A 129,501-nucleotide genomic window follows, 5' to 3' on the forward strand; every position below is an offset into this window, starting at 1 on the left:
GGGGAACAGGACAGGGGACTGGATATCAAAACTATATAATATGAATGTATATTCTATTTATACACTATGTACCCAGCTCTGTGCATTTCTGACACAATGTCAATAGAACAGAAAGGGAGAGAAGCAGAATAAACAGACCATAGGAAATATAGCACCTAAAATACGCACTGTTTAATGGTTGTTAATTAACTTTCATAGTTTGCATTGATTCATGGAAGTCACAGCTAAAAAAACATTTCTATTGCAATTTTTCAGTCACTTGCAGTTGTCTTTTAGATTGTATTTTTTATTTTATATATATATATATATATATATATATATATATATATATATATATATATATATATATATATATATATATATATATATATATATAATACACAAAAGCCATGAATATCTTGCAAATTATATCCTTATAAATGGTGAGTACTGATGTCATCAGTTATAAACGTTGAGTAGTGATGTCATTTTTGTCATATGACTCACTGAAATTTGTGTAATATAATAAATAAAGTACCCCCTGTTGCAAAATATAAGGATATTAGAAGTTATCTCGGAGTTTCACGACAAGTATAAAAACACTCAGCCTTTGGCCTCATGTTTTATATGGTCATGAAACTCCTCTGTAACTTATAATATCCTTAGAATTTACAAGAGGGGGTACTTTCTTCACTATATATATATATATATATATATATATATATATATATATATATATATATATATATATCTTAAAGGCTGCTGAAAACGTAAGATTCAAGCTGGAGAATCCTGATGGATTCCCAATGGTTTTTAAATGTTTTGTCCCAGTTGATAAAGGGTTTTAAAGGGCAAGGAACCCCCAAAAAGTGTCATGTTCCCAAAAGACAGTCTACCCTTTCCAGACACCATATTAATTTGGCACAAACCCCTTATTTTTATTTGAGCTACTATGAAGAAGATGACACTGTTGTGGCTGCCATATTATGTTCCAATGACATAATTTCTTCATCTTCATTCCATGCATGGACCTTCCCTGTGATTCCATAATACTTACATAGTTTGAAGCAAAGGAGCTTACTATTCTGTATGAAAAATTTGGTACCGGCTTTCTGAGTGTGCATAAGGTCTAAGTGTGTGAGGATTGACTGACAGGAGCCAATGTGCTTTGTAAGTTTTAGTTTTAATACAGAAAAATGTATAAAAAACCTCTGCAGAGGGATATAACAATGCAGCAAAAACAAATCGAGGTTCAGGCCAAGGGTCAAGGGCAGGCGGCAGACAAACGTATCAGGGACAGGCCAAAGGTCTGGAAAGGCAGAGTACATGCAGAGTCGATAAACAATCCAAGGTCAAAACTGGGAGATCAATATCAGAGGGAACAAGGACCAGACAGGAACAGAACAGGAACAGGAAACGATTACCGGAACAGGTTCAGGAACAGGAGCAGAAACAGGAGCAGAATCAGAAACACGATTACCAGATCAGGAACAAGGTCAGGAGCAAGGTCAGGAACAACACGACTAGAGGCTTGGAGTCAGCGGTAAGGCCAATAATCCAGTACAGAGGTGTCTGGGATGCAGGCTTAAATAGCTCTTAAATGAGCAATTGACCATAGCTGGATAGAGGGTAGTAGATTTCTGGAAGATGGAGGCAGCGTCCTGTGGCTCAAGCAGGAGGAGCAGTGCCTGGAATGCAACAGTTCCCTGGTTTGAAACCAGGGAATTCTTAACACTGTGTGACTACTAAAGCACTACACACACTTTACCAGACATTGCCCAACCCTAAGAAACCTGCTCAATTACTCTGACGCTGCAGGGGGATCAAGGATAATTGGAAGTGAATAAACCCCCTTTTTAATGTGAGGAAAATAGATGGCCCATGGCCCCTTTTTTTGGGCAGGGGGTTACTTGTGCTTTATGAAAGTGTCCCACACTTATCAAAGCAAAGCAAGTTCAACATCAACAGTCCTGAAAATTTTTTTGAACAGAAGATTTCTGCACTCATAGACCCCAACTCTTAGCAATACCCTCATCTCACACTGTATGAAAGCATTATGAGAACCAGCACAGCCATTCCTGAACCACATTTCTTCATCAGAAATTTTCTCCTTGGGCTCAGGTTTGTTTAGCGAATAGATTTCATTTTGCAGGTTTTGACAAATACACGTGAAGAGCTGGATAAACCCAATGTTTGCCTGTTACTTAACTTTAAGGGAGATGGATTAATGTCAGTAGAAATTGGACAACTACCAATAAACATCCAGCCGGCATTTTAAGAATGCTGACCTGGGAAATATATTCATTAGAGAGATTTATACTTTATCTGTTTATGATCACTATCATGTTGCCCTAGCATGTCAACATTCGACAACATGTTTTCCAGGGCATCTCGGGGATCTTTTTTAAAGTTATTCACTTTCAACAAGTTCATCCTCATATTTTAATATAAATGAGGCATGAAATAAACCTCTACCCAAGAGGATACAGTATACAATAGGCACCAAAACATATCAAAGGTCACAGACCCAACATGTCTGCATGACTTGCCCTATAAACCCACGTATGAACTATTTGTTTCTAACTTTAGCACAATTTCTTAAAAGCATTTACAGAGTGCATTAGGTGCAACTGCCACACTGTTGGTCCTGGGGCACATACAGTATATGCTTGTAGGTGCTAGGCCCAAATGTCATTATTGACCCGAGTTAAAGTCTTGCTCCAATGTGGTGCATGTTATGACATTATTGGCTGAATCTGATAAGCCAAGCACTCCAAAACTATAAATATAATAACTTGTAAAGGACAAAATATATCCTTATAAATAGTGGAACTGGTTATACTGTGTGTACTTAATTATATCGCATGGCTGTGTAAAACATGTGTATTGTAAAAATGCTCCAATGAGGGTATTAACAGTCACCTTGAAGTTGCATGACCTTACAAGGCCTTTATATGGTCATGGAACCCATCAGTGAACATCATTTTTCAACAAGGGTTGCATTATTTTCAATACTCTTTTTTTTATCACACAGCATTGCATGCGAGGCAAATCAATTGATAAAATAGGAGCATGCTTGGGAAAAAAATATTTTATAAGTAAATTCATAGGTTAACCTGTTGGGTGGGTCCCTTTTCCTTCTTTGAGATAGAATAGTACTTGGGTGCTTATTGGCCTGCCTCAAAAACTTTCATCAAGACAAGGCTTACAGGATCAGGTAAAATGTAAGTATGATAAGAAGTTGAACTCAACAGACATAAACACTTCCGATCCTTAACTACAATATAACTGTGTTTTGTATAGATAGGAAGAAGTCAAGCTGTCTTTAGCACAAGACAAGATGCAAAGAATCATCTTATGAAATTAAATTTTCAAGGAAAAGTCCTATGTGTGGAAGGGGAGCAATACAAGTACCCGAGTACAAATTCATAAAAAGCTATGGTCAATTTGAAGTAGTTTAGAGCCAAAACATAATTGCCTCATCATACCAGATTGTTGGGTGGTCACCTGTCCTCCAAAAACCTCATGGAGATAGAAAAATAACATGTACTATCTATATATAAGCAGAACTATCTTTAGCAAGGACAAAATAGATGAAATTATCTTGAAAATAGAATTGTCAACGAAAAGGCCTATGGGTGGAAGGGGAGCAATACAGAATATCTGAATACAAGCCTATGAACAGCTAAGGTCAACACTGCACTACAATTTGAAACAGTTTGGTGCCAAAACATAATTGCATGTTCATTGGTCATCTTTCCTACAAAAACTTTATATGGAGATGGGAAATATAACATGCAAAGTCAGAATGGACCTCCTAGTGGCATCCATCACCACAATTATATGTGGACAGTGGTAAATACGATTTGTATAGACCTCTGGTAGAAACAAGAATGGGTTCCTGGAAATTGTTCTTGGTGGGACCAACTAAGAGATCCCTTTCAAATCTAGCTGTCCAGTCCAACCATGCTACCTATTCACCAAGGCTTAAAATAATGTAGTGCTACTTTAATCAGCCTTTGATGTGGGATCTCATGCTAGAGACCCTGGTTCGATTCCCTGTGGCACCTCTTTGTGACTGGGGCAAGTCAATTCATCTCCTGGTGTCCTGGATACTTTAGTGCACCGATAATGGCTGCCTTGCTTGCTATAAAAGCGCTTTGAGTCCCATGGGAGAAAAGCGCAGTATAAAAATGATTCTTTTTCCCCTTAAAACATCAAAAAATAACACTCACAAAACCTACTAATTTTCCCAGTATTGGGGTAAAGTTGTTTCCTTATATTTTATGTTTTTTAAAAAATCCATCGAAAGCTGCAGTCCCAATCATATTCAAAGTTATGTGTATTTTAATGAGAGTTTTTATCTAGCTATTTTATGTGTCTAGAACTCACGGGTTCTAGATATAATCACTTCATACTATCCAGGTATGGGATCTGTTGACGGAAACCTTTTATCCAGAAGTAATTGGATTATGGAAAAGCCCTCTCCATTTTATTATAATCCAAATTTTTAAAAATGATTTCCTTTTTCTGTGTAATAATAAAACAGTAGCTTGTACTTGATCCCAAATAAGATATAATTAATTCTTTTTGAAAGCAAAACCAGCCTATTGGGTTTATTTATTGTTTACATGATTTTCTTGTAGATTTAAGGTATGAAGATCCAAATTACAGATGGATCCCTTATTTGGAAAACCCCAGATGCCAAGCATTCTGGATCACAGGTCCTATACCTGTCATATCATTCAGTCATTCATTCACTCAATAAAAATAGCTCGCTGTTTAAAAGAAAATGGCTGTATATAAATATTCAAGCATTTATACTTTTATTGTAATTAATGATGTGTTTAATTAAAATGAAATCAGTCTTCAAAGGCAAATACATAGAAGGCTGCCACATTAAAATGAAAAAATGATTTGTGAAACCGCTACCTTCCCTATCGGAGTAATTCTCATTAGACGTAATTTCTATTGAAATAAATACATCGTAGGAAACAATTATTTGTATTAAAATGAAAAAAAAAAATCTAGAGCCCAAGCACCAAACTAATTATGGAAATAAAATGAAATCTTGTAACCTAGAATCTGCAAAAGCCATAAATGTCCCAGCATTTAAAATGTGAAATATGATTGATAACCCATATGCTAAAATAATGATTTGCATGGAGCCAACTTTTCTAAGGCATAGATTAAAATGGTTATAAAGAAAGCCCAGAAGGCCGTCGTTCTCAAAAAAATAAAAATCACTTTTGCAAACTCATTTCCTGGTTAGCAGCAATAAGCAGATTTCATTGTTGGCCCGATCTGTCTTTCCTTGTTGAAAAGAATCATATACACACATGCATGGTAAATAGCTACTGCACTCAATGACTTCCTCCATGAGCCCTGGGATATAGCTGCAAAAGAATGTTTAAAGTATGAAAATTTAATATAAGCCTCATCATACTAAAATAAGAATCTTTCCGAATATTATCAATTATCTGACCCATTTTAGAAATAATCAAGTTAATTTTTCCTCACCCCATTTGAGCATCTGTCTCTCATCATTCCCTCTTCATGCAGGAGTCGGAGTCTGATTTTGAAAGACAGTTGAGTCCAGGGCAGCCTTTGGGGGCCTTTTGCCTAGAAGATGTACAGATATCTCTCTCTCCACATTTGTACCAATCAGGGGACTATTTACCGTACAGGCACTCGAAGGCCTGGGCCTAGATGGCAGCTTTAAAGGGGCTGTTCACCCTTGAGTTAACTGTTAGTATGACGCAGAGAGTGATATTCTGCAATTGGTTTTTAATTTTTTATTATTTGTGGTTTTTGAGATATTTAGATTTTTTTCTGCAGCTCTCCAGTTTGTTATGTCAGCAAACTGGTTTCTAGGGTCCAAATTACCATAGCAGCCATGCACTGATTTGAATGAGAATATGTAATATTAATAGGGGAGGGTCTGAATAGAAAGATGAGTAATAAAAAGTAGAAATAACAATACATTTGTAGCTTTACAGAGCATTTGTTTTTAGACGGGGTCAATGACCCCGTCTAAAAACTGGAATGAGTCAGAAGAAGAAGGCAAATAATTCAAAAATGATTCAAAATACACAATGAAGACCAATTGAAAAGTTGCTTAGAACTGGCCATTCTATAACATACTAAAAGTTAACTTGAAGGTGAACCACCCCTTTAAGGGCGGAGGCCTATGTAGGGGACTGATAAATGTATTCCCCATTTAAATTGCATTCCCCTAATGTTTGACCAATTAAAGGGAATCTGTCATGATTTTTATGGTGTAGTTTTTATTTCTAAATGACACTGCAAACAATTCACTCTACCATGTAAAATTTCATTCATAACCCAACAAGTGTATTGGTGTGTAGGTGCATCTCAGGTCATTTTGCCTTGTCATGTGCTTTCAAAAAAGAGCCAGTGCTGCACTATGGAACTGCTTTCTGACAGGCTATTGTTTCTCCTACTCAATGTAACTGAATTAGTGGCAAAGGGACATGGATTTTTACTATTGAGTGTTGTTCTTATATCTACCAGGCAGCTGTTATCTGGTTACCTTCCCATTGTTCTGCTGATGGGCTGCTGGGGGGGGGTGATATCACTCCAACTTGCAGTACAGCAGGAAAGAGTTACTGAAGTTTATCAGAGCACAAGTCACATGACTGGGGGCAGCTTGGAAACTGACAATATGTCTAGCCCCATGTCAGATTTCAAAATTAAATCAGTTTGCTCTTTTGAAAACTGTATTTCAGTGCAGAAGTCTGCTAGAGCAGCGCTATTAACTGATGCAATTTGAAGAAAAACATGTTTTCCCATGACAGTATCCCTTTAAGGGCCCCTAAGTTATAAAGGAGCTAGACTCCATATCCTGGGTCAAAGTATGTCCCTTATTATCCTGGGTTTAGCCACTAAGTGGCAATGTATTATAATATAAAAAGCTGAGCACACATGGGTCCATTTTGTCTGGTCCCCTTACCTGAGCAGGCAGGAAGGGTGAGGTGGAACCTAGATGGTATACAAATATGTAACCAGTATATGCAGTGTTTTAAGTGTGTTGAATGAGCTGACGGTGGGCCTGGGTGCACACACCCCAGACCTTCAGCAAAGAGAGCAGACACCAGGAAACATCAAAAGAGGCTGGCACAGGCCTGGATCCACAAAGCAGTAGAGTCAGAGTCAAATTGTAAAAGGTTAAAATGCTTACATTTTATTTTCCAAAATTTAGACCAAGAGGCTGCCGTGTAACTAAGTAAAAAATCCATTTGGTCTCTACTCTCAGTAACTCAGAATAAATATTTCCACCTCTTATATTAGGAACTACTCTATCTACTCGTTCGAGATTCTTCATTATTAATATTATTACTTGCAGCTTTTTTTAAAGCCATTTCCAGATTCTCCCTACTATAGCCTCTCTCTCAAGTAGTAGTACTTTTTAACTCCTCAGATTTGTTAGTAAAGTCTATGTTCCTTGTACATATACATCTCAGTATTAAAAATTGGCTGTATGGAATACTTTTTAATCGTATTTGCTGAACAATCCTTTCTATTTGTATTTTTCTAAAATACAAACCTGGCTAGATTTTAGGCAACATGCTTTTTAGCTTTGAAAAAACTGGATTGCTTGGGGAAAAAATCTCAAGCAAACAAAAAATCTCAATCTGAGGCAGAATATTCCAGAACCCCAATGTGTTTTCTGACATTAGATGCCCCAAACCTGACATCGACAGATTTTCCTACATCACAGGGGTTATTTATCAAAGTCCAAATTCCAAATCCTCGAAAAATTCAAGGTTTTTTTTACTATAAAATCAGAATTTTTAGTGGGGAAAAAAACCAAGAATTTTTTGGTATTTATTAAATCCGAGGGTTTTAAAAGTCAGAATAAAAATGGACTCCATCTCAGACCAGCTGAGTTCATGTAGAAGTCAATGATAGAAGTCCCAAAGATATCCTGACCTGCAATGGGTTTTGTGCAATAATAGGAAAATTTCGTGGTTTTCGGGCAAAAATCAAAAAAAACCCTGAGTTTTCAAGTGTCAAATCAGAAAAATTCGTACAATACGAATTTTTCATGATTTTTCAAGTTTTCTCCCGCACAGGCAATTTTCTGGAAAATGTATTGAGAAATAAGGGTAAAAAAATGAGTGTGAATTTGGTCTGTGTATTTTTCAAAAAATTATGAGAAACTTTCAGACTTGGACAAATAATTACGTTTATATTTCTTCTGACGTTTAAAGGCGTGGACATTTCTTCAACCCCAATGGCATGTTTCAGAGACATCTATTAAGCAAATTTAAAGAAACATTCTAATTATTTCAACAGAATTCTACAAGAAGTGGCAACAGTGTTCCCATTGGATATAATGGTTAATGCAGGGAAGGCAAACATTTTTAGGTGAGAAAAAAATCTTAATCTATATGGTGCCAACATAGAAATGCCTTGCAGATGAACCCTGGACCCCAGCAAAAAGGATTGAGATGGATTTAAAGGAACAGTAACACCAAAATATTAAAGTGTCTTAGAGGTCGAATATCGAATTTGAAAAACTTTGAAATTCGAATTCAAAAAGACCAACCAAAATTAAGTCAAAGGTTTTTTTCTGTCCGAATAGGTCCGTTTTCGATAAAATAGGTCCTTATTTGAAGTTTTTCCCCCAAAAAAACTTTGATTTTTCAAAGTCCACCAATTGACTCCAGATAGGTTCTAAGATGTCCCCTATAGGCTAAAACAGCAATTCGTCAGGTTCTAGATGGTGAATGGTCGAAGTTGAATTTTAAAGAAACAGTACATGATAAATTTCAATATTTTTGATTTTTTTTCAAATTCAAATCGAATTTGGACTATTCCCTAGTTGGGGTACACAAAAATAGCTCAAAATTAGATTTTTTTTTAATTTGAAAATTCACCTCGACCTTTGATAAATCTGTCCCTAAAAGTAATGAAAATATAATGTACTGTTGCCCTGAGGTGGTAAAACTGGTGTATTTGCTTCAAGAACTCTACTACTATAGCTTATAGAAAGATACTGCTGTGTAGCCATGGGGGCAGTCATTCAAAGCTGAAAAAGATAACAGATAAGTTCTGTAGTATTCAATAGGATTCTTTAGAACTTATCTGTTATCTACTGTGTATCCTGTGCTTGAATGGCTGCCCCATGGCTACACAGCAGCTTGTTTATATAAACTATAGTAGTACTTATCTGTTATCTACTATGTATCCTGTGCTTAAATGACTGTCTATATGGCTACACAGCAACTTGTTTATATAAACTATAGTAGTGTTTCTGAAGCAAACACACCAGTTGTACCAGTGTAGGACAACACTACATTATATTGTCATTCCTTTAAAACACTTTAATTTTTTTATGTTATTGTTCCTAACAAATAAATAACAACAATAAAAAGCTAACCCATAAAGAAAGACAAGCTATTTGTTCTGGGCTTCTTGAGGAAGTGACCAGTTTTGAGTCACGAAACGCGTTAAGCCATGCTCTCACCCTGCCTGCAACCTATTTTTGTGTGCACTATGTTTTAAATGCAACATCCTTGAATAAAATTTGTATTTTTACTATTTTTGCTTACGGATCCCATGTCTTTGGCAGTCTATGTGCCTTTTCGCTTTGCTATTTGTTCTGAATACAACTTTTCTGCACCTATATATGTATACATCTTTGGCCTTAAAGCACCTTAACACACAGACATCAGGAGCAAATAAAAGAAAGAACAAGTCAATAGGAATAAAAAAAATAAATAAAATAAAAACAGGAAATGCAAAGGTCATATAAACTAGAATCCACAATTGCACCGTATTTATTATTAAAAAAGTACGATTTAATCGGATCAGGACAAACTCAATAAAAATCTGATTCGTGCAATTTTTCTGAGTCTTTTCTTGAGTTGCACGATTTTTTTCAGGCTTTTTTTTTTGAAAAGTCTGATTTTTTTTGACTATTTTTTTGCCTGGAAAGTCAAAAACAGTCGGATTTTCGGGCTAATTCTAGTGCAGACCACAGAAGCTTCCAAAAAGGATAGGGGCCTCTCCCACTGGCTTATATACAACCTCGGCAGGTCTGAGATGGCGGATTTTTGGATTCAGACTTTTTCCATCCTCGGGGTATAATACATTTATTTATTTTTTGTCTACTAAAAACCTCCTGTTAAAGAATTATCCATTGTTTAGAAAAAGAGCAGCTGATTTGAGGCAAGGTGTCTATATCTCTCATCTGGTTTGTAGTCATTATCCATTTGCATTAAAGGAATTTATGCCTATACAATAATGGGATTACACTAATGATGTTATAGAATACAGAATGCAGAACAGCCATCCCGTGAGAGAGCCTGCGTGGATGCCACTTAAAATTGATTAATAAAAAAAACAATTAGACATGAAGTCTAATCAGCTCCCACGGCATAAATCCAACCGAACATGAGCAGCGCTTCATACACCTTAACTAGAAATATCCAGTCAAAAAAAAATACCATCTAAATTTTTTCTGTAAAAATAAAACAGTCGCTTGTACTTGATCACAACTAAGATATAATTAATCCTTATTGGAAGCAGAACCAGCCTATTGGGTTGTTTACAAGATTTTCTAGTAGACTTATGGTATAAAGATTCAAATTACAGAGAAAGTTGCTTGGAGTTGGCCATTCTATTCTATAATATACTAAAAGCCCCCTAAACTGTCAGGCATTGCCTCAGCCCCTCTCCCTCCCCACGGCGTGCTTTAGTGTAAAAAACTCCTTCAAAAAAATTCTCATCCTTAAATGCAGAGAAGCACAGCGGAGCTCAAGGTCGGCATCTTCCGGCTCATAGTATTGTATTTGGACCTCAATGCTGATTTGCCCATACGCAGTTGAAGTCGATTCCTGATTGGGCCCAACTGCTTACTCATGATCCAAATGTGAAATAAAGGCGGCTTTAACGCTACTATTGGGAGTGCTGCAATTTCAATGGATTCAGAGGTTTATGTTACACATCGCGGGGGGGGGGCAATGGCTGGAAATTTAGGAGCTTTTGGTCGGAGAGGGTTTAGTTCTCCTTTAAAGGTGAACCACTCCTTTAATGTTGTACTAATTCAATCAGGCCTCACCAGAGTAAGCAACAGACAATATCAGTAACCTAAATCGGGTTAAAGACATATCAGTCAAGAAGTAGATTTGGTTTGCAAGGAATGAAGCAACCGACTGTAACTACTCTAAGGTCTCCTAACAGGTAAGGCAAAGAAAAGTCAAGACTAAGCATACGGCACAACACATTCCCCTCCCAATGTAGACAGTGATTTTAATAAGCTTTCTCATTTTACCCCAGCAAGGGAACCCGGCTCCCTGCAGCACCACTAATTATCACATTATCCAGCGACGTGGCTTCTAATTCATTTTGCTTTTATTACAAGCTTTGCTAATAAACTCTAGAGCCAACTGAAACCTCTGCTCATTAGTGATTCCCAACCTTCAGGGGACAGGGGCCCGTTTACATTACAAATAAAAGCTGAAATATTCCTTTCGTCAGATCTCCAGCTACTGAGGGGGATGTATAAAATGTATAAAATCCAAGAAGATTTGGTTTTTTTTACCATTTCATAACGATTTACTTTTGCCCAGGGTGATATTTGCATAATTTATGGATAAATGACTTCTGAAGAGAACAAATCAGTACAAATATCCGACATTCAATAATTAAATCATAGTTTTATTATTCAGGATTGGAAGAATTTTGCTTTATTTTTACAGCATAAAAAAGTCATAGGGGGTTATTTACTAAACTCCGAATGCAAAAATCATGAAAAATGTGTGATTTTTTTTTATAAAATTGGACTTTTAAAAAAATCACTATTTTTTGGAATTTATTAAACCCTGAGGATGGAAAAGTCAGAATCTGAAAACGGCATCTCAGACCAGTCGAGGTTGCATATAAGTCAATGGGAGACGTCTCAATTAGTGATGGGCGAATTTATTTCACGCATATTCGCCGCAGGTGGAAAAATTCGCGAAACGCCCCTGAAAAAACAGTGTAGAAAAAACGGACGCCAGCGTCAAAAACATACGCCGGCGTCAAAAATGAGATACCGGCGTCAAAAACGAGACGCCGACATTTCGCTAATTTTACGCCGTTTCATGAATTTCGCTGGAAATTTGTGAATTTTTCAGCGAAACTGCGCAAATTCGCCCATCACTAGTCTCAATGTTGATGTGTGCTGGGTTCCGTGCAATACCCCAGTTTTCGGGTGAAAATTCGGAAAAAATCATGAAAATCAGATGAAAAAATCCGAAAAAAATCATGAAAATCTGATTTTTTTTAACAGCAAACCAAATTTTCTGGAAACATGTAATAATAAATAAGCGTAAAAAACCCAAGTGGATTTGATCAGAGTTTGTAGTAGAAAATATTGAGATAAATTCGGACTTTGATAAATAACCCCTATGTTTAATGTGGGGCAGCTTGCAGGCGCTCGATAACACTTCATTTTAATATTACCACTGATATAATTTAAGGGCTTTCAGCTTGAATCAATGTCTGAGCAACAGATACGGGTTTCATTAACTGCGGGCAAAACTTGCCTTGCTCTTAGTGATAAATGTACTGTAATTATGACTATGAATGTTTCTAGACAATACAACAGAATGCAATTAAAAATACAAAAAGATTAATAACAATTTAAACATTTTATTAAAAGGGTTGTTCACCTTTAAATTAACTGTTAGTATGATGTAGAGAGTGATATTCTGAGACAATTTGCAATTGGTTTTCATTTTTTATTTGTTGTTTTTGAGTTGTTACACTTTTTATTTGGCAGCTCTCTAACATGAAGCTTTTATAAACTCCTCCAGTGGGTCAGGTACCACCGGGTTACTTGCAAAAAAAGCAGGTAAACTGCAGGTAGGACGTTTGAATGCGGGTATAGAGTCGTTGATCTTATATTGCAAGTTTTACTCTATTACATTTTTTTTAACAATTTTTCTGCCCGCACCCACTTCTGATGTCACTTCCAGTTTGCAACGACATCACTTCCTGTTTAATGGTGGCCAGCAGTTCATGGATAAGGTTTTTGCAGGTCGGTATCGGGTCCAAGCAGGTAAAAATGCGACTTGCAGGTTGGATCTGGATTTCAAAAATTGGTTCTTTACAGGTAGAGTTGGTAACTTTAAAGATTCTTGTAGTTTAATAGTAGTTACTTGGGTATTATAACCATAACTCCCAGGAGTATGAGCTGCCTATAGTATGTAATTAGTAATTAGCCAGCGAATAAATTCACGATACAGCTGGCGAAAATTTCACTGGAAATTCACTAATTTTTTGCCCATCACTATATGTAATCAATAGCCAAGGGACTGGTGCCTCTCTCAATCTCTGCCAAGATGTTGGGTTATGATTCCTGAAGAAGTGTGACTTCAAGATAAAAAGGCTTCACCCAACATAAAGGAAAAAGTTCTTTTCAGCATTGAAAGCTATAACTTTTCACTCTTTGCCAGAGAATCTCTAGCCAAAATGTACTTTTCATTTATTTTATATAGAACCAGAAAGATACACTGTACTGTACAACAAAGGTCTTAAAACAAACACCTGGGGGCTGCAGGAGGCCATACTTCCAAAACTTTAAAATCCAACAGGGGTTACATGTCATAAATCTTCGAATGTGCCATTTTAAATGTTCCCTATTAAAAACAATTCCTTGTAATATGTTTTGACAAATCTGATGCAAGTAAACCTATAATACAAACAAGCAACACTCGCCTGAATATGTTATAGGGTTATGGGACATGAAGTGCTTTGCTGCTAGTGCAATTTGCAGCTCACGGGCAGGCGGCAATAAGTGATCAATGTTTGTTAAATTTTTATCGTTAAAGGAAAACTATACCCCCAAAATGAATACTTAAGCAACAGATAGTTCATATTATATTAAGTGGCATATTAAAGAATCTTACCAAACTGGAATATATATTTAAGTAAATATTGTCCTTTTACATCTCTTGCCTTGAGCCACCATTTTGTGATGGTCTGTGTGTTGTCTCAGAGATCACCTGACCAGAAATACTTCAACTCTAACTGTAACAGGAAGAAGTGTGGAAGCAAAAGACACAACTCTGTCTGTTAATTGGCTCATGTGACCTAACATGTATGGTTTGTTGGTATGTTTGTGTGCACAGCGAATCGTACGATCCCAGGGGGCGGCCCTTATTTTTTAAAATGGCAATTTTCTATTTATGATTACCCAATGGCACATACTACTAGAAAAGTATATCATTATGAAAATGGTTTATTTACATGAAGCAGGATTTTACATATGAGCTGTTTTATGCAATATCTTTTTATAGAGACCCACATTGTTTGGGGGGTATAGTTTTCCTTTAAGGTATGGAGACCAACAGACAGTGAGCAGTAGCAATAATAATTAGAAAGTTAAAAAAAAATCATTATTAGGATATGCTTAGCCTAACGCGTTTTGTGCCAAATGGGCACTTACTTATAGCCTATGAATAAGTGCCCATTTGGCATAAAACGCGTTAGGCTAAGCATAGCCTAATAAAGATTTTTTTAACTTTCTATGTATTATTGCTACTGGTCACTGTATATTGGTCTCCATATCTTAGTGATATTCCATTTTTGCCAACTCTTAGGGGGTTATTTATCAAAGTCTGATTTAATCTCAACATTTTCTGCTACAAACTCTGATCAAATCTGCTCGGGTTTTTTACGCTTATTTATTATTACATTTTCCCGAAAATTTGCTTTGCAGAAAAAAATCAGATTTTCACAACTTTTTTTATGCTTTTTTGGCCAAAAACTTTGGAGTCTTGCACAAAATCATATTATTGGACATAAAATGAAACCTGAAGGGGACAGGGGTGGTGGTGTGGCACAACCACTCTTTTTTTTTTCTCTAGAAAAATTCTATTGGTTTTTGGAAAAGGGAGAAATTATTGGAAGCTGTAAACTCTAAGACAGAGGAGAAGAACCGTTACAAATCAGGAATAAAGGCGACGTAACACGGGGTCCCACTCCCGACTTTGGAGGAAATTCACTAACCTCCGGAAATTTGCCAACGACGGCTTCGCTCATATCGCCACACTTCGCCAAATTCGCCAGGACAACGCTAATTCACTAAAATGCAAAGTTGCGTCCAGGGCGCCGAACAATGCCGAAGTTTCGCTAGCGTTAATTCGGCAAGCAAAGCGAAGCTGCGCTAGCGTTGGCTAATTTGCATTTGGTGGGAAGTTAAATTTCAATGAACGTATATGTTGCAGCAAATACATTACACTACACAAGCCCCGGGAACCTTAATAAAAGAAAATAGAGTTGTTATAATGCCCTACACATGTTCCCAGTGTATAGTTTATGTGCCATATGTTAGGGGAGAAGCCGGTTACCCTAAAAAAAATTTAAGATCTTTTGCAGCCTATCACCCTGAAAAACTGAAAAGTCGTGAGCGAGAATTTGCCTGGCGTTAGAGTGTGAAGTAGCGCTACAGTCTATCTCCTTTGCCAGCGAATTTGCACCAGTGCCCGTTAGTAAATCGGCAAAGTCCCAAAATGACGTCACCCTGGCGAATTTTAGTCAGCGTTAGTCAATTCGCCCATTAGTAAATCTGCAAGTCTGGGCTGGTGGGGGGCTCATAGGGGCCGAGGCCCACTGGTTTTTTTCCTGGTGTCCAGATAGCCCAGTCTGACCCTGGCCATGGAAACGCCATATTATTGAACTCGTCTGCTGGTGACGTAATTTTGTTGCATATTGAAAATCAGTCCGGTGAATGTAAATTGCTTTTTCACTTGCCTTTTTTTTCTCAAAAGTTTAGTAAAATTTTTCCAAGTGGAATTGTGTGGAATGAGAAAGAACAGAAATGCATATTGGGAAATTAAACGACAGGCTGAAAAACACACATTATTATGTGCATGGGGTTTCATTGGCGTATTTACGCTCGACCGCGCATTTTTAAAAACACAATGTAAATACTCGCCATGTGACCTCACCTAGTAATTTCACATGGTATTTATATGTAAAACTAGACACTCCATTACTTTTAACTTTCACATAAAACACTAAATAGGTGAATGAGGCAACTACAACTGATAAAAAAAAACTAACTACCGGTTACGTTCAGCATTTATTTTTTGTACTGTATCACTTTTGGTGAAGTTGAATTGGACTATGGGGAAGAAGGAGGTTACTGGAGTTGTAAATTTGCCCTATAAAAACAAACAAGAAAGAAAACTAATATAATAAGGGAATACGGGATTCATTTCGCAAATTGTCTGATTAGTGAATACCTGCCCTTCAATAATTGCCTTAGATTTTCCCAGGATCCTTCTTTATTGAAGTCTGGCAAGTACATCTCCCCACTGAGACTGCCAATCAGATTCTGCAGCTGGGGGGACCTTTGGGGAGATGCCAATTGTCAGGCATATTATTAAACAGAGCAATATATGCTACAAACTAAAACCACTGAGCCAGAATAACATCAATATATAATTTAATTTACTTTTAATATTTTAATCCAGGGCTCTTTGTTAGTACCAAGAACAGATCTTCAGTCACTTTCAGAATTTCCATAAATTAAGGTTGCCGAATAGTCCGCCATAAACAATTTAATGACAGTGTTTAAGTCACTACGTATCGTGCCCTTTGTTCAACTTTTAATCATGTCAGCTTCTATAGGCAAGCATTTATACAGACAATTCTGGACATTTAGCTAAAAACTTTTTAGTTTTTTCAGATATAGGATTTCATTTTCCGATTAGTTTGGAGAATTATTGCAAGGAAGAGGATACAAGGGATACCTATTTCTACAATTTATTAACATACACCAAGGGGCCGATTTCTTGAACTGCAACTTTTTGGGGTTGGGCTTTTTGTCACCAAAACCCAAAAAAGTTGCAGAAAAAGAAAAGCATGACTTCTCTGGGATTTATTATGCAACAAAACTGCGACAATTCCGAATTCGGAAATACTCCAGCTTAAGCCTGTCAAAATCATGTTGAAGTTAACGGCAGATGTAACTTTTACAACTTTTTTTTCTACTAGAGGTTTTTGAGTTTTGTGACAATGGCTTTTGTGCAACAATATGAAAGCTTCATCGTTATCATGCAACAAGTCTGCAACTTTTTCTGGTTTGGGATTTTTCACTTCTAAAACCACTCAAATTTGACATTGAGAGGCATGTTTATCAAGAATCTAATTTGTGAGTACATTTTTTTTTCCGGTAATTGTTCAATACCTAACTGCTATTTACTTGTTGTGTTACTAGTAATCAGATATTTTGACCATTATTCATTAGTAGTTGTTGACTCAATGATTGTATTTGATACAGTGTCGGACTGGGATGCCAGGCGCCCACCAGAAAGCCTTAGACCCTGGGCCCACTTCCAAACTATTATTTCTCCTCTCCTCACTAAACCTCTTTATTCTCCTAGTCTTTTATATCTACTTACTATACTATATTCTTCCAATATTATGTCTTTTTTTCCCCATAAAGAAATAGGGAATGGCCATGAAATGGGCCAAATCGTTAGGAGCAAGAGGGCCCACTGACACCTGGGCCCACGAGGAGTTTTCCTGGTATCCCAGTGGGCCAGTCCGACACTGATCTGGTATTGATTGTGAGTTATTTAGTTGCTGTAGGATGTTTGTTCCTGGGAGTTTGAGAGTTCAGAGAGTTAGCCTATTTGTTCCAGAAAGTTAAATAAAATGTGATCACATTCAACACGAAGAACAGTGGAGGCTCAGTTGTGGGAGATGGAGAAGAGCAGAGGAAGGAATTTATTTTGGTACAGTTGAAAGTCAACAGAACTAAACCAAGTACAAGGCAGGTTCTGAGTGCTCATGGTATTAGAACTAAAGGTGGCCATAGACGCACAGATAATATCGTACGAAACAAATTTTCGTCCGATATTCGTTGCGTGTATGGTGGAAAAAGAGCCGACTGAAATCGGCAGAAGACTTGGATATCGGTCGGCTCGTTGATCGGGCTGGACGGAAAATTTTGATCGGGTGCCTTTGAAGGCACCCAAACATCGGCCATTGTTAGTGCTGAATCGTCAGATACAGGTAGAATTCTATTGTTTCTCCCTGTATATCTACCTGTATATCTGACGATTCAGCTCTACATGTGTGTATTGAAACGAACGATCTTTCTCGGAAAGATCTTTTCCAAGAAAGATCGTAATTGTTACGTCTATGGCCACCTTTAAGCTAGTCACTGTGAGTACCAATATATACTGATGTAGTCTACGTGTTGAAGACCAGGGTTGTGTTGAGTATCTGTGGAATATCAGCAGAACGGGTGGGTTTCTGGCAGAATTTCCCTGATTCCTTGACTGTGCAGGCAGGCCACTGGTATCCTGCCTGGACACACAGGTAAACTACAATCTCTAATCCCACCCCCCATCTCCCTGAGTTTCACTGTCACATCACTTAGAGTTTCTCAGTTGCCAGGTTGATATGATTATTAATAACCCATTGTAGTGTCAAGAAGTGGCATAGTGGGTCACTGGGCCCAGGTCAGGCACTGTTCTGTCCAAACAGACCCAAGCAGGATTCTACCACATGTATTAGAATCTAAACAGTATAAATAGCCGTGGAATGTTCACTTAATTAAAAGGGGTTGTTTACCTTTAAATTAAGTATGATGTAGATGTATTATTATTATTATTAAGTTATTTAGCTCTCTAGTTTCCACAATCTGGTTGCTAAGGTCCAAATTACCCTAGCAACCATGCATTGATTTGAATAAAAGACTGGAATATGAATAGGAGAGGCCAGAATAGAAAGGAGGAGAAATAAAAAGTTGCAATAACAATACATTTACATTTGTAGCCTTACAGAGCATTTGTTTTTTAGATGGGGAAAGTTGGAAAGAGTCAGAAGAAGGCAGCAAATTGTTCAAAAATAAAATAAAAAAAACAAAGGACAAATGAAAAGTTACTTAAAATGAGCCATTCTATAACATATCAAAAGTTAAGTAAAGGTCAACCACCCATTTAACGTTTTAGCTTAAAGGGGCTGTAAACACAAAATGTTACCTAATTTTATTCCAATATATATATATTTTAAATATATCTGTAAATGTTTTTTAAGATACCTTGGGACATTTTTCTTTGATGCCCTAGAGAAATAATATTTTAGTGCCAAAACAACGAGCCAGAGGTAGTGATGGGCAAATTTATTCGGCAGGCGTGAATTTGCAGCGAATTTACGCGTCCGCTTTTTGGCGCATTTTCCCCAGCAAATGTTTCCCGGCGCCATTTCGCAAATTATTTGGCACTAGCCAGAAGGGACAGTAACAACAAGCTGTGTATGACAAGAAACATTTCAACAGTTCTGTCTTAATAATTTATCAAATAGCGTTCTGCGCTCTTTTTATATCTAATCTTTAAATTAGATATATTTATATCTAATCTTTAAATTCAATGTACATGGTATGTGGATGGGCAAGAAGGGACCTTTTTCGGTGAAGTTTAAAAGTTCACAGCCAACCAGTAAGAAGAGATCGGAATATGCCAGAAGCAAAAACCTATATTTTAGGGTTTCGGGGTTTTTTTAATAGCACAATTGAGACTCTTTCAGGTCTGTGTTTAAAACAGCCAAAACATTACTGAAAATAAACGAGGAAAACCATCTAATCTCCTGCTTTGAGAAAAACTAATTTTAAAGTGGACACGAAGGAAAACCCTAATATGAAACAAGTCATTTTTTGTGGTTAAGTGACCACATACACAGGAAATGAATTCAAATCTGAAAATAAATGACATGCCGTATAAATTGTGAATCAAGAAATGCGCACTTATTAAATAAAGCCACCAGAGACGTGCTAAAGACTGTGGTTGGAGCAGGACATGGCAGGCATGTAAGGCATAAATGTTATTCCCAAAAGATGGCTAACGTTGAGACTGATAAACGGGTGATTTATGAGTTATTTTGGGAAATGAGTAGGGTTTCAAATGTTCTTATTTCACCGATCGTTCAATCAAAGTCATTGCCAAGTTTCTAAGCTGAGCGTAAGATGATGGAGAGTATGTGGGGTACAGGTAAGGGAATGTAGTTCCTTTCGCTGCCTCACAGTTGCATGGCCAAAAATATTTCATGGGAACATCCTTGTTAAATGTAAATGTCAAATCCAAAGCAATAAGAGCAACTTGTTTTACTGCAAAATGAACTCTATTACTAAGTGTGGAATTAGCTTCCATTAGACCAGAGGTCTTTGGGTCCCTGATTTTAAATCATTTTGCACAAGTTGCGTTAGCAATTATTGGTATTAATGTTTGCGCAAACTGCATCATTTCCACACCAGCGGTGTCAAAAATGTTGTTTGATTCATTAAAGGGATACTGTCATGGTGTTTATACAAATGACCTGTAGTTGTCACTGTGCTCATATTTAAACTGTGCATACTTCCTGGTAGCTTAAAAGTGAAAGTAAAAGTTACGTTGTGTAATGCCTGCATGACTCTGCTAATAAAGCACTGTTATACTCTACTCATCCTCGGCTACCCAAAACATAACACATGGGAAAACATGTTTTTCAAAATGCATCAGTTAATAGTGCTGCTCCAGCAGAAATCTGACATGGGGCTAGACATATTGTCAGTTTCCCAGGTGCCCCCAGTCATGTGCTCTGATAAACTTCAGTCACTCTCAGGGTTGGACTGAGGGGACCACCGGGGCTGCCCCCTCTGAATTCCCTGCTGGGTTCCCCCACTGAGCTGCACCCTGCAGCAGCGCACATGCGCAAGCTTTGTATTTCCGGCGACCTGCCTGAAAAAGGGAGGTTGCGGCAGTAAACTTTATTTGGGGAGCGAGTCTAGGGAGTGGTTCTGGGCTGGCAGGGCCCACAAGAGCCTGGGGCCTACCAGGGCCCAGTCCAACCCTGGTCACTCTTTCCTGCTGCACTGCAGGAAACCTCCCCTCCCCCCTCAGCAGCCCATCAGCAGAACAATGTGAAGGTAACCAGATAACAGCTGCCTGGTAGATATCAGAACAGCACTCAATAGTAAAAATCCATGTCCCACTACGACTCTTTCAGTTACATTGAGTAGGAGAAACAACAGCCTGACAGAAAGCAGTTCCATAGTGCAGCACTGGCTCTTTCTGAAAGCACATGACCAGGCAAAATGACCTGAGATGCACCTACAGATCAATATTACAACTAAAAAAAATATGCTTGCTGGTTCAGGAATTACATTTTATATGGAGTGAATTATTTGCAGTGTAAACAGTGTAATTTAGAGATAACCATAAAAATCATGACAGAATCCCTTTAAGTTAATTTCCCATGTATAATTATGCCCATATGTTGAAGGAAACCCACACTTCAGGGGCATTATCTTGGTCAAAAAAATTATTTCATTTCAAAGTCATCTTTCCGGTAGTGATGGGCGAATTTATTCGCCAGGCGAACTTGCGCGATTCTCCGCCAACAAATAAATTTGCGAAACGCCCGCGAAAATTAGCGTCAAAAATTTGCGCGAAATTCGTGAATTTTTTGGCGAAGCAAAACGGCGCAAATTCGCCCATCACTACGTTCCGGCTGTTTCTCAAGTTGCATATTTGGGAGCAACATACAAAGCAAGCCATGGAAATAACTCCTCCACGAAGCAAGTAATAATTGCAGGGCTCCCTTGCATCTGAGCGTCCTATACTTTGCACCATATTCAGCAAAGTGCAGTGAACTGGCATTTGACACCGGTCCAGATTTCACCCAGACAGCCCGGTTTTTGGAAGGGCTGTCCCGGTGAAAAGTGCCTGTCTGGATTTCCAAATTAGGAACACTGCAGTTAATGACATGGTGATCAACCAAACTCTGATCGGCCCATCATCAATCCTGTGCCTGACATCATCAGCTCCTTCCCCGCCATCATTGGGCCCCCCAACATCACTGGCCTGCCCCTGAAGTCATCTGCCCCGCCCCCTGCCCGTTTTTTGCAAACTGGAAAGGTGGCAACCCTAGATTTGAAACAAGAATAAAGCAGAATGTATTGCTGAAAACACCATTCAATGTACAATGCATTGCACTTGGGTTTATAAATTATTCTATATCACGGGACCCGAGTACTTGGGTTTCACCTTACTTGGAAGCTCCTCGTTTGTGGGGTTGATTGTACAGGTATAGTATACGTTAACCCAGAAACCGATTATCCAGAAAGCACTGAATTACCATCTGATGGTCTCCCATTTTACTCAATGTCTAAAAAATGATTTCCTTTTTCTCTGTAATAAAACAGTAGCTGGTACTTGATCCCAACTCAAATATAAATCTTTAGGGGTGGCAAAAAAAAGTATTGTTGGTTTTATTTAATGTTTAAGTGATTTTTTAGCAGAGTTAAAGGAAATGTCATCACAAAAAATGTATAATTTTTGCCTTATAAAAGAAAAAAATTCTAAGCAACATTGCAATAAACATTCATTACAGATTTCCTCTGGTTTTTATGTTATTAGTACATGTATTGCTACTGAAAGCAGTTTCTGTCCCTTTCTATTCTCTGTGCTGATGCTTTAGACTGTTGAAAGAATGTAGAGAGGTCAGCAAACAAGTTAATCTTGCCCCAATTTGTCCACCCTGAGTAGGCGATATCAGGCTCATACGAGCTCCAGGGTCCAATGAATCAAAATTAGGGGAATGCAGGCAGTCAGTGTGAGAACAGCATGAACAAACTGATGCGGTCCTCGATCCAAAGGGATTTTTTAACCTGCAAGATTGCCATCTGACCAATTTTCGGACAGATATTGGTCGGGGAAGCCCGTCGGAGGGTCACAATACAATGGCCAATAAGTTACTGACTTACTCTGTTGGTGGCTTTTATTGACCGGTGTATGGCCACTTTAAATGGGTTGTTCACCTTTAAATTAACTGTTAGTATGATGTAGAGGATGATATTCTGAGACAATATGCAATTGGTTTTAATTGTTTATTATTTGTGGTTTTGAGTTACTTAGCTTTTTATTCAGCAGCTCTCCAGTTTGCAATTTCAGCAATCTGGTTGCTAGGGTCCAAATGACCCTAGAAATCATACATTGATTTGAACGAGTGACTGGAATATGAATAGAAGAGGTCTGAATAGAAAGATGAGTAATAAAAAGTAAAAGTAAAAAGTCATCCCATATCTGGCCAGTCCTACGCTTAATTTTCATCTGATTCATTAAGAATTCAATTACTTAATTATACATTTTACACAGGGACTAAGTTTTACCTGCAACTTACTAGCTGCTTTCAAAGTAAAACTCCCAAACTTGGCTGCCCTTTTATTAGACACCAGTGGGATCACCTGACTCTGTGTAAAATGTATAATTAAGTAATTGAATTCTTAATGAATCAGATGAAAATTAAGCGTAGGACTGGCCAGATATGGGATGACTTTGACTTAGTTGGCCAGTTTAAATATATTGCAATATATGGACAAACAATCCCTGTGTTGTTTAAAGGGTAAGGCATTTTTTAGTAGCAGTATGCACAAAATGTCTCTGTCTTAAATATATTGATAATGGGTTGAGTGCAGAGGAATCTTGTAGTTGACTATATGTATTTTGTGGTCACAGCCTCATTGCACCCCCGCCTAATGGTTTTAAAAAATAGTGGTGAGCACAACTTTCCCTTGTTTGTTATAGTTATACAGAAGCAGTGACCAGCTCCATGTTGTAGCTCCCACCCCTCCCAGCGATAGTCAGGTGATCCCACTGGTGTCTAATAAAAGGGCAGCCAAGTATGGAGGTTTACTTTGAAAGCAGCTAGTAAGTTGCAGGTAAAACTTAGTCCCTGTGTAAAATGTATATTTAAGCAATTGAATTCTTAATGAATCAGATGAAAATTAAGCGTAGGACTGGCCAGATATGGGATGACTTTGACGTAGTTGACCAGCTTAAATATATTGCAATATATGGACAAACAATCCCTGTTTTGTTTAAAGGGTAAGGCATTTTTCAGTAGCAGTTGCACAAAATGTCGCTGTCTTAAATATATTGATAATGGGTTGAGTGCAGAGGACTCTTGTATTTGTCTATATGTATTTTGTGGTCACAGCCTCATTGCACCCCAGTCTAATGTTTTTAAAAATTTGTGGTGAGCCCAACTTTCCCTTGTTTGTTATAGTTATACAGGAGCAGTGACCAGCTCTATGTTGTAGCTCCCACCCCTCCCAGCTATAGTCAGGTGATCCCACTGGTGTCTAATAAAAGGGCAGCCAAGTTTGGGAGTTTTACTTTGAAAGCAGCAAGTAAGTTGCAGGTAAAACTTAGTCCCTGTGTAAAATGTATAATGAAGCAATAGAATTCTTAATGAATCAGATGAAAATTGAGCGTAGGACTGGCCAGATATGGGATGACTTTGACGTAGTTGGCCAGCTTAAATATATTGCAATATATGGACAAACAATCCCTGTGTTGTTTAAAGGGTAAGGCATTTTTCAGTAGCTGTATGCACAAAATGTCTCTGTCTTAAATATATTGATAATGGGTTGAGTGCAGAGGACCTCTTGTAGTTGACTTTAATGACTACAAAGCAGTTTGTGTATAGAAAATATAGTAGCGTATCTGAAGCAAACACACCAGTTTTACCAGTACACGGCAACACTACATTATATTGTCATTCCTTTAAAACACTTTATTTTTTTTGGTGTTCCTTTAAGATAAGGCAGCTGATTAACAGACCTGTCTTTGTTGGGGAAACTAAGACTTTTCATCATTGAATCCAGGACTTAAGTGAACGCTGCAATTGTTTTTTCAAATAACATTAAAAGCGCTGAACATTTTTTATAAATGTATATTGGAAAGTTGCTTAAAATTTAATTTTCTTTAATAAGGCATGTTTTTTTACTTTAAGGTTGACTTCCCTTTAAAGGAGAACTAAATTATTAAAATGAAGGTGGCTAAAAATGGCATATTTTATATGCTGAACTTATTGCACCAGCCTAAAGTTTCAGCTTCTCAATAGCAGCAATGATTCAGGACTTCAAACTTGGAAAAGTGTCTGCAACACTCACATGCTCAGTGGGCTCTGAGCAGTTTAGGGGTCGTCGCAAATTATCAAGCAGAAAATTAGGTGGGCCTGTAATATAAGCTGATTCTACAGGGCTGATTATTAAATTCTGATGCTAATTGCACTGGTTTCTTTGCTGCCATGTAGTAATTATCTGTATTAATTACTAATCAGCCTTATATTGTGAAATTTCTATTCTATGTGTACTGTATATTGTGAGTGGGTCCCTAAGCTCAGTAAGTGACAGCAGCACAGAACATGTGCAGTGAATCAGCAGAAAAGAAGATGGGGAGCTACAGGGGCATCTTTGGAGACACAGATCTTTACTGTTAAAGGGCTGTGGTTGCCTTGGGTGGGAAAGGAGCACAAAACATCATGTACAACATTCCTAGCCACTTCTTTAGTTAAGCTTTAGTTCTCCTTTACTTGTCAGTGCTACTAAGTGTTGTTCCTTTTGTACTGAACCCTCCCAATGAGCTCTGTGCCCAGCAAGCACTACATAAACTGTGCTTTAATGGTGCAATTTCGCACCTACCAACAGCACATGACCCCTTGGGTATCTTTCTTTTTATATCCTGGCTAACAGTACAAAACGGTTTAAGGGCAGCCACTAACATTTCAATGCACTGTGACTGGGACCTCACCGAAGTTTCGGATTTTCTTTCTTCATTGCACCATCACATGCTGATTTTCCTCTTTTTTATTATCCAGAGTCTTTAAGTACAACATGACTCATACAATTCATCAGAGCCGGAATGAATGAAGTCATTGAATTCTCAATAATTGGACTATGGCATACGTTGCTCAAATGACTGTATGACTGCAATATTCCTCTCATTAAGTAATAATAAATGGCCAGTGAAAAATGAATGTAATGCAGACTAGGGACAGTTATTCATAGCTACCTGCACAACTACCAGAATACATTTGGATTTTAGCTGCGATTTACAGTTCTGCTGTAACAAATATAAATACAGGTATGGGACCTGTTATCCAGAATGCTCAAGAGATGGGGTTTTCCAGATGATCTTTCCATAATTTGGATCTTCATACCGTACGTCTACTAGAAAATCGTTAACATTAAATAAACCCAATAGGCTGGTTTTGCCTCCCATAAGGATTAATTATATCTTAGTTGGGATCAAGTACAAGCTACTGTTTGATTAATACAGAGAAAAAGGAAATCATTTTTTAAAATCTGGATTATTTCGATAAAATGGAGTCTATGGGAGACAGCCTTTCCGTATTTCAGAGCATTCAGGATAATGGGTTTCTGGGTAACGGATTCCATACCTGTATATAAATTGTTCTGGATGTGCAAAATGAAGAATGGTAAAAATGGCATTATTTTAGGCAAACTACAACTCCCACAATAGGACACAGGAAGGCACGGTAGGACACAGGAAGTTGCAGTTCACCAGTTGGAGGTCAATGTGCTTCCCACGGCAGTGAAGGAAAGAGAAGACACAAAAAGGTGCATGTTATCACTTTTGGAGATACATAATGTACATTGGCACTTTCTTCTTATATCCCTGACCATGTTTATACAGGTATGGGACCCATTATGCCAAATGGTTGGGACCTGGGGTTTTCCGGATAATGGATTTTTCCGTAATTTGGACCTTCATACCTTAAGTCTACTAGAGAATCAAGTAAACATTAAATAAATCCAATTTATTTTTATGTTTTATTATTACAGAGAAAAAGGAAATCATTTTTGAACATTCGGATTATTATTAGAATCTTTTGGAGACAGCCTTTCTGTAATTTGGAGATTTCTGGATAACGGGTTTCCAGGTAACGGATCTCAAACCTGTATGTGGCTGGTAGGGATGAGTGAAATATTTTGCAGCAGAAAAATACCCATTGACTCTAATGTATAGTAAAAAAAATTTGCCTGGTTTGAAAAATGTTGCACGGAAAAAGGCCCATTGATATCAATGCATTTGGCATATTTTTTTGGATTTTTTTCACGAATTCTCAGCAAATCATAACCGGTCAAATTCACTAGTTGCTGGCTATGCTTGTGCATGATACAGGTTTGGGATCTGTTATCTGGTAAACCATTATCCAGAAAGCTCCGAATTACGGAAAGACCCATAGACCCCTATTTAATCGAAATAATCCAGATTTTTAATAATGATTTATTTTTCCTCTGTAATAATAAAACAGTAGCTTGTACTTGATCCCAGCTAATATATAATTAATCCTTATTGGAAGTAAAACCAGCCTATTGGGTTTATTTAATATTTATATGACTTTCTAGAAGACTTAAGGTATGAAGATCCAAATTACGGAAAGATCCCTTATCTAGAAAACCCCAGGTCCCGAGCATTCTGGATAACAGGTCCCATAATATAATACTGTACTAAAACAAAATAAAAATTCCCTTTCCTCCCCATTAGCATCACCAACACACCCTTTATATATGGAATACTTTTAAAAATGAGGCCCACTCTGCTGTGCATTAGGATTTACTCACAAGGGCAATGGCCCACATTTGCACTGCCTACAATGCAAACACTTGACAGCCACTAATTATTGGGAAGAATTTAAAAAGAATAAATATTTGTGCTTTCAATAATAAAACAGATTTTTTTGTTCCCAACATTAAAGGATAACTCAAGCCCCCCCCCCCCCTTTTTGACATGATCTCATTCAGTTGGGCTTATGTAGAATAGGGAAAATATACCTATCATGCCAAACAGAGGGGTATTTTTTTTTTCCTTTAAGGCTTTCACACACTAAGGGGCCGATTTATGATTATCGAAGGTGGCATTTGAAGTTGTGTAAATTTTTTTAACTCTAATAAATTCAAATGTACTCACAACTCGAATGGGAGGTTATTTATGAAAATCCGCAAACATCGATCGAATACGAACGATCTGAATATTAGAATCAAATTCGAATTGAGTTTTCCTCTGAAAAAAAAAAAACTCGAATGTCAGGAAGGCAATTAACATCTTCAAATGGTTCAACGGTCCTCTGCCATTGACTTGTACATAACCTCGGCATGTTTTAGGTGGCAAATAGTCGAATTTGATCTGTTTCCAGGGTCGAGATGTAATAAATCTAACATTCAAATTGATGGTTTTAAATTCAAATTTATGAGTTTTAAAAAAAAGTTTTGAACCTTAGTAAATCTGCCCCTACGTTTGTCCTTACGGCAGATTTTTGTGCATAGATAAAATGGTTTTATAATGAGGATACTGCCCCTGTAAAGCGCTGGTGTAGTAGTTATGGTATTGGCTTCACACAGTTGCTGGAAGATGTTTTGTTTCTTTAAAGCCCCACCTGAAAAAGTCATTAACCTATAAACTGCTGACAGTATCCAGGAACTACATCTCCCTTACTTTGATCATAAAGTGGAACAGAAAGATTTCTCAGTTCTGGGTTATTGCTCAGTTTCAGATCAGTGGGAAGCAGCCATTTACCTGTGCGGATATCAAAGCCTTGGGGCTGGCAGAGGCCGTCGATAATTAGCTGTAACGTGTGTAAGTTTGTGGGCAACACTTTCAGCCCCCTCTTGTTGAATGAACCTGTTAACCTGGACTATTATTGTCTGACTTCTGGTATCATTGGCATTGGCTGTTGGAAAGAAGCAAATCCTGCGTCAGACACGCAGCTGTGAAACACTAAGCTCCCTGGATAGATATATATTCGTTAAAACCCCGATTTAGAGGAACACAATGTATATTGATGCAGTGATTAAAATATACGTGATTTATCAGAGCAAAGCAAATTAGCAAATGAGACCTAATAAGTGGGCTCAGTCTGCTGCCTATGCATCTGGAAAGGCTGTATTGACTTGGGGGTGGCAAAAGTTAGGCACCCCCAAGTGACTGTATTGACTTACCTGACACCCCGCGCCGGTGCTCCTATCAGCAGAAATCTGCACCGGCCCAGGTGCTTGTGCATCTCGTACGATCAGCGCAGGCTAAACGGGTGCATTGGTGCAGAGCATAAGTTGTTTGGTGCATGTATAGGTGAAAAGTATCTTTGTGAATAGCATTCAAGCACCCACAATTCTGTGTCCTCTTTCCACAATGACATATGGCACCACTGTAATCTTAACAATATAAAACCGATATCTATAATACATAGGACAATGATAAATCGAAATATGTAAAAAAAACGTTAGCGTCCTTAGTTGAAAGAAATGCTCACACTTTTTGACCTGGGTGTATACACCCCAAGCCCCCCACTCATGAATTCACAGTGTATATAACTTGAAAAGGAATCGCACTCACCAATTACATCGAGGGACCGGGGGCAATGCCCCGAACTCATAGCTGGAGCAGGGTCGGACTGGGGGGCCCGGACCCACCAGAACTGCTGGTTCAGGGCCCCCCGGCCCCCTACTGTGACGTGCCGAGCTTGGCACGACTGTGTGAAAGCGCCACTCAGTGTGCATGCAGAGCGCCGACAACTTTTTCCCCCCAAAATTTACATATCAGGAGAGGGGGTCTGGCCAGTCCAACACTGGCTGAAGGAAAAGTGCAACAAAAGAAAGAAGATTGGCAAGTACTCCATGGGGCAAATTCTCTAACCGGCAGGAATTCGCCAGCAACGGATTCACAGCCATCACAACAATTCACCAGGCGTAAATTCGCTAGGACAATGCTAATTCATTAATATGCGAAGTTGCATCCAGGACACGGAACGATGTTGAATTCTCGCTAGCATTACTTCGGCAATCAAAGCTTTGCCTAATTTGCAGCAAATCTATTACATTACACAACCTTAATAAATACAATAGAGTTGTTATAATGTCCTACACTAAAGGGGGAAGATTTACTAACGGTCGCTGGCGTAACTTCGCTAGAGAAGGAGATAGACTGTAGTGGTACTTCGCTCCCTAACGCCTGGCTAATGTTCGCTCTGGTGAATGGACGTAACTACGCAAATTCACTAAGATGCGGATTTTACTGAACCTTACCTCTTGCACAAGACTTGCCTTCACCACCTCAGACCAGGCGAAGTGCAATAGAGTAGATAGGAGTTCCTCAAAACTTAGTTGAAAAATGTTCCAAGTCCCAAAAAACACAAGCGTCTTTTCCTTTTTTCAGGGTGATAGGCTACAAAAGAGCGTAACATTTTTTTGGGGTAACCCGCTTCCCCCTACATTTCCTAACATATGGCACATATACGAAACAGTAGGCTCATGTGTAGGGCAATATAACAACTTTATTTTACTTTATTAAGGTTTCCTGGGCTTGTGTAGTGTAATGTATTTGCTGCAACATATACGTCCATTCAACTAACTTCCCTCCGTATTCAAATTAGGCAATGCTAGCGCAACCTCGCTTTGCTTAGCGCAGTAATGCTAGTGCAACTTTGCCAGCGTTCGGCGCCCTGGACGCAACTTCGGATTTTAGTGGATTAGCGTTGTCCTGGCGAATCTACACCTGGCGAAGTGTTGCGTTGTGAGCGAAGCCTTCGCTGATGAATTTTCGGAGGTTAGTAAATTTGAGTGTAAGAGTTTTTAAAAAATCATTTGTGGAAGCATCAAAGGGTTAAAAGATATGTTGTTCTAAATGTCAACATGATGTGATTTCCTGAATTGATGTTTAAAAGGCTGTTTGATCATAACATATGATATGTCTTTGACTATGTATCTCTCGATACGAAACGCGTCAGGATGTCAATGATTTTAAGCTGCTGAAATAAAGTCAGGATTTATTTGAGTGGTATATGGAGTACTTGCCAATCTTCTTTCTATATGGCACCACTGCACAAACCCTGAGCAAGAGATACACTGGTTCCTCCCATAGACATTGTATTGCATGTCTGAAAACATTTCTCTGTTTTCCATAACCCTGGTTAGGTGTGTGTAACTCTATAAAGAATTAATAAGACGGAGTCTTTTAAGCCTTCACAAGTGGTGTGAGATGAAGCAAGAAACAGATACCAGTCTTTGTGCAGATTTTATGACATTTCCAAAATTTTACACTCCATAAACTTCATCACATGGACTTAACGGCGCAGATGTCTTTCAAGTCTGGGACAAAAGGAATGATCTCGCGAAAACCCTGAAGCTTATACATGAAAAAGTAACTTTACAATGAAATATATTAACTCTAGGGATTATTTTAGTCATTTAGAGGAAACATATTTTAAAAACACAATGTGCTTGGGGTTGAGGAAACAGCGGAGAAAGTAATATCTCTGCTACAAGTAATATCATTGGTCTATCCATAGTTTTCATCCAGAAAATACTCAAGCATTTCCTGCAGTAATCCAAAGAGATAAAAGTGCTGATTAAAGGAGAAGGAATACAGTGAAACCTCAATTTTCCAGGCCCTGATTTTAAGTTTTCCCTCATTTTACATTTTTGTTTTGTGGTTGTACCTATATTTTATGCATAATACATTTCCCTGATTTTACATTTTCCTGGATTTTGCACCATTTTTTTCTGGTCCCCTGAAAAACGTAAAATGGGGGTTCTACTATACCATTTTACACTTGGGGTGTCAAAAGTTAGGCACCCCCAAGTGACTCATTTTACTTACCTTACATACCGGGCTGGTGCTCTTATCAGCAGACACCACTGAGCGATCGTTTTCCTGCTTCTTTGGTTTTTTCCCGGGGCAGACGTATTCGCAATAGAGCGAAATAGCCAGGTTTATCATTAAAGTTCAGCTTTCTCTCTACTGAGCATTCGCAGCCACGAGAAGACCTGAAGAAGCAGGAAGAGGATCACTCCGTTGTACTCGCTAGGGATGTAGCGAACTGTTCGCCCGCGAACTAGTTCGCGCGAACTTCGACCGTTCGCGTCCGCCGAATGTTCGCGAACGTTTGGGAACGTTCGCAGTTTGAGTTCGCGTTCGATCGTTCGACCATTCGACCATTCGAATTCCTTCGACCGCTAAAAATCGAACGATTTCCATTCGTTCGAACGATTGTAAGCATTCGATCCAATGAAAAGCATTCGATCGAATGGCTTCGATCGTTCGATTCGAATGAAAATCCTTCGATCGAACGATTAAAATCCTTCGATCGTTCGAATCGAACGATTTTAGCGGTGTTCGAAGTTCGCGAACTGTTCGCGAACGTTCGCATTTTTTGCCGTTGTTCGCGAACACCAAATCGGCAGTTCGCTACATCCCTAGTACTCGCTAGACGAACCTCAGCCGGTGCGGTTTTCTGATAGGGGTGTCAAGTAAGTAAATACAATCACTTGAGGGTGCCTAATTTTTTGCACCCCAAAGTAGAAAATGGTATTCTTTTTCCTTCCTAAAGCAGCTCCAGTTTCTGTGTACTGATGCCACCAGGTTAAATGGAATTACAGACACCTCAGAGGTGCTGCTATTTCCCAATCACTGGAGCGAGGGTCACACCTCAGTAATTAAAATGCTGGCACCCCAAATAGTTCTAAAAATAGGTAATTGCAGTGCCAGGCCCCGAGCTTCACAGCTGGCACTTCATAAAAGTGTCACCTGTGGCTGCGTGAGTCAAATTCGACTCTTTTAACAGGCAAGGACACTTTACTAAACATCACCTTAGAGTTTTAATGTTTTATTGATCAGCCCTACTGCTTCTATTTCCATTCCTGGAACAGACCCTGCCTTCTTTCCTGGCTTCTGACACCAGCCTTGGAATCAGCAATAAAACGTTCTCTTAGAAAGTCACGTTGGAGTTAGCAAACAGAGTCGATAAAAGGAACGAATATGTACGGATTTGTTTCAATGCGAGAGGAACCTGTATTTGCGCAGATAAAAACAACAACCATCTGTTTGGGAGACAATGGAGCAGAACTCACTCGCATTCAATGGGCACAAACAATTTTAATCGGCTGTGTGAGCAGCTGTCAGTGTACGGATTAAATAATGAATATTAGAGTCACAATGATTTTACTTTCCAAGCCAAATTGCATGTTTACACTCAGTGTAAGTAAAAAAGGTAAAGATATAAGAACCCAACCCTATAAGCACTACGCACTGTAGAATCTATGGCACTGGCATAAACGTAACATTGAAGATGGTTCTGGGTTCCCTTTTGATCCATGACATGGCAACGTGAATGATGAGAAGATAAAAGATCATGTGGCACGGAACCATTGTCTTCTTTACTTACCTAATGGCTATACTGTATGACTTAGGGTGGATACAAGTTTGATCCAAAGGATTTAGCTTTAAGGAGACGTGTGCAGCCGTTTTATTTGTCTTTTTGCCTTGTTTAGATGAGCTGCTGCTGGGATTGGCTGTGTCTGTTCCTCTGGGGTTCCCAGTTGGTTGGTCCCTGTTGGTCCCTGATAAATAAGCAAACAAACACATCTTCTTGTGCTTTCCTATTTCAAATACAGAAATTATTCAATATAATAAGGCACTATAAACCCACCTACATATTTCTGGCATCACTCTAACTCCCCTCCACAGTAACCTCTCTCGTGTAGCACATGTTGCACAGGTTTAAAACCACCATGTTGTTTTTCTAAAGATGTAATTTACCCTTCATACATGTTGAAGAATCCTTACATATATACATATATTTTTCTTACTTTGGTAAACAGGAAAGTCTTGAAGGCTCTGACTTATGCTCAGCAGGTTAAAGAGAGAACTGGAAAATGTCAATTTAAATGACTTTGATTCCACCCCAATGTCTCCACCCCAACCAAAATGGAGCAAACTCAGCAATCAAGCCTGTTAGTTGAACATGTAAGCTGTATAAATGCTGCTCTCATGCATGCACAAAGCCAGAGATTCTAGTAGTGCACACAGAAAAAATTATCTTTAGGCATCCGAAGAAAGGGGCCAACCCAGGGCTCTGCGCATCAATGTCCCACAGTTCAACAGTCAGGAAGAATGAGCAAGGGACAGGAGGTACAGCAAGACAAGAAGGAGACAATATTGCTTTTTTATCAGTGTTGCTCAAACTACAATCCTGAAGTTGCTGTTAAGGTACATCAACAACAGCTAAAAGGCCATCATTAAATTATCTTTTTCCTAGAGTCATGGTAACCTTAAAAATGGCCCTTAAAAATATCTGATGTCTCTCAGAGAATTTGGGCAGTGGGGATTATTATTATTATTACTACCAAAACATATTCCACAACACTGTACAATAGAAGGGTGTATACAGACATACAAATGACATACAAATACTCATCGACATAGGAGTTTAAGTGGGCTTCTTCGTCTCCTCCTTCTTTGTCTTCTTCTAGGTCAAAACCAATGCAGTGTTGGACTGAAGTGTCCACCACCTCAAGAGCCCCAACCCAGTTATGAACTCTTCCACCACCAACAGCCTCCACCCCCCTTGCGGCTGTGATTGGGGAATCGGGGGTAGAGCAGTGCAAGTTCTTGCAGGGGAATGGGCCAGGGTTTATCTCTGTGTCCTGCTGGCCCAGTCTGACCCTGAGGACCAATGGATGGACATCATGGTAAAGGACTAATCACTTCTTTTTATAGCTGCCACCAGTTTACAATGTCTCTAACATGTTCATGCACAACTAACTTGTAAAGTCTACTGAGTAGAGCCCACTTCCTATGTCGGTGAGTATTTGTATGCCATTTGTATGTACCTTCTATTGTACAATGCTGTGGAATATGTTTTAATAATAATAATCGCCTTTGCCCAAATTCTCTTGAGAGACGTTAGATATCTGGGTGTTAGTCACAGCAGCTCCCATCACTCCAATCCCTAAATCAGTCCTTTCTTTTTGTCTTTTTCTCATAACTCAATACACCTCGTTTACTTGAGTCGCCTTTTTTTAACAGTTAATTGAATTTAATTTTAATTAATGTAGTTTCTCATTTGATCGAGTCTGTCTCTTACACTGCATGAGTGATCATTTTTAACAGAGCAAACATACGTTATCCATTGATACAAAAAAAATGGGGGTAAAGGAGTAAAGGAATACCTGCAAAAGCTTCAGACGTAGTCCTGGTTAATTCTAATAGAGACGGCACATTGTTGGAAGGATTTAGGACCCAGACCTTTGACAAGCTTGAGCTGCCGTTCTTCTCTCTCTCCATTCAATGATATTCTTGGCTCTTACAGAATTCAGCCCAGCAATTTGCCTAAAATATAAACACTTTATGAAAAGAGTAGCCAGCCCAAGTGATTTTTAGATATTATTTTTCCACTTATGCTACATAAGGTATGGAAGGAATGGTTTCAGCCACCGTGTGCTCAGAGCTACGACATGTTTGTTCTTCAACACCAGGGGTTAAAGGAGATGTACAAACCAGAATCAGATCCAATGACACTCTAGTCACTCTAGTTGTTGTTATCTTCCACATGTTTCATATACAGGTATGGGACCTGTTATCCAGAATGCTCAAGACCTGGGGTTTTATTGATAATGGATCTTTCTGTAATTTGGATCTTCATACCTTAAGTCTACTAGAAAATCATGTAAACATTAAATAAACCCAATAGGCTGGTTTTGCTTCCAATAAGGATTAATTATACCTTAGTTGGGATCAAGTACAAGCTACTGTTTAATTATTGCAGAGAAAAAGGAAATCATTTTTAATAATTTAGATTATTTGGATAAAATGGGGTCTATTGGAGATGGCCTTTCGGTAATTGGGAGCTTTCTGGATACTGGGCTTCCAGATAACTGATCCCATACCTGTAATAAAAAGTAGCAATAGTAATACATTTCTAGGATTTGAGATGGGGTGACTCCTATTTGAAAGCTGGAAAGAGTCAGAAGAAGAAGGCAAATAATTCAGAAAAAATGAAGACCAATTTAAATGTTGCTTAGAGTTAGCCATTCTATAACATACTAAAAGTTAACTTAAAGGGGAACCAAAACTTTAAATGGTATGTAATTGACAAGGTCATATGATGCCAAAGTACAGTCTGGGAAATTACCAGGAAAATATGAATCTGTATTTAATCCCAATATTTACTGAAGGTATATCCTCTCTTTGGAAATGAAAGGGCCAGTAGCCAATTATTTGGTTTAATTTTTTTATAGGCTGGTTTTGCTTCCAATAAGAATTAATTGTATCTTAGTTGGGATGAAGTACTAGGTTCTTTTTTATTGTTTCAGGGAAAAAAGGGAATTATTTTTAAAAATTAGGATTATTTTGGATAAAATGGGGACTTTCCATAATTCTGAGCTTTCTGGATAACAGATCCGAAACCTCCATGTATCTGGCTCGGTTATAGATCATCACTAAAATGCACATTTCTGCTCCATTCAACAGATATGGTTGGATAAATACAACAGACTAATTGCCAACAACAGCAGCATCTATATGTTTGCTTAACATTTATATTGTTTAACAAAACAGAAGAAAAACAATTGATAATATAAACAGAATGATTATCTGTTGAATTGAGTAACACAAAAACCTTCCCTGTGCTTTAACACTTGCACTGCTGAAACCAAGACTGATGGGTAAAATGAAATATAGTAACCTAGTTTGATGACACATACTCAAGCAAGGAAACTGTCAAGCAACTGGCAGTTTTAATAATGATCCCAAAACTTGTGTAAGGTGATTACAGAAAACTCTCCCAGAAAGCTCACGCACTTTTCAACCACACTGCCCAGTGTGCCTTTTAGAATAGTCTGGAAGAAGGAGGAGAAAGGAGGAGACATCAGGTTAGGTAGGATGTACTATATATGACAAAAAAAAACACAATGTAAAAACTATGGGGCAAATTCACTAAGATTCGTAGTTGCGCCAGGCGTAACTTCGACGCGCTTCGCCACACTTCGCCAGGGGTGTAGTTTCGCCAGCGCTCTGCAAATTCACTAAAATCCAAAGTTGCGGTCAGGGGTAGCGTAAGGTTGCGAAGTTGCGCTAGCATTGATTCGCTAAGCGAAGCGAAGTTACGCTAGCGATGTTTAATTTGCATACGGCGCCAAATTCAAATTTCAATGGAGGAATATGTAGCAGCACTACAAATGCCTGGGAAACCTTCAATACATCAAATAAAATTTTTATTTTGCCCTACACATGTGCCCACTGTATAGTTAAGTTGCCATGAGTTAGGAAATGTAGGGGGAAAGGAGGGGAGCCCCAAAAATTTTTTCGATCTTTTTCAGCCTATCACCCATAACATAGAAAAAATGCCAGCGTTTTTTGGGACATAGAAAAAATTTGAACTTTTTTTGAAGCAATCCCTATCTACTCTATTGCGCTTCGCCTGGTCTGAGGTGGCGAAGGAAGTCTAGCGTGAAAGGTAGCGTTCAGTTCAATGCGCGCGTTAGTGAATTTGCGTAGTTACGTCCGTTGCGCAAATTCGCCAGGCGTAATGGGTGCAAAGTATCACTAGCGAAATTACGACAGCGTTCGTTAGTGAATTTGCGAAGTAACGAAAATGCCCAACGCTAGCGAATTGACGCTAGCGTTAGGTGCTTCGGCGCTTAGTGAATTTGCCCCTATATGTGCCTGAAAGCAATTTTGTGCTTGTATAAAGGAGATTAAATGGATAGAAGACACACAAAAGCAGCAGTCCTGCCCTGCTTTATGGCTGAGATTCTAGCTATGTGTACAACAGAGCATTCTGTCCAGTGACTGCACCGATCTTATATCCCTATTGTAAGCAGCAGTCTGAAGGGTAGGCATGTTAACCCTTCACAGTCCTGTCCTGCTTTATGGCTGAGATCAGTGTCGGACTGGGATGCCAGGGGCCCACCAGAAAACCTTAAGCTGAGGGTCCACTTTCCAAACTATTATACCTCCTCTCCTCACTCAACCTCTTTATTCTCCAAGTCTTCTTTCTCAACATACTATTCTTCCATTATTAAGCCTCTTTCCCATAAAGAAATATAGAATGACCATGAAATAGACCAAATGTTTAGAAGCAAGAGGTCCCACTGACACCTGGGCCCACCAGGAGTTTTCCTGGTATCCCGGTGGGCCAGTCCGACACTGGCTGAGATTCTATCTATCTGTATAACAGAGCATTCTGTCCCAGTGGCTGCACAGATCCTATCCGATCCCCATTGTAAACAACAGTCCTGCCTTGCTTTATGGCAGCTGAGATTCTATCTATCTGTATAATACAGTATACTGAACTCCTATAAAAACGTCCCTGTGGGATGCAGAGCTATTAACAGGTATAATTAGCAGAAAGATCTAGATAAGAATACTTAGTAAGACAAATGGTAACAAACCCACTGCAGCTTTAAAACATGCAATACCAGAAAATGAGATATTTTAAGATGATAAAACATTTTGAGTTTTGCTCCTTCATACAAGTATTATAAGCGGTGACTCATTCCCAGGAAGTGACATCTGATCCGGGAACACAACTTGTTTTGATGGTTTCTAAATATCACATCAGCAGTGTAACCTCACAACACCTGCAAACAACTGCACCGCCGCGTCTGTGTCCCGACAAGGATTCTCACATCACTCAACGAGAGAAGCAAATAGCAGCCATGTGAATGTTGGAATCCCAGCGGAGCATGAACGCAGCACTTTCCTGTCTACCCAAGCTCCAGAGTTTATAAGGAATTTCAGAAAAAGTGGTTTTCAGTTGGCACGATAAAAAAATAAAGCCAAATAATTGGCTACCGGCTCTTTCATATCCAAAGAGAGTCTATACCTTCAGTAAATATTGGAATAAAATACATTCATAGTTTTCTGATGATTTCCCAGACTGTACTTTGGCATCATATGACCTTGTCAATTACATTCAATTTAAAGGGTTGGTTCACCTTTACGTTAACTTTTAGTATGTTATAGACTGGCTAACGCTAAGCAACGTTTAAATTGGTCTTCGTTTTTTCTTTTTTATAGTTACAGAATTATTTGTAGGGATGCACCGAATCCACTTTTTTTGGATTCGGCCAAACCACCGAATCCTTCACAAAAGATTCGACCGAATACCGAACCGAATCCGAACCCTAATTTGCATATGCAAATTAGGGGTGGGAAGGGGAAAACATTTTTTACTTCCTTGTTTTCTGACAAAAAGTCACGCAATTTCCCTCCCCGCCCCTAATTTGTATATGTTAATTAGGATTTGGATTTGGTTCGGCCGGGCAGAAGGATTCGACCGAATCCGAATCCTGCTGAAAAAGGCCGAATCCTGGATTCGGTGCATCCCTAATTATTTGCCTTCTTCTTCTGACTCTTTCCAGCTTTCAAATGGGAGGTCACTGATCCCATCTTAAATCCTACAATAATATGTTATTATTGCTACTTTTTATTACAGGTATGGGCAAACCCATTATCCAGAAAGCTCAAAATTACAGAAAGGCCTTCTCCCATAGACTCCATTTTATCCAAATAATCTAAATTTCTAAAAAGGATTTCCCTTTTCTGTGTTATAATAAAACAGTATCTTGTACTTGATCCCAATTAAAATATAAGAAATCCTTATTGGAGGCAAAACCAGCCTATTGGGTTTATTTCATGTTTACATGATTTTCTATTCGACTTAAGGTATGACGATCCAAATTACAGAAAGATCTGTTATCTGAAAAAAAGATACCGAGCAATGCTTTTTTTATATATATATAAATTGTGTAAATAAAATTATATTATTTTGCTGCAACACTGACGGGGAAAGGAAAAATACATTTTTCAGCTTTGGATAAATAGACTCCAATGAATATAATAAATTAATGTATAATAATAATATTAATAGCATGCATAACTATATGTTGACCAACAGGGTTATCCCTGACATTCACAGTCCCTCAAGGAGACACATTCCTACACTGGTAGCAGTAAGAGGAATTCTTTGCTTTTAACTCCCCTTTAATTCCTTTATCAACACTATTCGCTGGAGGCTACAGCACAGAGAAGTCATGCAACTACTGAGATTGGGGGTAAGAATTTCATTTAAAGCACATGCATGCTCAAATAAAGAACATTTATTCTCCCGTGAGCTATTAAATAACCGCTTTATTTCGACTGGCATGTGGCACTTCAAAGAAGTAATCAGCAATGGCACATGGCGAGTGACCCATGAAAAGTGTAGAGCAGACACAAGACTGATATTAAAGAGCTTCATGCCATTCCCAATGAAGGACTGTAACACTGGTGTAAAATCCATGTATTGGGTTTCCCAGCATTATTTATAAGTCTTATAAAAGTGAGCTTTTGTGAAGGTTGCTGATTCTAAAATATGGGTTAACTCTTTTGCCCCAAAGTTATCCGGAATGCTCAGGCCCTGGGGTTTTACAGATAATGGATCTTTTCATAATTTGGTTCTTCATACTAGAAAATCATGTAAAGGTTAAATGTTATCCAGAATGCTCAGGGCCTGTGGTTCTATGGATAAGCAGCCATTGGAGAATTTGTCCCACGAAATTTGCGAAACGGGTGAAAAATGCACAAAACACGAATTTCGTCGCTGGTGACATTTGACGCACATTGAAGTCAATGGGCGTCCGTTTAATTTTCGCAGCAAATTTTTGCGTAAAATTCTCTAATATATTCGCCGGCAGCAAAACGAAGTTTGGCCGTGAATTCGCACCTGGCAAATAAATTCACCCATCACTGTGGATAAGAGATCTGTAATGATCTCGTTATTAGGAACCATGTGTAATGAACGGTGCCTTTGGTTGGGGCCCAGGCTTTCTGCTGCGGAAAGCAACAAGGAAGTGCGTAGCAAGAACGTAAACGAGGAATGGCAGGGATAAAGAGGAAGCGTAGTCGGAGTCAGGCAAAGGGTTCAAGGCAGGTGGCAATAATCGTAGTCAAAAAATCAAAGTCAAAACCAGGATTTCAAATAACAGGAATACGCTTGAGCAGGTAAACTTAAGCCTAACTTTGACACTTTAAAAATGGCGATTGGGGTTTTTATTAGAGATTTGGTGCCAATGTTTGAATTCCACACCCAAAGATGACGTAATGACGCTCTGGGTCAAAACGTGGGCGTCCTGACGTGACGCTGGCGTCCATTAACTTTAGATGACGTCAGCATCGGGCGCCTGTTCCCTTGAGACGAGCAGAGACACTCCGGGAGGTAAGAACAGAGGAAGATCTGTCTTACAAGACCGTTGTGTAATTTGGATCTTCATACCTTAAGTCTACTAGAAAATCATGTAAACATTAAATAAACCCAGTAGGCTGGTGTTGCTTCTAATAAGGATTAATTATATCTTAGTTGGGATCAAGTACAATCTACTGTTTTATTATTACACAGAAAAGTAAATAATTTTAAAAAAATGAGGATTATTTGGATAAAATGCAGTCTATTGGAAACCACCTTCCATTAATTTAGAGCTTTATGGGTAACAGGTTTCTGGATAACAGATCCCATACCTGTACTGTTTTATTATTACAGAGGAAAGGGAAATCATTTTTAAAAAGGTGGATTGTTTTGGATAAAACAGAATCTTGATGCGATGGATCTCCCAGAATTCTGAGCTTTGGATTAACGTATTTCCAGATAACGGATCCCATACCTGTATATATAATATGTGTATATATATATATATATATATATATATATATATATATATATATATATATATATATATATATATATAATTCAGTAAGCAGGACCCGCACTCGTTCAAATTCAGTGAAATAAAAGTGTCTTTATTCACAGGTTCATTTTCCAACGTTTCGGTCCTCACTGGGACCTTGAAAAAGGTCCCAGTGAGGACCGAAACGTTGGAAAATGAACCTGTGAATAAAGACACTTTTATTTCACTGAATTTGAACGAGTGCGGGTCCTGCATACTGAATTGTATTACACTTTGACCAACGCACCAACATCGATTGAAACAAATCCGGAAGGAGTGCGTCCACTGAACCGACAGTATATATATATATATAATACACAAAAGCCATGAATATCCTGTAAATTATATCCTTATAAACGGTGAGTTCTGATGTCATTTCTGTCACATGACTCATTGAAATTTGTGTATTATAATAAATAAAGTACCCCCAGTTGTAAAATATGAGGATATTAGAAGTTACCTCGGAGTTCCATGACCTGTATAAAAACACTCGACCTTCGGCCTCGTGTTTTTATATGGTCATGAAACTCCTCGGTAACTTATAATATCCCTATATTTTACAAAAGGGGGTACTTTATTCACTATATATATATATATTGCCCTAGACCAGCTGCATGATCTGCATCTTCAGATGTTGGACTCTAAGGAGGCCATACTATACAATCCATAAGTTATTGAAACAGGGCAATGTCACATTTGGCTGCTCAACATTTATCAGAAAGTCAGGCGCCTAAAGTGTAGCACTTTTCACAAACAGGTTGTCCCAGTGGTGTAACTAGAGAGCGCCGGTCCCCTTGCAAAAAAAATCTTCAGAGGGGCCCCGCCCACATCTCGCTTCTGCCTGACTCCACCCACATCCCTTCCTGACTTGCGTCCCCTTCAAGGGTCAAATTTCAAATTGAAAAAACTTCAAAATTCGAATTCAAAAAGATCAACCTAAATTAAGCCAAAGTTTTTTTTCAGTCGAATAGGTCCGTTTTTGATCAATTAGGTCTGAATTCGAATCATACGCATTCGATCGAATTCAATTCAATGTTTTTCCCAAAAAAGATTTTTCACAGTCCACCAATTGACTCCAAATAGGTATTAGGAGTTCCCCATAGGCTAAAAGCGCAATTCGGCAGGTTTTATATGGCCAATGGTCGAAGTCGAATTTTTAAAGATACAGTACATGATAAATTTCAATATTCAAATTTTTTTCAAATTTGAATCGAATTTGGACTATTCCCTAGTCGAAGTACACAAAAAATAGCTTGAAATTCGAATTTTTGTCATTCAAAATTTCATCTCGACCTTTGATAAATCTGCCCCTTAGTATTTGTCTCCAAATAGCGGACACCACATCCCTTATTATCAGTTCCCTGTTTATTACTCTGGTTTGTTTTGATGAAGGGGCACAAAACGCTGCTAATTTATGATCCCAGCTGCAACATATATTTTTGTGGTCATAAAATTTTTTACTGAACTGGTGCGGTTCTGTTGGTCTGTATTACAGTGTGCTAGTTATTGGGACGTTTCCCTGTTTGTCCTATTACTGCATTGTTTAAAATGGAGTCCTGCACAGCTCCAATCAGAAGGACATATGTCCGACCCAAACCTGCTGACCCCTAACCTGACCCACACCCTCCACCCAACTCATCACCCTACCTAGAGCCACTACCTTCTGACCGGGACCCACCAATACAAGAAGGGACGTTACTCCGGAACCCATTCACCTGGAAATATACCAAAATAAATTGCTGGACCTGTTATCCAGAATGCTCGAACACCAGAGATCCTAAATTGATTGAGAAAGGGATCTGATTTAGGTCAGTTACATGCAGATTTGTGTGAAAGAGATTAGTGATGGGTGAATTTATTAGACAGGTGCGAATTCGCTGCAAATTTCATAAATTCATAAAATTGTAGCGAAAATTCACGGTCGAGTTTTCGACACCGGCGACAATTCTAGGTGCCCATTGACTTTAATGGGCGTCGGAATTGTTGTCCAAAATTTGTGTTTCGCTAATTTTTCGTCATTTAGCGAATTTCGTGGGAGAAAGTCTCCCATCACTAAAACCAATTTTTTTTCCACTTTCACACTATTGCAAGTGCAATATCCATAAGACTCAAAGCAATCATAAAAATAGAATTTATATGGGTAAAGGAACATGGATGGAAAGTCATATCTGTGGCCCATCGAATGTTCAACCGAGTTGCCCGTCACATCTGGAAAACCAGTAATGGAATAGAAACCTTTTCAACTAAAAACATAGTAAAAGACTTCAAAGGCTTATTAACCCAGGTACAGACTGCTCTTCCACCGCAAAGAGTGATCTCTTGTATTTTATAAACCAGAAAAACAATGAGCAGAACATTTTAAACGGATGTTATTTCACAAGCATGTAGTAACAGCTGTCATTTATTAAACACGGAGTGCCTTAAAGAAGAAAAAAAAAAGGCGGGGGGACTGACTTGTTTAAAAACAGAGATGTCAGAAACTCCAATTTCTTTTTTTTAAACAGCAACAAGTTCTCGAAAAAATTCATAAAGCTAAAATTTAGTTTGTGGAAGGACAGGCACCAATTTAGACCATGAACATGGAATATCTTCTCGTTGGAACAAAAATAAATTATTGCGAAGTAGGGTTTATCCTCCATTTATTTTTTCTTTGCTCTGTTTTGGGTGCAAACCAGTGATGGTTGAATTTCTCCCGTTTTGCTCAGCTGAAAAATTCACAAATTTCCCGCAAAATTCACGAAACGGCGGAAACGGCGGATCGAAATTGACTCCCGCGTCCAATCTTGGACACGAGTCGGAAAAGTTGCTTGCATCAATTTTGACACTGGCGTTAAAGTTAATGGGCGTCCATTGCGTGTTCAAATTTTTTTGACGCAGGGGAATTTTCACTGAAAATTTGCGAATTTATTTGCTGGCGGCGAAATGCGGAAAATTTGTGACAGCCAAATTTATTCACCCATCACTAGTGCAAACCATTTCTTCTATGCATTAACCTTGAGTGGGAGCAGCTATATTGCTTGGCTTTGCTTCCTTGCTCTAAGCCAACCTTTTATACCCATTATCTGGAAACCCATTATCCAGAAAGCTCCGAAATAAGGAATGGCTGTCTCCCATAGACTTCATTTTATCAAAACAATCCACATTTTGAAAAATAATTTCCTGTTTCTCTGTAATAATAAAACAGTAGCTTGTACTTGATCCCAACTAATATATAATTAATCCTTATTGGAGGCAGAACAGTCCTATCATTTTTAAATAAGGTATGAATTATAGAAAGATCCCTTATCCGGAAAATCCCAAATCCCGCACATTATGGATGACAGGTCCTGTACCTGTATATTACACAATTAGGGTTCTATGAGAAAATCAAAGTTACTTTTTTTTTTGTAAAACTCTTAGGGGCCTATTTATTAACCAACTTAAAAAAAAGAATCCCAGTGTAAAAACCAAAATATTTTTTTAGTTTTTATCTCATCGGTAATACGTGGGGTCTGGGTGCTCATGCCCCAGACCTACAGCTTGAGGTGGAGGTATCCAACCAAAGGAGAAAAATGGCAGGCACTCACAGATCCCACAAAAATAGAATATTACATAGCCTTATGCGCTTCACGCCAATAGGCACTAATTAATATTTATTAAACCATTCATTTAAGGTGGAGTTTTAAAGGAACAAAATTAAAATTATAAGAAGGGGGGGAAAGTGGAATTTTTCAAGATTTATTATGCTCCAAAGCTGCTAAAAATTTCAATCTGAAAATACTTCAGCTAAAACCTGGAACAAGTTTTTTGCCTTAACGATTGTTGAAAGTTTCAGGCTGGTTTTCGTTCAATAAACCGATAAATTTTAGTTTTTTGTTAGATAGTCTGAACAATTGGTTATTTACTAAACTCCGAATACCTGAAATTCCCCAAAATCCGAAAAATTTTTGATTTTTTTATATAAAATCCGACTTTCAAAAAAATCACGAATTTTTCGGAATTGATTAATCCCTGAGGGCTAAAAGCCGGAATATAAAAACACGGCATCTCAAACCTGTCTAGGTTGCATAAAAGTCAATGGGAACAGTCCCATTAATTTTTGGTTGTGTTGGGGGTTTCGGACAATTTCACAATGTTTTCTGAGCCTTCGGGTGAAAATTCGGACCTTGATAAATAACCCCCTTAGAGTTTTCAGGTAATAAAGTCGCACAATTCAAATTGCCACACCAATTTTTAGAGACGTTTTTTTCCATTTATTTGATCAGAAGTTTTAGTAAATGAAGCCACATTGTGGTTGGGAGTTAGTGTGAATTTTTATTTTTAATAAAATGGGAAACATTTGAGTTTTAATAAATAGCCCCCTTTAAGTTATTCTTATTTTTGTAACAAGTTTAAGAATGAAATGGTTTGTACGTGTCTATGTTTTGTACGGTTTAACGCAGGTCATGCATTGGGCATGTATTTTGGTTCTGCCACTAAGAATTCCTAATTTACACAAGTAAATGTATGAAGAAAGAGTCCGGACGTTTCCAGGATTTGACCAGAATGGAATACAAACAAACAACATGAAATAATATTAATATGCAGCTAAAATGTGCAGATTCATTTAGGGGGGTATTCATTAAAGTCCGATTTTTTTCTGGTCAGAGTTTTAAAGGAAAAAACAATATTTTTATTGGGAAAAAAAACCTCAAATTTTTCAAGATTTATTGTACCCCAAGGCTGCTAAAAGTCAGAATAAGAAAAATACTCCATCTCAAACCTGCCAAGCAGGCAATGTTAGATGTCACTTTTACAATTGGAAGATATCATGATCTGCACTGGGTTTTGTACAATAATCCAAAGAATTTGTGGTTTACAGGCGAAAATCCAAAAAGTCTACGTTTTCAGGCATCAAATCCGAATCCAGATTTTTTTTTACAATTTTATCAAGTCTTTTTCTGCACCAGAATTTGTTGATAAATAAGGTGAAAATGTGGATGAGAGTTTGGTTGAAGTTATTTTCAATAAAATAGTGAGAACATTTCAGATTTTAGGGAAAAAAAAAAACCCTTAGGGGCACATTTACTTTGCTCGAGTGAAGGAATAGAATAAAAAAAACTTTGAATTTCAAATGTTTTTTTTGACTACTTCGACCTTCGACTACGACCGACTTCGAATCGAACTAAAAATCGTTTGACTATTCCACCATTCGATAGTCGAAGTACTGTCTCTTTAAAAAAAACTTTGACCCCCTACTTCGCCACCCAAAACCTACTGAAGCTCAGTGTTAGCCTATGGGGAAGGTCCCCATAGGCTTTCTAAGGTTTTTTTGGTTGTAGAAAAATCGTTCGATCGATTGATTAAAATCCTTCGAATCGTTCGATTAGAAGGATTTAATCGTTCGATCAAACGATTTTTCGTTCGATCATTCGATCAAACTAATTGCGGTAAATCCTTTGACTTCGATATTCGAAGTCGAAGGATTTACATTCGGCAGTCAAATATTGAGGGTTAATTAACCCTCGATATTCGACCATATGTAAATCTGCCCCTAACAGTTAAAAAAATGTTTTCTTCCCTACAAATTACATGTACAAACAAATCAGAATTGGACTGTTTTAACAAAAAAAGTCTAAAAATGTTTTTTAAGAAAAGCACTTTTGCATATTATAATAATGCTGGGTGCTTTGTGAAATAAGTAGGTGTGTTTAATGTTAAGGGGCCGTTTGACAATGGGTCGAATATCGAGGGTTAATTAACCCTAGATATTCGACTGGGAATTAAAATCCTTCGACTTCGAATATCGAAGTCGAAGGATTTTTAGCGCAAATAGTGCGATCGAACGATCGAAGGATTATTCCTTCGATCGAACGATAAAATCCTTCGAATCGAGCGCAAATAGTGCGATCGAACGATCGAAGGAATATCCTTCGATCAAAAAAACTTAGGAAAGCCTATGGGGACCTTCCCCATAGGCTAACATTGAGTTTGGTAGCTTTTAGATGGCGAACTAGGGGGTCGAAGTTTTTTCTTAAAGAGACAGTACTTCGACTATCGAATGGTCGAATAGTAGACCGATTTTTAGTTCGAATAGTTCGATTCAAAGTCGTAGTCGAAGGGCGTAGTAGCCCATTCGATGGTCGAAGTAGCCCAAAAAACACTTCGAAATTACTTCGAATCCTTCACTCGAAGTTAGTGAATCGGCCCCTAAATGTCTCGCCACTGAAAAAAAAACAAACAAAGCCCGGCATATCCACTTGTGATTTTGCTGGGAAGTCAATTTGATAATGACAAGCATGACAGGAATACATAGAAAAAGGGCACAGTAAGGGAGAAAAAAAACCCAATTATAACTATTGCTGTACAGAATACTTGGTGGAAGTCTGAAAAATCAGCTTCAAAAACACATCAGTTTAAGTGCAAAAAAATAAAAAAAATAATGTTTTCTCTCCGCGGACTTTGCCGCATTATTAAATTCAGATGCAAGGTCCTGTTTACATTGGACAGCCCCCAACAGTAGAACAAAGTCAGCCTGTCTTGGTGCCATAAGTGAATTCTACAAGTTAACAGCTATTCAGGAAAAGCTGCCATTTCAAAATGTCAATCAAATCCGGCCATAAGTGGGAACTCCTGCAGAAATAACCAGCTGCAGATTTCAAAAACAGGATTTTTTTTTTGTAATGAAAGTGGAAACACAAAAAAAAAAAAATGTTGGAAGGGGATCTTATTTTTTATTCCTGTAATATTAGAAAGGCCATTTTTTAAAAAAGACGATTGAGATAATAAAAGACTATATTACAGACAGGTACTTGAAAGGGCCCCTTTTGTTGACCGCCGACTGAAAAATGCTAAAACTTCTTTGCCATAAATAATAATTTTTATCTTTGGTTATTTGGTGGGGGGCGGAACCCTGAGGTCAAAATGTAATTTACAGTGCTTATTTATTATCCGGTGGAAGCAGCCGGAGTGTGGAGTGTCTACTATAGCATTGGGTAACTCTGATTGTTATACCTTACGGAGTTTTAAGAATCCACTGCAATTGGTCCAATTTGCACAGACATAACACCAGGATGAAACTCAAACATTTCAGCAATTCCATTAATCTTCACAGTTATTGGTGGCCTTTATCTTATTTTGGATTCAATAATATTACTGGTTCCTTTGGGTCCATCCATACCAATGATGTAGGGTAGTGATCCGCAACCAGTGGCTCGTGAGTAACATGTAGCTCACCAACCCATTGGATGTTGCTCTCAGTGGCCTCAAAGCAGGTGTTTCTTTTTGAAATTGACTTAAAGGCAAACTTTAATTGCATAAAAAACATGTGTCCTACCTAACAGAGCCTCACATAGGCTGCAAGTCCACATAGGGGCTACCAACAGTCAATCACATCCCATATTTTTGCATGATTATGTTGCTCTCCAACATTTTTTACATTTAAGTGTGGCTATAGCAAAAGTAGGGCATTTAGAGTGGAATAAATATAGGGGGTTATTTACTCAACTCTGAATGCAAAAATCATCATTATATCATTATAAAATCTGACTTTTAAAAAAAATCATGAATTTTCAGAATTTATTAAACACTCAGGATGGAAAAGTCAGAATCTGAAAATCTGGCATCTCAGACCTGTCTAGGTTGCAGATAAGTCAATGGGAGAAGTCCCAATGATTTTTTGATATGTGCTGGGTTTCGTGCAATAACCCAAAGTTTTCTGAGTTTTCAGGCAAAAATCTGAAAAAATCTTGAAAATCGGATGAAAAATCTGAAAAAATCTTGAAAATTAGATGAAAAAGTCGTAAAAATCGTGAAAATCAGATTTTTTTTTCCCGCAAAGCAAATTTTCGGGAAAATGTAATAATAAATAAGCTTAAAAAAACCCGAGCGGATTTGATCGGAATTTGCAGCAGAAAATATTAAGATAAATTCTGACTAACCCCCATAGTGTTAAGCAAGGGGTGTGGTGGACTTTTGTTTGTCCAAATTTTCACTTTGGGGTTTTCCTTGTCTTTTGAGATAATTTATCTTGAGGACTAGAAGATGCTCCTTGTAGCTTGATATAGATAGGATTATTTTCCAGTGTAGCAAGTCTCATGAAAACACATGTTGAAGAATCATTTGATATATACATTTTGAGAGATAAATATAAGGAAATAAGTGTTTGTTATATCTGTTGTCATGAGGCATTATTTATTTTAAAGCAATATCCTAACCTATAATATCTCAACTACACAACAGAAATGTTCCGCAGATGAGACCTGTTGGTTCATGTAGGACACCATTTGAAAGAAGACTATTTTGATAAACTCTTCAGTTGATAACAAACTCTTCAACAGAAGAAGAAGGTCCCATACCTTTAATCCATTACTTTGCTCACTGAACCTTTACATTTAGGGGCCAATTCACCAAGCTCAAGTGAAGGATTCGAAGTAAAAAAACTTCGAATTTCGAAGTGTTTTTTGGACTACTTCGACTATCGAATGGGCTACTTCGACCTTCGACTACGACTTCGACTTCGAATCGAATGATTCGAACTAAAAATCGTTCGACCATTCGACAATTCGATAGTCGAAGTACTGTCTCTTTAAGAAAAACTTCGACCCCCTAGTTCGCCACCTAAAAGCTACCGAACCCAATGTTAGCCTATGGGGAAGGTCCCCATAGGCTTGGCTAAATTTTTTTGGTCGAAGGATAATCCTTCGATTGTTGGATTAAAATCCTTCGAATCGTTCGATTCAAAGGGTTTAATCGTTCAATCGATGGATTATTCCTTCGATCGTTCGATCAAACTTTTTGCGCAAAATCCTTCGACTTCGATATTCGAAGTCAAAGGATTTTCATTCCCCAGTGGAATATCGAGGGTTAATTAACCCTCGATATTCGACCCTTGATGCATCGGCCCCTTAATGCCTCAAAAATACAGATTTTGGGCTGCTGAGTAAAATACAAAATATAAAAGTTCCAGTTCTTCTTTAGGTATCAGAACAATTCAGGGGTGGAATTCTTTATGAAATGATGTGTGTTATAGAAATTTAGAATAAAACATTAGCGTTTTCTGTAAACACGATTGTAAAAAAAAAACAATTTGCGATTAAACGTGGTCTTGATTTTTTGCATATTTATGAAAAATTTGAATCTGAAAAAAATAATTACCGAATGATAATTGCATGGTTTCATTCATCTTTGCAGATTTGAAAATAAAAATAAATACAAAAATACACCTCCTGTTGATTTGTATTAGATTAGAGTAATCCAGGTTCACTTGTGTCTTGTGTAAATGAAAGAACAATTGGACACTTCCAATTTTATCTGTGGTCATTGTTTATGTGAGATCACATGAGTTCAGACCCATCTGGGAGCCTGGAAGCAAACAGCTCCATTGCCTTCTGGTGGAACCCAAAAGAAATTCAGCCCATACTAAATACAGGATAAAATACTAATGTTTAAATTCCGTAAGGGGCATATTTATTAGATTGTAAAATTGTTGTCTTTATGAGTAGTGAAGGGCGAATTCGCGGCGAATTTGCGCGTTTCGCCGCCAGCAAATAAATTCTCGGCAAAAATTAGCCGGCGTCAAAAATTTTTTTCCGAAAAAACGGACGCTGGCGCAAAAAAACGCGCGCCGGCGTCAAAAGCGAGACGCCGGCGCAGTTTCGCGAATTTTTCGCCATTTCGCGAATTTCGCGCGAAATTCGCGAATTTTTCAGCGAAACGGCGCAAATTCGCCCATCACTATTTATGAGAATGGATGCTATGCATAGTGAACATGGCACGGGATCCATTATCCAGAAACTCATTGTCCAGAAAGCTCTGAAGGTCATCTTCACAGATTCCATTTTGCCCAAAAAATCCAAATTTTTAACAATGATTTCCTTTTTCTCTATAATAATAAAACAGTAGCTTGTACTTGATCCCAACAAAGATATAGCTGATCCTTATTGGAGGTAAAATCAGCCTATTGGGTTTGTTTAATGTTTACATTTTTAGTGGTTTGAGAGGTTTTTGAAACCATGGGTAAACTCACAAAACTACGAATGTCACAAAACGTATTTAGAAAATCCGAACTGCAAAAGCACGAATGGGAAACATCAAGAAAATGGCAACTTTTTAGACTTGTCACACAATAACTATGATTTTTTTGTATTTTTGCACAAAAGCCATTGTTAAAAATGTTTTTAAAAACCTCTAAAATCACAAATAAAAAAAAATCTTCCAGTTGTTAAAAGGACATATGCCACAGACTTCTACATTTTTTGACAGGTTTTTGCTGAAGTATTTTTGTATTTGAAATTGTCAAAGTTTTGTCAGATAACAAAGCCCGACAAAGTTGTGATTTATGGCGTTAAAATGCCAGATCAGAAAAAGTCACGATGACTTATGAAGTTTCAAATTATGAAAGACCCCCTTATTAATAAAACACCACGTCCCAAGCATTCTGGATAACAGGTCCCATACCTGTAATCCAATACAAAGAGCACAAAAGCTAATTTTTTTGCAAACTATTGCCCAAAATAATGCCATTTTTTAAAACCACGTCATACTTGCCATGTGCCATTGATGATAATGGGGCACATTCAGGTGGCAAATACTTGTATATACAAGTATGAGACCTGGCTTTTTTATGCCAAACTATTGTCCAAAATGATGCCATTATTTTTAAACCAAAAAGTTGGGATGACTTATGAAGTTTCAAATTATGAAAAGACCCCTTATCTAGAATACCCCAAATCCCGAGCATTCTGGATAACAGGTGCCATACCTGTAATCCATTCCAAAGAGTACAAAAGCTAATTTTTTGCAAACTATTGCCCAAAATAATGCCATTTTTTAAAACCATGTCATACTTGTCATGTGCCATTGATGATAATGGGGCACATTCAGGTGGCAAAGACTTGTATATACAAGTATGGGACCTATTATTCAGAATGCTTGGGACGTGCCTCCAACAAGGATTATTTATATTTTATATCTGTTTTATTACTACAGAGAAAAAGAAAATGAATGTTAAAAATCGGAATTATTTGATTTAAATGGAGTCTATGGGCAACGGTCTTCCCATAATTCAGACCTTTATGGATAATGGGTTTCCCAATAACAGATTCCATACATGTATTTTAAACAGCATACTGTTCCAGTTAAAGGGGTTCTTAACCTTTGAATTAACTTTTAGTATGATGTAGAGAGTAAGAAGAAGAAGATGTAAGAAGAAAAGGCAACAGTCTGCTGTCCTCCAGAAACCAATAGCAACCTATCAAAATAGAAGGTTCCTTGAGGAAGCGCTTGCAAGCTAAAATTTTAATTAATTCCTGTAATCCTCATAATCTGCAATACTGCCCTTGCAAATTTATTTTGTATGAGGCTGCCCTGCTTGAAAAGCAAAGTGTTAAAATACACGCCAATCTGTTTTTAGAAAACATGCAGCGAGTAGTCATCCTCACTGTGTATAGAGCATGAAAAATAAAAGGTAGAAAGGTAGGAGAAAGACATGGGGGCGTATGGAGAGTTCAGATTACAAATAATTAGCACAATTTTCTAAATTGCATTTTATGTGCCCAGTAAAACATTCTTAAGAGGCGGCAGAATCATGAAAGCTGGAGTTGAATAACAATAAATAAATCTGCTTTGCCTTCCCATTAGCACTTTCCAACAAACTACTGTGCGAGATTATTGGTTCAGGATGGAAAATTCTGGCAAAAGAAAAACCCTCAACAGAAATGACTGAAAGATTATAGAATTACTTAATGCCACATTTATTTGAAAACAATGTTGTTACACTATAAAAACAGAACTGGTTTTATTTTAAAAAAAAATGTCAATACCTTGAGTTTGCAGCCAAAACTTCGGTCGGAATGATCAAGGTTCCACATGGTCTCGTGCACACACAGTCCCTCTCTATGATGTGGGGAATTTAAAGGACAGCCAAGCTCATTTATTGACAGCGAACAGGTCTGGATACCAAGATTACTCTAATTATCACTTACTTAAACAGTTAACCTATATTAAAGCATTAACTAAGACAACTTGCATTGGTGTGGGTTGCTCTGAAAATACCACCAGATGGGATTCTGGCATCTGGTTTATTTATTGACTAATAAAAATATATATATAAAATAATAATCATCAATGCATAAAAACACTCATGCAAAGCATATGAAACCATGGCACTTCATAAAAGGAACTTCATAGCCCAAAACTGTAAAAAAAATTGTTTTATTTATATTGATGTAGTTAAAATAAAGTTTGTTTAAAACCTCTAAATATTTTTAAATTATTTTTTAATACTGTAATGCGTTTATCGATGTCTCCGTCTCTGCCTCCAATGGATGTGGCTTCAGGTTTACAGACTTTCTTAACTGTTCCCATTATGTTTAAATAAAGCACCTGTTACAGATTAAAGTAATATGGTACGGTATGGGACCTGTTATCCAGAATGCTCGGGACCTGTGGTTTTCCAGATTATGGATCTTTCCGTAATATGGGTCTTCATGCCTTAAGTCTACTAGAAATTAATTTAAACATTAAATAAACCCAATAGACTGGTTTTGCTTCCAATAAGGATTAATTATATCTTAGTTGGTCAAGTACAAGGTACTGTTTTATTATTACAGAGAAAAAGGAAATCATTTTTAAAAATTTTGATTATTTGGATAAAATGGAGTCTATGGGAGACGGCCATTCCGTAATTCGGAGCTTTCTGGATATCGGGTTTCCGGATCAGGGATCCTATAGCTGTATTTTACAATTTATATTTTAAATATATTCATGTAAATCCTGTTTATTAAAAATACCTGTTGCAAAAATATATGCTCCTTATGGGTATTAAAATATCTTAGGAAATCTTATGTAGTCTTTTCCCATTATCATGCAATATGGAGAAATTACAGATCAGCTTATAAAAACAATTTACAAATTTGTACAACTATTAGGGCGTTATTTACTAAACCTAAATTTTAGTTTTTAATTTTTTATGATTATTATACCCCAAAGCTACTAAAAGTCCAAATCTGAAATGTGTTAAGGTCATAAATAAATCAGTGGCAGATGCCCCTTTTACAAATTGAAGATATTGTGATCTGCGCTGGGTTTCACACAATAATCCAAAGAATTTAGGTTTTTGTGGGATAATCTGAAAAAAATTTGGGCATCGAATAGAAAAAAATTGTACTATTCGATTTTTTTAATTAATTTTATCAAATCTTTTCCTGCACCGAGTTATTTTATTGATAAATAAGGTAAAACAGTGGATGGGAGTTTGGCCAAATTTGTTTTATTCAAATGATGAGAACATTTCAAGATTTAAGAAATAACCCCCTAAAAGTTTTAAATGAATTCTATAAAAGTTATCAGTTAAATCTATGTTTTTGTTTATATTTTCAAATACTTTTTTTTAAAAAATTCAATTTACACCTTTTTATTTAAAAGAAATCCCATTTCAGGAATAACAGTGGAATTTTGGAAAATGTAAATGACAATAAAACAAACCAACTCGCTCAAGATCTGTGTTTGTCAGCAAAGCACCATGAAGTGTATACACCAAACCCCTTGTTAATATAACTAATGAAGTTGTAAAAACAAAATCACCAGTTTTTCCCAAAATGTGGTAACAGAAATTTATTGTCACTTTATAAACAGTGTCCCACTAACAACGAACACCAAGGGGCAGAATTTCAAGGGATAATAAATATAATATCGAATTCGAAGGATTTTAGCGCAAATACTTCGACCGATAAAATCCTTCGAATCACACGATTCGAACGATTTTAAGCGATCTATAGAAGGATTTTTATTCGACCGAAAAAAACTTAGAAAAGTGCTGGGGAAGGTCCCCATAGGCTAACATTGCACCTTGGTAGTTTAAAGTGGCGAAGTATGAAGGCGAAGTATTTTTTTAAAGAGACAGTACTTCGATTATCGAATAGTCGAATGATATTTACTTTGAATCGTTCGAATCATTCGATTCGATCGAATTCGACCAATTCGATGGTCGAAGTACCCCAAAAAATACTTCGAAATTCAAATTTTTTTTCATTCGAATTCTTCACTCAAGCTTAGGAAATCTGCCCCCAAATGTGATTGATGGTTCGGGTGTCTATGCCCCGAACCAGTAGCTTCTTACAAAACAAGGTAACTCACTGCTCCTATTTGGTGGCCCAGCTCCCCTAACCCGAACAGCAAGAGGTGAGTCCGACCAACAGACACCTTCAAAGGGCCGCACTCCACAGACCAAGAATAGCGATGAAGCTGACAACTTTTTTCGCATAATAATCATTATATAAAACAGGAGCTCACATCCTATTTACGTTTAGGCCATTTGGCTCATGAGTATTTAAATTAAAGTTCCACTTCACCTCCAGTTGCAATAACCTACTCAACTTATGACCTCCTCGACTAGTTTCTACATTGGTTGTGTGTATTTAAAAGTAATTTAGGTTCTAATATCAAAGCAGGGCTAGTGGGTATGAGGAGTTCATCTCTGAGTTTAACACGTATAGATACAAAAAGACTGTAAAAAGCAAAAGCCTTGGAAATACACAAGACATGGGATTTGTGTGGTTCCAGATCTCCTCCTTGGGGATATTCTTTGCACCTGTGTGAAGAGGACAGAAGTCATCTTGAAAAAGGTTCGTTGTAGAGACACCTGCCTAGGGCATAACCAATTAGGGAGAGACCCCCACTAACTCTCCATGGTAATGGTGTGGTTGGACTGAGGGCACAGGTTGCAATGATTTACATGGGTGCCCAAGTCCCTGGACTCTGCCTTCTGCCAGAAAAGGAACATTCCAAGGCCAATCATTTTTGAAGGATTTATTCTTACTATCCAGTAGAAAAAAAGAGAAAGACTGTCAGTTTAAGTTTAGTGCTGGCAATCAATCAACATGGTATGTATGGCCAAATTGCATTAATCTGCTGAATAAAGCCACCGGCAGATTGGACAATCCGCACTATGGATTCCCAAGTCTCTGGTCATCCAGGTTGGCTAATGATCCCATCCATGGCAGAATGAAGCCTAGTTTTCTTTTAGTTTGAATGATTTCTAACATGCCAGGCAAAGATTGGAGTTCCCTGGACCACCACCTTGTGGTTATGACAACACTATATTTCACTACTGTCAATGATGAGTAACCCCTGTAAATATTTCTTCTACATCTTGTGTTTTAGAGGGAAAATTTTTTTGAAAAACTACAAATGATGTCAGAGTATCTTGATTTGTAGCCTTTATATAGTCATATAAGTCCACTGTTACTTAATATGGTTATGTTTTTTTTTATTTCCTTAAGGAGAGCGTTGGGACCATTTGTAAAGTTGGAGATTTAGCTTTAGTCTCCAGTGCGGCTGTGTGGTTTGCCTAATGTGCAAGAAGCAATGTGATTAATGTAGTGTATACTGACAGATGGCTTCTTCAAGACTATTTTGGGGTGGTGAACTTAAAAAAAAAAACAAAACCAAAATCTTTTGCCCATACTCAGATATCAATAGTATCAGTTCAACTTTACACCTTTTCCTCATATACAACATCCAGTTTGTCTTAATTGGGGTTTCAGACTCTTGTTGATAAAACAGATACCTTCAACACAAGGAGGAATGAAGGATCTATTGTGTCTTTAGGCATAAGTGATGATGCCCAAACTTGCACTATCCCACCTCAATCTCAAGAACTTCAATCTGTTCATCTCCATCCCTTGTTTAACTAAATGAAATATGTAGTGATTTGATGTCCACAATACATACGCTGTTTTTAATAACTGCAGATTTTACAAGCACATTATTCTTTCCATTAGGATTAAAAACCTCACCGAATAGCAATTTGTGAAAGAATTCTACCAGGGCCCAGAGCCCAGAACTCTGACCTCTGATGAGATGCTTGGCAGACAAAAAACTCTGGGTCTCTGCACAACATCTGCTTTCAATTAGATTCCTTTAAAAAAAATCTCGCCCTTGAGATGGGGAAACTGGTGTTCTCTGGCTCTGTCTCCATATTTCTATCGGCAACCGCATTCCGAAACTAAAATCTGCAGCATAATACAAGTGTCAATTAGAGTAAATTACTTGAGGTCCTTTATCAGGCCTAAATTTGCATAATTGGACATTGTTTGCATAATTGGACAGTTTTTTTAAATAAAAAATGCTGAGATTTAATATTTACCCAAGGAAATCATAACATCAGACTGGCTTGGATTATAAGAGAATATTTTATTCCAAAAATACATGTGGCCCAGGATATTTTGACCTGTCATAAAGACATCCAAGCCCCTTTTAAAGACATAAAGGGGATCTAAACCCCCCAAAAAACTGTGCAAACGTACTTAGGGTGCTTCTCTGAGCAATTTTGCATATTACACTCATTTTATATTTTTAGGTTTCCAGGATATCTACATTTTTATAATCACCAAAATATCTCAAATAAAAGAAGCCCAAGAGTTAAAGGGGTTCTTCACATTTGAGCCATCTTTTACTGATGTAGGCAGTGATATTCCGAGACAATTTGCAATTGGTTTTCATTATTTATTATTTGTGGTTTTTGAGTTATTTCGCTTTTTATTCAGCAGCTCTCCAGTTTGCAGTTTCAGCAATCTAGTTGCTAGGGTCCAAAGTATCCTAGCAACCATGCATTGATTTGAATAAGAGCCTGGAACATGAATAGGAGAGGCCTGAATAGAAAGATGAGTGATACAAAGTAGAAGAATAAATAATATCTGTAGTCGTAAAGAGCATTTGTTTTTTTTTCTAGATGGGGTCAGTGACCCGCATTTGAAAGCTGCAGAAAGTCAGAAGAAGGCAAATAATACAAAAACTATGAAATATAAATAATAAAGACCAATTGACAAGCTGCCCCGAATTGGCAATTCTATAATATATTAAAGGTTAATTTGAAGGTGAAGCACCTTTTTAACGGATTTCAGGAAATGAATAGACAAAGTCTCTGGGCCTTCAACAAGCTATTGAGCTCCACAATATCTCAAAGGCCACTTAAAATAGAAAATTAATGTAAATGGCAAATTGATCACATGACCACTCTGAATAAGTTTACACCAACTAGTTTTTTTTTGGGGGGGGGGGTTATATGACCTTTAAGGAAATCTGCAATCACATCGTTTTCCAGCAGGGCATACTACTTCCTCATTGGCCCTAATCATAAAGTGTTTACACCAATAATTTACCTATATATACAGTATGGCATCCATTATGTGAAACCCCATATCCAGCAAGCTCCAAATTACCGGATGGTCGTCTCCCATAGACTCCATTTAATCCAAATAATTGAAATTTTTAAAAATGATTTCCGTTTCTTTGTATTAAAACATTACCTTGTACTTGATCCCAACTAAGATATAATTAATCCTTATTGGAAGCAAAACCAGCCTATTGGGTTTATTAGTATATATTACTGCAGCCTCTTGTAAAGAACAACATGATTTTTATGGTGTAGTTTATATTCTAAATGACACTGTTTACACTGCAAATAATTCACTTTACCATGTAAAATGTCATTCCTAACCCAACAAGTATATTTTTTAGTTGTAATATTGGTGTGTAGGTGCATCTCAGGTCATTTTGCCTGGTCATGTGTTTTCAGAAAGAACCAGTGCTGCACTATGGAACTGCTTTCTGGAATACTATTGTTTCTACTACTAAATGTAACTGAAGGAGTCACAGTGGGACATGGATTTTTTACTATTGAGTGTTGTTCTCATATCTAAGGGAGGGAGGGATGCGATATCACTCCAACTTGCAGTGCAGCAGTAAAGAGTGACTGAAGTTTATCAGAGCACAAGTCACGTGACTGGGGGCACTCGTGAAACTGACAACATGTCTAGCCCCATGTCAGATTTCAAATTTAAATTAAAAAAAAAAACAATTTGCTTGTTTGAAAAATGCTTGAGCAGCACTATTAACTGATGCACTTTGAAAAAAACATGTTATCCCATGACAGTATCCCTTTAATATAAAACAAAGTATTTGTTTTAATTTGTAAAGATATTCTGCATTTGATTTTGTTTATATGCTAAAAGTACACTCCTTTCAAATTATAAAACACAACTCTATACAGTACAAGAGCTATATTGCATATTTTGTATGCTTAAAAAGTTCATGTTTATCAGGAAATAGGTCTTGTTTCTCTTTTCAGAGATCTGCCTCACTCCGAAATGACATCTGGCACTGAAGGAGGCCATAGAAACAGCCTGGGCTGTGTTAACGTGACAACTGCATGTGTTGAAAAGAAGTAATGCATTCCATATATAGAAACTGACAAACACTTGATTAATTTTAAGGACAAGTGCAGAGCACTTAATATATGATACCGTGACAAGGAGGGGGGAGTTTAAGCTTTCTTTATATCTCAGCACAATGTTAATCTGTGTGTATTTAAAGCGGAATAAATTATCTGTACAATAAACAATGCATCTCCTCCATTTGGCCTGCGTTTCTTTTTTATCTCGATTTGTACTGCGTCGCCATTTTGCTCTTGCATAAAGAGTTGCAATATAGCAAGTTTGAAAAAAAAAACACCCAAAAAAGTAAGTACAGCAATATCAGGAATTGGGAGCGTTTAAAAGACAAACGTAAAAAAAAAACTAAAAAAACAGTGATGGGGTACAAATTAGTTTGAGGATCTAATCCCTTAACTCTATATCACAAAAATGTGTTGGTCTGTATGGGGATAATGTACTCCTACTGCAAAATGTAAGGACATTAGGGGGCAGATTTACATATGTTTGAACATCGAGGGTTAATTAACCCTCGATATTCGACTGTTGAATGTAAATATTCAAACGATTTTTAGTTTGAAATGTTTGATTCGAGTTGAAGTCGTAGTCGAAGGTCGAAGTAGCCAATTCGATGGTCGAAGCAGCCAAAAAAAACATTCGAAATTCGACGTTTTTTTTATTCTATTCCTTCAATCGAGCAAAGTAAATGTGCCCCTAGAAGTCAACAAGGAGATCCAAGATCCACAGGTGTGGCATCTGTTATCCAGAATGCTCAGGACCTGGGGCTTTCTGGATAATGGATCTTTCTGTAATTTGGATCTTCATACCTTAAGTCTACTAGAAAATCATCTAAACATGAAATAACCCCAATAGGCTGGTTTTGCTTCCAATAAGTATTAATTATATCTTAGTTGGGATCCAGTACAAGCTACTGTTTTATTATCACAGAGAAAAAGGAAATCATTTTTTAAAAATTTGATTGTTTTGATAAAATTGAGTCTATGGGAGACAGCCATTCGATTATTCTGAGCTTTATGGATAAAGGGTTTTCCGAGTAACGGATCCCACACCTGTACCAAGTGATTTACACATGGAACTTCGAGGCTGCTTAATATCTTTATATCATAATGTTGGGTATGTTTCTACTTTCTTCTATATATGTTTTAATGAATTTTGTGGTACAAGAACATCATTAAGCATGGATCCCTTGTACAGGTTTGGGATCTGTTATCCAGAAACCCGTTATCCAGCAAGATCCGAACTATGGAAAGGCCATCTTCCATAGACTCCATTTTATCCAAATAATCCAAATTTTTAAAAACGATTTCCTTTTTCTCTATAATAATAAAACAGTAGCTTGTATTTGATCCCAACTAAGATATAATTAATCCTTATTGGAAGCAAAACCAGCCTATTGGGTTTCTGGTTCATGTATAAATGATTTTCTAGTAGCCTTAAAGTATGAAGAACCAAATTACGGAAAGATCAGTTATCCGGGAAGCCCCAGGTTCCAAGCATTCTGGATAACAGGTTCCATACTTGTACTATAAACTAATAATGTGCAGCAGAGTTATTTGAGGCTATTCATTTACTTGGTTTACTTTGTGCACCTCATGGGTATATTCTATGACAAGGACGAGTTCCATGGAGCCACTGTTGATTAGTTAACACATAGGGGCACATTTACTTAGCTCAAGTGAAGGATTAGAATAAAAAATACTTCGAATTTGGAAGTATTTTTTTGGCTACTTCGACCATCGAATTGGCTACCTTCTCGATCTATATCGTGGCCAGATATCGATTGGGAAGACACATCGGAAGTCCCCATACACGGGCAGATAAATTGCTGAATTGGTCTAAAGGACCGTTATCGGCAGTTTTATCTGCCCGTGTATGGCCACCTTGAGACCTGGCGGCATCTGAGTCGCTGAGGGCTCCTCCCGAGCCCAAAGGTGACTGCTACAGGCGGAAGACTGAGCCGCAACTGGGACCTTGGGGTTTGTTCTGGGTTTGGGATACCAATCGTTGCACCTGTTATCCAGAATGTTTAGGACATGATGCTTTGGGATAATGGATCTTTTCATAATTTGGATCCTTGTACCTTATATGTACTATAAATTATTAAACCATTGAATAAACCCAATAGGCTGATTTTGCTTCCAATAAGGATTAAATATATCTTAGTTGGGTTTAAGTACAAGCTACTGTTTTATTATTACAGAGATAAAGGAAATCACTTTTAAAAATCTAAATTATTTGATTAAAAAAATTTGAATCGAATTTGAATCAAGTTTTCCGGACCCCTGCCATTGACTAAATCTCACATTCGAATTCAGATTCTAGTTGGTGATTTAAAATTCGAATTAGTGAGTTATGACCAAAAAAAAATTGAAAATTAAATTTACCATTCGAACATTAATAAATCTGCCCCTAAGTACCTCTTATTATTTTAAACATATTCTTTCAATTCAGGTTAAGTTGAATTGATTACCAAACAGTTACCAGCAAAGTTTCAATATTATTTTCCATTATAATTTTTGCAGGTTATGTAGAAGAAAATCAACCCAAAGAGATTCAAAGCATTTTATTTTGTGTAGACTCAAGCAAGAGTCACCTCTGTATTCTTCTTGTCGCTGCCAACATAATTTGAGTGCCATCTACTATCATAATCATTTTTGTAACTATTATGTGTTTTATAACATATCTGACTAGAGTTTTAGGTCCATAAAGTAATTTATTGTGTTGCTTCGTTTTGAAGAATTTAAAAGAATTTCACGATGGCTGGGTGTCCATATGACAAGATGCATGAAATTCTCTACAAAACCACAAAAACAGAGGATTTGTAGAAGTTTCACTTTTAGGATAACAAACACAAAAATGATTTGCATTTGAAGCCTTAACTGACAGATTTCCATAGCCCTTTTCTAGCATAGAAAAATATATTTTCCCACGTAGATTGGAAATTTGGTTTTCACTTAATTTTTTTAAAAAAAAATCATATTCGAATGACAAAAATAAAGACAACATTAATTTGAAAAAGGCCTGAATTATTTGCATTTGAGTGAATGTATATTTGTTTTGATTTAAGGTCTTACGAAGTTGAGGCCAACATGCCGAAGAAAAATATTAAACTATCTATAACCTTGTGTCAACATATGATGCTACTGGGAATGGTAACTGGGCTAATTTTCCAAAGGAAAATTAATTACTTATGACTTACAGTTGTGAAAGCAAACAAAGTGAGCCTGGATTAGGGGACTGTTAATTTCAGCTTGGAGTAGCGATTAAATTGATTTCATATAAATCACAGTATGTAATGGAAAACAGGTCAAAGATGAAATCTTAGACAATGACGGACAGAAGAAATTATAGTGTTATGTATCTGAAGCAGAGGAAGGTCATGGCAATATTAATCATTATCTCATAAAACATGAATTTGGTTTCTAAAACAATATTTGCTGAAAATCCTTGATTTTGGCCAAAAGATTGCAAAGTCGGGTGTTCTAATTTAAACATACAGGAAAGGGGAATATTTCTAAACATTGCCAGGACTCGATGATTGTAAGGCGCCCTGGCCGTCCTTCGCGCGTCCAAGATGGTGGCACCCTGAAGAGGCCATACGGCCGTCAGACGCCAGCGTGAAGCTGTCGTTTTCGCATCCTTTGGATGCTGGCGTCCAAAACATGCTGACACTGGTGCACATTCTGGAGCACGTCCTGTGACGTCACTTAGCACGTTTTGGCGCGAAAACCCACCTATTTAAGGACGCCAGAAGGTTCTCTCAGCGCCCGAGTATAGGTTCTTCTATCTAGAGTTCCTGGGTGTCTTCTAAATATTGATTCTTGATTCTCGACCTTGCCTGAAACCTCGACCTTGATACTTCGCTGCCTGGACCGACCTTTGCCTGAAACCTCGACCACGATATCTTGCTGCCTGGACCGACCTTTGCCTGAACTGACGATTCTTCTGCCTAATCCATTGTACCGCGAACTGTGTTTGCCTAATTGCTTCCTCCTTGGTCCACACTCCAAATTGTGCCTTCGGGCCCTGACAATGATGACCTGGATCTAGCATCTTCAAGGAAGGAGACAGGACAAATGAAGCTACTCACATAGTTTTTGGTTAAATGTATAAGGTGAAGCTAATATAGCCGACCAGCTTTTGTAAGTAATCAATAGATTAGTGATTTGCCAGTACTGGTATCTTTCCATACTTTATGCATCAGATACATTGTCTAGTATTTGTTTAGCTTGGGTGTATATCACACAATGACTATGATGGCGAAACTGAACTGCTTTTCTAATGAGCTTCCACTCATTATTGTTCATGTCATCTAAATTCTCAATCACCAAAAGCCAGTCAACTGGGAATAGGTACAGCCAAGTCTGTTTTACTATTTTCGCAAAAACACAATACAGCATATATTCTGAGACATGTTACGTCCAGCATCCCTGAAGATCTATGGCTTCCTAGAACTGAAGCTCCTCTTTAGAGGATAGGAAGCCACTTTAAAGTGTAGTCATTTGTTTGTAGTCAAATCTGTATGGAGAGATGCCATTAAGCAAAGCAAATAAGGTTAACCCAAATGCCAAATTATTTCCACCACCACCACCTTTAAAATGGGCAATCGTAGTCTTCCCATGAAGATTAAAAATATGCAGCCAATATACGGATAAATACAATTATGACCAGTCTGAGACGAATGAAAGGGGTGGTTAACTCTTAGTAATGGCCAATTCTAAGCAACTTTTTATAAGGTCATTATTTTTTATTTTATAGTGTTTTTTAATTATTTGCATTCTTCTGACCCTTTTTCAGCTTTCAAATGGGGGTCACTGCCCCCCATGTAAAAACAAGTGCTCTACAAGGCTACACATTTATCGTTATTGCTACTTTTTATTACTCCTCTTTCTATTCTGGCCTCTCCTATTCATATTCCAGTCTCTTATTCAAATCAGATAGCTGAAATTGCCAACTGGAGAGCTGCTGAATAAAAAGTCAAATAACCTAAAAAACAAAAATAATAAAAAATGAAAACCAATTGTAAATTGACTCAAAATATCCCTCTCTACATCATACTAAAAGTTAACTAAAAGGTAAACAACCCCTTTAAGTGTTCATTACTGAAACTGAATGGCGTCATAGCCCTAAAATAAGCTGGCAGTCAGTTCAATTGTAAAACAAGAGGAGATTAAAATAAACATAAATATAATGAAGACTATGGCTACCCACAATATATATTGATACTTTTGAAAGTAACTCCACTTTCTACCAGAGCTGCATGTCTGGGCCATTGACCTTTAAAATTAGTCTTATACACAGTGCCGGACTGGGACACCAGGGGCCCATCCAAAAACCTTACACCAGGGGCCCACCAAAAGACCTTAGATCAGGGGCCCACCCAAAAACCTTAGACCAGGGGCCCACCCAAAAACCTTAGACCAGGGGCCCACCCAAAAACCTTAGACCAGGGGCCCACTCTCAGTGCTATTATAATTGCTCTCCTCACTCAACCTCTATTCTCCTAGTCTCTTTTCTTTACATACTACAATCTATTATTCCATCTATTTAGCCTCTTTGTTCTCATAGAAATAGGTAATGGGCATGAAATATGCCAAATGTTTTGAAGCAGGAGGGCCACTGACACCTGGGCCCACCAGGAGTTTTCCTGGTATCCTGTTGGGCCAGTCCGACGCTGCTCATACATATGATTTCTTACTATGTGCAGTGAGCTACGTGACATGTTGAAACTTCTGTTGATCCAAAATTGCTGAGCAGCCCCAGAGTTAAAAAATGCTTGATACAATAGTGCAGAAGACCATGGCTCGTCTGAAGTGCCCATCCCTTACTGAAACTGCCCAGTCTTAAGCTGGCCAGAGACTCAAAGATATAGTTGTATGAATCAAAGTTTCGTACAGATTTCAGACAGTTTGTGGATTGTGTTGACATTTAGGAGCAGATTTATCCAAGTGGGAATTTAGAACTCACCACAGAAAAACTCACTTACTTTCTATTCATTCCTATGGGATTTTGAAAAGTATATTTATCAAACGGGGAATTCCATTGATAAATACGATTCTAATCGTAGAATGAATAGAAAGTGATTGAGTTTTTCTGTGGCGAGTTCTAAATTCACATTTTCATAAATCTTCCACTTATTGTACCATGGCAATCGGTTGTTTAGTCGATGGGACAGGTTAGAAGGTTTCTGACGACTAACGATAATATCTTTGCATGTATTGCCTATCTGACCATATCAATGGGTGACTGTCATTTCTATTTATCAGATATAACTTTCATATGATTGCTGTCACGGCCAGAACATCATCTGATTTGTTCTTTTATTACTTTATTTCATCTGAATGGTTAGTGGCAGGTCGGAAGATTGTGACGTCTGATCGCTCGTCTGATACAAGGATAAAATCTGCTTGTCTGTGGCCAGTTCTAAGGGTTTTCCTCCTTGGTGTCAAGGAAGGAAGCACAATCATAAAATAGCAATAGAGTATATTTCTCTTTGGTGCATCCATACAGGCTGATTAATCCCAACTAGTTTCAGGTCAGGATACTAGAGGGACTACAGAAACTCTATAAAATCTGGCCACTATGGCTAAAAGCAAAAGTAATTGATTTGCAGGAAATTCAGACTTTAATTGCTTATTTGTAACAGCAAACTATTCTGTAATAAGAGGCTGGTTACTGCAAACCTACCCCCCCCCCCTCATAACCCTTAAGGTGGCCATACACGGATAGATCCGCTCGTTTGGCGATGTCGCCAAACGAGCGGATCTCCCTCCGATATGCCCACCTTGAGGTGGGCAATATCGGGCAGATCCGATCGTGGGCCCTAGGGCCCAACGATCGGATCCTAGCATTCACAAACGGACGGTCGGATCGCGGGACCGCATCAACTAACAGATGCGGCCGCGATCCGACGGGGTTTTTAAACCCATCCGATCGAGATCTGGCCGACTTTCGGCCAGATCTCGATCGGGGAAGCCCGTCGGGGGCCCCCATACACGGGCCAATAAGCTGCCGACACGGTCTGTCGGCAGCTTTTATCGGCCCGTGTATGGCCACCTTTAGTCTCTATAAGAAAAGCAAAGACATGATCCTCTAAAATAATTCTGTGTGGTCTATGAGTAACATTCCACTAAACAAGTCAGCTCTATGGAACAGGTGTGAATTTTTTTACAGCTCTTGACACTTTAAGTAGAACAAAACATTGGGGGCCTTATTTATCAAAGTCCAAATTTATCTGAGTATTTTAATCAAAAGTCTAAGTCAGACCAAACTAGAATATATGATTGCACTTTATTTAGTAATAAAAAAAACACAACTTAATTGGATCAGAGACAAACGCATAAAAATCGAGTGAAAATCCGAATCGTATGAGTTTTTTTCCCCAAATAGCTAGATTTTTTCGGGCTTCTACCTGGAAACTCTGAAAAGGTCAGATTTTTGGGCTAATTCCAGTATAGACCACAGAAACTTCCAAATAGGATAGTGACCTCTCCCATTGACTTAGATACAACCTCTGCAGGTCTGAGATGCTGGATTTTTTTCAGATTTGGACTTTTTCCATTCTCAGGGTATAATTAGGGGCAGATTTATTAAGGTTCAAATTGAAAATTTGAATCTTAGAATTTTTTTATGGTCAAACTCGACTAGGCAATTATCCAAACTCGATTTGAGTTTTTTTTTAAAAATTTGAATTTGATTTTCTAGATTTATCATACTCTGGTCCTTTAAGAATTAGAATTCAACAGTTCTCCACCTAAAATCTGCCAAATTACTGTATGTCAGTGGGAGAGGTCCAGGGATCAATTTAGTGATGTTTGTAGCCTTCCTGACATTCGAGTATTTTGTGCGGAAAAAACTCGAATCAAGTTTTTTTAAATTCAAATCGAATTTGATTCGAGTTGTCGGATCGGTAAAATTTGACCGTGTTTTAATAAATTTCCCTCGATCCAATTTCGAATTCAATAGATGTTAAGGGACTTTAAAAAAACTCACATGAAATCGAATTTCGACCCTTGATAAATGTGCCTCTAAATCGAAAAATTTTAGTTTTTTTCTCCACTAAAAATTCCCTATTTTATAATTAAAAAAAAAATTTAATTTTTCAAGTATTAGGCATTCTAGGCATTCGGATATTAATAAATAACCCACTAAAAGTATTCCTATTTTTACTGGTGACAAATCTAATCTTTTTTTTTATCAAGTGCAAATATATTTAATACTTTTCATTATCGTTGCATATTCATTATGCTTTTTAGCAAACCACACTGCCATTTACCATCGCACCCCCTTTTCCTGCTGAACATGAACGAATTTTCTTCTCAATTATTTTATTTTAAAAACATTCATCAACAGAGCAGAGTTCTGAAAGGTTAAATATCAAGTTAACAGAATTAACAATCCATCTGTACAAGTATAGCCGTTTAGTGCAGTAGATATATAATAAATATGTTAACAACCGGGCTGGATTACTTAAAAGTGAGCGGCCATTAATCAATTAGCAGTATGGAGCATCACCACAATATCATATGTCTACCATCGGATGAAATCGGATCCGCTGCACAAAACTACACACGCTGCAGTAAATTAAACGGACAGTTGGGCACTGGATTTATATATTGTAAAAAAAATTTTCTCTAAAGTGTTAAGTGTTTCTCTTAAATTCCTTTTAGGCGCGCTCCCCTCTCTCCTTTTTATTTTGTTGCACTATAAATTCTTTTTTTGACGTGTGAAAAGAATTGGAACCAAATGCTTGATATGCCGGAGGAATGAATTCATTCTGGGTTGGATATACAAGCGTGTTATCTAGGCACCCACTTTAGATTTCCACCTCCCATTCAAGCACTTAGTCAACCTGAGAGACTCCAGCTTTTGGAAGAAATGTGAAAAGCTGATGGGAGTACAGTATGTTTAAAGGGATCCTGTCATCAGAAAACATGTTTTTTTCAAATCGCATCAGTTAATAGTGCTACTCCAGCAGAATTCTGCACTGAAATTCATTTCTCAAAAGAGCAAACAGATTTTTTTATATTCAATTTTGAAATCTGACATGGGGCTAGACATTTTGTCAATTTCCCAGCTGCCCCTGGTCATGTGACTTGTGCCTGCACTTTAAGAGAGAAAAGCTTTCTGGCAGGCTGCTGTTTTTTCCTTCTCAATGTAATTGAATGTGTCTCAGTGGGACATGGGTTTTTACTATTGAGTGTTGTTCTTAGATCTACCAGGCAGCTGTTATCTTGTGTTAGGGAGCTGTTATCTGGTTACCTTCCCATTGTTATTTTGTTTGGCTGCTGGGGGGGAAAAGGGAAGGGGTGATATCACTCCAACTTGCAGTACAGCAGTAAAGAGTGATTGAAGTTTATCGGAGCACAAGTCACATGACTTGGGGCAGCTGGGAAATTGACAATATGTCTAGCCCCATGTCAGATTTCAAAATTGAATATAAAAAAATCTGTTTGCTCTTTTGAGAAATGGATTTCAATGCAGAATTCTGCTGGAGCAGCACTATTAACTGATTCATTTTGAAAAAAAATTTTTTTCCCATGACAGTATCCCTTTAAAGTAAAACTAGGTTACACTTTGCTGTCAATTATAGCAACTTTATACAGATATGGGATCTGTTATCCAGAAATACAGAAAGGCCATCTCCCATAGACTCTAGTTTATCCAAATAATCCAAATTTTGAAAAATGATTTTATTTTTCTCAATAATAATTAAACAATACCTTGTACTTGATCCCTACTAAGATATAATTAATGCTTATTGGACGTAACGCCAACCCCCCCAAAAACACTGAATAATCTGAATAAAGATATTAAAACCTTGAAAACCTATAATTATTATAGTGAAATAGTGAAAAAAAATCAGAAAACCACTAAAAGTCCGAACTGATTAAAATGGTCTAGCAGCACAGCTACTATTGACTTCTATTGGACCTAGACAGCTTTCCTTGGCACAATTTTTGTGTCTGCAGTTTTTCATGGTTGTTAGCCTTAATACATTTAAAATTTTTAGTGTTTTAGAAAAATGAAAAAATGCAAATTCCACAGAATAACTTAGTGGAGGGTATTTTAAGTAATGTATCAGTGTTTGCAGATGACACAAAACTATCCAGCCCAATTAATTCCATCCAGAATGTGGCATCCTTGCAACATGATCTTGACAAACTGGCAATCTGGGCAGCTAAGTGGCAAATGAGATTCAGTGTTGATAAATGTAAAGTCCACTTATACCCTAAATGAGACTGCACTAAGCAAATCCATAATAAAGACAGAGCTTTGAGTCCTTGTAGATAATAAACTTGGCTGTAGCAAGCGATGCCAGTCAGCAGCATCAAGGGCAAATAAGGTCTTGAGCTGTATTAAAAGGGGAATTGATTCACGGAAGGAGGGGCTCATTCTTCCACTGTATAGAGCACTGGTAAGGCCCCATCTAGAATATGCCGTACAGTTTTGGTCTCCATCACTCAAACAGGACATTATTGTATTAGAGAGGGTACAGAGAAGGGCAACTAAGCTGGTAAAAGGTATTGAAAATCTTAGCTATGAGGAAAGACTGGCCAAATTGTGGATGTTCACACTGGAGAAGAGGCGCTTAAGGGATGATATGATAACTATTTATAAATATATAAGGGGTCATATAATAATCTCTCTAATGCTTTATTTACCAGTAGGTCTTTCCAGCTGACAAGAGGTCACCCATTCTGATTACAAAGAAAGGAGGTTCCGCCTAAATATTGGGAAGGGGTTTGTTACAGTGAGAGCTGTGAAGATGTGGAATTCTCTCCCTGAATCAGTGGTACAGGCTGATACATTAGATAGCTTTAAGAAGGGGTTGGATGGTGTTTAGCAAGTGAGGGAATACAGGGTTATGGGAGATAGCTCATAGTACAAGCTGATCCCAAGGTCCCATTGCATCTTGGGGGCAGGAAGGAATTTTTCCCCCTCTGAGGCAAACAGGGTTTGTTTTTTTTTGCCTTCCTCTGGATCAACTGGCAGTTAGACAGGTTATATATAGACTTAAAAGTTTGAACTTGATGGACACGTGTCTTTTTCCAACCTAACTTACTATGTTATTTCCAGTTTGTTATTCTTATTTAAGTCGTTAAAGTTTCATAATTATTGTTACTTGTTACAGAAAATCCCAATATCAATACTGGTCAGTTTCTACTATAAAGAGTATTAAAATAAGCAAAATGAGTTACCTACAAACACAGATCTATTCAATATACATCTTTTTAAGTAAAATTAAAAGCAAAAGGCAGCAGTTATTTGGCGCAGAAACGTAAGTGTCGAGAAATAATCAGAAGGGAGCAGCTAAATGATGGTACAGGTCTAGATCTTGAGTGGAAGGGATCGATATCATGCACTGCTTTATACAAAGAGCTAAAACCCCCAGGTCTCCAATCATGTGAAAATAGAGAAGGCTCTAAAGATCATGTTACTGATGTTTTAATGGACTATAAATCTGACCAGCCATTTTCCAACCTGACTCACAAAAACCTCAGCCAGGAGTTTAACGAAATGAAACAGAAATAAATACCCAGCAGAATGCATTTGGTCACATCACAAAATCTACAAAATAAGGAGTCACTGACAAAACAGTCGTATGGAGCTGCCCGACACTCAATTACAAAGCCGTGTTTTGGTGCCGCTCAGCTTTGATGGATTACTCAGATATAATATTCTGCATTCGCTTACCTGGTACATTCCAACGCCAATGTGTTTGGGCTCAATTTTCACAAGCTCAGCTAATGGATCTTGTACACGTCTTGCTATGGAAACTGGAAAACAGAATTGGAAAACAAATGTGTTTTTTTTTTTTTAAATGTGAAAAGCAGTACTGTATAATTGCAGGTTTAAGGACAGTTTGCACACACATACACACCAAAGCTGCCAATGGGTGCCTAATACTAGAATAATTAAAGGGGAACTATCATGAAAATGAAAACAAAATAAAAGCTTCATCATATTGAAATATGAAACTTTCTAAATACAATCGATTAAAAATTCTGCACCGTTTCTGGAATAATTAAGTTTATGTTCACTATCCCTCTCTCAGCATCTGTTTCTCTTCATTCTGTCTTCATGCAGCAGTTGGGTGCCAGATAGTCATTGACAGTTAGACCCAATATATCTATAGGGGGGCTTCCTTTTCTAGCAAATGTATTAGAGCTCACTCAAATAACTGATTCCAGTACAAACAAAATCTAACAAAATAACTGCCTATTGAATAAATTCTGCATGTAGAGAGACATGGGGGGTTATTTACTTAACTCCACCTGCAAAAATCACGAAAAATTTGTGATTTTTTTAATAAAATCGGACTTTTAAAAAATCACAATTTTTTTTCCGGAATTTATTAAACCCCAAGGATGTTAAAGTCTGAATCTGAAAATCCGGCATCTCAGACCAGTCCAGGTTGCATATAAGTCAATCAATGATTTTTTGATGTGTGCTGGGTTTCGTGCAATACACCAAAGTTTTCGGCGTTTTGGGGCAAAAATCTGAGTTTTCGGGTGAAAAATCCTGAAAAATCAAGAAAATCGGATGAAACATCCAAAAAAAAATAGTGTAAATCTGATTTTTAGCAAATTTTTGGGAAAATGTGATAATAAATAATCGCAAAAAACCCAAGCATATTTCATCGGAGTTTGTAGCAGAAAATATTGAGATAAATTCGGACTTTGATAAATAACCCCCATGAGGTCTGGTGATTTTAATAGAGTGAGCTCTAATAAATCTTCTAGGCAAAAGGAGCCCCCCTATAAGATATATTGGATCTAACTGTCAATGAATATCTGACAACCAACTGCTGCATGAAGGGAATGAAGAGAAACAGATGCTGAGAGAGGAATAGTGAATATAAACTTGATTATTTCAGAAACAGTACAGAATTTTTAATTGATTGTACAGGTATGGGATCCAGAAATCCGTTATCCAGAAAGCCCGGAATTACAGAATTGTCAACTCCCATAGACTCTATTTTATCCAAATAATCCAATTTTTTTCTCTGTAATACTAAGATAAAAAAGATGAATAAAGTTGCTTGTGCGTTCTATATTGTTTTGCAGAGTTTTTAGTATTAACCTCACTCAAAATACTCAACATCCTTTCATTTAGATTGGAATTTAGTTAAAGCAGACAAGCGCATTATTATTGGCTTCTTACAATGGTTCAAAACACTAACAATGTTGGACTGGGCATCCCAAGGCCCACCACAGAACTTATGATCCAGAGCCCACTCACACAACAATTAGATGGAAACAGTGCCAAGTGATAGAGAGGTTATGAAGGCTTGCGAATAAGTAGAGGCTAATGGGAATTATTCCAGGTGATCACCAAGAGATCCCCTGGTACTCGAGCAGGCCAGTCCAACCATGCATACAAAACATTTCTTGATATTTAAGCAATTATAAATAAAGGTATGGGACCAGTTATCCAGAATGCTTGGGACCTGTGGTTTTCAAGAAAACTGTTCTTTCCAGAAAGGGGTATATTTATCAAAGAGTGAAGTCAGAGATCACCACAGTCCATTAGAGTGAAATTCCGCCACTCTCCATTCATTTCTATGGAATTTTGAAAGGTGCATTTATCAAAGGATGAACTTTCAGTTTCACCCATTGACAAATACTCCCATAGAAATTAATGAAGAGTGGCAGAATTTCACTCTAGAGGACTGTGGCGATCTCTAACTTCACTTGATAAATATACCCCTAAGTCTACTAGAAAATCATGTAAACGTTAAATAAACCCAAAAGGCAGGCATTCTTTCAATAAAGATTAATTATATCTTAGTTTGGATCAAGTACAATCTACTGTTTTATTATTACAGAGAAAAAGGAAATAATTTTCTTAAAATTTGGATTATTTGGACAAAATGGAGTCTATAAATTATGAGGGGAGACTGTCAAGGTTGGGGTTGTTTTCTCTGGAAAAAAGGCGCTTGCGAGGGGACATGATTACACTTTACAAGTACATTAGAGGACATTATAGACAAATAGCAGGGGACCTTTTTACCCATAAAGTGGATCACCGTACCAGAGGCCTCCCCTTCAGACTAGAGGAAAAGAACTTTCATTTGAAGAAACGTAGGGGGTTCTTCACAGTCAGGACAGTGAGGTTGTGGAATGCACTGCCGGGTGATGTTGTGATGCTGATTCTGTTGATGACTTTAAGAGGGGCTTGGATGATTTTTTGGACAGACATACGGGCAAATTTACTAAAGGGCCGAAATGGCTAACACTAATGAAAATTCGCCAGCGTGACGTCATTTCGTTACTTCGCCGATTTACTAATGGGTGCTGTGCTGGACCTACTCTAGCGATATTTCGCACCCTTGCGCCAGGCAAAGTTGCGCTATGGCGAAGGGAAGTAACTACACTAATTCACTAACTTGCGCATTTTACTGAGCGTTACCTCTTGCGCCAGACTTGCCTTCGCCACCTCAGACCAGACGAAGTGCAATAGAGTAGATAGGATTGCTTCAAAAAAATTTGAAATTTTTTCTGAATCCCAAAAAAACGCTGGCGTCTTTTACTTTTTTAAGGGTGAAAAAGATAGTCATTTTTTTCCTTTGCTTGACGATGTAACGGTAGCACAACTTCGCTACAGTAGCGTCATTAGAGGGGGCGTGCGTGACGCGCAGCCATGCCCTGTCCCCCACCATACGACCGCATTTTCAGTGGCGCACGGGCTGCCGGGGGGGCCATGAGGGGTGTGGGCCCTGGCCCGCTCGCACCCACTGCTTCCCTGATAGTTCCACCACTGCTTCGCTACCTTTGCCTCCCTGAATGCAACTTCGGATTTTAGTGAATTAGTGGCGCCCTGACGAATTGCAGTAAAGTCGTCGCTAGTGCATTTTTGTCGCTTAGTGAATTTGCCCCATAATATCAAAGGCTATTGTGATACTAAACTCTATAGTTACTATAGATATGAGAATATAAAATTTGTGTGAAAGTAGGGAGGGGTGTGTGTGTGGATGCTGGGTTTTCATTTGGAGGGGTTGAACTTTATGGACTTTCAGGGGAATGTAATAAAAGTCGCAAAGAGCAAAACAATTCGCACCAATAAGACTAAAAATCCACATCTCGCAATGTAATATTGTTCCTTAAACTGTTATTGCATTGCGAATTTTAATTGCGCATTGCGAATTTTAATTACGCATTGCGAATTTTAATTGCGCACTCATAAGAAGTGCTTGAAGGTGTCGTAATCTTTTGGAGCAAACATAACGACTTTTTCAGTAAGAAGTTTTATTACATTGACTGCGCATTGGCGCAAACTATAAAATTCGCAAACGGTCTTTCACTGTCGGAAGTGGTCGCTAAGCAGTTTCCGGGCTCGCAAAAGCTATATTAAATTCACACAAAGCAAAATTTGTTCACGCAAAGGCATAACTTTTCGCATTGCGAATAGTTTTTCCGTTAGCGATTTTTATTACATTCCCCCGTTTGTCTTTTTTAAACCGATTTAACTATGAACCTATGATTTAACTATGGGAGACGGCCTTCCCGTAATTCGGAGCCTTCAGGATAACAGGTTTTGCAGATAACAGATCCCATACAATGGACTTAAAGGAAAGGGAATTTGTGATGGGACAAACACAGAATTAAGTCAATATGGTACACAACATCTTGCTCACCCAAGTGGACTTGTGACATACGCAGGGGACATTCATTAACAATAATCAAAACTGAATCTGCCTTCTGGTTGTCTGGTGTTGCTAAATTTCCCTTTATGCTGTTACTGGGACGGTTCTGGAGTGACCTTGTTAAGTTTTGTCCTTTTTTTTCCCTCATATTGCGCCACATAATATTATTCCGGAAGTCGTATAATAATAAAATAATCAGGTGGTTTAAAGAATTCTATGGAGTCAGTGAGCAGTCAGGAGCCAATAACAGTCCTCCGAGGGCCACATGCTGTCGATCCACAGAGACTCCCAGATTACTTGACAGCTGTAAGAGAATTTCTAACGTGTCCCTTTAGCATTGGCTAATGAAATCCTACACAAGGTTTTTGGCAGACAGGATTTTTCATCCTTATCCAATCTGATCCAGTGATTACTCAGAACGAAACTCAGACCCCACACAGTGAGCAATGGCTGGCCAATTCATATTCCCTGGTTATATTTCCTACCTTTGGCTGTGACTTCTCATCACAAGAAAAGCCAAAAATATGAACAGTGACCCAATTCACAGGGTGCGGTACCACAAGCCAGAACTCCACACACCGGCACTTCTGCACCACGATGCTGTCAATCATGCCACGTTTTCATAAATAATAGCCGTTTTATAATTTAGCCTAATTTAAACTTAACATGTGTCTGACTAATAGACTATGATAATTTATGTTTAGAAAGCAATTATACTGCTTAGTCTCTATACTGTACATCCTAATAGAGTTGAATTGTCTAATAGGGTTATGTTGTTCATCTCCTGTCCATGAACTATAGCCTCTCATGCTCATAGGTAGAAAAGCAAATACAGGTATGGGACCTGTTATCCAGAAAGCTTAGGACCTGGAGCTTTTCGGAATAATTTAGATCTTAATACCATATGTTTATTAGAAAATCATGTAAACATGAAATAAACCCAATAGGCTGGTTTTGCTTCCAATAGGGATTAATTATATCTTAGTTGGGATCAAGTACAAGCTATTGTTTTATTATTACACAGAAAAAGGAAATCATTTTTAAAAATTTAGATTTGGATAAAATGGAGTCTATGGAGTCTTTCCGTAATTCGAAGCTTTCTATGTAATGGATCCCATACCTGCATATTATTAAATGTACAGGAATTGGACCTGTTATCCAGAATGCTTGGGACCTGGGGCTTTCTTGATAACTGATGTGTCCATAAATTTGTCTACTAGAAAATCATGTAAACATTAAATAAACCCAATAGGCTGGTTTTGCTTCCAATAAGGATAAATGATATCTTAGTTGATTAGTATCTTAGGTACTGTTAAATTTTTACAGAGAAAAAGGAAATCATTTTTAAAAAATTTGGATTATTTGGAAAAAATTGAGTCTATGGGAAAAGGACTTTTGGTAATTCAGGGCTTTCTGGATAACAGATCCCATACCTGTATCCTATGTGTGATAAAGAAGCTCTCTTCTTGTGTATTAAATAACATTACATTGAGGGGGCTATTTATTAAAGTCCAAATGCAAAAAACACTATTTTTTTTTTAACTATAAAATCAGGATTTTTAGTGGAAAAAAAACTTGAATTTTTTTGAGATTTATTATACCCCGAGGTTGCAAAAAGTCAGAATTCGAAAATGCTCCATCTTCAACCTGTCGAGGTCCTGTAGAAGTCAATGGCAGAGGTCTATTTTCAATTGAAGATATTATTGTCTACACCGGATTAAGTACGTTAATCCGAACATTTCAGGCTTTTCCTCAGATTTCACGAAAAATTAGGATTTTCGGACTTCCGATCCGAAAAAAATAAATTTTACGTAACAATCTAAAAAAAGTCACTTTTTTCCCTCGATCTAATTTTTCGTGTTTTTTTAATGATAAATAAGGGAAAATCATGGATTCTAGTCTGGTCGGACTTTTTTTTTTTTATTTAAAATATCAGAAAATCCAGATTTTGATGAATAAAAAACCAGATTAAACTTTGTAAAAACCTTATACTGCTCCTCAGTAGATCTGAAAATACTTTTTTTTTTACAATCTAAATGATGCGCTCTATCTCCGAGCCAATTCCTTACCGAAGTTTATATATATAAAAGGCAATAATCTGCAGAAGTTTTTTGTGTTCCCCAATGGAAATGTATACATATCGTTGGGAAAAACCCAAGAAGCTGTTCCAGGACGGCCTTAGCGGGAATATAATAAAATGTATATAGCTGAAGATCCATATGGCAACAGTGCCAGAGCTCACGTGGATGAAACAATGCAGAAAGCAGCACTAAATGGAAAATAGACCAATATAAAACCTAATGTTAAAGGTATTTTCAGAAACTGCTGCTCACTTAATTCAAACAATACACATTTATGGTGGTCTTTTTCCTCTTACAAAGGGTTTTCAAACCCCCCAAGCTCCTGAAAAATATATGAGTGTGTATATGTGCACAGAGTAAGAAAAAAAACATTTTAAAATGCTACCTTCAGAATAATTTATTTTGTTTTAAAGGAGAAGGAAAGCTACAGAGGCATTTTATTGCCAATAGATTAGCTGCAATAGTGCAAGCTAGAATGCTATATTTATTCTGTAGAATGTTTTACCATACATGAGTAAAAAGCTCTAGAAACTCTCTGTTTGTTTAGGATAGGAGCTGCAGTATTAATGTGGTGTGACATCACTTCCTGCCTGAGTCTCTCCCTGCTCTGGGCTCAGATTACAGTAGAGAAGGGAGGGGGAGGGGGAAGAGGAGCAAACTGAGCATGCTCTTGCCCTGGGCAATGAGGTTTAAGCTGAAGGCAGGAAGTCTGATACAGAAGCCCATGTGTACACAATAGAAGGAAATAAATGCTGTATTTCTTTTGACAGGGGACTCAGAGCAGCATTACTTTGGGGTTTACTGGTATATTTCGATGGACCTTTCTGATAAGGCTTACTTAGTTTTAACCTTTCCTTCTCCTTTAAAACAAAACATTTGCTCTTAACCAATACGGAGACTGCAAATAATGCTTGTAGTTTGGTAAAAATCAGCCAAACTGCTGACCCGATTGGTGCCTAGTGAATGCAGCTACCAACTGGACACCCCTGAGTCATTTTACCTTTCCCTCTTATTTCATTTATCCTCAGTAACAAATGTTTAAGACTTCCTTCCCCAGATGAAGCCAGTTAGGCTGTGAGATAAGGAGCAGCTTGTTATGACAGAATGGCTCCCTCCCATAGACTCTATTTTATCCAAATAAAATGTATTTTTCTCGATAATAATTAAACAGAACCTTGTACTGAACCTGATCCCAAATAAGATTTAATTAATCCTTATTGGAAGCAAAACCAGCCTATTGGGTTTATTTAATGTTTATGTGATTTTCTAATAGACTTAAGGTATGAAGATCCAATTTACTTTAAGATCCGTTATCTGTAAAACTCCAGGTCCCGAGCATTCTGCATAATAGGTCCCATACCTGTACTCCAAAGCTATTAAAAATTTGAATCCAAAAATTACTTCAGCAAAAACCATACAAAGTCATGTAAAAGTCAATGTCAAATGGTCCCTAATAACTGGAACATGTGATTAGGACCGATATCGGCAGCTTTAATCTGCCCGTGTATGGCCACCAGCTGGGAAATTGACAATATGTCTAGCCCCATGTCAGATCTCAAAATTGAATATAAAAAAATCTGTTTGCTCTTTTGAGAAATTGATTTCAGTGCTGGAGCAGCACTATTAACTGATTCATTTTGAAAAAAAAATGTTTTCCCATGACAGTATCCCTTTAAGATAATATCAAATTTATGTTCCCATTTAAGTATAATTGATTGAAGAATTGATGACCATATAAAGCAATGGCTAATCTATTTTTTTTTTTTTATTCATGCACAAATGAGCAAAGAATACGGTGCATTGCCTCTTCATAAACACACGATGCTGCTAACTGGATTGCAGATAAATAATGATAGTAATGTAAATTGTACTTTAGTGCCTTTTAAACTGAACGATGACAGTAATGTAACTGTATTTGCCCATAACATCACACTTGGCTAACCTTTTGCTGCAAAAGTCGAATTTTCTGCTTAGAAAGATTTAAGTTTGTCGTCCCCAGCTCCCCCACCCTCCCAACCAAACATTTCACTGCTTTGAAAAGATGAAGGACCATACGAATGGCTCTAAACTATACCAGATGCAAAAAGATGTTAGATTAAGTTGTTTAGTGTGTGCTGGGTGATTTTAGATTACATTAAATTAGCATGTTTGGAAGAAGTACAAGGAGTGCAGGCTCATTCTAATATGTACTGTGTAACTTTGTACTCACAGAAGATAAGAGCCGGTGGTTATGTAGTGGAATGTGCCATTGTATTATAGGGAGTTCATGCAACACTGGCAACTAGTCCGGCTTCTGATATGAGCTGCACAATAGCTTTGCCTTGTCGGAATCAAACAAATCTAGGCTCAAGGCTGATTTTTACCTTTCGTGGGTCTAGCCTGTGATCACAAGGGGATTTCCACATTCCTTTCTGTTAGTTTAAGGTGTTCTGATAATGGCAGCCCCAAGACAATTCCTAAAGGGAAGTCCAGAGCGCTGTCATATGATCTACCTTCTTCACAGTTCTACTAATACAACACAATATGAACTTTAAGCCCATCTAATATCTTTTCATCCATGGTGTACAAAAGGATCATCTCTCCAAAGACTGCAGTTTCCTCGGGGAAAAATGTTTCATGATGCTTAAATACTGTATCTAAAACTATATAAATATAAAATATATATAAATTCTAAAAAAAAAAAAAAAGTAGTAAGTGTCAGTAGATTTTTTTTTTCAACAATGTAGCCAAGCCCTATGCCAGATATTTATAACTAAAGTACAGGTATGGGACCTGTTATCCAGACAACCTGGGGTTTTTCCGGATAACAGATCTTTACGTGATTTGTATCTTCACAACTTAATTTTACTAGAAACATTAAATAAACCCTGATTTGCTTCCAATACAGATTCATTATATCTTAGTTGGAATCAAGTACAAGCTTGTATTATTACAGAGAAAAAGGAAATCATTTTTAAAAATTTGGATTAATTCGCAAAATTGGAATCTATGGGAGAAGGCCTTTCCGTAATTCAGAGCTTTCTGGATAACAGGTTTCCTGATAACGGATCACATACCTGTATAAACTATTTGTAAGATTTATTGATGATGTATTCACATTGTTGAAGGGTAGCCTTTACAAATGACTTTGGTTCCTGGATGGATATAACATTTGCATTTCCTTAAAGGAGACATTCAGTGTAAAAAATAAGAATGCACCAATGCGTTATACTCATTTAAATATAGAAGAATTGCGCTTAAAAAGTAGTGTTTCAGGCTAATTTATTGAATATTTCTGCAAAAACCCTAATAATCCCTCCCCTCTCTTCCACTTCCTGCTCCCTGAATTCCCAGGCTGTGCACGGGAGCCGGAGGCTCTCAGCTCACTGCACTGTAAGACAGGAACCAATCAGCAGCTAGCAGGACCTGATAGGGAACTGAAGCCTGTCTGTGCTTGTGTGACTGCAGGGCTGTGATTGGCTGTCCTCCTCCTACTGTGCTTCTGGCAGGGACCGTTAGGACATGCCCACCCCTCATTTGAAATACAGACAGGGACCAGAGAACATCTATGGGGAGCTCTAATAAAGGGGTGATTTTTAAAGATAATATAAATTTTTAGCATCATGTAAAAGCAACACCATATATTACTCATAATTGCCTACAAAATTAGGGTTTTTTTACTTATCCTATATGTCTCCTTTAAAACGAACTGAAAATGTTATACAGGTATGGTATCCGTTATCCAGAATTTCTGAATTAGGAAAGGCTGTCTCCCACAGACTCCATTATAATCAAATAATCCAAATCATTATAAATGATTTCCTTTTTCTCTGTAATAATAAAACAGTAGCTTGTACTTGATCCCAACTAAGATATAATTAATCCTTATTGGAAGCAAAACCAGCCTTTTGGGTTTATTTAATGTTCACATGATTTTCTAATAGACGTAAGGTATGAAGATCCAATTCATGGAAAGATCTGTTCCGTGGCATAACTAGTGCAAAACAAATCTTCAGAGGGGCACAGCGCACTCCTATGCCCATCCTCCCACCAACTTCCTGCCCACGCCCCAATCTGACTCCACCCAAGTCCCGCCCTGAATTGGATGCTCTTCCTCGAATTAAGAAAGCAGCTGGGGAGAAGGGAGTTTTCTTATTAGCTATAGAAGAAGCAGACCCCAAAGTCCTCTATAGTTACAACACTGGATCTGTTATCCGGAAAACCCCAGGTCCTGTACCCGTGTAAGATTCATCTCAGGGAAATAAGAAACTTTCTAAATAAAATCAATTAAAAATGATGTACCATTTCTGAAATAAGCAAATTAATCTTCTCTATCCCCACCGCTCCGCAATTCGACAATACAAACAAACAGGCTTTGCGTCGGAGTAAGTTATTTTAAAAGACAGATAACTCTAATACACAAAGAGATCACGGTGCAACGATGTGTATAACCTAAATATCAATCCAGGAGGAATGATAGAAATTGTAACTGAACAACAGCTGATGGGCCATGGGTTGGACAATTGCACTTTAAACCTGTAATTGTGCCCACTAAACCACAACTGCACCACCAATAGCTCTCCAGACTTTACTGAACTGCATCTTTTGACTTTGGCTGTTGGCAGTATGCTGGAAACATTCAGAGGCCCCCAAGTTGCCCATCTTCTGCTTTAAGCCATCGTCGTCTCTCTAGTGTAACTTTGCTATGATATGAAACAAGAAAGCAGCCCAGTGTGACTAAGGCCAACCTCGGTGAATCATATTTCCCAGCTGGCAAAACAAAACACACTCCAGCTTTAGGTAAAAAAACAAGAAGACAGAGATCTAATGAGGCAGCCTACAAATGAGTTGTTTTCCCTTCTGATAGTTGGCCAGGGCAAACATTTAGCGGCAGTGCTGAACTGCTTTGGCTTGTATAACGAGAGCACTGTATGAAAGTGTGAAGGAAATCTTACTATATAAAGAGCAGGAGGTGCATTAGCTTTATGTATATAATTAGTGGAAAAAATGATCCTGTTTCCGAGCAAAAGAAAACACTAAACTGGACCTGCCGAGGGGGTTCAGGGGGTGAACTGACATCTCTTGAGTTGAAGGGAGTAACCATCATTCCTTGTGTTCCAGCTGCATAGAAAAATGGTACAGCCCGGTGCCTTGTTCTCAATGTCTTGTGTACATAGTATATTCAGGACGGGTACATTTACTTTGAGGTTCCATGTTGAATATCACAGGTTTTAAGGACAAGCCTCCACATAATGCTCCATTATCTGCAGGCCTCCTTAAAGGGGACTTGTCACCCAAAAACATTATTCATAATAATATTTTATCACGTCAGTCAAGTAAAATTAACTTTAATTACACAATATAAATTATTTGAATCTTGTTTCCTTCAGTCTGCGAAATTATTAATTATAGCAAGGAGGCAGGAGCCGTTTTGTGGACACTGTTATTAAGGCAAACCTTGCATCATCTCAGAATCTTGTTTGTGCACCAGAATGGGGGACCTGATGTCCATCCCCATGCACTAGCTACACAAGCGAACAGGGGAATGTGGGGAGAGCAGTGACATCTAGGAAGTGCTGAATGGAAAGTGAAAGTAATTGCTTGCCCTGCCTCTATGCCTGAGGCATAAAGGAGGGCAGACAATATTTGATTGATAGTTGAGATTTTAAAATGATCTTAAAATTAGCTATGACTTGTTTAATATGAAAAGGTCTTTTATTATACAGAGTCTGGGTGACAGGTCCACTTTAACCAGATTTAATTCCTTGTACGACAAACATTCAGATATCAATCATTTGTTTCAATGCAACTTAGTTTAAAACAAACATTCAGATCTGAATTGTAGGATTAAAGTAGGAAAAGTAACAAATCAGATTATGTTATGGGCATTATTTGGCAGACAGCAATCGAATGAAAGTTATTTACTGTATATATTCAATTTTAAATCGTAGTCACCCCAGTCAGGTCCAAAGACTAATGATCCAGACAAACGCCTGTCTCATCGACTAAACGACAGACCGACATGGTGCGGAAATTGTGCAGATGGTTATTTGGAGCCCACACACAGTCTGAAGATCGTACCAAACTTTATGTGAGTACAATTATATATTTGGTCTATGAAAATGAAATGCTGTATTTTACTAAACATAAACATGAACTTACTGCATCAGAAGCTTAATTAAACAAATTATTTATGCTTTCAAAGTTGGCCACAGGGGGTCACCATCTTGTAACTTCGTTAAACATCTTTTCAAGACCAAGACTGTGCACATGCACAGTGTGGTCTGGGCTGCTTAGGGACCGTCATAAATTATCAAAACACCACAAGTCAAATAATATCTGCCAGAAGCCGATACAGCAAGACTGATTAATAATCAGAATATGCAGACTTCACTGGGTCCTGTGTTGCCATGTAATCTAATGTGGATTTTATCGTTTTTGTATAGTTTAATACAAACTTTCTCCAACTCTCCAGAACCAGTGGCTGTAGCAAAATAATCCTCCAAATAGAATCCCAGTTTATCTGTTTAAATCTGGCTCCATGATTTTTGTCCCTGCAGCTGGAGTTGGAAACACAGGATGTAAAGGCAAAAATAAAATCCCATATTTACTTTATTAACTGTAAAAGAAACCTATCCCCAAAAATAAATCTGTACAGTTTTTATAAGAAACCTGACTGTATGCAGTGAAATTCCCCCTTTATTTACTTGCTCTGACTGCTGCGGATACAAATCTTTACACGGTTGCTGGCTGCTCTACAGGGATACAAACAAAACTGCTCAAGTTCTGCTGTTTGAAAGTGGGATCCTTTCCCTGCAGAGCAGGGACTGTCTGAAGTTTCCTATCCACAGCAGTCAGAGCAAGTAACGGTAGTGAAAGGTAGACATTTTTTAATTAAAGTATATTTGAGATAGGTTTCTTATTCATAAAAGAATGTCTTTACAGTTCCTTTAAAGGAGAAGGAGAGGCTAAAATTAAGTAAGCTTCATCAGAAATGTCTATATAGATACACCAGTAACCCCTTAAAGTAATGCTGCTGAGCTTCTTTTGTCAAAAGAAATATTGCATTTCTTTCCTTCTATTGTGAACGCATGGGCTTTGTATCAGATTTCCTATTTTTAACTTAAACCTTGAGCATGCTCGGTTTGCACCTCTCCCCCTCCCCCCACCCTCCCTGCTGTAATCTGAGCCCAGAACTATGAGTGAGCAGTGAGAGACTCAGGCAGGAAGTGATGTCACACCAAGCTAATATGGCAGCTGCTATCCTAAACAAACAGAGAGATCTTCTAGAGATGTTTACTCAGGTATGGTAAAGCTTTCTGTAGAATAAAGGATAGTCTTATAGCTTGCACTATTGTAGTCTCATATATTATTGGCAATAAACTGCTTCGGTAGCTTTCCTTCTCCTTTAAAATAATAAACTCTTTCAAGAATTGTTTTGCAGGTCTGCCCATCCTATCCATTAATTTGCCCCTCCCATTCACTAATTTGCCCCTCCCCCCATCAGGGCAACCATTATGACCAAATTCTAATTCTGCCTCTCTTAACCTAGTTAACAGCTTACTGGCATGCTAATGCCCCAAACACAATCACACACACATAGGGCCATTTCATATACTGATCTGGCGGGATGGTAATTGCCATTGGCTGCGGGCAGCAACAGAAGGCTCAGAACAGGCTGCTGATTGGACGGAGGGCTAAACAACCAGACCATAATTTGAATATAATGACAATATAAGACTTGGACATACAAGTGGAACTGAATACATCTGGTGAGTCTAAGTTATTAGAAGTATTTTAAAGGGCAAATATTTTTACTAATATTTTGCTAATTTGTTATTTTCTGTTACATCGTTTTACATACCAAGGAAACAACTCAAGAGGTGGCTCATAAAAAACATATTTAACATATTCAACCCCCATTCTGATCCCTCACACAGATTTCATGAAATGATCCCATTAGAAACAACATTATGCTCATTAACTAAACGGTGAAAGAATTTTCCACAGGCAAGTCTTTCCACTGCTGTGACGCCAACTTAACACTCACGTTCAAAAGGCATTTCAATCTGAATATAATTGCCCTTCCACACCGAATTATTTTGTTTTGGGCTTAATTCAGCCAAATGTATCCTAAAAGTGAATTCTGGCACCAACAGAATGTGTATTTTGTGTTTAACACTAAATGGCAAGAGCAGAAATCTGTATTTCTGTGATCCTTTATGGCAATGTTTTTATACATAATTAAATACAAGATATACACTGCCTTCTTACTCACCCCTTCAGCAAAGCTTATAACCCCTTATAAATACAATATTTAAAAATGTCGTCCCTGAATAAACAGAGTTTGCAATTTTAATGTTAAGGGTGAATTCTTTAAAGCTGAAAAATGCAAATTACAATGCACATTCTGCTGTGCAGATTGATACTTTGGCTACAAACAACAAAAACCGCTACTAAGCATTATATGTGTACGGTTGCTCTGCGTGCTGCTTTGATCTTTAAAGGGGTAGTTCGCCTTTGAGTTAATTTTTAGTATTTCATAGCAATATTGTCGGTTGGAAAAAAAGGGGTGGCCAAAACACCCCAGTGTGCCCGTCACCACTTCTAATGTTTTTGGAAAGTGTCTCTTGGCAGACACTCTTGGGGGTATTTTGTCCGAGCTATTTAGATGGAAACGACTATATACAGGTATGGGACCTGTGGATTCCGAGATAAGGGATCTTTCTGTAATTTGGATCTCCATACTTTAAGTTAACTAAAAAAAATCATTAAAATATGAAACCTAAAAGGCTGGTTTTACTTCCTATAAGGATTCATTATATCTTATTGGGATCAAGTACAATGTGCTGTATTATTATTACACAGAAAAAGGAAATTATTTCTAAAAAATGTGAATTATTTGATTAATATGGAGTCTATGGGAGACGGCCATCCCGTAATTCAGAGCTTTCTGCATAATGGATACTATACCTATACCTGTACCTGTAATACCTATAAAGATTGTTCTGTAACTAACAACAACCTATCAGATATTAGCTTTCTCTATTCTAACTGCATTAGTCCATTAATTGACCTGAACATACTTATGTATACGGCATTCAGGCTCACGTGGGTATATACGGCCTATTCTGAGCAAGAAAACATGATATTTTTACCCAGGAACCAATTCAACTTGACATTGGGACCAGCTTGAATACATAGAACCATCATTTTTTTTCCTTAAGAGAATGTCATAAGAAATTATAATGGGTGATATTTGTATCTTACATTATGTGGCAGCCTGACAGCTCTGTTCGGTGGCATTCTATCTACCATGCACAGGAATGTACAGCTTATCCCATATGCCTTTGAGGCGCTGCTGTGTATAGCGACACACAATAGGTGCACTAAACTAAATTATAACACTGAAATAAAAAGTAACAGTCGGGCTTCGGAGGACAGGCACAGAAATTAAATTTGACACTGCTAAAGGTTTCCAGCTCATTTTATAAGGTGCACAAGGACTTTAGGACTTGTTTTCTTTTATGCAAGTTTATCTGAAAATTGGAGCAGGAGTATAGTGTATTGTGGGATGTCAGCATAACTGGGCACTTGAGCTTCAATCAAGTCCATATCTGCAGCCGTTGTTTGTACCTGTGGTTGTCTATATAGAATCAACCCTAACCTTATACAGGTATAGGACCTGTTATCCAGAATGCTCTGGGGTTTTCCGGATAACTGATCTTTCTGTAATTTGGATCTTCATTCCTTAAGGCTACTAGAAAATCAAATAAACATATAAACCCAATAGGCTGCTTTTGCTTCCAATAAGGATTAATTATATCTTAGTTGGGATCAAGTACAAGCTACTGTTTTATTATTATAGAAAAAAAGGAAATCATTTTTACAAATTTGGATTGTTTTGATAAAATGGAGTCTTTGGAAGATGGCCATTCCGTAATTTGGAGCTTTCTGGATAATGGGTTTCCAGATCTCGTACCTGTACAACATTTTAAGCTTTGTTATTAAGCCTGCAAATTTAGCTAAGTGATAGGAAGCCTGCTGAATGAGTGCCATTACCCCGAAGACTGTAAGGATATGCTGGGAGTAGGGTTGCAGCCTTTTCCTGAAAAAAATACCGGCCTTCCTATTTATTTATCATTTTTCCCTATTAATAACATTGGGATCAACCAACATTTTTACTGGCCAGACCGGTAGTAAAATACCGGCCAGGTGGCAGCCATAGTTGGGAGTCATAAGGACTGCAAATTGCTGTTAGGGAGAGCTGGGCTTTGTAGCACAACAACAACCACAACAATGGAAGGGATGCAGGTTGCTCACAGCTAATGTGAAATGACTGTAAGTCACTTTAGTGGTGAGAGAATATTTCACGTACAACTCTGGAAGATACGGGTGCTGTGCAGAGAGAAAGGCTAATGGTACAAAGCAAGACACATGACTCTACCTGCACTGCGAAGGTTCAGATACAGGTCCGGCATTTCCTTAGCGGCTTCTGGGCTCACACTGTAAATTGAAGTACCAGCTTCATTGGTAATGCTGCAAAGGCAAAAGAAATGCATTGCCTAGAACAAGGTTCATGGTTTTTTTTTTGTCATATAACATTGAATCAGAGTGGGTTTTAATGGGATCAGCAGAAATTGACCGTTTCAAGTCCAGTCACAACCCTCTATTGGATGGAGATCTGAACTCTGACTCGGCTATTGTAGGACATTACCATTGGCGTGTTTCAGCCATTAACATTCAGTTGTGTGGCTTTATGCTTGGGGTCGTTGACTTGCTGGAAGACAGATTTTCTCCAGAATTTAACTGTATTTTGTTGCATTTGTTCCACCCACACACAATGCATGATGCTGCCCATGTTGATGGCAGGGATGGAGTGTTAATGATGATGTTCAGTGTTCGTTTTATTTTCAGTCTGATGGACAACCTATTTTGGGCTCATTCGGCCACAGAAACTTCTTCCAGCTGACTTCACAGTCTCCCACATGTTTCTACTGGGAAACTATAGACAAGATATCAAGGGAGTTATAATGAACATTGGCTTTGCCACAGCAGTGAAGCACCAGGGCAATAGTTGTGTGTACAGCTTCTCCAATCAGGCTTGTGATAGCGGCTGCTAATAAAATTGTCATGGGTCTCTTTTTCTTGTTGGCCTCCCTCATTTGCCTCCTCCTTGCACGGTCTCTCACTTTTGCCAGTCCTTGGCGGATTTACAGCTGTGCCACCGTCTTTCCATTTCTTAATGATCACTTTAATTGAACATCAAGGGATATTCAGCAAATTGGAAATGTTCCTGTTTCCATCCCCTTCAATCTTCAATCATCATTAGATCCGACGTTTCAGCTCCATATTGGAGCTTTCATTAGGGAAAGAAACGGTTGTTTCTTTCCCTGATGAAAGCTCCAATAAGGAGCTGAAACGTTGGATCTAATAAAACCTCCTTTGCATCAACTTCTTTTTGTTTGAAATTCTGTCACAGTGCATGACTATATATATATATATATATATATATATATATATATATATATATATATATATATATATATATATAGTCCAAAGCTTCCTGCACTCCGTTCACCATTTTGCAATGACAATTCTAAAGCTGATCGAACACGCAAAGATACAGGCATACGAAATTAAGGTTTGCATAATTTTCGGAGAGTCCAGTAGCGGGTCGGTTATCTGCGGTACCCTGCGGGTTGCAGGTAGAAGTTCCGGGTGTGGGTATAGATGCGGGTCGGCGGTTCTGCGGGTTTGTGGGTCCCGGAGATTATAACTCATTTTATCTGATCACGCCTATTTCCGATTATGTCACTTCTGGTTTACAATGTCAGTACTTCCTGATTCTTGATGGTCAGCAGGTCGCGGGTCTGGGTTGCGGATAAGGTTCTTGCGGTTCGGGTAGCGGGTCCAAGCAGGTAAGAATGCGGGTTGCATTATATATATATATATATATATATATATATATATATATATATATATATATATATATATATATATATATATATATATATATATATATATATATATATATATATATATATATATATATATATATATATATATATATATATATATATATATAGGCATAGTGTTTTGGTTTAGTAGCTCATTTAAATTCCTGGAATATTTCTAATTGACACAGATATTTGGAGGTGTTTTTTAGCTAAATGTAAAATGGCTTTTATTTTGGCAGAGATTTGCGCTGACTAAATATTTGCAAATAAACATATGGCTCTGCCACCGTCCCACCGATCAGGAATTGTTAAATATTTAAATGCCACGCTACTTTGTTATTACGCTAGAAGGGGGAATATCCATTTAACGGATTTCATTACAATGCAGTCGGAATGCAGGCTGCTGCAATTGTATATAGATTTGTGAATATCAGTGTATAATGTAACACGGATCTACTGCAATGCAAAGCAATTTAAAGGATAACACTTTGGTAGCAGAGGAAAGAAAGGGTCTGTAGGAGTTAAATATGGAACACCTGCGCCATCTACTGGCTGAACAGAATAAAACTTGGGAAAATTAAACAGTAAATCTGTATCACTTCCAAACACAATCACTTTACTTGACTTAGGCTAAAACATCTGCCTTACCACATAATCCCTCAATAGCAGCAAATACTTCTGGGAAAAAGGTATTTTCCAATTAAATCTTTGCCTGACTCCAAATTGACCTCCATCTGAAAGTGCTGCCAGTAAGACTGACAGACAGAGGGACATTTCAAAAACATACTTTCTGCAACAAAATCCAGCCGATTAGCATTTCCCCAAATTTGATCCTGATTGCTGTTAAGGCACGGATCTTCAATGTGTTTTGGGGTCCCAGTTTTGTATTCAGCAGCTCTCCAGTTTTCAATTTCAGCAATCCTGTTGCTAGTGTCCAAATTACCCTAGCAACCATGCATTGATTTGAATAAAGGGCTGGAATATGAATAGGAGAGGCCCTGCATAGGATGATTAGTATTGAAAAGTAGCAATAACAATGAATTTGCAGCCTTAGAAAGCATTTGTTTTTTTAAATGGGTTCAGTGACCCCCTATTTTGAAGTTGGAAAAAGAAGAAGAAGAGAAATAATTCAAAAACTATATATAAAAAAAAAAACAGTTGCAAAGTTGCTTACCATTCTATAGCATACTAAAAGTTCACTTAAAGATGAAGTGCTCCTTTAAGACCCCAGGCAAAAGGCTGTACAGGGAATGTATCAGATTGATAGGAAAATTCCATCCCAGGAACTGTGCTCAAACAATTCTTATGCAGCTCCCAATGCAAGTCCATCCCAGGATTTTGGTTTCTACTATTATTTATTAATTATAAAAAACCTAAATACTGTATGGAGTATTTGCCAAGTGAAGAACAAGGACTCTGTGCCTTTAAACCCTGTGATTAGAGCGCTAAAATAGTAGAGGTCAAACACTAATCCTACCATTTGAACTGAATAGTTTTTTCTAAAGGTTTTTACATTGGTATTTACTGTAAATATTTTCCTATGCAGGTATAGGATCCATTATCCAGAAAACTCTGAATTACAGGAAGGCATTCGCCCATAGACTCCGTTTTAGCCAAATAATCCAGATTTTTAAAAATGATTTCCTTTTCTTCTGTAATAATAAAACAGTACCTTGTACTTGATCCCAACTAAGATATAATTAATCCTTATTGGAAGCAAAGCCAGCCTTTTGGCTTTATGTAATGTTTTCATTATTTTCTAGTAGACTTAAGGTATGAAGATCCAAATTACAGAAAATTCGTTATCCGGAAAACCCAGGGTCCCGAGAATTCTGGAAAACAGGTCCCATACCTGTAACTTGTACTTGATCCCATGTACGATATAATTAATCCTTATTGGAGGTAAAATCCCTATTGGGTTTATTTAATGTTTAAATTATTTTTAAGTAAACTTAGGGGCCTATTTATTAAACCTCTAATTCTTCTGGTCAAGTTATTAAACTGGTAAAACTCAAATTTTTAGAGGAAAATGTTTCAAAACTAAAACCTGTTGAAATCATGTAGAAGTCAATGGCAAATGGTCCCTTTAACAATTGGAACATGTTTTTTACCTTTAGGATTCTCAATAGTTTTGTGCTGTTTGCGCTGGTCTTCGTGCAATAATTTGAGTTTTTGGGGGGACAATTTGATAAAATCAAGTTTTTGGGTTGACAATTAGATAAAATCAAGTTTTCAAAGCAACAAGTTGAAAAAGTTGCACGATTCGAGTTGACACTTGATTCTGTCGCGGCTTTATGTTGCACCGATTTTATCGAGAAGTTTTATTGGTAAATTAAGGGGAGTCGGGTTTGGGAGTTTGGACAAATTTTGTTTGTTTGTTTAGATAAAGTGAGTTTTAGTAAATAACTACCTTAAAGTGCAGAGATCCAGATCATGGGAAAATAATTTTTTTGGAAATCCTCAAGTGCCAGGCATTCTGGATAATCGGTCCCATACCTGTATTCCTAGAACATTTTCCATGTTGTGTTTTGTTTTGGAGTCAACAAAAGTTTTTTTTGGTTATCTGGCAGCAAAGTCCATGAAATCAATGAAATACAATTATGTAGAAGCAATGAAAAGGTTCTTTGGATTCTTGGGTGTGACACCTGCCAGTAAAGCGAAGCTCAGCAGCAATACCCTCCCTCCGTTCAGGAGTCACGTCATGTTTATTAGGCAAGTGACAGGCAGAGTTGACAGTTGTGGGAGAGCTCAGTCACTAAGCACTGAGAGAGATTTGTTAGTACAAGGTGTCTTACTCGCAAACTCATGTTTGTGTCAGGACAGAGTGGAAACATGAAGCACAAAGGCCTAAAGTGTACAAATTATTGAGTGGGTATCCACGTCACTTTATCCAGTCACCTATGAAGCGTGCCCGCAGAGCATCCTCGCAAAGGGAAGAACAATCAGATATCTGTCTTTATCTTGCCTGGAAACGCTGACATTTTTCAGTAGGAGAAGGGTCCAAATGGCAGGTGTCAAAGAGTTTTAGGCTGACATGAAGTGCCAGGAGGCAGAAGAGACCGCCGATGTCAGAGCCAAACAGGGGCCCCAGTGAGACTGCACGTCTGAAAAGAGCAAACCTCAGACCCTGTTAAATCAATCCAGTGCCGGATGCAGTTATCAGAGCAAGCTGTTGCTACACATTCGTCCTGGGGAGATACAGGCATCGGCAGACACCAGCGCAAACAAGAGAGCCAGTCTGACACCTCCAAAGCCTTAAAGTGACAGTCACCTGTACATGCCCTCTCTTTATATATTGACGTGGCGGAACGTCAAGAGCAGTAACGTGATGAGACTTTTAAGCCTCCGAAAAAAAGCAGCACAACAAAACTTTCCGCAGCCAGGAAACAAGGCACTTCATGTAAACAGCACAATGTAGAGCGAGAGGTAAATAGGTAGAGAAAGAAGAGAAAGCTTACGGTTATCTGTCAGAATCTACAGGGTGATACATTGTGTCAATACCCTTGGGCGCCACCGGCGTCTGCATTTGTCTTGGCCGTCGTACAATTCATAAAGCTCTGTCATCATCAAGAAACCTTATATAATCTAGCTTTATTTTTTATGCACTCCGGACTTCCTAACGTTTTGCAAAAGGTTTATTTTCAATCCGCACGCTCTTCCTTGTGCCATCTCACCTACAACTGCCAAATTAGGGGAGAATGTGGAGGGCAAACGTGACCTTGAATGAAGGGAAGGGATCAAAGGAAAAAAAACTTTCCTGCGTTTTAAGGGCAATTAAAGGGGCAGCAATGGGCCAGAAGGTCACACATAAGCCAATTAACAGCGCTCATAATAAAAACGTATCTCTTCTTCATTAAAAGGAAAAGCAATGCTTATCCAAGATGTTAATTTAGAGCAATGGGCTCTCAATCCTTTCCTGCTAAACACACCCCCAATAGTAAAAGAGGGGAGCCACTGGCCACCCACAGTCGTATGAATAGCTCTAAATTATTAGTCAACATGGCGGCTGCAAATGGGTTGCTAAAAATACGATTTCTGTACCCAGTTCTGCTAAAATGTCTTATTCCAAGAGCAATTATACCAGTGCCAGGTACATCAGATAAGACCCTGCTAGGTAACATAGTAACATATTTACATTTACATAACATATTGATCGGCGTTTTGATGCATGCGCAGTAGGAGCATTTCACCGGGACGGATCTACTGTGCATGCGCCAAAAGTCACGAAGTTTTCCGTGACTTTTGGCGCATGCACAGTAGATCGTACCGGCAAAATGCTCCTACTGCACATGCGCCAGTCAATGCAGGAAGAAGATTGCGTGGAAGAAGATGGTGACTGCGAACGCCGTGGACTCGACCTGCGCAATAGGGTAAGTAACAAGTTAGGGGCATTTGCCCAGCGGGACAGGTAGGCCAGGGGGGAGGGTGGGCAACACACGGGAGGGGGGGGGAGGATTTTTGCGCCGACTAGGTTTCCTTCTCCTTTAAGCGCCTGTTCTCCAGCGTGAACATCCCCAATATGGCCAGTCTTTCCTCATAGCTAAGATTTCCCATACCTTTTACCAGCTTAGTTGCCCTTCTCTGCACCCTCTCTAATACAATAATTTCCTGTTTGAGTGATGGAGACCAAAACTGTACGGAATATTCTAGATGGGACCTTACCAGTGCTCTATACAGTGGAAGAATAACCCCCCCCCCTTTTAAGACCTTATTTGCCCTTGATGCCTGGCATTGCTTGCTACAGCCAAGTTTATTATCTACAAGGACTCCAAGCTCTGTCTCCATTATGGATTTGCCTAGTGCAGTACCATTAAGGATATAAGTGGCTTGGATATTTTTACATCCCAGGTGCATGACTTTACATTTATCAACATTGAATCTCATTTGCCACTTAGCTGCCCCGATTGCCAGATTGCCAAGATCATGTTGCAAGTGTCACATCCTGGATGGAATTAATTGGGCTGCATTGTTTTGTGTCATCTGCAAACACTGATACATTGCTTAAAACTCCCTCCCCTAAGTCATTAATGAAAAAGTTAAATAAATGTGGACCCAATACCGAGCCCTGAGGGACCCCACTAAGAACCTTACTCCAAGTAGAGAATGTACCATTAAGAACCACCCTCTGTACCCGATCCTGTAGCCAGTTTCCTATCCATGTGCAAACGACTTAATTAAGCCCAACAGACCTTTGGTGACTTAGTTACCCCCTTGGCCCTTTTCTTCAATGACCTTTTGTTTGTACCATCATGATACTTCTTTTCACCGTGATGAAAATATTCAGTGTGCCACAATCCTAAAAATACATATTAAACCTCATTGCAAAAATGCACAAAACAACACTTCATGTGCTGTTCCCCGATCCAAATATTTTTGAGCCAACTGAATGTGGCCACAACCACATGCCACCCATACTGCACCTACTTTAGCACTGGACGACAGTAAGAATGAATGCGACATTAAGGCAAAACATGGAGACCAACGCAGATTTTTTAGTAGCTGAATGCACAAAATGTCTCTGTCTTAAATATATTGATAATGGATTGAGTTCAGAGGACCTCTTGTATATGCCTTTATGTGTATACTGTGTATGTGTAAATGCATGTATGTGTGTGTAAATGGTTAAAAAAAGGGCACTGAAAGGGTCCTAAGAAGAGCTGGAGGGTCCAGGATGGCAGCAGGACTGGGCGGTACTGATCACGAGGTCGGGTGCAGGTCCAGGAAGAAGGCACATTGCGACGAGGAGCAGGTATAAAGTTGGGTCCTACGACAATCACATTGCAGGACCCACATGGCAGCCCCCAAGGCTCGTTGCCTACGGGGTTGAACAGCCAGGAGCGCCTCTCTGCACTGGTGATTAAGCCAGGAGTGCACAGAGACAACGCTTTCAATAAAGAACGTAGATCCTACGTTCTTGGCGCTTAGAGCCTTTTTAAGCCAGAACATAGGAGCAACGTTCTTTGGCATTTAAAGGGTGAACATTTTTAATTGTTTGGATAAAATGGAGTCTAAGGGAGAGGGACTTGCCATAATCCGGAGCTCTCTGGTTAACAGGTTTCTAGACAATGGATCCCATATCTGTATATACCTCAGAATTTTGTTCTTATTAAGCTTTTAACAGTTCTTGTATGAAGTCATTTCTATTAAAAAAACTTAATCCTAATAAAGGAAAAAAAAGAGGAAAAATGTCAAAGTAGATGTTTTATGTTCCATCACTATTGGTGAGCAACCAAAGGTGTCTGGAATTCAGGGGGTTTCTGGTTTCAGTATATATGGTTTGCTGAATATATTATTACTTGTCTGGTGCTAATTTTAAGCACATACTGTACACGTCTCCAGAAAGAACATCTGTCTCGTTGAACAGGAGGAATCTTTGGCATGACCTTGTAGGAAAATAATCATGACCCATTCTAGAACAGTCCGTGAATGTGAGGCGGTAACAAGATGCTCTTGGATTAACCGTGATGATCATTTGGCTTGATATTGACTGAAACCTCAATCAATAAATAAAGATACGAAGCAGAAAGCTGCAAACCATAATGTCCTAGAGGTATTTATTCTGGACTTAAACACAGTGAACCCAACTGCTTGAGGGAAAGTAAAAGTTCAATGAGTAAAATGACAGCCTTGAAAGCCAATTCCATGCTCTGTGCTGGTGCTGGGACAAGCTGGAATAAAGATGTGGGCGCAAATTAACTGAAGGGCGAATTTTCCCCTGCAAAGGCTTCGCCACACTTCGCCAGGTGCAAATTCGCTACCACTATGCTAATTCACTAAAATGCAAAGCTGCATCTCAACAACCGAAAGCAGGTGAAGTTTCACATGTTAATCAGTGCAAGCATTTCATAGAAAATTTCGATAACGTTCGTTTCTACCTAGCGAAACTTCATCAGTACACCTGCGCTTAGGTCAATTTGAATAGGCAGGTACATATAGGTCGTATAGAAGTTGGTGCAAAAAATGCTTGACGTGGCCACTTATTGTTACAGTTGTCCAAGGAAACAAAATAAAGACAAAAGACATCCTCTAATGCCCTAGACATGAGCTCACCCTAAAACAAATGTGGCGTGACCCTCAAATGGTAAAAAAAAAAATATTAAAACAAAAATTTTTAATAGTTAGAACCTTTAAGACCATCCCGCTTTAGAATATGAAAAACTTTTATAATTTTATAATTTTTATGACTTTTCGGCATACATGATATGATGTCACTGATTTGAGATTGAGGAGGCTATAGCTTCATCTTATCAGTTCACCAGGTCTAAACTGGCAAAAGAAAATTCAGGCCAAAGAGGTAATGTTCTGTAAAATTCTCACTTTAGTGAATTTGCGGAGAAACATTTGTTTGCCTTGGCGAAAAATTCACCTGGCAATAGGGCGTGAAACGACGCTAGCGACAGTCTCTTTCACTAGCGAATTGTCCTCTATGCCTGTTAGTAAATTGCCAATGTCCCTGCGGATTGGATTTCTGTATGAAATTTCAGTAGCGACGGTCACTTCACCCTTTAGTAAATTTGCCCCATGGTTCTTGGAGCACAGTGCTCTCAGGTTATAGTAGCTCAGAGATCTAAAACACTGGAACTAAATCAGAGCAGCTCAACAGCGGGTCGGGTACCCACAAAAACCTGCAGTAAACTGCGGGTTGCGGGTAAAAGTTCCGGGTGTGGGTATAGATGTGGGTCGGTGGTTCTGCGGGTTTGCGGGTCGTGGGTCGGGCCACGCGTCTTCTCCTTTTTTCTGATCACGTCTACTTCCGATGATGTCACTTCCGGTTTACAATGACAGCACTTCCTGTTTTACTCCTTTTTTTCTGGTCACGCCTACTTGCGATGATGTTTCATCCAGTTTACAATGACAACACTTCCTGATTCTTGATGGTCAGCAGGTTGCGGTTCCGGGTTGCGGATAAGGTACTTGCGGGTCGGGTAGTGGGTTCAAGCAGATAAAAATGCGGGTTGCGGGTCCGGGTTGCTGATGGCAGGTTGCGGTTCGGGTAAGGGTTCCAAAAAATCGACCGGCGCAGGACTTCAAAAGTCTTTTGAAAAAAAAAAACATGCAAATATTAAGTAGAATACTTCCAGACCATAAAAAAGAGTTCAATATCAAATATGCTCCTACAAAAATTCTGTGCGTGCCTCTGTATATACCCCAATAAAAAATCAGACCACAGGGCCAGATCATGCCCTACCAAATAACTGGGACAAATGTTTGCTCAAGGTATGTTTTTACAAGCAAAGCAACTATTTAATTTATCATCAACATGCTTGAATGAACAGAACATACTATTTAATTTGCTAAATGCAATAATAGGGATGAAAAAGGAACAATAATGAGTATTAGGGATGCAGCAGGATTCGGTTCTGGATTTGGCCCTTTTTTAGCAGGAATCAGATTTGGTCAAATCCGTGTGCCTGGCCGAACTGAATGCTAATCCTAATTTGCATATGCAAATTAGGGGCAGGAAGGAAAAATCACATGATTTCTTAAAAAAAAATGGTTTCCACTTCCTTTACTGTCCCTAATTTTCATGTGCAAATTAGGATTCGGATTCACTATTCGGCTGAATTTTTCACAAAAAAATTTGGGAATTCAGCCGAATCCAAAAAAGTGAATTTGGTGCATCCCTAATGCTTTACACCACCCCATGGGTCTACTGTACTAAAGCTAGACTGGTGATCAGAAGGGTTACAGATTTACACGAGGTTTGTATCAGTATCGTGTCCATATTCAAAGAATTTCCAGGAGCAGAAATGTGCATCACCTTGAATGACTTGAATCACTGAGTTATCACTTTGGGGCAGATTTACTTAGGTTGGAATGGTAAATTCTAATTTTTCGAAAATATTTTTGGTCAAAACTCACAATTTTGAAATTAAAACCACCTACTCGTATTTGAATTAGAATGTGAGATTTATCACACCTCGACCCTGGAAACAGTTCTAATTCGATACTTTGCCACCTAAAACCTGCCCATCATTTACAAGCTAATAGCAGAGGTCTGTTGAACCATTTGAATACGTTAATAGCCTTCCTGACATTCGAGTTTTATTTTTCAGAAGAAAACTCGATAAGAATTTTCAGGTCGTTCTTATTCGATCGAATGTTAGTCGTTCCAATTTTTTTTAGAAATAACCTCAAATTTGAGTTGTGAGTACAATCGAATTTATTAGCGTTTAAATTTTTTTGCATAACTTGACCTTTGATAAATAACCCCCTTAATGTCCACTTGGATGTTATAGTATGTCCTATTCATAACAACTTTTTAATTGGTTTTAATTTACTATTTTTTATAGGTATAGGTTTGTGTTAACTCTCCGAATAATGACCCATAGTAGAGTCCTGCGCAGAACCAATTTATGAGACCTGGACCCGACCCAAACCGCAACCTGCACCTTTACCCACTTGGACCCCGGCCTGCAACTGCCTTATCCGCAACCAACCGACCGCCATTAAACAGGAAGTGCTGTTACGGCAAACCGGAAGTGATGTCAAAAGTGGGTGGAGACAGATAAAAGTTGTAAAATGTTGTGCAAAATTCTACCCTCATCCCGCAGGGTACCCACTTTTTTTTGCAGGTACCACGGGTACCCAACCCGCTGCAGGACCCCATAGGTCAAGGAGTTCCATCTGTCATACCATCATTTGTTTTGCAGAAAAGATAGAGAGCAGATGCCAGAAACACAAGCGCAACAATAGCAGGTAATATGAGATCAAAAGATAATCATCTCCCTATACAACAGTTCATTTTATAATACAGCAAATTATTTTTACATCGCTTTACAATTCTTCTCCCAGAGCAAGCTGATATTTTGCACATACAGTATATAAAATGTTTCCTGAATGTCAGGGAAATGTAAAAAAACAGACACATTTATCAATGAAGACACAATTAGCCAGCAGAAAGACTCCTTTGGGCAGAAATCCCCCTTGTGGGGTAAAATCTATGAGATACAACACAGTTCAATAGCAGCACAAAACCCAAACAATGAGGAACCCCAGCAGATAAAGGGACATCTAGTGTTTGCCTACATTTCATATATGATGTTCACCTTTAAAGGACCAGTAACATCAATTTTTTTTTTAAAAAAAACATTTGTTAGTATACAATGAAAAAAACCACAAAGACAAATTAAACTTTGAAAACACTGAGTCTTTATTAAGAAATAACTTACTGAAACTCTGCTTGCGCTCCTCTTCAGAAAAGGAGACACATAGACGATCCATCGTGCGGCGCTTGATTTCTTCTCCCTAGCTGTCTCATAAAAGGAAGGCCAGGAGGAGAATCGAGCGCCGCACGGTGGATCGCGATTTCAAAGTTTAATTCAAACTAATTTTTAGAGGCCCATTTATCAAAGGTCGAATTTTGAATTCATGTGAGTTTTTGTAACTCTAATAAATTCGAATATACTCTAAATTTGATTGGGAGGATATGAGAAAAAAATAGAATATCTACTTGGACCTTCCCCGTAGGCTAATATTGACTTCGGTAGCTTTTAGGTGGCAAACTAGGGGGTCGAAGTTTTTTCTTAATGGGACAGTACTTCGACTATCGAATGGTCGAATAGTCGTACGATTTTTAGTTTGAATCATTCGTTTCGAAGTCAAAGGTCAAAGTAGCCCATTCGATGGTCGAAGTAGCCAAAAAAAACATTTGAAATTCAAAGTTTTTTTCCTCTATTCCTTCACTCGAGCTAAGTAAATGGGCCCCCAAGAGGTGCAAAAAAACTTCCCCTAGATTAAATCCGCTAAATAACGCTTCGTTTCCTTGCAGGCTGTTCCATTTCCAATGGCAACTGGACAGCAGCTATGGAAAAATTATTTTCACAAAAAATCATTAAAGTTGGTAGAAAGACAGAAGCAATTTTGAAAATGTGTTTCATTATAAAGGCAGTTTTCAACACATTTGATTGTTATGGGGCTAGAATCACCTTCACCTAGAGTCCTGTGTGGGCCCAGTTGGGCAGACATGTGGCAACCCCGGACCACTGGCCTGCTATTGAGAGGTCTCCACTGCCAGAACCTGGGCCAAATGGGAGCCTGCAATTGGCCCAGGTACCCAGGCAGGGTTATCTGTGGACCACCCACATGGTCAGGGACTGGGTTCTTTGTGCTTAGAAGCGGACCACTTTCTGGGTATTCCACAGGTACTTGACCCGGCACAGGACATTACCTTCACCAGTACTGACAAGAGATTGTTAATTAATCTATATAAACTAGGCCTACAACGAATACAGGATTCTGTTTGGGATTCCAGCACTCTGCAGGATTTGGGAGCAGGGACCCATATTGCTAAACCCTTAAAGTCATTTGACTTAATCTTCTAGACAGCTAGACATTTTTGTCTATAAATATTAAAATGTAAAATGATTAATCTTCCAATTTGAAATGCACATTCAAATATGCAACGTAGGGGTTGTTCCCCTTTAAATTAACTTTAAGTATGATGTAGAGAGCAATATTCTGAGCTAATCTGCAATTGGTTTTCATTTTTTATTATTTGTGTTTTAGTTTTAGTTATTTAATTTTTATTCAGCAGCTCTTCAGTTTGCAATTTCAGCACTCTGGTTGCTAGGGTCCAAATTATTCTAGTAACCATGCACGGATTTGAATAAGACTGGAATATGAATAGGAGAGGACCTAGAAATAAAGAGGCGTAATAAAATAATAACAATAAATACCTTGCAAAACGTTTGTTTTGTTTTTTTACATGGGGTCGGTGACCGCCTATTTGAAAGCTTGAAACAGCCGGAAGAAGGTGCAAATAACTAAACAACAAAAAGTAAATATTGAAGACCATTTGAAAACTTGCTTAGATTTGGCCATTCTATGTTAACTTAAAAGGTGAACCACCCCCTTTCATACATTATGGGTTAAAAATATAGAATAATTAGAATAAAATTGGTGTAAAAATTATAGTATTTTTAAATTTGCATGTTTGTGATAGCACATGCCTTATGAAGGAAATGAATGCAATCTGTTGGTAGCGTTAATTACAAATAAATGATACAGGCAATTAGGATTTCCCTTAAGACTTGGAGCCACAAGTAGAAAAAAAAATGCATAAAAGAAGAAAGCCCTTTAATGTAGATGTGCTGCTATAAATACATCTCAGCAGTTTAAAAAGCCCATTAGACAGGGACAAACGGACGCATTACTGTAATTGACTATGTCAAAACAAGCACGCATGGTAAACTGAAGAATTATCTGGAATGCGGCTCACAGGGGGACGTGTTTATTTAATTACCGCATAATTGATCAATTAACCTTGCACTAATTATAACATGTATCTCACTCCCTTTGTGATGATTTTGAAAAAGCCACATAGGCTAATTAAGGAACAAATTCTACATTGTAGTCTGTATGGTCCTGAAAGGCTAACAATTAACCTATCTTGAAGAAAATGCCAGACATCATTGTCTAGAATGGGGTTTTACTTGGTCTGTAACCAAGGCTGAATGTGGATGGGCTGAAGATACCAACCAGCGTCTTTGTTTTTCATTTCTTTATTAGAAATAACTGCCAAATGGTCTCTACAGGGATTCCTGGCCGATTACCCCAAAGAGTTCTTTCTGTCGGCTACCGATAATATCTCTGCATGTACTGCGGATCTGACGATATCAGAGGGAGACATTACTTTCGTAAGATTGCTGTCAGGGGCAGAACTAGGGATGCACTGAATCCAGGATTCGGTTCGGGATTTGGCCAGGATTCAGCCTTTTTCAGCAGGATTCGGATTCGGCCGAATCCTTCCGCCCGGCCAAACCGAATCCGAATCCTAATTTGCATATGCGGGGAGGGAAACCGAGTGACTTTTTGTCACAAAACAAGGAAGTAAGAAATGTTTTTTCCTTCCCACCCCTAATTTGCATATGCAAATTAGGATTCGGATTCGGTTCGATATTCGGACGAATCTTTCGTGAAGGATTCGGGGGTTCGGCCGAATCCAAAATAGTAGATTTGGTGCATCACTAGGCAGAACATCATCTGATCTGTTCTTTTACTACTTTATTTTCTCTGAATGGTTAGTGGCAGGTCGTGAGATGGCAACGAACGATCGTTTGTACGATATGAAATCTATGGCCAGCTTAACTAGGTCTAATGGTGGCCATGCATGGGCAGTTAATCCTTTACCGATTCAGCATCTTATCTGCCCATGTGTGGGGGCTTCCCGGTCTATCAGGCCAAATATCGGCAGGTTTGATTTTTCCCTGCGATCGAGGACCACACTGGCTAGTTGCGGGTTGCCACCTTTTCTTGCATTTCCCCTATTAATAACATTGGGATCAAGCTTGGGATCAAGGCCGGTAAAATATCGGGCAGGTTGCAACCCTAGTAGTTGATGTGGTCCTACAACCCATCAGCACCCATTTCCTTCTTTATAATCCGAGCATTTGGCCCTAGGGCCTGAACGATTGGATTAGCCCGATATCGCCCTGCCTTTGGTGGGCATATCAGGGAAAGATTTGCTCGTTTGGCAACCTCACCGAATGAGCGGATCTTATCGTGTAAGGCCACCTTAACTTAAAGGGGATGTAAAGGCAAAAAAAAAAAAAAATCCATCTACTGCTTTTTTACCTAAAAAGAAGCTTCTTTTCAATATACTTCAGTTCCCCTTTCTGTAAAATAATCTTCTGCAGCTCATTTAATGTTCCTCTCTCTCTGGAAGCTGCTCTCAGATCAGTGTAGTGAGAAAGGGTCAAAGAATCTCTGCATTCCGGAGGGCAAGGAAGCAGTGTGGGGACTATTTATGACTGAGGCTAATCTTGATGAGAAATAAACACATAATTAACAGCCCCTGTACTTTGGAATGCAGAGCAACTGTGGTGGCCGACTCTCCTTTGCTACTGGATATAATATAAGGGGCTGGCATTCATCTGTAATGTTCTGTGGAAACACTGTGGGCAAATTGCAAAATATGTCACGAACTAAGAAGCCTACAATCATTTTTGGGGGGTACATGCAAGAAGAAAATTGCATTCCCTTCGCTGTGCCATATTTCTGGTAGACATGGCTTTATACGCTTCCCTACAGACTCTGACAGAGCTTGGGGGTAATTCAAAAATAACAGACAATAATGGGCTTTTGAGGAAGGCTATCGTTTTTATTTCTTGGGCTAAGCAGGCCAAAGAAGATGCTCCATGTACAGCTCTAGGCATCTAACCAGATTACCAGTGCACAGATAACACCACCCACCGCCTAGGGACCCCCAGTACTGCTGTCTCAGGGCCCCGCTCCGGGACCTATGCCCCCTCCCGCTGCGTGTGTGCGTCTTTTCTTGCCACACATGCACATCTCTGACCAGTGTTCAGGAACACACATCTGAGTGCAGGATCTGATTTAATAAACACAAACACAAAATGCTTTAGAGAAGAAAAGAAGAGGGATTAGGCCATGGATTATTTGGAAATAAGAATTCCAGATAATCTCTCAGATAGAGAGAAGGGCGTGTTGCGCTTTGAATCATAAATCTTTCATAATTTAAAGGGACACTGTCAGAGGCAAAACATGTTTTTTTCCCAAATGCATCAGTTAATAGTGTTACTCCAGCAGAATTCTGTACAGAAATCTCTTTTTCAAAAGAGCAAACATTTTTTTTTATATTTCATTCTGAAATCTGACATGGGGCTAGACATATTATCATTTTCCCAGGTGCCCCAAGTCATATGACTTGTGCTCTGATAAACTTCTGGCACTCTGTACTGCAGTGATATCATTCCCCTGGTACAAGCAGCCCATCAGCTTGTACCAGCCCAAGGCAACAACAGCTCTTTAGCAGGGAAGATTTTTGCCTCCAAAGATGCCCCAGTAGCTCCCCATCTTCTTTTCTGCTGATTCACTGCACATGCTCTGTGCTGCTGTCACTTACTGAGCTTAGGGACCCACTCACAATATATAGTACACATAGAATAGAAATGTCACAATATAAGGCTGATTAGTAATTAATTCAGATAATTACTACATGGCAGCACAGAAACCAGTGCAATTAGCATCAGAATTTAATAATCAGACTGTAGCACCAGCTTATACAATATTACAGACCAACCTAATTTTCTGATGGATAATTTGTGAGGACCCCTAAACTTGGCTTTTTAACAGCTGCTCAGGTATCCCCAACAACTGCTCTATGCACTCTAAGGGGGACCAGCCCCATGGTTTTAGAAACGCGGCAATACATATCTTCAAGAAAGGGTCAGATGCCTCTAAATAAAGTCATAAAATACACCTTAACTAGTACTAAGCTGGACAAGTTGTTTTTTTTCGAGCCTTGGCTAAATTATAAGCGATAAGACACAGCCATCCTGTTAAATCCCCATTATGCTACCATTTTTTTATTTTGCTAAAATGGTAATTGAATGCAATATAGCACAGAATATATGTATAGTTCTAAAGTCTGCCTCATCGTTTTTGCTTAAAAATACACTGTATAATATAAGTATGGGATTCAGAATCCATTTATCCAGAAAGCTCTGAATTACGGAAAGGCTGTCTCCCATAGACTCCATTATAAAAAAAATAATCAAATTTTTTAAAAATGATATCCTTTATCTGTGTAACAATAAAAAACAGTAGCTTGTACTTGATCCAAATTAAGATGATTTTCTAGTAGAGGTAAGGTATGAAGATCAAAATTAATGAAAGATCCGTTATACAGAAAACCCCAGATCCCGAGCATTCTGGATAACAGGTCCAGTACCTCTACCTGCATCACGTGTTTTTTTCTGAAATTTTTCTAAAAAAAAAAAAAAAAAGACTGGAATGGCAGATATTTTCATTTGACCTCTAGATTCTTATCGTTGCAAAGATCCTACCCACGACTCCAAGCTGCCAAATGCAACACAATGAAGATTTTGCTGATGTTTTGCTGATCTTGGTGAGAAATACTCCCTTTCAAAACAGAGCAGATCTTGTATTTATAGGGCACTGAACTATGTGACTCATAACAAAAACCATTTGGCTAAATAAAAGATGTAACGTAGCTGTCAATTATCAATTTAAGAATTGGTATAATAAGGAGAAGTGAATCCTTAAAGGAACAGTAACACCAAAAAATTTAAGTATTTTAAAGTAATGACAATATAATGCAGTGTTGCCTTGCACTGGTAAAACTGATGTGTTTGCTTCAGAAACACTACTATAGTTCATATAAATAAGCTGCTGTGTAGCAATCGGGACAGCCATTCAAGCGCAGGATACACAGTATATAACATAAGTACTACTATAGTTCATATAAACCAGTTGCTGTGTAGCAATGGTGGAAATTGAGAAAAGGCTATATGGCAAAGGATAAATAGTGGATAACAGATAACACCATTGTGTTATCTGCTGTGTAACCTTTTCTCCTTTGAATGGCTGCCCCCATGGCTACACAGCAGCTTATTTATATAAACTATAGTAGTGTTTCTGAAGCAAACACAGACGTTTTGCCAGTGCAGGGCAACACTGCACAATAATTGTAAAAAAATTTTTAATGTTACGGTTCCTTTGCATTTTTACTTGGGGTGCCATCGTCTTCCTTCAAATTACCTGGGGCAGACGCATGTGTAGTAGAACGAAATATCGGCTTTTTTGTTAGAGTTCGACTTTTCGCTCTACTGTACATGCGCACCTGCGAGAAGAAAGAAGAAGAATGAAGCAGATTGCTCCGTGGTGCCAGTGCAGTTTTTTGCTGATAGGAGGACTCGCCTGGATTTTCAGGTAAGTAAATACAATCACTTGGGGGTGCCTAAGTTTTGGTGCCCCCAAGTATAACATGCCTTTCCTTCTCCTTTAAATGTAAGCTGCATACAGTAGAACCCCCATTTTACATCCCATGATTTTAAGTTTTCCCTAATTCTACATTATTGTGTTGTGGTCCCTCATATATATATATATATATATATATATATATATATATATATATATATATATATATATATATATATATATATATATATATATATATATATATATATTATGCATAATACATTTCCCTAATTTTACATTTTCCTGGATTTTACAAAAAAAAATTCTGATCCCCTGAAAAACGTAAAATGGGGGTTCTACTGTATTTAGAACAGTGTGCTTAGTACAGGGAATACCTATGCTGTCATAGTTTTATGGTATCTCTCTGTACAGACTATGAGCAAACTTAGGGACTGTTCCTGCTGAATTGTGCTTAGTATAGGGAATACCTATGCTGCCATAGTTTTATGGTATCTCTCTGTACTGGGGGTTTTGCCAGCGAGCACCACAAAGCAATCTTTGTTCGAATTAGCCGGCTTTTTTATTAAAGTTCGCAATTTACTCTACAGACCATCCGCAGCCGCGAGAAGAAAGAAGAAGAAGGAAGAGGATCGCTCCGTGGTGCTCGCTGAAAGAACACTGGGCCGGTGTAGTTTTCCGCTGATAGGAGCAGGTAAGTAAATGCAATCATTTGGAGTGCCTAGCTTTTGGCTGCCCCAAGTATAAAAATACTTTTCTCCTTTAATCTGGCCCTATACAGACACAAGCAGGAAATTTAATTTATCCAATTATCTATGCTGGCGCTGCACCGAATCCACTGTTCAAGGATTCAGCAGCATCCCAAACTCAATCGGAACCCTGATTTGCACACGCACATTTTCACATGACAATCCTTTTAGTCACTTTTTTTAGTCACGGTTTTCGTGCGACAATCCGATTTTTTCATGGTTTTTCCCAATCCGATTTTCATGTTTTTTTAATGATAAATAAGGGTAAATCATGGATTAGTTTTTATTTAAAAAAAAATCAGAACAATTTGGATTTTGCTAAATAACCCCGAATGGAGCCAGCAAGCAAGCAAAGCTAAAATATTCAGGTAAAAAAAAAAATGTAATGCATTGTTTTAACTAGAAATATTTTTTTTATTTTAAAAGCAGCTAAAGCCGTGCAAAGGATCTGTGCTACAATTCATTTGCCAAGTAATGTTTTCAATGCCCAGATATTGCTGAAGTCCAAGAATTCTCCGACACATACTCATAACACAAGAAGTGGCTGTCAGACTTTTCTGATCCAAGCCAACTGGAGATTCTTCCCTCGGAGAGGGCCCCCACTTAGTAAATAACAAGGTGATAACATTGGTATGAAATACTACAAATCGGATTTAACAAGGGTCGAATTTAAAATTCGAAGTAAAAAAATTGCTATGCTATTTTTGTGTACTTTGACTATTGAATTGGCCAAAATTCTATTCGAATTTCAAAAAAAATTCGACTATTTGAATATGGAAATGTATTGTGTTCTGTCTCTTCAATACTTTGACTTCATCCATTCGCCATCTAAAACCTGCCGAATTGCTGTTTTAGCCTATGGGGGACCTCCTAGAACCTATTTGGAGTCAATTGGTGAACTTTGAGAAATCAAAGTTTTTTTTTTTTAAATACTTTGAATGGAATTCGATCGAATACAATGTTACTTCGATTCATACAATCAAAGTAACATCTATTCACCAGCAGGAAAAAAAAATTATTATTATTTTTTATAAATAAATTTCACTTGGTCTTTTTTCGAAGTTCAAAAAACTCCCATTACTTAAAAATTCGACCCATGATAAATCTGCCCCTAGGTGTATCTTGGAAAGCGAATAGGCTTTTCCCCACACCCTAATTAGCCTTTAGCATGAGCCCCCTGAGGGGGTAGTAGCAGCACAATTCTGATATACAGTATTCTGGGAGTTGTAGTTCTTCAACACGAGTACAGAGTCTGTATGAACTTCAGCTTCCATGCTGATGTATATAAAGCCGGCCATAGACACGCAGATAGAATTATACAAAACAATTTTTGGACTGAGTATGGGTCCTGAAATACCGTCCCATGACGATATTGATGGGGGGCCTACAATGTATTTGTGGGGAATGACTTTCATACGATTGTTGTCTGGCAATAAACGGCCAAAACATGATCAGATTTGGTATTTTTTTAGGATTTTAATTCTACAGTTTCAATTTAAATGTTTCAGATTGTTGCATTAAAATCTCCGACGTACAAAACTATTCATTGAAGACACCCGATGCAGTTTTTCTGTTCCCCTTTATAAAAACATATGGAATAGTCGTATAAAGATGGCTGAAATGGATGAGGGACATGGGTGGCATTCATAGAGGTTAAATGTTCAGAGCAACGTCATTGTTACTTATAACATCAGCTGCTCCTTTACATGAACTTTAACACTCTATACATTAACCATATTTGTGAAGGGTGAGTGTTTAGCCTGGTCCTTACAGAAGATGACATATCTTCTCGTCGAGCCTTTGGATTCTCAGTCCTCAAGCGATATTGGGTCTTATTTCCCCAGCACAGAAAAACTGCAGCTTTCAAATAATTTGCAAATTTTAAGCACACAACTACTTCCATGCATAAAAACACAAACATGATTTTATTTTTTGTTTGTGGCAACAAATCTGAGAATTGGCAAGAAAGATATCGCAGCGGCTTTTCAGAATGTTACAGAGATATATGGAAATGTGAGAGAAGACATCCAGATCTTTCATTCACACACCACCGACAGAAAGCATCCTTCACCCTGTCAGGAACGTTGACCTTTACTGTCAGGATCTTCAGATTTTCCCCTGGGTTAATGGCCAGAATCTGTGAGCAAACATAAACGGCAGAGACAGATGACACGCAAAATACCCAAAAGATAAACTTATCAAGTCAACATTCATAGAAGCCCTTTCTTGACATTCTACAGGAGCCTGGGCTGGTTGCAGTCAGGTAATGAAACAAAAAAAAAAACAACCTTATATGCACTCATGCAAACACACAACTTGATTAAAGACGTTTTAAGAAACACAATTTTTAAATAAACGCAGTTCCGTGTGATTTTTAACTTAAATTCCAGCAAATTGAATAATTAAAATTAAATCTACGCGGCTCATTATTGTAGCTAAAGATAGATAAAATAACCTTATTAACCAGAACTGCACAAATAAAAATGGAATAAAATAAATAACTGGCGTGAGATAACATACATAAAAAAAAATCTGCCTCTTTGGCTTTTGTCTTACAAGCAGACGTTTCCAGGTTATTGGGCATCTTTCTGGCCAGTTCAAATATAATGGGATTTAAATGAATTTTCAGACAACAAGCTGACATTACGAAAGCAAATAAATCGACCTATATGCAGTTTTCTTGGAAAATAAATGGCTTGAAATAAATTGAAATTTTCAGCAGCAAACACAGATGCAGGTATTGGACCTGTTATCCAGAATGCTCGGGACCTGGGGCTTTCCGGATAGAGGATCTTTCCGTAACTTAGCTCTTCATACCTTAAGTCTACTAGAAAATCATGTAGACATTAAATAAACCCAATAGACTGGTTTTGCTTCCAATAAGGATTAATTATAGCTTAGTTGGGATCAAGGACAAGCTACTATTAATATTATAGGAAAGAAAAATACATTTTTTAAAATTTGGATTATTTGGATAAAATGGAGTCTACGGGAGATGGCCTTTCCATAATTCTGCGTTTTTCCAGATAACGGATCCCATACCTGTATATCATTTCCAAACCGTTTGGGGTATATCCATAATGTGTATTACAGAACATAACCAGGGCTATTAAAAAATGTAAACACTTTAAAATTCCAATAAGTGTATATATATATATATATATATATATATATATATATATATATATATATATATATATATATATATATATATATATATATATATATATATATATAAGCAATTATTTATTTTTTTAATTACAAACATATAATTTTAGAGGTAGGCAACATATAAAAAAATATACAGTCAACTGAAGGTAAAAAGATAATATTTTCGAAGCAATCACTTTCCAGAATATTAAATACTTCAAACACTATAGACTGGATGAATAGAGAGTAGAGAAGGGAAAATCAAATTGTACAGTGGGTTATCAAACAACAAATTATTTAAATCAAATTGGGAGCAGAAGTAGTAAATACTATTAGTAAGCATGTTGGAGACCTCTAGTGACCAAAAAGAGGCAAAACCACAATCTCAATAATTTCTCCAAAGCATGCTATTCAATAAAAAAATATTTTATTCACATCAGTAGTTAAAAAACATGTATAGTAATCCCTCTAACGCCTAACGCGTTTCATGCTTACCCAGCACTTAGTCATAGGCAGAATGGATTCTGCCTATGACTAGGTGCTGGGTAAGCATGAAACGCGTTAGGCGTTAGAGGGATTACTATACATGTTTTTTAACTACTGATGTGAATAAAATATTTTTTATTGAATAGCATGCTTTGGAGAAATTATTGAGATCAAACAACAAATGACAACTCTCTCTCAGAGTACAAAATTCATTTTTTTTAAATTAAATTTCATATATTTTTTCCAATATATATATATATATATATATATATATATATATATATATATATATATATATTTCCAGATAATGGGGATCGTTCCATAATTTGGATCTCCATATCTTGTCAACTAGAAAATCATGTAAACATTAAATAAACCCAATAGGCTGGTTTTGTTTCCAATAAGGATTAATTATATCTTAGTTGGGATCAAGTACAAGCGACTGTTTTATTATTACAGAGAAAAAAGAAATAATTTTTGAAAATTTGGATTCATTGATTATAATGAAAAGCTCTGAATTACGGGAAGGCTAACGGGTTTCCAGATAATGGCTCCCATACCTGTATATTATACAAAAGATTATATGGAATCTGTTTCCTGATGTCATCACTGGGAATATCTATAAAAAATAACTACAGTAGAACCCCCCAAACATTGTACATTTTTCAGGAAAAAATCATGTTAATTCCAGGAATATGTAAAATCAGGGGAAAGTATTATGGATTATATATTTGTGGGAATACAAAAAAAAGTGTAAAATGCAGGAAAATTTATCAGGGTACGTAAAATTGAGGTTCTACTGTACAGGTATGGGATCTATTATCCAGAATGCTCGGGCCTGGGGTTTTCCGGATAAGGTATCTTTCCGTAATTTGGATCTTCATACCTTAAATCTAAAAAAATTATTTGAACATGAAATAAACCCGAAAAGCGAGTTCGTCCTCCAATAAGGATTAATTATATCTTAGTTGGGATCAAGTACAAGCTACTGTTTTATTATTACACAGAAAAAGGAAATCATTTTCAAAAATTATAATTATTTGGATAAAATGGAGTCTACGGCAGACAGTCATCCCGTAATTCAGAGCTTTCTAGACTAAACGGGTTTCCGGATAATGGATCCCATACCTGAATAATGAAAATTCAGATGATTAATGTTAGCCCGCTTTGATTTGTTTTGCTTTTTTAGTTTCAATAAAATGCATTACAAAGTACAGAAGATGTAATCATAAAAAAAGTTGCTTTTATGTTTCTATCCTATTACATCAGAACAACATCAATCCAAAAATAGAGATTTGTTCTATGTAAATCAGACAGGTTATGGCATTCAAAGGAAACCATCCACAATTCAAAGGAAAACTTTCTGCTAACTGGCAAATAAAAAAATTGCTAAATTTTGTAAATGGCAAAGCATGGGTTAAATAGGTATTTCAACAGATCAGGTCACTTAGGCTACACTAAATGAGTTTCTGGGGGGAAATCAAGAGCTCCCCCCATGTTAGAGGATATAATGGTTTGCACTAGGCCCACAGCACTGTCACTGTTGGCCATGACCTGTCAATCATGATGTTTAATTCAATGACTGGTGAACTCAGACATGTCACATATGTTACATGCAATATTCCAAAGCACCCCAGGACCCAGTAACAACATATTTCCCTTCCCTGTACAGATTTAGTGACATACTAAGCCTGACATATCGCCGAACAAAAAATGTATTAATAAAAATCCCTTGTGAAATTCTATAGCATTAGGTACCATGTCTGCCAAGTCAGATATTTTCACGCCGCGGTTGGACATTCTAGCAACATTAAATAAAAGAAAAATGTAATTTCCTCACTTTAGCCGTCTCGTAGGAATCTTCCATTGTATATATTATATATATTCTGAACAAGCATTTACTTACTTGAAATCATTCCGTATTACATGCTGGTTAAAGGAACAGTAACATGTCCAAAATAAAAAAATAATCTGAACGCAGAAGTTCGTTATACGGGGTATGGGATCAGTAATCCGGAAACCTGTTATCCAGAAAGCTCCGAATTATGGAAAGTCCCATAGACTTCATTTTATCCAAATAATCCGAATTTGAAAAAAAAAAAAAAAAGAAGTTCCTTTTTCTCTGTAATAATAAAACAGTAGCTTGTACTTGATCCCAACTAAGATATAATTAATCCTTATTGGAAGCAAAACCAGCTTATCAGGTTTATTTAATGCTTATACGATTTTCTAGTAGGTTTAAGGTATGAAGATCCAAATTACAGAAAGATCTTTTATCCGGAAAACCTCAGGTCCCAAGCATTCTGGATAACAGGTTATACGCTAAAAAAATAATCAAGTACAAGTTAGTTATACTCAACACATTTTTAAAAATGTTCCCTTTCAAATGCATCACATGCTTTTTACTGTAATGTGATTTAATATCTGTCAGCTGCTGTTGAACTCCCAGCCGGCCGATTGTGTTCAGTTTTGTATCATAGGTCCCCTTGCAGCAATTTAAAAGCCACACATCTGCCATGATTTATGGTTGAGAGATTTGGAAAATTTCAACTTGTAAATTAACTTAATGTATTATAATTGAACATTAGTTGGTCTTACAGTTCATTCATTTCCATATTTTCAACCTGTAAATCAAAACGCTATCTGATTTCAGAGGTCCCGAATAGTGATGGTCGAATTTATTTGCCAGGCGCAAATTAGCGGCGAATTCCCGTGATTCGCCACCGACGAATAAATTTGCGAAACCGCTGCAAAAATTCACCAGCCAATTTGCACAGACGTCATAAAACGGACAGTGGCGTAAAAAAAAAAAAAACGACGCCGGCGTTGTTTCGTGAATTTCTTCGCTGGAAATTTGTGAATTTTCCGGCGAATCGAAACGCCCCAAATTCGCCCATCACTAGTCCCGAACCTCAGCAAATGAAAAAATGAAAATAAAAACAGATGGGCTGAGGGAAATCTATTTTATTCTAATTCTTATTAGGCAAACTGCTACCTGGTTGCTTGTTAAAGGGCACCTGTTGGGCAAAAATAGTACCCCCAACCGGAGTGTGGGCTCTATTAGCCGGCACCTTTGTTTGGGGATAACAGGAGTTTTGTGGAAGGACATGGCGCTCACACTGGAAGTTCCTTCCCAGTGTGAGTGTCGTATCACTGGCAGGGAGCAATTAAAAAAAAAAAACACATAGGGGCAAATTCACTAAGATTCGTAGTTCGCCGCACTTCGCCGCACTTCACCAGGCGTAGTTTCGCCAGGCGTAGTTTCGCCAGCGCTCCGCAAATTCACTGAAATCCGAAGTTGCGCTCAGGGGTAGCGTAAGGTTGCGAAGTTGCGCTAGCTTTGATTCGCTAAGTGAAGCGAAGATACGCTAGCGATGGTTAATTTGCATACGGCGCCAAATTCAAATTTCAATGGAGGAATACGTACAATCACTACAAATGCCTGGGAAACCTTCAAAACATCAAATAAATTTTTTATGTGCCCACTGTATAGTTAAGTTGCCATGAGTTAGGAAATGTAGGGGGGAAGGAGGGGAGCCCCAAAAAAATTTCGATCTTTTTCAGCCTATCACCCATAATATAGAAAAAACGCCAGCGTTTTTTGGGACTTCGAAAAAATTTTAACTTTTTTTGAAGCAATCCCTATCTACTCTATTGCGCTTCGCCTGGTCTGAGGTGGCGAAGGAAGTCTAGCGTAAAAGGTAGCGTTCAGTACAATGCGCGCGTTAGTGAATTTGCATAGTTATTCGGCAGGCGTAAGGGTGCAAAGTAACACTAGCGAATTTACGCCAGCGTTCGTTAGTGAATTTGCGAAGTAACGGAAATGACCAATGCTTGCGAATTGACGCTAGCGTTAGGCGCTTCAGCGCTTAGTGAATTTGCCCCATACTGTTACCCCAGAGTGCGAGTTCTATTATCTTTGGTTGGGGATAATATTTTCCCCTTTAATCCCTTGCACCTACAAAGCAGTCGTAATTCTTAGACTGAGAGCTGCACAATAAAAATATAAACATTTGGGGGTACAGACAAAATTAAAAAAAGAAGTAAAAAAAGAAAAAATATCTGTGATTTTTGTCACATTAAGGGGGTTATTTATTAAAGTCCGAACTGGAAAGATTTGTGTTTTTTTATTTTATTTTTTATTTTTTAACTTCAAAACAAAATTTTTAGTGGAGAAAAAAAAATCTAAATTTTCGAGATTTTTCGAATTTATTATACCCCGCTGCTGCAAAAAGGCAGAATCCGAAAATTCGGCTTTCAGACCTGCTGAGGTTGTATATAAGTCAATGGGAGAGGTCCCTATCCAATTCCGAAGTTTCTGTGATCTGCACTTGAATAAGCCTAAAATCCCGACTATTTCATAAGATTCGGAGAAAAACGTCTGAAAAGAAAATTTGTTCGATTCGTGGCTTTGCTCGATTTTATAGAGTTTTCCACCGGTCCAATTTTTTAAAAAAAAATCTGAAAGATTTGGATTTTGATAAATAACCCCCTAAAAGTTATTATAATATATATATTTTTTTCTTAACTTAGTTTTTTGAAAGGGAATGTCAACCCATATTTGTATATGTATTGCTAATGAAAGCAGTGTCTGTCCCTTTCTATTACCTGCACTGCTGGTTCAGACTGTTGATACAATGTAAGGCACAGCAGCTAATTAACAGACAGCAACTGGGGAACTCAGACTCTTGCAACATTGTTTAAACAGTTACAAGCAGGAGTTAAGCAAACGCTTCATTCATTAGCAATTGTTTCTACTAATAACTTTTAAAAGCAATGACTTTTTGTGTCTTTAAATAAATGTGCAATTGGAAAGTTGCTTAGAATTAAGATCTCTTTTCAGGCAAATATTTATTTTGGGGTTGATTTGCCCTTTAACAATGCTCACACCACAGTGCTTGGAGATTCGATGGGAAACGCACTGTTTACATCATAGTAGGATTCTGAGGTCTTAACATGATTGATTAGCAAGTGATTAAGATAAAACACAAAGTATAACAGGAGCTTTTAAAACGTGTAAAATATATCAAGATGGGATACGTTTAAATAAAAAAAAAATACTCATTACAGAAATGACAGATGTAATAAGGAAGAAGCAAAGAAGGATTTGTGTACATTATTTTCTATTTTGGATATCAATCAACAATAACTTATTTTTCTAAAATACCTCTAAATATTAATATTCATATATCAATCAACAATAACTTAGAAATAGAAGAAACAGCTTTTTACCTTTTTCTAAAATATCACCTCTAAACATAAATATTAATTTGCAGATGTATGATGTAGAGAGGGATATTCTGAGTCAATTTGCAACTATTTTATTATTTGTGGTTTTTGAGTTATTTCGCTTTTTATTCGGGAGTTTGCAGTAATCTGGTTGCTGGTTGGTACAAATTACAATGCATTGATATCAATAAGAGACTGGAATATGAATAGGAGAGGCCTGAATAGAAAGAGAAGTAATACAAAAGTATCAATAACAATAAGGGTAAGGCCACACTGGGCATTTTGGGGAGATTTGGTCGCCTGGCGACTAATCGCCTCGTTTTTGCTGCGACCAATCTCCCCAAACGCCTTCCCTGACTCTGCGCTGGCTAAAATGAAAAACCGTCAGCGCTAATCACATGCGTTGATTCGTTTTCCGAAGTGCAGAGTCAGGGAACCCCATAATTCAAAAACACTTAAAAAAATAAAAGACGAAGGCCAATTTAAAAATTACAAGAAAATACAAAATGTTAACTTAATGGTGACCCACCCATTTAAAGTGTGCTACAAACAGAAAAACAATCAATCTTAAAAAACTTATGTGCCTGATTTTGGAGTTATTATGAACAGACCAGAGAATTCCTTAGAAAAAAAAGACAAATTAAATTATCACATACCTAAAGGAAAATGTAAAATAAATTAAGCAAAATGCAAAGTATAATTTCCCAATAAATTAACTTGTCTAGGAAAAAAAAAGGTAATTAGTTAAAAAGCTTTTTTTCCCCCCTTTCCAGAAAGTGTAAAAGAGCTGCCACTCAATAGTGAAGCCCAGTGGACCCAGAGTGAAATGTATAAGGCTGAAGTCATGTCTGAGGTGAACAGGGAAACAAGCCCCTCACTATAAGGCAATAGAGCAGAGTAATGAGTCTGTACCATTAACACCTGCACATTAGATGTATTTCTGTTGGCAGGATTCCCGGGAAGGAGAAATGTAATATAGTGAGGTAGGCATAAAATACAATTTGAAGTATAATTAGAAAATACTCTTTGTGCAGGACGTAGGCTCTGCAACACTGTAATCTGTACAACTTGGCACCTTTATAATGATGATGATGATGATGATGATGATGATGATGAAGGGTCCTGGCACCACAAACACGAGCCTGGGCCGAGTAACTGATGAGAGAGGGAGAGAGGGGGGAAAGGGCCAAATAGAAGACAAGACTGGATTCTAAATAACCGCTAAATTTTTCAGGGACATTTGAAAGCTGAAGAGACAGACCAGAAAGGCAAATAACTTGCCAACTACCCCCTTTTAGGTACACAAGGGTTGCCTTACTACAACATTATGGGGCATATTTATCAAAATTACGTTTTTTTCCGATTTTAATTTAAAAAAGTCCGACCACAAACGGAGCTTATTGATTATTAAAAAAAAGCATGATTTAATCAGATATATATATATACACATATACAAACAATTCCTGTTTTGTTTAAAGGGTAAGACAATTTTTTAGTAGCTTAAAGGAAAACCTTGCTAATAAAAACCCCTACCCTCCATAGTCCCCCTCCCTGCCCCCCCCTGCACAGGTGTTCACACAAGTAAATGCCCCAGAGCTGATAATTACCCCTCATTGTAGAGTCAGCGCAGCTCACGGGAGCCATCTTCAGAACTTTGGGAATCTTCAGAAATTAAGCGCATGCGCGGTTGTAGCAATATTCCAGTCCCGAACAACTACGCATGCGCTGAAAGCTAAAGAAACCCGAAGTGCTGTAAAGATGGCACCCGTAAGCGCCAGCTTAGGGGCATTTACTTGTGTGAACACCTGTGCAGGGGGGGGACTATGAAGGGTAGGGTTTTTATTAGCAAGGGGGTTTAGTTTTCCTTTAAGGCACAAAATGTCTCAATGTCCTAAATATATTGATAATGGGTTGAGTGCAGAGGACCTCTTGTATTTATGTACACTTACATGGGGGGGATCCCTTTAAGTTACAGATCATAGAAGAGTAAGAATAAAGAATATTTTAAACACTGTGGTTAATGTGACAAACAATATTTTCATTGGGTCTAGGTGTCCTACAGCAACCAATCACGTTAACTTTCAAAGAGGCCACTAAAAAAAATTGCTGATTGGGTGCAAATAGTCTTGGTGCAGTCTTTGAAATGTCTATTACATTGCCCTTTAGCCTAAAATAAATCTTAATTATTCAGTGCCAGATTAAAACATGCCGATCTGTGAAGTCTGCACATTGCCTTTAAAGGGGACCCGTCACCCAAAAAAATTCATCCAAACTTTAATAAGACTGTAAAAATTATTTGAATCTTGTTTCCATTAGTCTGGTAATCATAATTATAGCAAGAAGGCAGGAGCCATTTTGTGGATAAGCCTTACATCATCTCAGAATCTTGTTTGTGTAGCAGAATGGGGGATCGGATGTCCATCCCCATGTACTGGTTACACAATTAAATGGTAAAGAGAACGGGGGAATGTGGGGAGAGAAGTGTCATCTAGGAAGTGCTGAATGGAAAGTGAAAGTAATTACTTGCCCCGCCTCTATGCAGCTGAGATTTTTAAATGAGTTTACAACAGATATGAATGCTATAATTAAAAAAAAAAAGGACTTTTATTATACAGCTTTTTGTGTCTGGATGACAGGTCCACTTTAAGCAAATGCCTTTTAAACTCCAATATAAAGACCTCCCTAAATGATACAGAACATATTCCCTCAGGGACCACGTCGCTGTGGCATTCGTTTCCATGGAAATGTTTGCCATGTTCACAACAACAGTCAGCACAGTTAACAGGTTACCATGGCTAGGGTTGCCATAGTAACCACCTATCAAGACGCTCTTTTTTAATGCAGCTTTTTCTATAGCACATCAGTTTCTATTGCATGGCCATGGCATCCGTCACCAAAGTTAGAATTTCCACAGCATCGGTAACCAGAAGGATGGTTGACACTGTTGCCATGACAACAGTAACCATGTCATACATCTCAAGACGTCGCCATGATGACTTTTCTCATGACCAATTATGGCAATTGATTCCAATTCTATAAGTGGGGCTTAAACGGATGTACTCACTGGATGATGTTGGATTCTATTTACACTGCAAGTAGAGTCGTGGTATAAATGGAACTTGTCCACATCTTTCACGTTCCCTTCTTTTTCCCTTTCCTGTGGCCTTGGCGAGTGTCCAATGGATTGTCACATTGCTCTGCTTACAACAAAAACCCAAAGAATAGAAGAGCAGCTCAGTGACCATATGCTGGCATTCTTAAAGGTATCTCTGGCATATCCCATGTGTGGTCTAGTTTGGATTGGTCAACAAGAAATGGCTTTGAATAATGGGTAGCGATGGGCGAATTTAGGGCGTTTCACTTTGCCAAAAATTTGTGAAATTTGTTAATCTGCGAAAAATTCGTGAAACGTTGCCGGTGCCGGCGTCTCCTTTTTTACACTGGCGTCCATTTTTGACCCTGGTGTCCGTTTTTTTTACGCCGGCGTCCATTTTTTTTTAAATGCGCCAGCGTCCAAAAAACCGGATGCATGCATCAATTTTTTTTGAAGCCGGCGAATTTTCACCGTGGTTTCGCAAATTTATTTGCCTGCGGTGAATCGGCAGAATTTGCCGCAAATTTGCGCCTGGCAAATATATTCGCCCCAAACACATTTTCTTCGGCACACCACTTACTTACTTAACTCTTTCCATAGGGTGCATTCAACTCCTCCAGCTACTTCCAAGCCAATTTTCCATACAAGAATTCCCATAGGGAGGAAGCACACCAGACACTTGGCTTTGCCTTTTAGAACATTTATTCTAAAATGTTCTAAAAGGCAAAGCCAAGTGTCTGGTCTGCTTCCTCCCTATGGGAATTCTTGTATAAAATAAATTCGCCCATCACTAATAATGGGCAGTTTGCCTACTAGATAGCATGAAATTAAACACCAATAATTATGTGTACATGCCCAACTGTATTTAATGTACTCATCGTTCATTCACTTTTAAAACTCTGTTGGGCAAGGATGCCATCAACTCATTCATTTTATCCTCTCCAGACCGGTCTACCTAGGCTTCTATTTTGATCATTTACCATATAGGTAAAATATGTAGGTTTCCTTACAGATTCCTGATGTGCTGCAGAGTATCTTTGTCCGTAGCAAACATATCAGCTAAAATGTGTTGCACTCCCATCTCTATATCCTCCAGTTCTGAAAGGTCTGCAGAAAAGAAAATGAAAGTACACCCATTGCATACTTGAAACCCTTTTGCCCATTCAGCTCCAAAGCAATTATAAAACAGTTGATTGCTGTATAACGGTTTGATTTAAGCTGAAGAACCATAAATATTTTTTTATAGAATATATTTCCATGGCTGTTCTCTATGGAAGCCAATGGGAAAAGTAATTAAAGCACTAGCTGGAGGATATTTTACCAGCTGTGTGGCAGAGGGTGCTGGCACTTGAGCTATTACATACTAACCAAAAGGAATTCTCTATTAATGCACTTCTCTTATTTAGCCTAAGGAAGCGTTACAGAGTGCACTATAATATTTACTGTTATTACATCCAAACGATAACCAAGTAACGCGCACCTATATATAAAAGCCAAAATCATAATAAAACCTGATCATTCTATAAGAGAGCTTGGTTTCCAAATAGATTTACAGATTGGTTATTCTGTGTCTTATGCTGCCCTCTAGTGACTGCCATTAAAACTGACCTGTCGCCTACACATAAAAAGCTGCATAATGAAAAGTCCTTTGCAAATTAAACATGGAACCTTGGCTTTAGCAAGCAATGCCAGTCAGTAGCATTAAGGGCAAATAAGGTCTTGAGCTGTATTAAAAGGGGAATTGATTCACGGGAGGAGGGGGTCATTCTTCCACTGTATAGAGCACTGGTAAGGCCCCATCTAAAATATGCCGTACAGTTTTGGTCTCCAGTGCTCAAACAGGACATTTTTGTATTAGAGAGGGTACAGAGAAGGGCAACTAAGCTTGTAAAGGGTATGGGAAATCTTAGCTATGAGGAAAGACTGGCCAAATTGGGTATGTTCACGCTGGAGAAGAGGCGCTTAAGGGATGATATGATAACTATGTGTAAATATATAAGGGGATCATATAATAATCTCTCTAATGTTTAATTTACCAGTAGGTCTTTCCAGTTAACAAGAGGTCCCCCATTCCGATTAGAAGAAAAGAGGTTCTGCGTAAATATTGGGAAGGGGTTTTAACAGTGAGAGCTGTGAAGATGTGGAATTGTCTCCCTGAATCAGTGGTACAGGCTGATACATTAGATAGCTTTAAGAAGGGGTTGGATGGTGTTTAGCAAGTGAAGGAATACAGGGTTATGGGAGATAGCTCATAGTACAAGTTGATCCAGGGACTGGTCCCATTACCATTTTGGATTCAGGAAGGAATGTTTCCCCCTATGAGGCAAACTGAAGAGGCTTCAAATGGGGTTTTGCCTTCCTCTGGATCAACTGGAAGTTAGGCAGGTCATATATAGACTTAAAAGGTTGAACTTGATGGACATGTGTCTTTTTCAACCTAACTTACTATGTAATAAATGTGTAGGTAACATTTATTTTGCTTAACTAACATGACAGAAAAGAATTTGTAATTGGTTGACAGGTCCCCTTTAAACTACACGGCCAAATCATGACAAAAAGGAAATATTTGAAGTTTGAGGTCACTATCTTAAATGGGATCTCCTCCCAAAAATAGTTTTATTGCATAAAAGAAAAAAAAACGAATGGTTTTAAAGATATTTGTAATTGTATTTTGTGCTGAATGCAGTACCTCTTTGGCTATTTATAGTCTCTGCACTGCTGGCTCTGACTCCTGAAACCATGTAAGCAAAGATAACGGATGAACAAACATGGAGGATAACGGAATTATTAATCCTTATTGGGTTTATTTCATGTTTACATATTTTTCTAGGTATGAAAATCCAAACTACAGAAAGATCCATGATCCAGAAAATCCCTGGTCCAGAGTATTCCAGAGTATTCTGGGTAACAGGTCCCATACCTGTACCTGTCACAGCTTGCTGGTTTCTAATAACTGATATTTAGACGTGAACTGCTGTAGTACCCATCCCCAACCCTTACCCCTTCACTCCCACCTATTCAAAATTTTACAAATAAAAAGTTCAAAAAATTTATTTCTGAAGAGGGAATCTAAAGAATAGGAAAACCAGTGAATTTTAGTCAAAGAAATACAGGAGGCACTGAATTTTGTTGCATTTGTTCCTATTTTTCTTCTTAGCTGCGCAGGCAACACTTGCATTAACCATGACACACACCACTCACTTTTTGTGGTTCTCAATAAAAGTGTTTTTAGACTGTATGATAAATAAGATCGTAATATATGATTACAGACCAAATATAAAGGTGGCTCTACATAGGGAAACATGTCAGTGTAGACTTCTCTGTGAACCGCATCATTCATTTCTCAGTACAGAGGAGGAACAACAAGGCAATTGCTCTGCTGAAGGGCAACTCTACCTTCCTTGGCTTACGAGGAGCCGCTTCAGACTTTTACTTGCCTGTGGAGTTTTTTGTGGGCTTTGTTTTAGGTCAGGGGTGTCCTAAGGGTAGGGACACACTGGGCGATTTGGGGAGTTTTAGTCGCCTGGCGACTAATCGCCGCGACTTTTCTCCCTGAATGCCTCCCCTCGCTCTGCGCCTGGCTAAAATGAAAAATCGCCTGCGCTAACCACACGCGGCGATTCGTTTTCCGAAGTCGCCCGAAGTTTCCTCGTGAGGCAACTTCGGGCGATTTTGGAAAACGAATCGCCGCGTGTGATTAGCGCAGGCGATTTTTCATTTTAGCCAGGCGCAGAGCGAGGGGAGGCATTCGGGGAGAAAAGTCGCGGCGATTAGTCGCCAGGCGACTAAAACTCCCCAAATCGCCCAGTGTGTCCCTACCCTTAAGGTAGATCGGGACCTACCAGTAGACCTTTAGTTGGTGATTAGTAGATCTCAAGACACTGTGAAAAAAACAGCTTGACTAAATTACCCTTTTATCTTATTCTTTTGATTATATATTATATATTTATTCTATATATTTATATTATATATTTATTCGGTTAAGGATACAAAAGAGAGAGTTGTTTTTTTTTAAATATAGTAATATAAATTCTCTTATATATCAATATAATATTTAAGTAATATTTTCCATGGAACAGAATGCTAACACTGATAATGTGGATGTAGATCATAATGGGACAACATCACTAAAAGTAAACCTTGCATTAGTAAAGTATGGGCACTACTGTTTTAGGTGCTTTCTTTTCAAGTTTCCACTCATCTTCATCCTGAAAGTCCCCGTCATCTTCTGAGTCAGATCTGATAAACATTAGTCATGAAAAGCTGAGGGCATAGACTTTGCTTCACAAACAACATGGACTTCTACACTGGTCATGAACCACACGTCTCACTTTTATCATATCCGTGACTGGACAGTTCATTGTATATACAAAGACCTCAACCCCATTAGTTACTAGGCCCTTAGAGCCATTAGTTACTAGGCCCTTAGAGCCAGGCCCGGACTGGCAATCTGTGGGTTCTGGCAAATGCCAGATGGGCTGCTATAAGGTGCCATACAAAGTCACTATTTAGTGGGCTGGTGGGGCTGTTTGGGCCTCTGTGTGGGCTGATTGGGCCTCTGTGTACCTGAAATGCCAGGGCCTATTTTAATTCTCAGTCCTGCTTAGAGCCATTAGTTACTAGGCCCTTAGAGCCATTAGTTATTAGGCCCTTAGAACCATTAGTTACTAGGCCCTTAGAGCCATTAGTTTTTAGGCCCTTAGAACCATTAGTTACTAGGCCCTTAAAGACATTAGTTACTAGGCCCTTAGGGCCATTAGTTACTACGCCCTTAAGGCCATTAGTTACTAGGCCCATAGGGCCATTAGTTACTAGGCCCTTAGGGCCAGTAGTTACTAGGCCCTTAGAGACATTAGTTACTAGGCCCTTAGAGCCATTAGTTATTAGGCCCTTAGAACCATTAGTTACTAGGCCCTTAAAGACATTAGTTACTAGGCCCTTAGGGCCATTAGTTACTAAGCCCTTAAGGCCATTAGTTACTAGGCCCATAGGGCCATTAGTTACTAGGCCCTTAGGGCCAGTAGTTACTAGGCCCTTAGAGCCATTAGTTACTAGGCCCTTGGAGCCATTAGTTATTAGGCCCTTAGAACCATTAGTTACTAGGCCCTTAGAGCCATTAGTTATTAGGCCCTTAGAACCATTAGTTACTAGGCCCTTAGAGACATTAGTTACTAGGCCCTTAGGGCCATTAGTTACTATGCCCTTAAGGCCATTAGTTACTAGGCCCATAGGGCCATTAGTTACTAGGCCCTTAGGGCCAGTAGTTACTAGGCCCTTAGAGCCATTAGTTACTAGGCCCTTGGAGCCATTAGTTATTAGGCCCTTAGAACCATTAGTTACTAGGCCCTTAGAGCCATTAGTTATTAGGCCCTTAGAACCATTAGTTACTAGGCCCTTAGAGACATTAGTTACTAGGCCCTTAGGGCCATTAGTTACTATGCCCTTAAGGCCATTAGTTACTAGGCCCATAGGGCCATTAGTTACTAGGCCCTTAGGGCCAGTAGTTACTAGGCCCTTAGAGACATTAGTTACTAGGCCCTTAGAGCCATTCGTTACTAGGCCCTTAAAGACATTAGTCACAACGCCCTTAGAGCCATTAGTTACTAGGCCCTTAGAGCCATTAGTTACTTAGCCCTTAGAGCCATTAGTTACTAGGCCCTTAGAGCCAATAGTTACTAGGCCCTTGCGGTCCCATAGTGGCAAAGGCAGGGTTCAGAGACACTTAAAAGGAATCATGCAGAGATTACTTTAAAAATTTGCTATATATGACATCTTTAATATGAAAACAACAACATAAGTGCTTCAGTTTTACAGTAAAATGATTTATTCAGAAGTGTCAGAAGTTATGGCCAGAGCTCGGCCTTATCACATAATACATGTATAGAACTGACGCATGGAAACTTCCTTGACGGGGCGCGTCAGCTTATGATGCTTTGTACAAACGTTGTAACTAAAAGTGTCTTTTTTAAGAAAGTTACAGTTCAGTTGTGCAAGAATATTTTTTCAGGGGGTTATATATTGAGAGTGCTGGGGCAAACTTTGTAACTAAAAGTGTCTTTTTTTATTAGAGTTACAGTTCAGCAGCGAGGATTCGTACGATTTTCGGACCGTGTGTGGAGAGTCCCGATATTTTTCGTCCGGTGGAGATCGGTTATTTGTTCAATCATTTCTGTCGGCTTCGGGTAATATCTCTGCATGTATTGCCAATCATACGATTTTCAGAGGGAGACTGTCACCAGCTTTGGTCAGACATAACTTTCGTCCGATTGCTGTCAGGGGAAGAACATCGGCTGATCTGTTCTTTTGTATTTTATTTTTTTTGAAATTCTTTATTTATGAATCATTGTAGGGAGGGGGTACAGAAAGCAGAGAGGAGTGAAAGGGAGGGTGGGGTTCATAAAAACAAAATGACAAAGTAAATATACTATAAGCAAGCAAGAATACAGTAGGTCTTTTCTCAAAGCTTATGAGTAAAATATGTCCGTATAATAGCATATGAAAGGAATTTACATATTAAGTTTGGAGAAGTATGAGCAAAAATAGCATTGGGTGTCAATGTAGAAATACCTGGTGCGAATTGTTAAAACCCCAGAAGGGTCTTATTTGGACTCAAGTATAGACCAACGTTAAAGCCTTCAACTACTATCCATTGGTTAGAATCATAGGCAGTGGGTCTTGCTGTTAATTTAATGACTTCAGATAATTTAACCAAGGGAGCCAGATCTTCCAGTATTTTGCGCTTTGATATATTTATATTACTATTAGTCACCTGATTTATTACTGCTAATATTTCATTCCAAAAGTTATATATATTAGGGCACGTTAACCATATGTGTGTATGGGATCCTTCTGAAGCATTGCATCTCCAGCATAGTCCAGAACTCGAGGGATACATTTTATTAAGTTTTACCGGTATATAGTGCCATCTCATGATTAGCTTATACATTGCTTCCCTAGTTCTAACCGCTCTGGAAAATTTAAGTACGGATTTAAGAATTTTAGACCAAATGTTATCAGGAATTACCAAGTGCAACTCCTTCTCCCACTCTGTACGTATGGCTATAGAGCTGGAAGATTGATTTTCTATCAATAAATTGTACATTTTGGAGAGAGGTTTATATAAGCCCGTCGATCTGAGTAAAATCGTTTCCCAAGTTGTTTCAGGCCTATGCCAGTCTTTACTATCTTTTGTATTTTATTTGATCTGAATGGTTAGTGGCAGGTCGGGAGATGGGAAAGTCCGATCGTACGATGATTTGTACGATCGGATCTTTGCGTCTATGGCCAGCTTTAGATTGGAGAAGTCCACTTCTCTGCTGCTTTTGAAGATTCCCTATCTTGGAACTAGAGGCGAGCACAGAAATATTATACAAAACAGAATACACGGGTATGGGTGGGTGCTGGTTTTACAATGGTAACGTTTGAGAGTTAGGATTAAGTGTGGGTTGAGTTTTTCTAGACCTGCACATGACTTGCATGAATATAGAAGGGTGTGAAACTGCCACAGTGGAGAAACAAAAATCACAGGCACACAGGTAAATGCTGGCAGGTTGAGCCCTTGCTAAAGTTCTATTGTGGTATGCAACGTTTCGGGGTAAACCCCTTTGTCAAGCAAGTCAACTGCCACAGTGGACCCATATTAAGTGAGCAAAGGAGCTGCTATGGAAGCGCCCACAAAACGTTTTGCTCGAAGCAGTGTTCGCTTCCTTGCCTTTGGATATGAGTAGCTGCTTACCCAAGTAAGCTTTCAATTTTTAACCTGCAGACTTTCTTACCTGATTGACATGTAGAACTTGGGGGCATATTTATCAAGGGTCGAATTTCGAATTGAAAAAACCTCGAAATTCTAATTCAAAAAACTCCAACCGAAATTAAGTCTGTTTTTTTTTTTTGGTCAAATGGGTCAGTTTCCGATCTAATAGGTCCGTATTCAAATCGTGCAAATCAAAGGAATAGCGCCTTCGATCGAATTTGATTCAAAGTTTTTCTCACAAAAAAACTTCGATTTTTCAAAGTCCACCGATTGACTCCAAATAGGTTGTAGGAGGTGCCCCATAGGTTAAACAGCAATTCAGCAGGTTTTAGATGGCAAATGGTCGAAGTCGAATTTTTAAAGAGACAGTACATTATTACATAAATTTCTATATTCGAATCTTTGACTTTTTTCAAATTCGAATAGAATTTGGACTATTCCATAGTCGAAGTACACAAAAATAGCTCGAAATTCAAATTTTTTTCATTCGAAAATTCACCTCGACCTTTGATAAAGCTGCCCCTTGGTATAAAGGAATAGCTCAACACTAGGGATGGTCATTATATATATTTAGTATTTGGCCAAGCTGTTCGATTGTGAAAAGAAATCTCTAGTCTTCCAGCTTCAAATTTTACACAAGGTCCTCTTCATGGAAATGTAAATAGAATAGCCCCCCAAAAATACTTAAAAAGGACTAGCAAGTTGTAATTGATTTTCAAAACTGCACTTTATCAAGGGTCGAATTGAAAATGTTCGAGTTTTTTTTATGGTCAAAACTGTCAATTCATCTAGGGAGTTATTCAAATTTTAAAAAATCGAATTCCGAGATTTATCTTACACTGACCCTTTAGGAACCCGAATTTGACTATTCGCCACCTAAAACCTGACAAATTGCAGTTTGTGAATGGGAGACGTCCAGGGATCAATTGGGAGTTGTTTGCAGCCTTCCTGACATTCGAGTTTTTTTCGGAGAAAAAACTCTAGTCGTGTTTTTAAAACTTGCATCGAATTTAATTTGAATTCGATTTGAGTTTTTGGGTCGATCCTATTCACCCGAGTTTTAACAATTTGATTCAAAGTTTTAAAAAACTCACATAAACTCGAAATTCGACCTTTGATAAATCTGCCCCTAAAAGTCAAGCTGGTTAAAGTCTGGAGCATTTTTTGGTGCATTTTTAGAGCATTTTCATCTAACAGGAACGCATTAAAATTGGATTTACATTGCAAATAAGTGTAGTCCTTTTGGTTCAATGTTTCCAAAACAAATCTCTGCTTCGTTTCTACAATATCCCAACCATAAAACCCTATTCTTTTGCCTCAACATCAGGACTTAATGCCTTGTCACCAAAACATTTTGATACAGATATTGGTAGAAAATGAACTTTCAGGTATTACATCAGAAAGACTCGTTCTTCTTTGGCCCACCCTGTGATCATATAAGGATGTTTCTATGGTGCCTTTGAAGATTTAAAGGGGTGGTTCACCTTTGAGTTCACTTTTAGTATCTTGAAGAATGCCCCATTCTAAGCTACTTTTCAATTGGTCTTCATTATTTATTTATTTATTTTTATTTTTTTTATAGTTATTTGCCTTCTTCTTTTAAATCTTTCCTGATTTCGAATGGGGGTCACTGACCCCATCTAAAAACAAATGCTCTGTAATGCTACAAATGTATTTGTCTTCAGTCTCTCTCCTATTCATTTTTCAGTTTCTTATTCAAATCAAAGCATGGTTGGTAGGGTAATTTGGACCCTAGCAACCAGACTGATGGCACCGCAAATAGGAAAAAATGAAATCCAATTTCAATATCACTCCCTACATCATACTAACAGTTAATTTAAAGGTGAACAAACTTTTTAAAGGGATACTGTCATGGGGAAATGAAGCAGTGAATAGTGCTGCTCCAGCAGAATTTTGCACTGAAATCCATTTCTTAAAAGAGCAAACAGATTTTTTTATATTCAATTTTGAAATCCGACATGGGGCTAGACATATTGTCAATTTCCCAGCTGCCCCAAGTCATGTGACTTGTGCTCTGATAAACTTCAATCACTCTTTACTGCTTTACTGCAAGTTGGAGTGATATCACCCTCTCCCTTTTCCCCCCCAGCAGCCAAACGAAAGAACAATGGGACGGTAATCAGATAACGGCTCCCTAATACAAGATAACAGCTGCCTGGTAGATCTAAGAACAACACTCAATAGTAAAAACCCATGTCCCACTGAGACACATTCAGTTACATTGAGAAAACAGCAGTCTGCCAGAAAGCATTTCTCTCCTAAAGTGCAGGCACAAGTCACATCACCAGGGGCAGCTGGGAAATTGACAAAATGTCTAGCCCCATGTCAGATTTCAAAATTGAATATAAAAAAATCTGTTTGCTCTTTTGGGAAATGGATTTCAGTGCAGAATTCTGCTTGAGTAGCACTATTAACTGATGCGTTTTGAAAATTTTCCGATGACAGGATCCCTTTAAATAGCCAATCTGGCTGTTGATAGGTTCCTAGCTCTGGAATTCTTGAGTGCACTTTTTTGTTCTCATTCTATGGGTATTGCTTTGTTTCAACTTGGGCCACATTCCTGTATTCTGCCTGATTGCTGCCTGCCCTGACCTACTCCTGCCTTTCATCTCTCTGACCTCTACAAACATTTCTGCAAGGCGAGATTTAGTTTCTATTGATTTTGGTGTATTTTAGCTGCTTTCTGAAGGCGAATTTGGTCTGTAGCCGAATGACTTTCTCTTACAAGAATAACTGCCCTTTCAAAGCTATACGATGGAATTAGATTTTTCCTGTATAAATAAAATGATTTTCCTTTTTGGCCGGGATTCTTTAGAATGGAAAGTTATATATATACACTGCACTGCCAAGGCACACAAACGTGAAGGCTTAGGAAACAGGAAGTGAATAGGACGAGGAATTTATCAGATAAAATAAATACATAACATGCTTTCCTAACCCTTGATTACATTATTTTTGGCACGAAAATTAATTTATATCTTCCAAACTTTGTTCTGTTTGAAAATCTTGGTTACAGTTGCAGCTAATGTAAACTTGTTGTAACCGGCAATTAGTCATGTGATTAATCACCCATGTAAAGGTCTAATTCTGCTCTTGCATATGCCCCACTCGTGCCAGGTTTGCCAT

The 129,501-nt window shown here is 38.1% G+C and overlaps 1 pseudogene; it reads right to left on the minus strand.

The window, feature by feature from the left end:
• Positions 1 to 28,242: 28,242 nt before the first annotated feature.
• Positions 28,243 to 121,342, minus strand: LOC108717392 (annotated as a pseudogene).
• Between the last annotated feature and the right edge of the window lie 8,159 nt (positions 121,343 to 129,501).

The sequence above is a fragment of the Xenopus laevis genome, chromosome 5S, assembly GCF_017654675.1.
Source record: "Xenopus laevis strain J_2021 chromosome 5S, Xenopus_laevis_v10.1, whole genome shotgun sequence".
In the NCBI taxonomy this organism is placed as follows: domain Eukaryota; kingdom Metazoa; phylum Chordata; class Amphibia; order Anura; family Pipidae; genus Xenopus; species Xenopus laevis.